The sequence below is a fragment of the Aquila chrysaetos genome, chromosome Z (assembly GCF_900496995.4).
Source record: "Aquila chrysaetos chrysaetos chromosome Z, bAquChr1.4, whole genome shotgun sequence".
Lineage (NCBI taxonomy): Eukaryota > Metazoa > Chordata > Aves > Accipitriformes > Accipitridae > Aquila > Aquila chrysaetos.
Genome location: NC_044030.1, coordinates 11637123 through 11781301, shown reverse-complemented (window position 1 = coordinate 11781301; position 144179 = coordinate 11637123). Strand labels below are relative to the sequence as shown.

General features: G+C 42.7%; 1 protein-coding gene across 4 annotated transcripts; it reads left to right on the top strand.

The window, feature by feature from the left end:
• The first annotated feature begins 65602 nt into the window (after positions 1-65602).
• On the top strand, positions 65603-143968 carry LPAR1 (lysophosphatidic acid receptor 1). Of its 4 annotated transcripts, none has more exons than XM_030005243.2 (4): positions 65603-65734; positions 90359-90527; positions 102491-103238; positions 138323-143968. In XM_030005243.2, exons 2-4 carry the CDS (start codon positions 90468-90470, stop codon positions 138622-138624), a joined length of 1110 nt encoding a protein of 369 aa, XP_029861103.1. In that variant the 5' UTR covers positions 65603-65734; positions 90359-90467; the 3' UTR covers positions 138625-143968. The 4 variants fall into 4 exon arrangements, with proteins under 4 accessions (XP_029861103.1, XP_029861101.1, XP_029861104.1 ...); XM_030005241.1 differs by lacking the exon at positions 65603-65734 and adding an exon at positions 66030-66093; XM_030005244.2 differs by lacking the exon at positions 65603-65734 and adding an exon at positions 71612-71725.
• The last annotated feature ends 211 nt before the right edge of the window (positions 143969-144179 follow it).

Below are 144179 nucleotides of genomic sequence, written 5' to 3'. Positions count from 1 at the left end.
TACAAAAGTAAGAATTTTTTAAAAGTTTTGGCTCTGTTCAGAATTATACATGAACTTGTCTCTGTTAATTTTCAGAAAATACCCATCTGCAAGTAATGTATTCCCTAGTGGCACCTATGGCCTGTCCGTAGGGAAGAGACGGTGCAAACAGGAGCGATACGAGCAGACATACCCTCCTCCACCACCCGGCCCTGTGTTTGCAGTCCTAGCACGCAGCACTCAGCCCTGCCGTCCTCAAACCTTGCCACGCGCTGGAGCACAGCTTCCAGACAGCCTCACAAAGGGCCCGCCGCAGCGTGTCCCCATCTGCTGTCGATTACTGCATGAGATGTGCCAGCCTCATGTTGTCAGGGGCCAGCACCCTGGTGCTTCTTCTGCTCAACAATAATACCGGCTGATCTCCAAAGCTGGCAGGCATCCAGCCTCCAAGAGGGCTGGGAGGCGTATTTCCTCTTTGAATATACCGTAAGTCTGATGATGGATCCTTGAGAATGGCACTGGAAAACTTGCTGGTTTCTGATGGGGAGTCATTACCCAGTGGAAGATCCCAGACTTATGACATTGTCAAACCATGTCACAACATTAGAAGAATGAAGGTAAAAGGAGAGTTGGCCCCCATACCTGAAGTCTACCTAGAGCTTGGCAATGTATTTTGAAGAGCCCATATACACCATGTGCAAGCCATTTAACATCGGCTGGAATTATTTGGCAGCAAGGAATGGAAGGAAGAGAAAAGGAATATTTCCAGCTTTGGAAAAATTACCTCTAATTACATGTTTTGAGCCAAGTGATCAAGGATAGGAAACATTAATATGGGGGAAAAAGTCTTAGAGAGTTGCTTAAACAGTTACATTTACTTGATGGGGGCTGGCAGTCATTCAAGGTTTGAGAAAATGTGTAGTAGCGGCTGATTCTGTTATCAGCTGAGTGAGAACCTGGAGCATGACTGATAACGGGCTCAACCTTTCTAATTTAAAAAACAGTCCATCTTGTTTGGGACACTGACCTGCCTGTGCCTCTCAGTCTTGTTTTTGTAGTTGATGAATTGCAAACAATGACTGACTTTGCATAAAGCAACTGGAAATTGCACGGAGCCAGATACAAGCAGATTACATTGACTTTGCTCCTTGAATTCCTGGCTCCCTGCAGTGACCACGGTAGTGCTTGTCAGCAGCACAATTCTGAGGTTCTCCCTAGCTCTGTGGAGCTGCGACAAAATTAATACTGGAGAGGTCAGGTTACAACAACAAATGAACATTCAAATTCTGTTAAATAGAAGAAGCCAGATCATTAAGAAAGACAGGCTGCTGTATTTAGTCTGAGGATGACAAAATTGGTCAGTGCGGCATCTCATCTGTTAAATGCTGCCTTCATTTACATTTCTGCTACAATTTCCTTTTTTCAGCAGTAGGTACTGTAGTTTTGGTAGCATTACTGTTGGCAGAGAGCTGTCAAATTTAAATACAAAAGCTTCTGGTCACCCTAATTATTAGAGTTGACACAGTCCAGCTGTTTATATATCGTAAAGCAAGATGGGGACATCTCAAATGGAAATTGTCAATAGCCAAATTTTCAAGCCTTGGCGCTTGGAAGAATTTGACACTCTACTATATCAGCAGAGAGCTTCAAAATAAGAACAATTTCAAAACCTTGAGCACTGTAAGGGAAAGCCCAGTTGGTGAAGAAGCACACTTTTTGTGGTGTGATCTCCAGCAACTCATGTTGACCTAATTTTTAATATTTGGGTTTCCAGTCATGTACAGCTTGTCTCAAGTTTTAACCTTCTGCTGTTGTCAGGTGCAGAATCTACATTCTGAGGCAACATGAAGTAGCTCATAAGCACTGGAGCTAATCTCTAGTAGCCTCCCTTTAAGGTGATTTCTGTTTTGCACGTTTTGACTTTTTGCCTAAATCCTGTCAGAACTACTGTGCAGCTCATGCTGTATAAAACACTAACATCTACAATGAAGATGGGAATTTTGCATGACTTGTCTGCAGGGAAGCCTAAATCTAAGTGTAAACCTTGTTAGACACACGAGACTCCAGGTGACAGAGAATCCTTGACAAATAAAATGTGACGTCTGCTTAGCTTTTCTGGGCATGTGGATGCTCAGAACTACTGTTCACTGATGACTCCCCTCTATCCAAGGGGTGGGGGAAAGGGGCAAACTGGGTTGTTCCTTTTCCTTTCAAAAGGGAATGAGTAGAGCTTTTTTGCTTCTACATGCTGCATCTTTTCATCAAACCTGCAGGAATCGAGACACATCCTCTGTTTAACTCAGCTGAGGATGGATGACAGGCTTTAAAGCTGCTGGTGGAGAGAAGCAGTCATCTAACTGCTCCCATCGTGCACAGAGGGAAAGTACACGATTGCATGCACTCAAACAAACAGGATACTGTTTGTTGAGAATGCCTTTTACTTGTGCCAGGGTTGAAATCTTTGAAAACAAAATTGGGGTCACCTCTGCCAGTGAGACCTGTACACTATGGAAACACTATTGTTCCTGCCCACTTTTTAATAGAAATTAAGTGCACCCAGGGAAACATTTCCTATGATACTTAATAGTACAACACTTAGCTCTTGGCCCCCATTATTCATGCCTGACATTGTGGTTTTCGGCAGCAGTAAGAGCTGAGGAGACAGTATAACAATGGTTCCTTAAGTATTCAGAGTTTAAAACAAATTCGCTTTGACTGTCTCCAGCTCCCCATTGTATTAGTAAATATTTTAAGCCCAAATTTGGCAAAGGACTTAGGGACAAGCCTCAAGCAAAGAGTGTGTTTACTTCCTAGTATCCTCAGTGCTTTTTAAACCTAACATGTTTACCATTAAGTATAGGCATGAACTCTCCATGAACGAGGGGCTTAGAACTTGCTCCAAAGCCTTGTGGAGTCAACAGAAAGAGTTATGTTGACATACTTGGTTTCAAACCAGACCATTAAAGAGCGAGCCTTGCTACTTCAGTGTGGAAATTTGCCAGAAGGAGACTTCAAACTGCATAACAAGCAAATTGCAAGTGTCAAACAAATATTTTACTATGAGTGATTTGCCTGGGTCTAATCAGGGGTATGTTTCAATGAGCATAGTGGACCAATCCTCATCTGTTTTTTATCAGACAGACTCCATGAACTTGAGAGGAGCTATTCATAACCAGGATAACCAAAGAACTAGATTACTATGTGTAATATTTCTGCTAGAATGAATTATACTCCTAAGCCTCCTTAGCTGAGTAATCAATGGAAAACTGTCTTTTTGTGTGTAAATATGGACAGCTATCTACACCTAATCCATCCCCAATGCGCAGCCTAGGACACTAGAACAACCGAAATCTCTGATGTTCTCTGGAGAACCTGGGTTTGGGGGTAGGGATAAGACTTTATAAAGCACTTGTCTGCTTGACTTGGCTGTCCTCACAGTCCTGAAGAGGTGGAGCTAGACCAGAGCCCAGCATTTCTGGAAATCCAGTCTTTATAGCGCATAAATCAATAAATAGATTACACTTTCCTATAAAGACAATCCACTAGAGTGCAGGCTTTATCCACAACTAGAAGAAAAGAAACAATCAGGACCTATTCCTGCTCCTCTGTTGCATGTAGAGCAGCCAATAATTACTGAATGACCCTACCTCCACAGCAGAGAGGAGAGGACAGAGGTGCAGTGTGCTTCTAGTTTCAGGGAGATGCTGCTGCTGGCAGGTCGGGCGGCTGCGCATATGGCTGCATGCCAGAGAAACAGACCCAGTACCCAGCCCACAGATCAGTATCCTTCTCCCACAGTGTCCTTTCTGATTCAAGCATGTAGTCACATATTGTGCAAGTGGGAGCAGGTTTTGCAAGGGGTCTGTCTCTGAGTCCAGCTCATTCATAATTCCCCTGCTCTTGTCCCCCTTGCCACAGCTCACATGGGAGAGACTGTTAGCTATAGGTGTTGAAAGTTTGAATTACTATTAAAGCTTATGAATACTTTTTGTCCAAAAGCATCTTTGAGAAAAGCAGCTTTGCCAAAACTCTTTGTTTTATGAAAGCAATTCAAATTCAGGAAAACAGTCCTTTTTCCCATTTTAGAAAAAGACAATGTAACCTTTCATTTCTCTTAACTTTAAAAAAAAAAAAAAGAAAAAAAGAAAAATCTGCTTTTCATCTTTGTTCTTGTTTACCTTCCCCTTTTTTAATATATCCTTCTCAGAAATTGAGGAAAGAGCATTGAAAACCAAGAAGGAGAGGGACAGGGGTGAACAGAGAAAACCTCCCCCTCTCTCTTTTTACTTTCCTCTCCCCCTCGTTTTCTTGTGACCTCCGTCCTCTCACGGGAAAAGTGGCACAGCCTCCTACATGTTTTTAATTTGAGTCGGCTTCAAAGAAGTGAGCGCAGGGCCCTCCACATCTCCCCTCCCAGATGTGTGGGAGAGGGCAGCACAGCTGTGCAGCCCCCCTGCCAAACCCCTCCACCCACCCTGGAGCAGGGACCTGGGAGTGCCAACACCCCCCACACCCCATGTACCTCCCAGGCATATCAGGATGTCGCTTCCCCAAACTGGTCCTCAGCCACAGCTTGTTTGCTGCCCTGTTCTCACTCTTCCTCATCCAGGCAGAGGAAGGCTCCTGAACTAAGCCCATCAAGCTTTATGTAATCCCATCAGGCACATATATAGGGTAACCTACTTCTGCTCCTGCTGTCTTTGAGAAAAGGATGAGTGGTTCTGGATTGTGTGCCCTTGAGAAGGACTTGCAGGTCTGCTGGACTCTTGTGTCTGGCCATTAGTAACCCCAGAAAGAATATAATGTTCTGTGGAGCAAAATAACATGTTTCACCCACAATAGTTTCCTGCCATGGTAAAATTCAAGGTGACCAGGGAGTCTGATTTAATGGAAGTCCCCAGGCTCATGTCAATGAAATCTCATTTCTCATACGACAATGAACTAAGTACAAACAAACTTGGGTGAAGTACTTGTGCGGGGCACAGTGATGTGACGAAGTTAACTCTATGCTTATGAAAGCAATGGATAACAGACTATCATTATGGGCAGTTTATGAGCCTGTTATGTAATTACAAAGTAATTTCATTTGATAGCTATTTCTGAGAGCACTAAGGAAATTAAAAAAAAAGGGATATGATCATCAGATCCAATTGGCAAAGATGGTGGTGGCAGGAAATCCTAGCCCCAAAAAGACATGGTCTGTGAGAAGCCTATATCCACCCATTTGTGGGGTTTTTCGCCTTTATTTTCATGTACAGAATGTACACATGTGTTAACCATCAGTCAGGTTCTTGGATTTTCTGTATTTTCCTTTGTTTCTTTACATCCCAAGTGTTTGCAGACCTTTAAGTATCTGCAAGTGTCCTGGGAGCTCTGGATCCAAGAGGCCACACTGGTGAGGAAGGGGTTACTTTTCAAGAGGGAGACATGTGGTTGCAGATAGAGGGTTAATAAATTACTTGTGTCTACCTTGTTTGTATCATTAATTTCTCAACCCTTTTGCTCCTGCAACACTTTAGTGGATGCAGATGGTACCACTTACACCTCAGCCCACTGACCCATGTGAGTTTGAAGCTCAGTGGATGGTAGGATAGCACTTAGACATGTAGCAGGCCGATTTGTGGGTGTGGAGCTGGCAGCTAGATGTGAAGTGCTACCATTTGGCAGTCATCTCATGGAAACCCCGTTATTAACAAGCATGAGTGCACATCTGTTGTGTTAGGAACCATTCTTGGAGCTCTTTGCTAATTTCACACCTTGATTCTTTGAAATGATCAAGGTGGCATTCACATTTTGTAAAGTGTAGTCTCTGTTTGGTGGTGCCACTGCTCATTTCAGTCCTGGTAGATAGATTTAAATAACTTCTTGGAAATGTGCCATTACTTTCAGTTTTGACAAAATCCATTCCCTCCACTAACATTCATTGACCACACCTGCTTGTTTTATTTCTCAATTTCCTCCTAGATTTCTGTCATCTGGTTTTCAAGACCGTAGCTTTATGTTTGACTGTCAGTGGTTCTTTTTTGTTGTCCTTCCACACAGTTACTGGACTCACAAAGCTCTTCTTTGCAGTAGTGGTCTAAACTGAAAACAAGAGTGTTTCTCTTTGGACTGACGACAGTGCTTAGCAACATTTTTTCTGAGGCCCACTTTGGGCTTGACTTCTCTGCTCAAATCTTCTTGCTTTGCAACTCCTTGATACCAGGCAGGGAGAAAAGCTTCTTCTGCTGATGGAAAGAATGTCATAGGAGTGCACTTCGACAAAATTTAATGATTTTCTGTTAGTCTCTTATATTTAAACTTCTGAGTACGAACAAATGTGACTTAAAGCTGTCTTCGGGCTGTTCTAAATAGTCCTGTGTCTGGTTTGGACCTCAGGTACCCATAGTGTTAGAAAGAGACTATACTGAAAATTGCCTCTGAACACCTCTAACTTCATTTAGTGTTCTGAGATAGCTGAAGACCTGCAAAAAAAAGTATCTTAAAATTTACCTCAGACTCAAAGCCTACTGAAAATGACAATATTTTTGCCTGCTGTTTCTAGGGAAGTTCCCATGGTTACAATATGCATGAAGATATTTCTTTGTATGTCTTTCTCCATTTGGTCATGGGAAAAATATTTTAAAAGAATGAGCTATAAAGAGTACACATTACTTTTTTTTTTTTTTTAAAACTGAAATTGCATTTCTGTTAAAGTCAATCTGGCTAGCAACCATTTAAACCAGGTATTTTTACTGTATCCTGTAGCAAGGATTCCATACAATGTCTAGTAGCTGCTTCTCAAATTTGGACTTCCAGTGCCATTTTCTGTACTCCTGCTGTGCAGCTTTTTACTGAGGGTTCAGAAAAACTAGCAGTTTCATGTTTGCTGTGAACACAAAGTGGATAGATGGCTCTCCAGAGCACCCTAGCTGCATGTGGGTGACGGAGCAGAGAAGATGCCACCATCGAGGGATGCACCAAGGGACTTGCACTAGGCTGTGCTTGGATGTGTGGTTGCAACGTGAGTCTGGACAGGAGCAAAGAGGCTGCCTGTCTCTCCCTGCCCCTCCTCGCTGCCTGTCCCACCACAAGTGCTGAGGGGTCTGGTGGTGGCACGTGCCAGCCAAGTCCAGCAGCCATGGCCAGAGCCCTCCCGCCTGCCAAACCTACTGCAAATGCTGCGCGTGCACCTGCACTGGGCTGCAAAGAGCTGCAGCGCCAGCAGAGACAGACTTTGGGAGAAAAGGAGAAAATTGCAGGTTGTGGGAAGGGTGACGGAGAGGGTTGAGGAACAGAGGGAAAAGGCAGAGCAGGAAAGCAGCTGGATGCCTTTTTACTTTACTTTTTCAAATGGAGGACGTTTGTTCTGTGCTCCCTCCTGCAACATAAGAGGGGCTGCTGAGGTCCTGAAAGGGAAGAGGGAGGTATAAATAGAAAGGTGAAAGGGGCATTTGAAAAAGAAAATGCAGACCAAGGAGGGAAAACCTGGAACTGTTTCAAAGCAAACCTCCCCCTAACTATGAGGAGCAGGCCTGTGAGTCTAAACATGCTCTGTAATTTGCTGTAGCTCATATCCTCTAATTTAGCCACTAGGTGTGTTCGTACAGAAATACAGAACTAAAAGCAATTCAGAGCATGTCAGGAAGTGAAGCTGAGTATGTGTTTCTTGGGATACTTTGTCTGGTTGAAGTACACTTAACTACCTGTTTGGGAATACAGGTTTGGCAAACAGCATAGCCAGAAAAAGGAAAAAAATATTATTTTTTCTTCAGAGCTCCTCAGTCATTAGTGAGCTGTGTTGTAAGTGTTAATATATTGCTATTTCAGAAGTTGGTTCAGGAGCTGCCACCACAATGCAGCAATGGAACTGCTTGAAAAGCCACTTTTAAATTTAGGAATAGTCACAGGAGTATTGAAATATATCTGTAGCTGCAAAATCTGTGTTTGTTTTATGATTTGCATTCATTTGCCTGGCTTTTTTTTTTTTTTTTTGCTTTTAAGCAGTAATTCATAGACATCCTCATTGATCCTAGTGTTTATGGTGGGGACAGCATCCAGAGACCAGTGAGGCTAAAGGCCTGATTATCCTGCATCTCCTTCTGCAATTAGGAAAGAAACCATTGCAGAGGTGTGTGTTGGCATGAGCACCAAGGGGTCCTGTGGCCTGACGCTGATTTTTCAGGGCTTGGCAGCATTTTCAGTCAGCAGAGGTGTCAGTCTTCTGCAGACTTCTATATAAAGCCAGTGCCCCAGAGTCTCTTTCATGGGCTAGATCCACACCATGTGCAATGCTGGATGAAGCACATAGTAAAAATCAAGGTCAAGAGGTAAAAATGAAAGTAAGAGATAAGAAGACACAAATGGCCACAATCAGGGAAAGATTGTGAAACAGCAAGACTGCATCAGTCAGGATAATAAGCTGTGCTTTTGGCACCCATGACCTAACTCCCTCTCAGTCCCCAAGTTTTACCCCTCTCAGTGCCATTTCCTCAAGAGGTCAAACTTTTCCACCTAAAACACCTCCTTCCCATGACACTTCACCCACAGGTGTTGCTGGTGCTTTCCACCTGGAAATGAGCATGCCGAGCCTTTAAAATAAGGTCACCCACACTAGCCATCAGAGCTGTGAATTACCAGGCACTGTCAGTGTGCTAAATGCACTTCATTAGAGCCCACACCTGGTTTAAAGAGATTGCACCTGAATCAGATACAAGCTTTGAATTGGCTTATCATTTGGGGGACAGTTTGTGTAGGAGTGCTGCAGAGGCTTTTCATGTATCTATGTACACAGGCATAGGATTTTTAATTTATAACAGCTGTGGGGGCTTGTTTTGTTGCGATTAGAACTATTCTGTCACTTATTTTGTAATTTTGCTAGTGGTTGTGAGGGGACAATGTTAAATGTTGCACCTTGTGAGAGGTTTTGGAGAATTTAAATCCAAAGCTTGTTGAACGGTTATCTGTTCAGTTTATCAGATTAGACAGAAATTGATATATAATAGATAATTGTTAATATCATTAATATATTAGTCTGAAGTTAATTGTTAATAGTTAATGTATTCTTCATAGACTGTAGTCTATACTTGGTGTAGTTGATATATTAGTCTATAGTTAATAAATTACTGCCATGGTTACAGTATCTGTTAATACCACAAGAACATCTGCAAATAATAAAGCAATTTATATAGTGTTTGTAAAAACCTTTATTTCCTTAATGTCTGGACCAAACATAGTCACGAGTCACCTAATGGTCTGGAATGGGGATATCCGTTGTACATCCAAACACACAAGCTTGTGAAGAGGACAGGTGAATAGAAAACTGATGTAGCTCCCCAAGAAACCCATTTCTGCCTGTTATGTCTAATTGTCAAAACCTCTCAACATGCTGAAAGGCAATTAGCTGCCACTGGGTATGTCCTGAAAATCTGTTGCGACCTCCTGGCCATCAAAGCCACTAATTCATATTTAAGAGCATGGGATCACTGCTGTGGTCATTTCCCTGGGCTTTTGATCAGGTTTGTGGGTGGAGTGGAGATTGCTGCAATGTGATGGATGATCGTGGGCTCCCACAGTAGGGACAAACCCGGCAAAAGTTACAGTCAGGGTCTTATGGTCTGAGTGTGGTCATTAAAATGTAAGGTTATAAGTACTTCCATGCCAGCAGCAGAGACTAATAGCAAAAAATGTGACACTCTTAGCTTTGTTTCTGCCTCTGTGGATGTGGAGTCACAAAGGGGAGAAAAAGGATTTATGCCCTGCTGAAGGCATAATCAGCTCTAGTGCATCCAAGCAAACAGAAGTGAACAGCAGAATTACTACTTTGGTTTTCATCTCCACACTTGTAAACAAGCATCAGAGGGTCTGTTTGCTGAAGCTCTCCTAATGACAAGATGATATTGTCACAATAACAAGCACATATCCCAGCCTAAACCTGCATACCGATAGGAAACAGAGCGCTGTGTCTCCCATGCAATACGTGGAATACAGCCTGGGAGAAACAAACGGTCTCCCCCTCTGGTTAACTGCATGTCAGATGATCTGAGTAAGTACAGCCTCCCCACCAATGCTTTCTTCTTGTCACATTGGTCTGAGACACTGTTTTCTAGAAGGCTCCAGATCCCACACTCTGTTTTGCTTCACTGAGATTAGGGGACTTCATGTTCTTCTATGAAACCAAGCTCCCTAAATGATCATGAGTTTTCTAAATTTAGGTCCCATTCTCATTAGAGAGAATGTTCTGATTTCCCTCCATTCTGGCTGAATTTCCCTTCTAACCTGTAGGCTTACAAAAGCAGGATGGTATGAAGTATTTATGAAGCAATTAGTCCTGGCTGACACGGAGCTAAGATGTCTAGCCCATCTTTCAATGTGTTTGGTGTTCGCCTCCACCTTCTCTGTATCCAATATTTGGAGGTGCGTGCTCACGCACTTGCTTCCCTGAAACTTGTCTCATGCAGCCGGCCCCTTTTCCTTCTCACATTTCACATCCCATGGGAAGTGAGATTCTGGCCAGTTCACAGTAGGTCAGCATGCCAAATAGCTGCTTGTTGCAAGTTGTTCAAGGTAAACATGCTCCTGCTCTATGCACAATTCTTCAATGAAACACCTGCAGCCTGGGCAAGAACATCCTGGTACTCAGTTCAGCCATCACGCTACTCTGGCTGTTAAAGGTCGTTTAGAATAATGGTGACTATGTCTAAGGCTTGATCTGGCAGAGAATGGGAAGGAGCTGTCAACCTCAGCACTGCTGTCATCCCAGGGAAGACCACCTCACTAGGTGTGGTGAGGGGATAATTTTTGGCAAGTGTTAAAGTTAATTTGGATACAGTCATGAGGAGGGTTCATAAGGGTGGCTAAGCTGGGGCTGGAGTTAGAATCTGCCATTTCTGTTGAGAAAACGACAGATTCCAATTCCCAAGATACATCACTCTTCTCAAAGCCAAGTTTTGGTGCCTCAGCTTTCCTTCAGGACTCCTGGCTCAAATACTGAAAATTAAATCATACTGAGACCCTCTTATCAACATCATATCCACCCACCCAGAGCTGCAAAGGCCATTTCTCTATGCGTCCTGGTCTAGCAGCCCCTCTTCCCAAGGAGCCCACAAGGAACTTCCCACTGTTGGCACCTTCCCCATGTTTCCTGGGGTTGAAAGGGGACTTGATTTACATTGAGTTTCAAGCTAAGCACATTGACATCAAAGCAACGGAAATCAGGCCCCAGTAAGTGGTTTATAAATGCAGCCTAAGTGTTTTGAATCAAAATAGTTCTTTCAGTAAAGTTGGAGGGGTACGTCTGTCGTCCTTATCATTGTTAGTTTCTGTCTCGAAAACACTGAAAAGTCACTGACATTGAATCCACTCTGGGGATCACTAGAAAAAAGTTTCCATTCCGAATGAAAACCCTACCAGTAGGTTTTTCCCATTATTTTTTGCATTATATTACTTGGAGAGGATAGTAATCTAAACGAGAGGGGTATGTATGAATTATCTCAGAGAAACGTCCCGTGGGTTGCGTTGTACGATGTCAGGGAAAGGAACTTCAGCTTGTGCATGCTTTTCTCATCCCAGAAGGAGAAGACAAGGCTTGCTCTGCACAGTCTTTACAAACAGCCTTGGGACCGTTTCGGCCCACTGAACAAAGAGCTTATGCAGAGGCATCCAGTGAGGACCAGATGTCTGACTCATAAAGTACTTAACTGAAATGACAAAGATATATGAGTTTGGTGGATGTTTCTTTTAGCAAATGTGCTCATATCTCCAAGCTGGCAGTGACTACATTTCCTTTCAAATCTGGAAGAACAGCGTCTTTTTGTAGTACTGGCGCATCTATTGGCTGCATCAGATAGCATAAAACAAACACAATGTTAGAAGGAAGGAGGAAGGAAAATCCAATGGCTTTTGAAATAAGCCTTTTGTGTTACCAGGCATCTGAAACTTCTTGGAGCGCATGTGTATAAACACAGAACAGAAAAAGAGAAATAAGGCTTGAATAAATATTTGGTATTACAGTTCACCCAAACAGCAGAATTATTTACAACCCAGTCTTTATCCAGGTTTGACTTTTACAAATGGATCTTGGATATCTGATCAGCTGAACTAAAACCAGCACTGCTGTAACACAGGAGCTGGGACATTGAGGTGTACAAGGGAAGCAATCTTATCTTCTGTCTTCATCTGCCTGAAATGGCTGTGTAGGTTCAGTGATGTCACCCTGTTGATGTGACCAGGAACAGAAGTAAAAAATTTCCCAAAGGAAAAGCTTAGACTCGTATAAACTGAGATAAAGAACAAACTCCAAAACCATGGAGGTGCTTCTGCCTCTGTCTCCCATTGAAACCCTTGGGAGCTGGACATCAAGGTTTGCTTGATGGATGTGAGCCTAAATGCAGAAGGTCGTGCTTGCAGCAGTCACACTGCCAACTTAGAGGGAAGATGTCTGCTGAACATGTGCAACAGGGTGCTTCTTCCAGGGCTACACAGAAACCAGACTGTCCATTTCACAGAAAGATGTGGGACAGCAATTGTCTTTATTTTACAGTCTTAACCAGAATGGAAACAGATTTTCCCACATGTTATGCCAACAGGACAAGACTCTTCCATTGAGGGACGCTATTTTCATACCAAGCAGAAAGATGAGATCTACTCTTCCCCACGTTAATGAATGAGATGAGGAAAGTTTTGTTTCACTCTACCAAACAAGCTTATGTAGAGACTCACAACAGGAAATCTTTAGTTCTGATCCAAAATTAAATTTCCTATGTATCTGTTCTCAAAACTATACACTTGGTAAATTCTCCTATTCAGTTTCAGCTTATCTTTTCAAAATGTAAAATTCAAACAGGCCTTTTTCCTTGAACTTGATTTACAAGAGAGCCTCCAAATGGAATAGAATTAAAGACTCAGTCATCATTGAAAATTTTCCTTTGAGCAATGTTGCTATAAAGAACCCACATTTATTCAACAGCAATAGGCAATACCACCACCTTTTCACTGTGGTTAAAAACAGTTAGTAAACTGTACCTCACTGATGAAGAAAGTGAAACTGTATAAATATTCTGTAAATTACTCTACACAATGAGACATCTGTCTAAGCAAAAGCTTATGTTATTGTCCAGACAATATAGAAAATTTTCTAGCACTGACCTTAGAGAAGACATATTGCATAGCCCAAATCCAAACATGAGCATGCTAAGTGTAGTAAATGCCAAGTAAACCAGGGGTGCTTTCCTTTCATTAGACTTTCTCCCTGACCTCTGGATGACAAGGGCATAGGAAAAGGAAGCAATTTTTCTTCTGTCCTGGGGGAAGGAACATTTGAAAGAGATTTCCTGTGGCTGGACTACATCATCTCTCTGGTGCCTGATCTGAATATCTGGAAGACCACCTTTTCTTAGCATCCATCGCAAATGCTTATATGCTTTTCCCCTGTGAAGCAACTTGTGTCAGATTCACAAAAGCTTTAGGTGAGTATTGGATGTAGCTGGATGGGATCGGTCAATATATTTCAGCATTTCAGAGAAATGAAACAGCTTACTGGATCAATTTTTCCAAAGTCAATCCTTCTGATCTCCTTAAGTTTTAAACTATTTCCCATCTTCCTCTTCCCAAGTACTGTAAAGGTCACTTACTACAGTTCAATACCATATCCTTCTTCAAGCATTTGGTTGAAAATTTGAGAAGAGGATGCCTTTTCTATTCTATGACAAATTTTAAAATATATTTAACACCTCAGTTTGTGTCACTTTAAGTTGTCATATGCATCACAGAAATAACACTTCCTGTGTACTTCCAATCCTTTTGAGTTGTGGCCTGTTTAATTATGTCAAGGCCATACGTCAAACCCTTTGTTTTAAGAGTCACAGGCTCCAAGGGGGCAGTTGGCTATGGCCAGCAAGCCAGAAATCAGTGCTGGACCTCTCCAGACCTCTCTCTGTGGTGGTACCTGCCTAAAGGGCAATTTGTATTTCCACATTTCTTACCAGAAGGCCTTCCTCATGTGCAGCAGAGATTTTCTTTTGTTCTAGCTGGATGAATAGGATGCCTCAGCCTTCTTTCTTTGCCTTTTAATTTTGTCCAAGCTCCTGTACTGTAAGGAAGCAACCACCAAGAGTATCACAGTTTACATAAATGGTTTACACCATTAACATAAACATTATCACGTTATGTAGAGGCCCTGCTGCATGAAAAGTGAGGCATTGAATGAGAATTGAAGGTACAAGTATGAGAGAACAATTGACTGCTGCACTAAGCAATTGACCAAAAACCCATTGCTGAACTCTTTTATATTTGGGGCTCTCATATATTTTGACATTTATTCTAAGGCTGGGGTTGAGAACCTGGTTAGTCATCCTTCTCAGAGAAACAACATGTCTTACATTTATAGGTGATGCTGGACTATGACTAGTATCAGGGTAGAATTTGGGACCAGCATTAGGACTTCAGAGGCAAACCAGTGAAGAAATAAAAGGTAATATGTTCACAGGGGTCCTAATTTTTTTTCCTTTGTGCAAACTGGGAATGTTAAGCTGAAAGTTTCACAGGGTTCAGAGACCTAGCATTAAGACTAAAACTTGGACAGGGGTTGTAGCTCTGGCGAGGGAACAGTCTGTGAAATATGGATGGGATATAGGGGAAGGAAGGACCTGAGACCAGATTGCATTTGGGGCTGTTGCTTGAATGTGTCCAAAAAGTATGTTACAATTTTGAGTTTCATTTTGTCACAAGTCCCTGGAGCTACTTTTAGGAGTTAGGGAGATGGGGAAAAACTAGAGGTATGGAGAAATGGGGAATTCAGGAAGTATCAGCTGTGCTGTGCTGAGAGCTGGCATCAGCCTGGGTCCACATTTTCTTGTTCAGAAAATCACTGGTGTTACAGGACAATGACCGAGCATCTGAATGGGATTTAGGCAGCTAGAAATCAATGGTCACCTCTGATGAGAATGTTCAGGACAAGTTTCCAAATGGAGCTGAGAGGAAATACACATCGGTTACAGGGGTGGTTTTAGGTCTTCCATTTTTAGTGCTCCATAAGCTAATTCTGGGGGCTATAATTAGGATTCAAGCTTTGAGAAATTGAAGAACTGGGGTGACAGAGGTGTTTAGAGTAATCCCCCAGTTACTTTTTTGCCTTTCATGTATATACTGGGATCAGGGTAGAGAAAAAAACACTAAAAAGTTAAAGCAAAAAAAAGGTTTAAAATTGACAAATAATCTTGTTTTAGGACTGGTAGCAGTAACACTTGGTCCCACAATTACGTTTAAATGTGGGTTTCATGTCTATTCTATGACTTGGATTGAGAGCAGCGTTAGGTGTTGGTTCAGGTAAATAATTGGATAGAGGAAAAAGTTCAAAAGAGGTCACCAGATACTTTGAAAGTTAGTATTATAATTATTCCCAAGCTATTTTGACCTGAGGTTCATAGGTATCAATGGCCTAGCGTTCAGATTTAGAGCATTGCTAGTGTTGGAATTAGCAGTATCATGGTATTTGAAGGAAGAAACCAGGGAGGAAGTGTTAGGTTCTGCTTTAATGTCATTGAACTAGAGTTTCAGTTTCTAAAAATCCTCAACACAGGATGGTGTTGAGGTTTGGGTTTCACAGAGGTCGCCAGACCACATCTAAAACTGTAGCTAGAACAAGGGCTGTTATTAAGGTTGAAATTCAGGCTGGGAGAAAAAAACGAGGGAAAAAAAAGGCTGAGAAAAGCCTAGTAGCCTAAGTTAGGACCTTGTGTGGCTTGCTGCATATTTTTAAATCTTAAGTTTGTGGGGTGGGTGAGGCTGTGTCCTAGGTTATTGGTGATACTCTGTTAGGAAGAGGAAAGGGAGAAAGTGAAGGGCGACAAAAGCCAAAATCAGAAAACACAAAGAGACAAGGTCAAGCAGCTTGTCAATAGTGCTTGAACCTGGCCTGATGGGTTTTCTTGCTGCATTCTCTTACTCTGAAGCCTAAGCCTGAGTACCCACCACCCTCCAAGTGGCCCCATGGCTCTTCCCAACTCCTTGCTGGTGCTAGTGGCCCAGGCAGGGATGGCCTTGGGCTCTGCTGAGGAGCAGGCACAGGGGAGCCAGGGAAGGGGAATTGGACTGGAGTCAGATGCCCTCCCAAGAGCAGGGATGAGTCTGGGTTCATGATCAACAGCAGCTCAAAACATGCCTTGAGATGGGCCTCTGCTGTCCTAAAGTTGCTCTGACAGTACTGGCTCCTCTTATGGCTTCTCCAGAGTTTCAGTTTACCCCAGTCCAAATCCTAGCCAGATTTCTAACTCCAGTTTCAGTAACACCCATTGACTCCAATGACTAAAAGCAAGCTGGTGGTGTATGCTGGCACCAGCTGTGCTTTTAGGCTGTCTCTCAGTCCTTAATGTATTATTTACTAGTGCACTCCTCAAGTCTGCACCCTGCTTCAAACCCTGGGTCTTAAACATAACCAAGTTAGCCCTACAAGCATCTGGCCTAAAAGCAATACATAAACCCACATTAGAAGTTAACCACAAGGTAGGATGGCATCCATGCTGAACCTGCTTATAAACATAGCTTATAGTGTCTCTTGGCCCTGACTGTAAACCCCTCCTAATCCTCAGTTTAGCTCTGTCCTGCTGTGCCCGGAGACCCTCAGGAAGCCAGAGAGCTGGTCTTGCACCACAGCCTCATGTAGGTAGCAGGCTGCAGTGTATGTACTTTGTGATTCTCCTCACTCTTTTCCATAACCATATGGCCTTAACTGTAACCCAAATGCTAAATGAGCCTCTTGATCCCCAAATATTTGTGGACTGAAAGTAGTAAGGGGACTAGCTCTTGCACTACCCCTTGATTCAGCCTAATGGTGTATTCTCCGATTCTAACTCCAGCTCAACATTTTACTTTGATTTCTGACCCTAGCTGTAAATTAGCTAGCCTAGCATTAATTTAAAGATATGTAAAAACACCCAAAGACATGTGCTGAAGGAGCTTTTAATTTCATTAAATGGCCTTTAGGTGTGATACTGATGACACTTAGGATTTTTGTTCATCACAGTCTTAAAACAACACATAACTCTCATACTATCCCTAGATACATCTTTAGTCTCAAGACAGCTGGGAATCTCAAGTCTAAAAATACAACAAAGAGCGATTTGGACTTCAGTCCTCAAATTCTCATTGTAGACCACTTACCACCTTTCATTGCCAGAGACTTTTAATAAGCAGAACAACATTCTGAACTCCAGAGTTAATTTAACATAAACAAAGAATTCAATATGTAAAAATGGTTTAAAACAAATGGTGGGAAAAGCACACCACTGTGCGTGGTGGCCCATTTCTCCTTATCAGAAACACACTTGAAACTGAATGCTAGTTAGGGATCCAGGCTTTGCCAAATGAATGACAAATTTAAAACTGAGACCCATGTTGTGATTAGTCACAAACTTCCCTCTTTAACATCTTCATGCTTTATGGAAACATTAGCCCCTATCTGAGTCTCATAACATAAGAAAACAGAAGGTTAAAGTACTGCAAGCGCTCTTGTTGGAAACAGCTCCCAGGATATTATTAGTATTTCTTTGCAGTATAACAAATTCTGAAAAAAAGAACCCTAACCTAAGGCTTTTATTATTTCTTCCACATTCTAATGATATCTAGAAACTCTAAGTTTAAAAATTAATGCACACACCTGTTTTGCAAACAGTCGCCAATTTTTTTATATGGCAGGTGTTGTACTATACAGGTAACATAATTTGGGGATTTCTAGTAAGGAGGACCTATTTCTCAGCCTACATTTTGACATGAAACCTGAGACCTTGAAAAAACCAAATATGTACCAAAGTCCATGCATGTGCAAGATCCTAAATTAATCTTTTTTATCCAACACTTACCAGAATTCAAATTTCCCATAGACTGAACCCCAACTCTAATACGAAGTTTAGCCTCCATAACACCAAACATCTAAAATCTTTTTAAAAAGAGAGAAAAAAGATTGGAGCCCATACTAAGATGACTCCTAAGCCTCAGCCTACTGCACTGGCAACACCAGCCAACATGGTAGACCCACCTAGTACAGTGGTAACATAACCACCTTACCAAAAATGAGGGGGCCAATATGCCTTGCTGTAGTCAAACAGCCACCATTCCTACCAGGACAGGGGCATGTTAAATGTCACCCTCAATTCTACCACAGCTGCTTAAGATGTCCAACATGGACAGAGAATGAAAGGTGAGGGATATAGGATTGCTGTGGCCATGCTAAATTACAGACTAATTCTGTGACAATAGTCACAAAGTTGCTGGGCAACTAGGACCAACAAGTCTGTATTAGAAAATAATAAAGTAGAAAAATAGTAGTTTTCAAGACACATGGGATAAGGCTTCAGGAAAGATTAGCCCTCAGTCCTCAATCTGGGACAGCACCCATGACCCACAGACAACTGCTGGTGACTGGAGAAAGGCTCCTCCATGTCCTGGAGAGCTCTGAGCCTCTGCAGGAATCATGCAAGTCCTGCAGAAAAACAGGGTGGCTGAGAGCAGCTCCAAGGCATGGCTGGGTTTGGCAGCAAAAGAGGTCAGGGCACATGCCCCTTGGTGAGTCATCTGATGCTGTATCCTCACAGCAGAAAACTAGTCAGTGTCTTTGGTGACAGAGATTAATAATGCTATCTGGCCTTAACGTCTAAGAGGTTCACTCTAAAAATATATTGAAATATCTCTCTTTACTCATGTCCTCTGTGTGGCACTCAAAAGAGTTTGTACTAATGGACCACTACTGCTAAGATATTGCAGAGTAGTTTTGCGGTATTCTTGGTTATTCTCTTCCTGTAATGCTGCGTTTCTGCATTCACCACATATCTTCTTTGGTTTGGGTTTGTCTGCTTCTTAGAAGAGTGTAGTCCAAGCTACACTGTCATTGAAATGACAGGCTGGATGCCAGTACCAAGCCTATCCAGGGTAATGTGCTTGTACAGTTGTAGAAAGCAGGAGAGGCAAGGCTGGGACTTGCAACATGACAGGAGTCTTCCCCGAGTGCAGAAAGGCTGTAAAGAGTGAGATTTGTTTTCATAACCAGTGGTACGAGGGGAGAATCATGGCTGATTGTGGATACCTGAGAACCAGGATGGGCGAGATGCCATTCTCGCTTCAGTAAGCTTTGAAGGAAGCTTCTAAGCCCTCCGGGGTGGGAAACTTGAAAAGCTGAGCCCACAAGGTGCCTCCCAGAAAGAGGTGCAGGAGATGAGGGGAAGGAGCAGGGCCTGGCAGTAGGTGGTCATTCGACCCCTGTGCTCCTTGCTGCCATTCCCGTCCAACACAAACCAGTGTGTCTGCCCCAGGGACACAGTGTGACAGCCAGCTCACGTCTCCCCTCGGGAGGGGAGTCCCATGCTGTTGGCTGCCGCCGTGGGTGATGCATGCTGTGAACAGGCACTCTGCATCCCTGTAACAAACTGCATTCCCAGCTGGATTACTCATACTCCACTGGCTGCTGTTTTTCTTCATGTGCACTCATTTGCAAGCTGTTAAACAAGAGACACAAAGCTGTCTGTAAAATTAGGTCACGTGTGTTGCCCTGTCAAGCCATTGGGCTTGCCAAAACCAGGATTTTCCTACCATCACAATGGAGTTTTTAAAGCTCCATCCATGACAAAATAAAAAAAAAGAAAAAAAAAAAAGAAGGCAGAAAAGAGAAAAAAGGGAAAGAAGGAAAAAATAAAAAAAAAGGAAATAAGGAAAAAGGAAAAAAACTTAACCCACCTCCCCCACTCCAAAACCTGTGTTACCAAGTAATAAAGATGAAGTTAGTATCCTGTGACACTTCTGTGAAATACTGGAGTACTGTCCTTCAACGTGACATTTAATTTCCAACACAAGCAGATGTTTCTTACCACACTTAACTTCCTTCTCTTCCAGCTAAGCTGTATGTGGAAGGACAACTCCATTTTATACAGAATATTGTTTTTGTCCAGCAGCGTCTCTCCCTTTCATCTTCTGGGCCAAACATGAACTGAACCCTGGGATCAGAGAGCAGATAAGTGTTGACTTAAAACAGATGCCAAACTGGCCAGCTGCTGACGTTCACCCAGGACTTCAGACTCAGGACATCCAGCACCTCTGCTTTTCCATGAACTGCGCATCCTTCCTGAGCTCAGAATTCTGTCTGCCTTTTGGAAAAAACATTTCAGGTTCAGCAGGGTGAGGAAGGGTGTGGAGTGAGGTATTCCCCAAGGCAGGCTAATCTTAAAGGGAAGCCAGGGCATGCAAAAAGGGTGTTGTTGAACTATTTCTGTTAAAAAGTGAAAGTTTACACCATGACAATCCCCTGATAACAGGGCAAAGCCAGGCATTTAGTGGGTATGGTTGATGGTTGGACTCGATCTTGAAGGACTTTTCCAACCTAACTGATTCTATGATTCTGTGATTCTATGATTTTGGCTGTTAGCACTGGTGGGAGAGTAGGGAAGTGCCTCACAGAGGGCAGAACAGAAGTGGGGCGAGTCAGAGGTTGTCCTGAGCCACACCTGGGAGATTCCACTTTGGGCTGGAGGAACAACCTCAAGGCAGGGGCAGTCCCACCATGCCTGTGTACAGATCTAGATTTCACTAGATTTTGTGGGGAAATCATATGTTAACCAAATAGAAGAGCTTAAACAAATAGAAAAGCTTTTGTTTTCCACTTTGGGTTGCTGTCATCCTGCACCAGGAGACTGCGATACCAGCGGTGTGGTGGGACCATTGGGTCTGGGCAGCAGGACCGGCACTGGTTTTCCTGCCTAAGCTATGGTGAGCGCAGGCAGTAAAACTCCGAGTCTGCTTTCCTCTGAATTGTTATCTACAGCCTCTGTGCTGACTGTGAATAACACAGAAAATTACTTTTAAGAGCAGCAGTCCACAGCCTTTGTGACGTCAGATGTGTGCCTGTTGCATAACACTGAAGCCTCTCTTTTCTGGCTGGCTCTCATCTCTTCTGCAGCACAACTGGAACTGGAATACCAGCTAGAAACAGGCAAGGTCATGAGTGATTTATTATTCCTTTCTGTGGCACTGCACCCTAGCTGCTGCGACTAGCAACTGAGCACGCTGACAAGGTCTCCGTTGTGAGCATGTTCTAGAGAGCCAGAGCTGGCTGTTTCACATGAACCTGGGCCAGATCACAACCACAGGTAGAATTCACCTGAAATTTGAGAGGATGTTTGCACGATTTCAATGGGAGATTCAGCTGCAGGAAAACTGAAGGTTTAGCTTGGATCCAAAGTGTGCATGTGAAAACGTTCATTGGCATTCTCCAATAACCAGACAAAACTGCACCATCGGTTTAGTTTCACTCCTGCCAGAGGAGCGTGGGCTAGTGCTCCTTCAGTGAAGTTGCCATTGAGCAGGCATTTCAGCGTGAGCAGTGGAGTAATAGTCTGCTTTGAGTGTCATTTTAATTAGCATTAATGTTTTTGGCCTTCACTCTATCTATCAGGTTTATTTGTTCTTTTATAAGGTAAGGACAGGAGTTCCAACTGCAAGATCCATGCAGTACAACACTCTGTATACCTTATTAGCTCTGGGTTTTGGACATAATAAGTTAGTTTCAGCTACTGCAGCTCTGCCTCCGTTGGTTGTGGCAAAGTTACGCCAGGAATGAACTTGAATCAGTGTTTTTAGTAATATCTCTAATATTCCTGTATTATTTGGACGGCTAGGGCTGGAGAGATAATACTAGATGTTTCATTTGCTCATTGATGATTATTACATAGCTTTCCTTTGCTAGGCAGAAGTCTGGGGGTAAAGCCTCCAGCAGGGCTGGCATACTCCCCATTCTATCTCTCCCTGAGACATTTTGGAGGGAAGAGCAAGCAGCTAGGCGATGCCACTGCATGCCTGCAGTATCCCTGCTATTGTCCTGGTTCATCAGGCATTCCGTTTCTCTGGCTCTGCTGCAGATGTGTGCAACCTTGGGAGAATCATACACTCCTTGCTGTTGCTACGTAATTCCTGTTTTGCAAAACTGGGCTTTGGATAGCCTCGATGTTCATTACTAAAAAAGTTTAAAGATTCCTCTTGTTGGACAGACTGTCCCACAGCTACTCTTTCTCCCAAGAGAAGTTTTTCGTTATCTCCAGTACCTATGACAGGGGTCATCTTCCCCTGCTGCCGAATAATAGACAACAATAACTTGTTTTCTAAGAACAGAGGAGCCTGGAGGAAGTGCTTGTGTATTTCTTAGAAATCTGATAACGGGATTACCTTCTAAGCCTGAAAATACATATGACCTTAAATGTCATTGTGGAATATCTCACAGATATTATGCACAACTGCTGACCCCAGTGTGTAAGTATTCAAAGGGTTACATATGGGGCATGACCTTTCTTGGGAGCAGTTGTGCAGGTTGCCTTGTGGTTCCTGTGTGGCTTATTGAAAGTCTGGATGTGTAACAAAAATATAGCCATAGATTCTTGGAGAAAAGACCGTATTACCTTATATGAGACTAAAACAGCCTCATGAACACCACTAAAATACCTTGGCAAGGCAGAAGACCTGTGCCTGAATGTCTTACCATCATATACATCTTGGTTTTGTTCAGAGCAAAAGCCTGACTACATGCATGCACACACACGTATACACATACAAGCATTTAATGCTATTTTATCTTGAAATACTAGCAAATATGCTATTGATGTCAATGGGAAGATGATCAAACCTGCTGTTAGGAAGAAGAAATGCCTTACAAGTAGAAAACGTGAAATGTACTTCTCTGTTTCACTTCTCATTTTGGTTGTTTGTGAATGTGATGTCTGAGGTAATGAGCTCTGTGCCACTGTAGAAAGTGTCTATCACTTCAACTTAGAGATAAATCCTGTAAGTCCAGGTGTATCTGAAATACGCATATTTCCAGGCAGATTTTGCTGTCACAGAGAACAGTAGTGAAACATCTGTTAAGAGGAACAGGAGCAGGACCAGACAGTGATGTCTTAGTATCTTGTGATTTACAATGTCCAGGGTCTGAAAGAAAATAACTCTTCATTACCGCTGTGAATCTGGACATCATGCAGGCAACGGAGGCTCAAAACTGCAGCCATCCTCTTGTGTTCAAACACTGGACAGCCACTCCAGACAAAATGCAGCCTTTTTAGGAGAAGATTGGAGAAAAATGGTTTTGTCTGAAGTTTGTCCTTTGGTGCCCAGAGGATGATTCTGAGAATGGTTATGAGCTTTAGGGTCTTCTTCCAAAACTGGTCCGGAAAAAGGCTGATCATCAGTTGTTTGGATCTGATAGCATTTGTCTGACATTGCATAAATTCTTGGGAAGCTGACAAAATGCCATGGCTCAAAATAGAAATCAAATGGTCCGACGAGATGGTCTGTTCCCCATAACTTCTTTTACAGGGCAGTCAGTGGTAACCCCCAAGAAACCCACTGAAACCAATTTGCTGAACCGCGTACCTCTCCTAGAGTCAGTTTATATTTAGGACTCTGCCCCATGTCTAGATTACACTTCTCTTAGTCAGATGGTTTACTTACAAAAACAGAAAAACTGTGTTTAGGGAGATTCAATGTGACTTTCCAAGCCAGGTTTCCTGAAGCTGCAGAATAATGATGATGCATAAAATATGCCTGTCCATTATTAAGCTCGTATGTGATCTCTGATCTCCAGCTCAGGTCTCTTATAAGGGAGAGCTGGATGTGGGTGTGTTTGCAGAGCTCAGACACTTGAGCCTGACCGATCCATGCCCTGGGGAGGCTGTCGGGAGCCTCCCAAGGCATCTGGAGCTTCCAGGGGGGGAAATAGCAAAGTTTTGTAAAAACAGAAGAAAGGATTGTTATTTCTCAGCTGTTCTTTAGCTTATTTACCATCTGCAAGGGCAGAAAACTTCCTTGTTTCTTGGTTTTCTTAGCTTGCAAATTCTCCTGCTATTTTTTTCTCCTGTGTTACTCTTTCACTCTTAGACTCAGCAGGTTTTATGCCTGGGGACAATTAAAATTGGTATGTATACTTCTGTTCTGAAAACTGCCTATTTCAAACATCAGAAATAATACAGGAAAAATGAACATGTACACATAAAATAGCCATTACATTTTTCCATTTTGAAACAATACTTAAGGGAACTTTTTAGCTCATTCAGTTTTAAAAAAGGATTCTCCCATCCTCTACTGACTGTCCCTCTCCAAAGCCAAATTCAGGCTAGCCATCCATAAAGTCTGTATCTTATGTCTGAAAGATCTTCATCTTCATATGTGAGACAAAAGAAAATTAATGTTCTTCCTTTTGACTATTCAGTACATTCCCATATATATTAAACATCTGTGTGGTATGTCCCACTGGTCGGCTCTCTTTCACAAAATCATGTGTGTTTGGATCCACTGCTGTTAAGTATGTGTTACCTCAGTGTACTTTGCTGATAATTTACAATGCAAGGTTTACTGGGAGGGATGGTATATTTTATTAGACAAACTGATCCAGTACTGACCAAAAACCAGACCAGGTGACAAGCACACAAGCCTTTCTGTATGTCTGAAACAGGAACAACAGACTGGAAGCTAAATGCATGTGGAAATGCATTTAATCATCCCATTTCCATAATTATAGACATTTTGTGTCTGTGGCACAGGGCGATGTCAACAAGGTTATAGGACTCTTAACACCTGGGAGTGGACACAGAGAGGCAATTAGCTTTTGCCTCTAGACAGTCATTTCTGAAGTGGGGAAGACTGTATTTTGTCAATAATTTTAATACAGCTTTGAGAAGAAAAATAGTGTAACACACATTCTCCCTGGGTCAGTCCAGTGGCTTCTGTGCTCTAAAACACATTTGTTTTAAAAGGGAAGCTGAAAAAACAGTCAATCAGATGTCTCCAGATAGATCATGTAGGTAGGAAATGGATCATTAGTCATCATTATTCAATGATCTTTGCAGGATACTCCTTTCCCTTCTTCATGCAGGCTGCGGGTTTCATATGGCATGTTCGCTTCTGCACCAGCCTGGGGACAGCATTCCTGCAGGCTAATCAGAACCAGCTGCTGCCTACAAAAAAGGACAGCAGGAAGAGGTCATGAAAGTTACATTTTTGCAGCCAGAGGAGATAGCCTTTTAAAGATGGGGATGGCTTTGCGAGTGATATTTAACTCCCAAATAACGAGTGATATTTACCTTGTCAATAAAACTACTGCTTTTTTTTTTTTTTTCCAGTGCAGCTACAAGGTCTAGTGGCCCTATTTCTGTGAAGAGTGAGTGCATTTAAGCCCTTTTTGGCAAACAGCAGTGGCTTTTTTCCCCTCCAGAAAAGCAAGCCCTTTCAAGTGCACTGTCAGAGGCCTGATTTTATGCCAGCATTTTCAGGAGAGTTTGAAGGAGGTGTTAATAATGAGAGAAGACACTTCAAACTAAACAGATTCAGTTGGGGGACAGATTCCTCAAATTTCCTACCTGGAGCTCAGGAGGCCTTGCAGGAACATGCATTGGCCTCTTGACTTTATGAAAGATGAAGCCAAACAAGAGCCACAAGATAATTAGAAAATATTACCTGGCTTCTCCTGCAGACAACTAGGGGTGCTTAGTTTAGAGAAGAGAAGGTAGAATGGCACATAAACCTTCAAACATGTTACAAATAGTACAATGATCAGTCGTTTTGTGCATGTGGTAAGGTGTGAGATGGGAGGAAATAATTTTCATTTTCATCCAAAAACTCAAGATACAAAGCCCGCCCCAGGAGGTGGAACGGGGGATCTAACAAAGCTGATGGAGGGACTCTCGGAGGCAGTAGGAAGGAAACTGTGGTTTCACTGCTTTGCAGGAAAGGAGCTGCGGTGCTGCTGTGGTATCTTCCTGCACCGACTTCTTGGGGCTTGCAGACGGTGCTACAAAGGGCCAGGGCATTTAGAGCAAGCGAAGGTGCAGCTGGTTGGGCTGAAAACCCACATCTCGGAAAGGTGGGGAGAGACCCAGGGTCTGAGGGGAGTGAGGAGAAATGCCCAAGGGTGGAGGCAACCTGAGCTGCAGCTGGGAAGCAGGAGGAGGGAGAGGTGGCCAACATTGCCTTGCCTGTACAGACGAGAACACAGTGAGCCTCAAGCAGCTTTTGAACATCAGGTTGGGTCCCTGTTGGTCAGGACTGGGCTAGGAACCTGTAGACTATCTCAGAGCTGGAGAGTGAGTGCTTGTCTGCCTCTGAGGCCAGAGAGTTGTGGTTAGCATCATGAAATGCTTGTAGCTGCCCACAGTATAGACCATGAGGTTTTCCAGAATTGGGCTGTTGCTGGGTTGCATCCTGCCAGGCACTCTGTGAAGGTGACCGGTCACTTCAATCAGTAGCTCACTACGGTGGCCTCCTTGGTTTTTTAGCTGCTTACCTTGTGTCCTTACAAGCAATTCTGGGTGTTAATGAAGAAGCATCACTAGTGTGCAGATTTCTTTAAAACTATACTGTATTATCAGAGTCCTTGATGTTACATTCAGAAATCTCAGGAAACTCCTAGATAAAACTTTCAGTGATGTGGAATTACAACTGAATTGAACATTCCTAATAGCTTCAAAAACCTCTATTCTTGGCATTTTCAGTAAGCTGCAATCAGCAATTACTTCAGCCTTATGTCTTATGACTCCTACCTGGCCAGGGTTCCTATGAGTGTCACCTCAAATTCAGCTTTAGACAAGCACAAAATCCCATGGGAAAGCTTTGTAAACACCACACCACACCTTTTTTTTTTTTTTTTTATCTCAGCAATGCTTTAAAAAGAGCATGAACTATGTCTCTGACAACAGGCCTGAGTTTGACACAAGTCAGATGCTGCTTCTAAACTTCAGCAAAAGTATTCATCAATTTTAGATTCCGTGGCAGCTCAAAGTCAGGATATTTTTGTACTGTCTCTAGATTTCCCTTAAACATTTCTTACTTACCTAAATTGCTCAGTTTTATGTCACTCCGTCAATGAACTGTGTAATGTTTTAGAACTTCTGTGTTGCCTTTGTGTGTTTCACGTGTAGGATGGGCGTTGATTAGCAGAGACGAAAACTGTGCATGTCTCGGATATAATAATTTCATACCTATTAAAAAGGCAAAAGGTGATTTAGGTATAGAAGGGCAGAGGCCTGTAAATATTATCTGCAACCTAAGCAAGGAGTGAATCAAATCAATTACTATCATTGCTAGATGGCCCAAATATCTTTTCAATATCATTGGGGTCTGTCCGTAGTTTCCCTGCAACAGATCATGAAACCACAGACAATGATATCAAACTGGAGTATAGGGGTTTGCAAAGTGCTTACAGCCAGAAGTGGGTTATGGGAAACGGTGGTCGAAGAGCCAGGAGATGCTGACATCGGACTTGTTATTACTGAATTAATGATATTGCCAAGAAATGGGAGACTGGACATGAGTAATGCCCAATGAAATCATTGAAAGTGTCTGCCAGGCTGACTGACTTAGGCTATATAGGTATACTGTCTGTGCCTTGCAGCATGTCTCTTCCTTTGAAGAAATTATGGAGACTGCTATCTTTGTTGACCTAAAATATCTATGTCACCAGCAGTTTGATGCTGAATGCGTGTGCTAATGAGAGAAAATGGTCTCACCTCTGTGACATGTCCCACCATAGGAGATCCCTTGGGTACATGTTGATGTTGCAGGTGTGCTCCAGCACAACAGCAGAATGATCATGATAACATGCAGTCCTCCCCTGAGAGACACAAAGAAGTCTTATCTGCACTAACCTCAAACTTGAAAAGGCTGCCTGATAGCTCTTGAGGAAGGAAACAATGAAGAAAATAGAGCAAAATATTCAAGAGGGAAAGCACTAGACAGGAATTTCAGAAGTGACTCAAATCATGTTCCAACTACAATGGAAGTTTTAGAAGGAAGTGAATTAAAATTACTGCTTTAGCATTCTTTAGATAGTCTGCATTATTTGAGGTAGGATGCATTGAAGCTATTTATTTTAATTAAAAATAATAAGATTCCAGGGAAAGAAACCCAGAACTTATAGCATCAGCAAAAAATGGAAAAATATAGGGAGGAAGCAGTAAGCCCAGCTGAAGTTTAACATACAGCATAGCCTAGGGCTTGATTGCATTCATGGAAGACTGAACATAAGATAATGTAATGTGTGTAATAACTGTTTGAGGGTTTCATAAAATAGTGGGTTTAGAATAAAAAATAATGTAAGTGTAGAAGTGAGATAAAACCTTGGAGATCACTTATCTATGTGCTTGAACTGCTGAATGCATTTAATTCTTTTTCAAATTTGGGCCCCACTGTACCTAAAGTGCCCAGAAGTATTTGCTATATTTTCCTCCTTATTACCAGTTTAATCCCTGCTTATGCCTTGTGCTTTTGTGTCCCTCAGATGTTTGAACTGTTGCTGCTGATTTCCTTCTGACCAGCAGGGAGGTGACACTTCCAGATCTACAGGTGACAGTTCCCACTCATCCTGTTCCTTACCCTTTTGGATGCATCATTTCATAAATGGATAATGGGGTGGTTGTCCTCTCAGGGCCGGCTCATGAGTTTTCTGAAGCCAACAGATGTTATACCACCTACCTGGACAGGAGGGATGTGAGTTTGGGCTGTGTCTGTGTAGTCAAAACATCTGCCAGTGTTTTTCACAAGGGCATTGGTAAATCCAGTGGAATGGAGAGCGACTTTTTTCTCCACCTCACACAGAAGCATTTGGTGTGTCTGAGGTTACTGTTTATCTTTCTAGTGAGGAATAGTCCCAGTCATGGGATCAGACCCTCTTGTGCTCGATGGTAATTTCCCACTCAAGCAAAGGCATTTTTGGCACTGTGACCAAAGGAAAATCCCAGCCCGAGAGTACCTGCAACCTGAGGCGGACATGGAACAAGCCCTTGGCAAAGTATGTTGCTCACCGTGATGCAGAACCCAGGGAGGGGAATAAAAAATTGCAATTAAGAGTTGCAACAAATTCACAGAAGTTGGTGCCTCATGACTGGACCCCAGTGCTGGATGATGGGGTTGTCATTACATACCTTCTCCTGCAAAAGCCACTGGCTGCCAACAAGGCATGCTACCTTTCCTCACCCTCCCCTCTCCTTTTCTTTCATTAATGTTCAAGTGACATGGGGTAAATTGTGCAACAGGCTGCTCCCTTGGCCAGGAGCCCGCACCTCACGTCACTTAACTGAGGCTCATGTAGGCGGGTACCTCTCTGGCCATTTCTGCACTGAAAAGGACAGGAGCCAACTCTTACCTCACACCAGGAGTCTGGAAAACATCTCTTCCCTCCTCCCCCATTAGTTACTTGGAAGGAGACATGCTGCAGCTAATAGCTTGAGGTAATTCACCTAATTCACAGCTGGCCTGGAGGCATTGTGATTGTGGGGGCTGGAAGATCTGTGTTTGAACCCAAAAGCGGTAAAGGAATATTTAATGACATTATTTATATAGAAGGCTGCATTGATACTTTATGGTGCAGAATGACCCCAGATCATGACATCAGTAACCCCTCAAAATTGAAGGAAAAAATCCAGGCTTCAGGCTGGGTGACCTAAATTAAAGCATCTTTGCAGACTGACCCTACAAAATGCATATTGTGCAGAGTGAGCTGTGTAGGAATGTTCTGTAGCCTCATGGAAAGGATCCTCTTAACTGTGAGTGACTACAGGCAGGGACAGTAGAAGGCAGGTAAAGCAGGTATCAGCTGATGTGTTCCTTTGGTCTCCCCAGGTTTTTCAAGTGTCACCCCATCTGACTTGTTGCAGTAGTTATCATTCCAAAACACCCCAAAATTCTGAGTGCCTCAGGATGGCTGGATTCACCTTAGGAGAAAACACCCTGAACAACTTTTGGTACTATGTAGTGGCTTCCCTTCTCTTTATTTTACTGTTACTAACCCTGTAGCAATCACTTTACTTGCATTTTTAAGCTTTTTTGCACCACTGTGAACAGTAGAAACTCTGGAAAAATGCATTTCCTGGAGCTTCATTCATGTTCATTCATTCAGTGTAGCCTCAAGCAAACAGCTGAATGAAACACAGGATGAGCAAGAAAAATAAAACTATTTGATGGAAAAAAATACAGAAAAAAACCCAACATTAATGTCAAATTGATATTTCTCTTTCCATTTTCAATCTGAATTTTTGAGAAAATTTATTAAACACCTTTGCCCGCCGCTACATGTCATTATGAAGGCTACAATGGCAGTAGCAATACATGGTCTTGTGCTACAGCTGTCCATGGAGTTCAAGAAACAACTTATGAGCCGAGAGGAACTCACAGTTGAGTGTCGTGCTCCACAAAAGTTGGCAAACTTGCCTTTTGTGATGATGGGCAATCAGCTCAGGGTCACAGTGCCACAGTGTACTTCTGGTGAAATTACACCAATTTAACCAAATCCATTTCTTATTGTGTTAAAACAGGTATAACACCTCTGTGAGATATTTAACTTTTCTTAAGAGTGGTTCAAATGGATTTGGATCTGAAATAATCCCTAAAAAGGATGTAGTCTTGGTTGGGATTCTTTTTTAGGATGTGATCTAGGAACAGCTGAATTTTCTGAAAAGACTTCTTACTGACTCTGTTGAGTTTTGAACAAATAGTTGCAGGACTGGCATGAAACTGATGTCTCCTGATTTTGGGGGCCCCTATTAGTTTGTATTCAGCATGAAATAGTCAGGCTATGAAATTGATGAAGTGCTCTAGTTGCACACGCAAAATTAAAGGACACTTTTTGGAATGTTGAATTTGGTGGTAAATTCCTCTGAAAGCTTTGGCTTACACAAGGACTATCATGATTATTTTATTACTCAATGCCAGGTTTGCTATTCCCTTAGCCCATTTGATCTTAATGAGATCCACATTGCAAAAACCCCATGCCGTCTGCAGGGAATATATACAACCTTGCATGTTTATTTAATGTTGCTTACTTCAAGACCACTTAGGATGAGGAGAGAGAAGGCGGCTTGGTTCCTGCATGTGCAAAAGTAAAGGCAGATACAAGCTGTGTCAGGAAATTAGGGGCACACTTGGAATTAATTAGTTTCTGTATTGCTTTGAGAATATTATATGCTGGGCTTGAGGAGTGCTGCTGATGTCATCTGCCATGAAAGCACAGCTGGAGCGCAGCATGAAGGCAGCAAATCCCTGAGACAGACTCACACTCTTGGTATTTCAGCCACAGCCACGTGCAGTTTTCTGGGAACTGATGCTGCCTTACAGACAAGGAAGTCAGTCTGGAAGCAAAGACATAGATCCATCCCCATAGGCAGGAGGGATTCCTGTCCAAAGGCAGGGTGACCTTCAGGGCCAGTGTGACATGGCCATCCACTAGCTCCTGCACACTTGGCCAAGCTGTGGTCATTTGGGTTTGCCTGCACTTGCGCACTGACCTCTGCATAAAAAATGATGAATACTTCTTGTATCAGGGTTACGGAGATGTCTCTGTACCTGAGCGGTCCAGACATCCCTGCAAAGCACCTGGAGCAATAGGATGAGATTGGCAAAAGGCAAGAAGGTGAGTAATGACAGTCCCAGTTTAGGGACAGGAAGGGAAGGTTTGACTGAAATGTTATCACTCCAAGTCTTGCAGATTGCCTTTAACCACAGACTGGGAACTGAGCTCCAAGTGGTGGTCAAATCCCCGCTCAGCATGTAATTCCTGAGCCAAGCACCCTCTCTGTTAGGGTAGATCCTAATCAAGGAGTAGAGAGAAAGACCTGGTTGAAATGAAGGCTGGCTCTACTCTAATTTTCCTGATGCTGTCATAGTTTAAAACTTGGAAAAAGAGAAAAAGGGACTGGTTTTATGTCAGGCAAATCTCAGTATAAATCAGAATTAAATAGGCTCTACATCTGTCCAGGGCAAAATTACAACTGTAAGCACCGATCAGTTTTCCCCAGTGTGCCTCACATCTTGTTGATGAACAGCATACACCTTTCCACTAGCTTCCTTCTGTTGTGACATGGCTGTTTGCTCTTTTGGTGTCATGTGAATCCCATCTGTGTAAGGCTGGATTTCTTCTAACCCCGATGCAAACAAGAAGCTCTTGCCCAGGATTCTACCCAGAATGAATTGGTCTTTGCAGAAGTGGGGGCAATTTTGTCCTGCTTCAGCCTTTTCATCTTCTGGATCTTGGGCTAAGCATTCTCCATACTATAATGCAAAATGCTGTTAAATTCATTATATTGCAGCTGTCTTTACTCATATTGACAAAGTTAAGCTTTCCCTTTCCCCATTCCATTAGTAAAAGGGCAGCATTTCATTTGCATTTACAGCTTAGTAATGCAATGTCATCTTTCAGTTGAAATTTGGCTGCACTGTGAATTGTTTTCCTCTTTTTCCTTCCCTGCACAGCTGGAAATGAGTCCCTCTCCAGACCTTTTTGGGATGGGGTGAAGAGGGGAGAGAGAGAAAAAAAAAATCTGGCAAGAAAAATTCTTGTTCCAGATAAAGTGAAAAAAGTTGAACAAGGAAGTGTCATCTCTTCAGGGATAAGCTGACACTTGCGTCAACACTGGACTGGTGGAGCAGCAGCTAAAGTGGCGGGAGCACAAGCTAGAAATGTTCAGCAGTCTGGGGACAAGGGGAGCAACTGCTGACCAATGGTTTGGGCACAGGTCTGTGAAACACGCACATGCTCTCAGTGCCCTGAAGTGGGGGGACAGAGAGAAAGTGCCCTGGTGTTTCACACAAACTATGGCTGACCCCTTGTTTGCATTCATTAGAGGTGGTGAAGCTGTGTCTGGGTGTAGTAGTGCAGTCACTTTCCTCCCTCCCTGGGAACAGGGAAAAAATTACAGCTCTTACAAGGCATTTGACACAACTGCAAATGATGAGAGCACGCCACTTGAAGTGAAGCTGTGCTGCACAAGGCTCCTCCTGAACCACAGCTTGATACTGCCAACAACTCAGAGCGTGACTCAGACCCATGTCTCCTCCCCGTCACCACCATTAGGGCTGCAGGACAGCTCTGCAAGCAGTGGTAGACAGAGTCACCTTCTCCCCTGCATTTCATGATGCTTGCAGAGGAAGAAAGGTCAGACTGTGAAGCCAGCAAGATTTTGTTGGGGTTTTGCTTTTGGAAAGTATGCTGTGGGTTTCTGTCGGGCTTGAAGTTTTCACACAAGTCATCTCAACAGCCTGCCTGCTGCCTGTTTCCACCAGGCTGCTCGTTGCAGACATCAGCTTGAACACGTATTCTGCTACCAGCTCAGGAAACCTAAAGCTTCCTACAAATATTTTAAACCTACAAGCAGCAGAAGTCAAACCAGAAAGCCAGAAGCACTGGCCTAATTATGCTGAAGCTGTTTTAGAGTAATGCTAAGTGACACCAGTTGTGAAGCTTCATGAAGATTAACCGCCCACCTCCTAATTGCTTTGAAATTCTTCATTCTCCCTGCAAGAGAATTCACCTCTGCAAGGGCTGATAGAAAGCAGCGTGAGGAGCCACAAAGAAGGAAAGGAAGGCTGAGTGGAGTTTCTTTTTAAAGAAGAAAATGGGGAAAACCTGTAGTTTGTGCAAGGCAGGATACAGTAATTAAGAGGAAATCCCTAAGGCTCTAGAGACCCCAAAGAATACAAACTCAGACTTTTAGATACAAAACCATGCTATTTTCTTCTGTTTGGCAGCATACTACATTCTTGTCAGGACAAACAGTATCATATATGTAAATAGACATAATGTTGATTTGAAGCTAAATAGGAAAGTATATTACAGCTGTTTGCTCATACAGCAGCTCTTTAGACTGGGACAGTTTTCCTTGCAGTGAATACTTGCTCTTGGATCATATACTCTTGCTCTGAGTGTATGATGCTCCCTAAGCCTGTTGGGAGGCAATGGCACAATAAGAAAAGAAAAGCAAAAGAGCAGAGTATGAGCAAGAGTCAAATACAAAAGCTCAGTCTAGAAGTGCTGGGTTTTGCCCTCTCTCTCCTGTTGCAGCCATTCCAAGTGGTGAAGGAAGAATTGGAAAGTTTATAAGTCAGAGGCTTTCCATCCTTCTTATTTAGACATTCACAAAGGATGTAAATTGATTTAACATTGTTTACTTAAAAACACCCACCAGGCAATACTGGCACAGCTCTCTATGTGGACAAGACCTATAAAAAGGAGGGAGGAACAACATAAGTTGTAAATATTAGTCCTTAATTAAATTTCCCACAATACAAAATCTTTTACAATCAAAGAGGACGGGGAATCAGGGAGATCGTGAAGGGGACTGAGATTCTCACTTCAGTTGACTAGGCTACCAGGATGTATCTCACCACAGAATGCTTTCTTGTCCTTTGTTAGACAATATGCCTCACTCTATCCCACTGTACTTTTTAATACCCCCAAATCAGCCATCTACCACTGTCACAGCATTTTAGTAGCTTACCTCACCTCCTTCAATACTCCTGTGCCCAATTCTGCCTGCGCACCTTGGCATGAGTGGCAGTGGGAAAACCCTCACAAATAGGACAAGGTAAGTGAGAGAATTGCAGACAGCTCCCAACACTTTGCATCTATAGATGATCTCTTCACCCTGGGGTGGTGGTGCTCCCGAAGGACTTTGCTAGAAGTTTCTTCTCTTTGCAACAGCCCCATTCACTCATGTTGTCTAACTTTATAGTGTCATTCATAATTTCATCTACATTCTCACAGTTATTTTTTTCCTGAACAGATTTATTTCCATTTTTCCCAGAGGTCTAAAACAAACCACTGTCTCCCATTCAAAAGCAGACTGACATACCCACAAGCCGGTATAGTCATATAATGATAATCATAACTTAGAAGAAATCTGGCAATCACTGGCAAGCCTGTGATAGCCATCTCCTGAATGTGATAATCATAACTTAGAAGAAATCTGACAATCACTGGCAAGCCTGTGATAACCATCTCCTGAATGTCACCCCAGTAGGAAAGGATATGTACTTGCTTCAATGACCCACGTGCGACTGCCACACCTCTTATGTAGGGCCAGAAGAAACAAATGTACACCGCACTGCAGAATTTAAAAATGGAACTGTATGATTTTTTTTTTTTTTTTATTCTTTCCCCATGGTCTTAAAATCCTCACTATATTTGCAAGAGTGCTTCAAACTTACAATTTCACAGACTATTTCAGTTCCTGTATTGTCACCCAAAACAGGGGTTTTACAGGTGAAACCGTTCAGCAGTCACAAAAGCAGAAAATAATTGGTGTCACCTATGTGTGTGTGCAAGGAAATACTTTTCTGGCAGCAACTGCACTTCCAGTTTGCTGTCACTGTATGAGTGCCACCAGCTTTGTTTCCAGTAGAGGGCAGAAATCGACACAAAGTTCACCAAGCGCAAATTTGATGTACTTGGGATTTGCCAGAGCTGCTCAACAGAGATGGACCCAGACCAAGATTTTGCATCCAAAGGAGATTTAAAGAGAGTTCAGTACTGTATATGCAGCTAAATTCAGAGTTCACTACAGTAGCAATGCTTCAATGGAAAATTCTGCATCCAAACACCACCACTCTTTGGGGTTATTGCAGTCTCAGTTTAAACTTGACCCCTGTCATTCAAGCCTCTCTCAGCTGTATGGTTTCTTGTTTTCAGAGATGTGAAAAGCCATTATTTTTTAGAAGTACACTTCTCATTATGCTTAACATACTTTTAATTTCTTAGACTTAATGCCATTATATGGTCTGCATAGCATACTGTTCAATGCCACCTTTCAGAGCTATGGTACTGGTAGCATGGCAAGACTTAGAAAATGAAGAAGGAATTATATTTTGGAAAATAACATCTGCGCAAAGCAAGTGATACAGGGGCACAACCATTTTTCATGCAAACAACACCTCCCAGAACGTGAAGTTAGAAAACATATGTGAGAAACTCCGGTCTGGGAATAAGCTGTATTTTGAAACCTCTCTTTTTCCTCTCCTTTCCCCATGGGATCTTTTTCCCATGTATCTTTGCTACCATCTCCTGCCTACTGGTGGTGACCTCCACCACTGGTGGTGGTCTTGCACCAGAAGGATAAAAAAAAACCACAGAAGATGCTATTCCTACCTCCCAGGACTAGGTGATGCCTCAGAGAGGCCCAAGATCCTCATAAGGTAGCTAATTCTGTCACCCTGTTCTCTGAAGAACATTTCTGCTGTAGTCTGGTTGAAAAATACGTGCAAAGGGGAACATGTAACTTGTAAGTATTACCTCAAGAAGCATGATTCCATAAGTCATTTACATTCCTAAACATTATCATAATTTTCTAAAAGTTTGTTTGTTGTTCTTAATATTGTGTATAATCTGGAGTTCCTGTGGCCCTTGGTTTTACCTTCCCTGTGACCTCAGCCTTGCAGGCTTTCTTTCCGAAGAGCACTTTCTTGTTTAGGCTTGGCAAAATATGGGATGAAAGACTAAACAATGCATTTTCTTTGCAACTTAAACTTGGTGAAAGTCTTAACTGCATCCATTTAGCTGTGTTAATGGTGGCTAATGAGAAAATCATTAGATGAATACTTTTAGCAGCTGAGGCAAGAAAATGCCTTCAGCCAGGAAGAAGACAAAAACCCTAAAATGTAGATTAGTGGAAAGGAAAATTTTTCTGTTCCAGAATACACACTGGATTCCTTGGGGAAAATGAGGAGGAAGCGTCACACCCACCAATAAAAATTCTTATTTCTTTATATTTACAATAGCTTTTTGTTACTTGCACACACAGAACTACTTACTGAGTATCAATAGCAGACATTACCCTCACATATAAAAAGGGGAACCGTGGTTCAACAAGACACGTCAGAAGGAAGACTGGGGCAGAGATTGTCCTTCAGTTGTGTTTCTACAGGCAAAAGCTTGTTACTGAGAAGCTTGATTGGCAGTGTGCTGCCTCTTCTGAAATATTTCACAGACCTGTGGCACTGGGGACAGCTGCCTTTTGGAAAGGGCCATGCATGGAGGGGCAGGGAAGGCACTACTCCCTCACACCACACACCCTCCATCCTTACCCACAGCTTATAGCTCTCAGCAACTGCAGCCTCCAGCTTTACCACGCAAACTGCTTCCCTTCCCACCAGGTCAAGCAGTCAGAGGTGAGTGGGGAGGAACACTTTGCCCACACTGACTAACCTTTTTTATTCTACTGGTCCACACGGTTGAGAGCAATGGTTCAAGGTTGCAGCTGCAAGTGTGCCTACCCTGAGAGGAGAGACCACAGAAGCAAGACTGATACAGGAACCAATAACTAACGTGACCTGAACCCTTGAGGACTCAGAAGCACAAAGCTCCCTTGTGTGGTGCAAAGTCTCACGCTGCAGCATAGCTCTGTGTGTGGGAAGGCCACAGTGGCCTTGCAATAACCATAAGCAATTGCTTGATCATACCTCATTTTGCAAATGAAAGCCATTTTTGTTCTCTGGTGTTAGTAATCAAATGAGATGCCAGGTAATGATGATAAAATGATGTAAAATGATGGTAAAATGATGATAGCACACTCGGAAAATTGAAATAGCTTATAGAGTCTGAAAAAAATGTACAAAATTCACGGGATGTGCCTAAAGGAGAGAATTGCATGACATTATATATCTCTATCTACCAGACTTAAAGCCTTACTTCCTTCCTCTTGTGGAAGGTTATATATCGTATATATATCAGGTTATATATGCTTAATATCCTATGCATACTCACTTCTGTGGTTCACATCATGTGCCGAACTTGTCTGTCCACAATTCATACTTGAGTTCTGCTGCCTTCTCTCCTTGCTTCTCTCTCCTTGCTGATGTATTTCATTCATCCTCTGGGCTTTCCCCTGAACACGGGTCTGAGTCCATGGCAGCCTGCACCCGAGCAGGGAGTCCACCGGGGTTTGCTCCTATGCCCATGGGCTGCGTACCTGGCCCTAGGAGTCTGCCAGCAGAGGTTATTTACAGGAGAGCAGCCTGTTGTTTCAGGCTTGCAGGAGCAAGACAGAGCGCTCGCTTTTGTTGTGACTGCCCACCTCCTAGGACAACTGGTACTGCAGTAATGACAATTGTAAGGGTGAGCTTCTTACAGCACTGGAGTGACCCTTAGTAGGGACAGGCTTGATGACAGCAACCTCAAGATGTCTGAAATACCACAGGGATCCTCTAATGGGATTCAGGAATGCCTTCATCCTCATTTACTGGCTACAACTGGAAAGACATATGATTTTAATTTGAGCTAGCTCTCCATGATTTCAGAGAGATATTTACAAGAGTATAAACTGACAGAACTGTTCTGCAGAACAACAGCTCACTGAAGTACCCCACAGCATAAAAAAAACAAAATGCCACAATGTAGGACCTACCAAATAACACCTGATGGAATAGACAAAAACAACCACAGAATGGTTTCGTGCTTAATACATGTGCTTTTGTGTATTTTTTTCTGGCTAAGTGGATTTGTGCCTCTCCAGCAAAGAGCCAGTGGAAGATAACTGCTGGCCTAGGCATCTCCAAATCTTTATTTAAAAAAACATATAAACTGCTTTTCCTCTGATCATTTTATTGTATCCTATAACAGATTTTTAAAATTTAGTTAGTTATTATTAGCTTTCCTTTTCTTTTTCTGTTTTAACAGGTGTTTTTTGTAGGGTTGCCACGGGATTTGAGCAGTGTTTGTTATATTGAAGGAGACAGATTAAATAATATTCACTTTTCATGTGGCCAAAGAAATGATAGGATATATGGAAGAAAGTGGCCCTACTACTGCAAAACTAAAGGTTGCTGAGTACAGTAATGACAAGAAGAGAAGTAGAAAGTAAATTAGTAGGATTAAGAGGAGGAACAAATTAGGCTTATTGTATTAGCAGAACAACTATGGTGATGTGTCAGGAGGCCTAGAGAAACCCCCAGGGACAGTTTGGCATTGGAATATCTCAGTGTCCAGAGCAGCAAGGATACCAAATGCTTTGTGAGTTAGTCCTGTTAGCCAGGAGTAAGGCATGGAAGGGGAAGAGCCTAAGCCCCATTAGACATTTTGGTATAGCTTACTTGTTAGGGGCTAAACTCTCTTGTTTTTTAAATAAACTCTAGATGCTCCAAACCTGACACTGGAGGAACCCAGAGCTTAAGGAAGAAGAGGAGGCTCAGTCTGAAAGCTCTCACTGGAGCTGGACAATAAGGGACTTTGCCTCTGGCTACTATCTTGTTGTTTGGAAAGACATTTAGTTGTCCTTAAGCATTTTATTGTGAAGAATATCTTGAAACTGTGATGGGAGAAAAAGAAGCTAGCAGGAGGAAACTTGGTTCATGCGTCCTTTCAGTAGCCTAGTGTTTTGTAAAAAACAAGAAAGCAAACAGGGATAAGGGGTCTTGAATTGCAAAGCGCTCCTCTTCTGTTGCCAAAGCCAGCCTTGCCAGCACACCGTTCTTTCTTACCTCATGCACATACCTGGAAAGATGAGAAAAAGAAGTATCTATCAACCCTTTGACACTTTTTCAACAAAGTACAACCCCATCCCATCCCAGGTTTGGCCACTGCAGCAAAACCTGAGCTGACGCATGCTCAGTCGCTGCATGCTGTTGCAGTGATCCTGAGTCTTAATGCAGTACCTAGAGAATATGACACGTGGATTGTACATGGACAAGGTGCTCACCTACATTGTGGACTTCTCAGGCACGGATTTTATCCCCCAGCACTCCCACTCTTGCCTGTGTGAGAGGGGCAGTGGTACTGCTCTGGTGCATGGGGGTTGTGAGATGAGTGACATTACAGGCATAAAAGCACTCAGCCCCTGTGGTGAGAGAGGTCACTGTGCTTCAGATGGGTCAGCTGAGCTGAAAATCCTAGGGGAAATCTTGCCTCATAGAGACTGATATAGATAAATACATGAACAGCTGCAATTTACATAGATATGTGGAGTACCTAAAGTCATATCCCTACCTAAAAAGCAGGGGACAAAGCAAAAAAATACTCTGCGATGTGTGACATCATTTCTTAGCTCAGAGTTGCAACTCTACAGGAGGTTCACTGTGTGAGCGTTGGTTATGCTTTTGTTTTGTTTGAATGTGGAAGTTGTGAATGTCCTGCCTTGTGCACACAGGTACATATGTGTGCATTCAGTAATACACTTGTGTTCCCAGGAATGCTGTGACTTGTCCAGCAGAGCTGGGGGGTCCCAGCCCATTCCCAGTAACCCCGTTCAGCAGGGAGCACGCCAGTATAGCAGTGGCATCGGAGGATTTGCTTCCTGGAAGTACTGAGTTACTTTCACTTCACATTTAGGCAAATTAGTCTTCCCAAAGTGCTGCTGGAAAAGTCAACAGAGATGTCAGGGGTTGTGTTAGCTTATGCTCTTTCAAAGCGTTATTTGGTGCGGCACAATACTGAGCAGACAGTTGCCTCCCTGAGCCCAATAGTACTGAATGTCGAACAGGAAAAGATAACTGAGGTTGACTGCATACAGTTTTCTATTTGCCATATTGGTAATGCTTCAGTCAAGATAATGCTCTATCTCAGCAGTTAAATTGCTGTGTTAATTGAACACTAACCACTGCTAAAAAACCCAAAGACAATTTCACTTTAAGCTTTCACCACTCAAAAGTGTTGATTTTAGCCGTAGCAATCTGGTACCAAGTGAGACCATCAAATGAAGGCATAATCATCAGCAGCTCCAGAGATATCTTTGCAGTGCTCATGATAATGGTTCACTAGGTGCAGGGAGCTGACTGCAGAACAGGCTCCTGCGGCAGTTGATGGGTAGATTGCCAACAGAGAGCACGGGGTAAAGAGCAACAAATTTACATGGAGAAGTTGCTCCTTTAGGGTCCTTCCTCCCTGCCTGGCCACAAAGCTGCAGGGCACAGTACTAGCAGGGTCCCTTCTGATGGCTGTCCCTCAAAGTCACTCAAAGGATTTCATTTGTCCAAGACAGGAGGCACCTAGATCTAGAAGATAGGAAACAATTACTTGTGCTGGCACAGATTTCCTTTGTAACATGTGAAAGTGACTCAAGTCTCAGTGCAGCAGTGTAGGATCTCATAAAAGTGTAGGAGAATAAATCCACTAGATGCTCAGGTGCTGCAGCAGTGGAAATGCAAAGAAGTAAGAGTCACAAACAGGAATGGTCATCACCCATGAGAACACCAGCAAAGTATGGCAGGTCTGGATCAAAGCAAGGGGGCAGCTGGAAAGCAAATCCCATTGTAGTTTTAGGCATAGTAGTCCCTGGAGATGTTGACAAAAAAATTAGAAAACCTGTTCCGTACGTTACCTTCACAAGAGCAGTGTTTATTGATAAAGCAATATGTTTACAGCTTAGTAAAGTAGAAGCTCTACAGTGAGAATTAGACTGCAATTGGACAATGGACCTCGGGTGTACTGAGGACTGTATCCATGAGGTTTCTTGGGGAGAAAATGAGGATTATTGTTCCACAGGTTATGTAGATAGCACCCAGCAGGCTAAGGCTTGGAGACAGAGGAACAAGAATAGCTGCCCAACTACAACTGACTACAGAAAAAAATGACATTGGTGAGGATAAGCACAAAACACAAAAATTGGGGTAAACATAGATCCATCCTTCCTAGAAAAAAAGAGTAACAAATTAAGTACAGCCACTTGTGATAACACAAGTCAATAATAGTGATTAGACAATGAAAAACGTCCTCTCATCTGGAAAAATGTTCTTCTGTCCTCAGGCTCATTGCACGCTGAGCTTCTTACCAACAGGTACACTGAGACCCCTGTTTCCTTTCAGCAAAAGGGAAAGATACAGCTGTAGAAAGACTAGTGATCTTTCTTAATATTTAAAAGCTTCTAGGAATTTAATTACTAAGATTATTTTCCTTCTGTATATAAAAATATATTTCCTGGTTATTTTTTCATTAAATATCAGTATTCAGTAACTGTATTCATTGTGTTGAGTTGCCCAATTATCTTTTTCAGTAAAGATCTGTCAAAATCAATTCTTTAGAAGCAAATCACAGAGTATTTTTGGGACAAGCAACATTAGGTTTCTCAGCTAGAGAGTGAGAGTGTCCTTACTTAGCGTATGGCTGGAATTAACATTAGTTTGCAGCTTGCGAATGTCAGGGCCGTAGAGCAACAATAACTGTGCCACTGCAAAGCAGATCCACATTAAGTTTATGAGAGCAGCCACTAGATTTTGCAATGAAAAAATTACAAATTTTTTTCCATACTGTATCTCTGGCTCTAGAAGAAGCATAAATTTAGGAAGAGAGTTCAGGAAGCAGCAATCAGCATGCCAGTCAGAAGACTGCACAGGATGGGCTCAGGAGGGTAACTTCTATGTCTTACAATAACAAGATCAGGAACTATAGTAGGAACTCCATTTGAAAGTTTCAGCATTAAGTTTAAAGTTATAGCAGAAGAGAGTGTGCCAAATAAATCTAGTGTGAAGCTGCTCAATTTCAAGAAAGCAACTGCAGAAAATGAAGCAAACTGTAAAGCAAATGAAAACATCTAAGGCAGAAAAAAAATAAGAAGCCTACAAGCAGCCAGGCAGCATTTAAGAAATACTGTGTTAGAAGCCAAAGTAAATTGTGTGCCACAACTCAAAAAGAAAACAAAGCAAACCAAGCCCTTCACAGTTCACAGTCTATAGAAGTTAAGGAGCTTTCAAAAGGAAAACATAGACATTTAAAAAATTGGAAAGTTCCTTAAATGAGAACAGCAGGAAATTTTCAAAAAGGGATTGGGGCAAATTCACAGATGACAGGTCTGCCAGTGGGCTCTGTAAGGCATAGGGAAGTGCTCTCGAACATCCCCGACACGAGTGGATATGCTGGGGGAGTAGTACAAGGGGAATGGGCTGCAAGGTGGGGCCAGGCTTGCATGCTTTCCTCAGTTATGCCACTGTTCAACACCTAACTGGGTTAGGTGAACCACTGATCTAAGCTGGTAGTGTATTCCTTAAATTCTTATATTAACCCTAGTTTAGGTTTAAGTTTTCACTGTATTAAAACCTACTGAATGTAACTGAAAAACCAATGGCAAATAAATAGAGATATTTTTCCATGGTAGAAGTGCGTCCCTAGGAATAATGCTAAGTCTCACTCTGGTAACTAGTAAGGTTGGGGTGAGAAAACTTGTTCCTTAAAGTAGAAATTAAAGATAAATAGTAACAATGGCATTTTGAGATGCCCCCAAGCCCAACCCCCAAAAATTTAGGACAGTAGATTTCTTTCCTAGATTTTCTGAGTAACTTCTCATAGTTTTCTGTCTGTGAATAGGGACAAGCATTAAGATAAGGGTTATTCAGTGAAGCTGAAGCAAGGGGGTGTATTCACTGTGGCATTTGTGCTGCCCTGAGTAAATTTAGGTCAACAGCTGTTTGCTTTGTTGGTGATAAAATTGGGAATGTCATTTTATGGGTGTCACTGAGGCAAGTCTGAGCCTAAACAAAATGATGGGGTTTGAGTACATGCTTGAGAAATGTTTGCCAGGGGAAAGCAGACTCCAGATTAATTTAGGAAAGGGACAATAGCCACAGGACTTCTCACTGGCAAAATTAGGAAAGCCTTCCCCACAAAGTTCCTACATCTACTCTTGAGGATAGGGTTGGAGTGAGAGTGCAGTAAAACAGAAGTCTAAACTCTACAGGTAAACTATGCATTTGCAAGAGTAGCATTTGCAAGTGTAGGCCACAGTAAACATAGACCTCTGGCCTAAAGGTCCTTCAAGTGGGACCATTAGAAACTTCATTCTGCGGGGTACCACTTCAATCTGTGCAATGCTGAACTTGGGATTAATATTTTTTATCTAGTACAGTGGGCTCTAAAGAGCTATGGCAGCAATGAGGAGCAAGCAGTGAATTCAGGACAGTAGGTTTTAGCTTCTAAGAGACAGACATACAAATTCCACTGAGTATCACTGAACTAAGTCTAAGTCTAGGGTTAGTCCAGGTACATTAAAGGAGAAGCAGAACAACAACAGTAAGGATGTAATGGGAAGGCAGACCCTTAGGTTAAGGGTTTGGGATGAGAGATAAAAGTCATCTATAGAGAAGAAATTACTCTGCCAAACTCATTTTGTGGACTGGTCCTCAAGCTACATTTAGAGTAAGTTGTTTCTTAATATTGTAGGTTTGAATTTGAATTATAAAAAATTAAAGAAGGTGTTCTAAGAAAGCCACAAGGTTAAGCTGTGGCAGCTTCCAGAATGGTGTTTTTATGTCTGAGAATGAGTTATTTGCCATGAGGGCTCCAGGAAAGTGAAAACTCACAAAGTGGCAAAATTCTCTTTTTACAAACATGTCTGGGACACATGGATTGGTGTGGAGCACCCCATGGACACACTATGTACTGCCCATAAAGAACTGCCCACACAGTTTCTCTAGGACTTGAAGCAGTATTTTTAAACTGCAGTCAGAGGAATGGCAGAGCCTAACTCCACAAGGACAAAACTTGCCCTTAGTGAAGTACATCCTCAATAGTGGAAAATGCTACACAGCTTCCTAATGGAAAATAATGGCAAAATTCTCAAAAGACCTGGCTCTAGTATTTGCTTTATGTTTTCTAAAGCTGTCTTCCCGCTCCAAAGCAAACATGATTAAGATGGTTATGAAGTGTCTGGATGCAATTTGTGGAGCAAAATGCTTTCAGTTGCTTCTCTGCCAGACTGTGACTGCAAAACGCTACCTTACCTTTACACTTAGCTAAGACACAGAAGCTCTGTTGCACGTCTCTGCAAGTCAACCTTCTTATTTTTATAAGTGAAATGAAAGGAAAACTGAAATATCTGTAACATTCGGTATAGATGTAGGTATACTAGAGGATGGCAATGCTTAGAGATTCATCATTTACCTTTATGGTTTGTATTAGTGGAGATTACTGGTATGTTCCTCTTTAAATAGAGGGAAGCCTGGACAGGCAACAGATTCCAACATGCCGTCTTTCATGCAGCCTTCTATTTTGACCCAAAAGTTTTGGTGTAAGCTTTGCATTTCTTCTGTACTTGTTTCTCAACCTGTTCATTGTAATGTGATTGCAACAACTTACTGAGATCCTTCCTGAAAGCACTGGTATCAATCATGTAAAGACCTTAACTTTCTACTGGATTTACATACTCTAAACAACTCTGCAAGCAATTACGTCCTTTACCATGTGACATAGCAGGTTAAAACCCCAGATTTTTTTAATCCCTGAGGCCCTTGTTTTCTCTCATTGTTTCACTCCAGCAAAAAGTGGAAGTTTTAACCCCTTATCAACATCAGCATCATGAAACTGACTCATTCTCTTTAACTAATGCCTTTATTTGGCACAATTCAATTTTTTTTTGTTGAAAATTATTCTCCTCTTGACTGCATGGAGAATGTGAATTGGATCTTCAGAGTAATTTTTTCTTGGTATTGAGGCAACACTTCCATCTACAGATTAGGATGGAGGGGCCATATCTCCAATTTAAGGAAGAGTTTCCCTGGCAGTTTGCCCCTAGTATCCACTTGAGTCCAGACCTGTCCAAAGAGGGGTTGATTTTGTAGAAGCTGTTTCTATTGAAAAGGTTTGTGCCATACACACAGGGCAAGAGAATTTGAATGGAACAGATTTTTATTCTCTAAAAGAAACCTCTTGGTTTTTGCAAGGGTTTTAGCAAAAGCTTCTGATGTGACTAGAACTCTGGCTATAAACTTTTAGGGCTAAATGGGGAGCAAAGAAAGATTCTAGAATATACTAGTCATGAAGCTGCTCAGTTGTGGATTGTGAGTGGGTATATTGGTGAGGTTGTTATTTTCATACTAACAGTTTTCTCAGCGCTCTCTCTGAAGAATTTCTTATATAAAGGCTGCAATTACATTCTTCTAGCAAGCTCAGGCTCTGCAAGACTTTAAATTAATTTTGGAGGAAGAGGATCCAGGGAAGTAAATAGGGAATTGGACTACTAATAGGACAAAGAAACTAATGTACTCAAAGGAGAGACCTCCCATGCTGGAAATCTGGAATTCTCCCAGGGTTTTCTGAATCGAGTAACTTCAAGATGAGGATATGAAGACAGATATGGGAGTTGTTTTCATTAGACAGGAGCAATTTGTTCTTCCAGCCAAATTAGCCTTACAGAAAAGCCTGACAAGGAAGGATTTGTATGCATCATCCCTAACCCTATTCCTCAGACTTAAAGGATCCATTAAGCATCTGGATGCCTTAGTGCTTTTTCAAATATAACTCAAATGTGTTGAGGCTGCAGATTACTCCAGGCCATACATAAATCTGTGCTGAAGTCAGAGGAAAACCTGCTGTATTCACCTGTTGTGCAATTGCTCCATGTCGTCACTGAACTACGCAGCAGTGGGACGTTAAATGGCATGAAAAGCATTTGTGGAACTGTGATGTGTTACACTTGTTACCTCTGACCTGCTGGTAATTCAGTGCTGAAGGCATACTGCTCACTCTTACTCATGACCCTCCTGGGTGTCACAAGTCTTCCCCGCTCTGCTTTACTTGCATGCATCTCTGATTTTCCCAGGACTTGAGAAGTGTTGTTGACCAGCTGCAAAATACCAGAATATCACAGTTCCTACAAGACATCTCACCTCCTACCCAGGAATCAGATTCTGAAGTTTATCCTATGCTTGCTTTGCTGGGAGTGTGGCTTTACCCTGGAACATGAAAAGTGTGTCACCCCCATTCCTCCCTGTTCTGTGCCTGGTCTAAACTTAATGTCTGGATGCTTTAGCAGCAAAATTACTATTTTTTGCTGGCTTTCATTCTAGCCAGAACTCAAGAGTCACCCCGGGGTAAATGAGAAGGAGCCATCTTCAATTATTTTCTCTACTTTGCTGCACAATAGAAGTAGTGTACATTAGCCAACATTTTGTTACTTTGCTCATGAAACCCATCAGATTCATACCAAAGTGACTGCATCATTGAGACAAACAATATCCAGAGAAACAGACTTCTAACTTTTTTGTGCATGAAAAAATTTGGCCTTGTTTTCCTCTTCTCACTTCTGAGAATACTGAGGCAATTTTGGCTAATGCACACGCGTTTTAAAATACTATCCTTCTTAGCTGATGAAAGGAAGAAAAAGAGATGGCTTCTTTGCTGGAGGAAAATGACACATGTCATAAAGAAGGATGTGCAACACTCTGCTGGGTACAACAGTTCTTCATGCTAACAACTGGTAGCCTCTTCCTAACCTTCCCAGTTTTTGACTGAGTATAGAAAATATTGCTAAGGCACTTCCACAGTTTTCACATTTTCCTGGTGTCTTGGAATCCTGTTTCAATTCAGCCATGGCAAAAAGTTTCCTGTGAAACTGTGTTGTGCAGAAGCATCTGGGCTCATGTGAGTACATAAGAAATAGTTCTGTATGCATGTACCAGGCAAAGCTTTGCTCCTTGAGCTGAAGATTAAGGAAGAAAGAAAGGAACAGCTTGCTTCTTCGAGCACGGGATGAGCCAGAGACATAAAATAATTCTGGGCACACATTATGTTCAGTGCAGAGTCACGAATGGCAAAGTATGGACTCCTGTGGTGTTGTTTGCATGAAGGACAAGCAGAAGGGATCTTTACATGACTTCTGCTGGCAAACTGGAAGGAGTTTTTCCTTTAAGACTCTGGGTATCGGAAGATACAAGGAAAGGCTGAGCAATTCAGAGCAAACTCTGTTCTAAACAAGAGTTTCCTTCTGCTACTGACTGATTAAATGCAACGGTTAAATATGGCAACCCAACTCCTTGGGGTTCTAAGGATTGCAAGGATTTAATTAACTTTGGAATAATCAGTTATACAACTGCAATGTGTAAGTGATAATTAGCCCTTGGCAAAAACCAGTGAAGCAAAGCAGGGGGGGCTTCCTTTTCTTTCTCCCTCTGCTGCATAAGCTTCCACAAAGTGACAAAACTCAAAGCTAAGGAAATGTTCATTAGAAAACTTGCTCACCTTTCCTTGTGATACCATGTTTGTGCCACTAAAGCCAATCTGTGGCTTATAGCTGTTGGCAATGCAAATGGTTGCAATGGCATCTCTGCCTGTTGCTTCAGTGCAATTGGAGCTTAGGCAGGGCCCTACTATTCCCTCGGGGTCTGCTGCCTGCATCACAACAAGCTGACAGTGGAAAAATATCCATCACAGCAGAACCACCCCCCACCCAAGTCCACACATTCACCACGTGTTTTCCTGTCTCACCCTTTGAAGACTCTGCTGGGAGCATCTGTAAATATTTCCTGTCCATATTGCAGGAGGCAATGGAGTCTCACATCATTGAGTCAAACTCTGCAAGAATCTCAACCTGCTACTAACTTAGACCTCCAGTGGTAACCTGCACCAACAGAAGGGTTGAGATAATCTTTCCCCAAAACTATGGACCTTGTTACAAATGCCAGTGTGTTGATAAGAAGTTAACTACCCTGGTGCACTGAAGTGAGTGCAAAATAAATATGAGAAGCTGAGCATCACATCCCAAATCTGCTATGGAGAATTACCAAAAAATCAGAATGCCACCTTGCAGAATGGATGGGAAAAGGAGTGGGGTGGATGCAAAAGGAGTGCATCCATGCCAATAGTGCTCTGTAGCCTAGCTGGCTGAGGGGCAGCGAAGGTGAGGCTGAAGACCCACCATGAAGGTATAGCAGCTCATCTGTCAGTGGCTTGTGGTGAGGAAATCAGGGAGGTGTGCTTGTGAGAGTGTTCTCCAGGAGAAGCAGCTGACTCCCATTGCTCCTGACGGAGCAAAGCAGACAACACAATCAACTAACAATAGCTGCAATTTAAGTCTCATTTGAATCTGGTAATACTTTATAACAAGACATTGAGTCTGCTATGTGAATAAGGAGGAGTTACAGGACTCCCCACAAAGGTAGCAACATGGAGTGTGCTGCTGCCACAAGATAAATACATCCAGCCTGCTGTCAGGTGCACAGAGAAAAAGAGGACAGCAAGGACTAGCATGCATTTGTTATTCTGGTGGTGGTTTGCCCCCAGCTTTTACCAGAGGCCTTTCAAAGCATTCAGGAACTTAGTTCCACACATGAGTGGTGCAGTCAACTTGAGGTTGTACAGTGGTTTACACCCTTCAGGGAACTGCTACATGTGTTGAGCAAACAAAACAGGTGTGATCACAGGTCACAGACACGGCATAATACTGTGTCCCATCACCTTGCCAGAAAGGCTGGAAATTTTAGTGTGGTTATTTTTATATCTTCCAAAGAACGGTCTATCTAGGGTGCTTGTAGTCTAAGCAGCCATGCAAACACCTAGCCTTTTTTTCTTTTCTCAGAACTCCTGAGAACTTGGACACCATGACATGTTGTGGCAATGAGCTGTGTGCCTAGGGACATTTGTGCTATCAAAAGTGGAGAGGCAGTGTCCCCTCGTAAATGACGTTGCTGCTGAATGTGGAAACTTGTCTCTTGAGCTTTGCTTTCTCCTTAACCACTGATTCTGTCTCTTCTGAAGATGAGGTCAGGTACCTGTCCTCCCTGGGAAAAATTCTTCTTAAAGGTTTCTCCTACACACCTGCCTTTCCTTGTGCCTCTGGGAGACTGCTATGTTAAGCTGAGTGAATACTGCAGATATCCTTCTGTTCTTAATTTCACATCTTTCTTGTGGTTTCTGTTAGCTGTTACTGTACTACTCAGGTAAAATTTTTATCTTCTTGATGTTGTCTTCTGAGAAGCCAGTATTTAAGGAGAATCTCTTTGGCATAATTGAATCTGAGCTTGGCTTGACCTGTTTTTAATTTTCCAGGCATTCTGCTTTTATTCATCACTCCTTGGAGGTGTTGTTCACTAGCATGTCAGCAATGAAGTCTCGGTCATCTCAGCAACTATTGCCAGTACACACTTAGTGGGATTTGTATTGTCAGTGCACACGCTCATGGTCCATCCATGGCCAAGTCCTAATATCAGTGGAAGGGAAATGCAGACATGTTTTGTAGGAGTGTTCGTGCCAAATCACGGTTTACTCTTTCTCCGCTACAGCACTTCACTCTTGTCTTCCTTAGTGTTATTAATAATAGCAGCTGAGCTTCTCTAGGATCAAAAGACGCTCCATAGCAGATTTCTTCAAGCTATTGTGGGAGCTTTGAAAGCCAGCGATTTGTTTTGCATACATCTACAGTGGTCTAAGTGGTTGTACCTGGTCTATACAGGACTGAGCCTATATCCAGACTGCTCCCAAAACTCCATCCACTGCTTCTTTTACCCCATGGGGTGTAGCACTTCCTGAAAACTTTTCAGATTAAATATAGCTCATAACTCGTTTCTAGACATCATCATTCCTGCAATCCCATTTTTGGGCATTTTGACAACAATTTTGTGTTTCTAGTGTGCTAGAGGGATCTCTCTTCTTTCTCAGGCATTGCTGTCTTGGTCTGCCTCGGTTTCTTTTAAGTGGTGGATGTCACATATCCTCAGCATTACTGCTAGGATTTTTTTGACAGCTGCTCTATTGTTTTTCATCTTCTCAACTGCAACTTGTATTTCTGACATTTTTATGGGAGTGATATTAACAATATTTTGGCTAAGTTCCCATATTTCATTAGATGGTGTATTAAGGTGGAACTAACTCTGTTTGGAAATCCTGTGCCTTTAACTTTTTTTTATGTTTTCTGTGATGTTCTACCCAAATCTGAGGATGTTTTCCATCTTTGCTTTTGATTGGCCAATTTCTTCTTTTGCAGATTGTCACTTGGCAGAAGGCTCTGCATTTTCCCACTTTACTGCAGTTTCTGCTTCAATCATTAGGTCTTCACTTTCCTTTTTTTACATTGTTTTTCCCTGTTCTGACTGCTTCCTTCGACACTTCCCCCCCACCTCCAGTTTTCAGTGAGCTTTGCTGGAGTTTTCATTGCGGTTCTTTTCTTTCCTGAGAAGTTTTCCACATCTCTCAGCTTCTCCAGTTCTTGCTCACTGGGTAGATATCCAGTTGTTCCGCATGCAGCTTGAATTGTGTTGTCTCTGGATAATATCAACTATTCTTCCAGTGTGCCTTTTCTCCTTCCTCTCAAATCCATTCCTCAGAAAAGTAGGAGCTTCTCTCAGCACTGTCTTTCTTTTTCAGTACATGCTCTGCCTTATGTTACTGTATCTACTCTGCATTTTCCATGGTGTTTTCCCCTCATCTCTAAAGGTTTAGATCCTGTTTCAGAAGAAAAGTTGGGGTCATAAAGGTGTGTCCCTACATTCAGTCTAAGAAGGTGGTTAGCATGGCACAGATCTCCTAGAACCTGCTTTGTCATTGTGCCAAGCAGGTTAAGTTAAGTGCCCTTTATATTGTAGGAACAAGAAGGTACAACTTAGAATAAATCTGAACGTTGATGCTTGAAGCATCTGATCAAGCATTTTCCATGGCTATGTCCTGTGGAGACAGTTTTGGAGGTTAATTTCAGACTGACCTGTGCGGGTGCAAACCTCATGCAGTCATGTCTGGCTGGTGTGCTACTCCCAGCCCCCTCCAACTGTATTTTTAAGGACCAAAAGAGGCAAGAGGATCTGACTCTCAAGGTTTTTTTCTGATTTTTCTTTGCAGGACCCTAGCTGCAATATTAGCTCAGCTCTCTCTACCATGCAAAACTGCTTAAAATAAAATCACATATTTCTGAGAACTGACTGTTCCTCTTATTGTGACTGTAGGAACAACAGTGCAACATGATCTTCTTTGTCACAGAAATTATAATGCCTTCTGGCTGAAGGACAGGAGTTCTGTTTCTGCTTAACGGCTCCTCCTGCCAACTTTACTTGTGCTGAGTAGTGTCTTGCTCGGCAGATTCTGCTCTTGAAATCAAAAGAGGAACCTCAGAATGAGGAAGGGCAAAAGGATTGGTCCCACTGTTGTATATTTATTCCTAAAGCTTTTGCTCAAAGTGCTGGACAATCTGTGCAAACCTTGAAAAAAAAGGAAAAAAAAAAAAAAAAGAAAAGACAAACCAACCACGCCAGAAACCAGAAACCAGAGCATTAAGAATCTGTTCCATTAGGAACTCAGCAGGAAGGTGAAAAGTTTAAACAACTGAAAAACAGAGTAATAGACAACAGTTGGAGATTGTGGTGCAGATGCATATGTACAAAAATATTAATGGCGTACATTGTCAAAGACATAGTACCTCTAGTTCAGCCCTATGTAAACAGGCACAGCTCCAGGGGAATAACCCAAACTTCACCCACTTAAACTCTGAATTCATCTTCATGTGTCTGTACACAGAATCTGGGTTTGAGAAAGGAGGAGTTTTACTTGTGCACGTTTTGATACATATCAAACTTAAAACCTTTGGTTTTCTTTTTTAAGGTATATTTTTATTTCCTTTAACCAGAGCTGAGCAAATTTTGCACAAGCCCAGTTTCTTCATTCTGGCACTTGGGAGCTCCAGAGTCCTGTTTTCAATTCTTAGCTCTGACAGCAATTACATGCACAACTTTGAGCAATTCACTAAATCTCTCATTTCTTAATGGGGAATATGACTCCTCCTTCCCTCCTGCTCTCTGCAGGTCTTGCTTATTTAGATTGCAAGCTATAGACACTATGAATTTCTGTTCTAGCATATACATATCTGAAACAATACAGTCCTGATGCCCAAGGGTGGAGCCTGAGAGGCAGGAGAGAGAATAGGAGGTGCTGCTGCAGTAGAAAATTTCCAGATCCACCAGTAAAGGACTAGGATGCAGTGAAGGGTAAGCAAGCAGGTGAGCAAGAGGCAAGCACTTGAGTAGCCAGGAGCCACAAGAGCTTTCATGCAACTTATTGCTCACTTCAGTACAAGGCAAGTGTTACACACTTTAAGATTAAACAAAAGAGCAGAGATGTGTTTTTTTCAACCTAGACACAAACCCTTTAACACTGCTATGACTTGTTTTTATTTATGCATTTATTTGTTATAAAGGAATAATGGCTTTCCCACTGTGCTGATGATGCTCAGTTCTGGCAAGGTGAGTAGTAGTTGCTTCTGTCCTGTGCACACCTCTCAAAGCCACAGGAAGTTGGTGTTGTCTGTAAACCACACTGAAGAACTTACTACAGGCAATATTCAGGATGAGAGAGATGTTCATCAGACTTAGCTTAGAAATCTTTTACACAGCCTAAACTGACTGGCACTTTTAAGTAGACACAGATAAAGAGACAAAGTACATCAGTGACTATATGTACTTTGAAAGGAAGACACCCAAATGAGGAGAAGAAATGTGTGTCCTTGTGTGAGTACATTACTGCTTCAAGCAGTCACCTCAACCTTTGAAAGCCGGCCTGCCTTTTTTTCACTGAAATGCTCAGATACACTAATAATGTGTTGATCACATCTTAACATGAAATCTAAAATCAGTTATGGCCATAGGGCAAAACATGTCTTTTAATGCTGGCAGGAGAGATGGAGGGTGTTTTTCCAAATATATGACATCACTGACAACTCTAGTCTTCACAAAAAAAGAAAGAGAACTATGCTTGCTTTTAAAACATTCATCTTATGAGAGGTTTTCAGGTACAGGGAAAACTTTTTTTAAAAAAATACAACTCATCTGTGCTGCCCCCTTATTCCTGTAGCATATAGATGACTGTAAGATGGAGACAGCCACAGTCCTTTGACTAAACGGAAATTTTGTCTGTTCTCCAGATAATGTTGTTTGCAAGAGGAAACAATGAAACCCATGGGATGATATTGCAGACAAAAGGGGGTTTATTATTTATGCTACTTTTTTTTTTTTTTTTTGCAAAATCCAGTTTTCTTCCTGTCTTTTTATCAATTTCTGCTTTATAATCTCAACAAATTATACAGCCTTCCAAGATTTCTGGTCTATGCCCGGACTTTTCACTCTCTGTAATTCAATCAAGTGCATCGCCTTTAGCACAGTTTTTCTGAATGGTGGCAGCCAAACTAACAATGGTGGAGTTAGAAAAGGGTTTGATAACCATGTCTGCATCTTTGGTGTTCCTAGTCACCAGTCCCAAGCTATCGATATCTCACGTGCTTTGTGGACAAGAGGAGGAGGGATGTTTAAAGTTAGGCTGTTTTCAGATTTGATGCAGGGTAGAAGGGGGACTTTATGGGTTACAGCTGTGCTTATTTGATGGTTTCCTGGCTTTTTACAGTTCTGCCACCCGCAAGCCGTCAAGTCTGCCATTGCACAGCGGTGGGTGGAGCTTTTACAGAGTGGTTCCAAGCTGTGACATGATTGTTTTAAAATCCCGGCATGGGCTTCGTTTTGTTGTTGGAGATTGGCCTCCTTTTGTCCCAGAGGCCCCTATTTCACCCCCTTGTTCTGTGCCCCTGCACTGCATGTACTGTCTTCTGCATCACTGAAAGTCAAAGCATGACATTTCCACTGCCAGTTAGCAAAGCGAGGTGAGTCTCGTGGCTATGATGTCATCAAGGAGCTCTAATTCATGTCTGTGACATTATGGCAGTGAAATGCAAGCTTACATAGAGCTTAAGTGAAACCGGGACAATGTCTGCATCAATAAGTTGGTGGCAAGATATGTGGTTAGTAGTAACGATACTCGATGCCAATGTGCTTTTTATGTCATTTGAAACTCAAACCCAGGAGTCACATGCTTCCAACAGCCCAAGATGTATGGGGTGGCAGTGTATCAACTGCATTTTTGGGGGGGGGGGGGTTAACTCAATGGTGGGTTCTACTCAAAACGGATGTTTCGCTCTGCTAGAGACTGTCAAAACCCAGTCTCTGCCCCAAAGAGTTTACAGTCCCTGCTGTTGCTTTCACCAAGTTCTGCACTGATGCTTTTAAATGGAGCATTTGAAATGACAGTAGGCATTATATCTTTTTTTGACTGCAGAGATTAATTTCAGAGTTTTTCAAAGCTCCCTGCTGCACCCTATACCCTGAGGGACTCTGTTCTCAGTTTCACCCTCCTTGAAACTTCTGACCCTGAGCTCCTCCAGAAATCCTGGGAGCTGGTCTGCATTGCAGCAGGTGCCCAGCTCACTGATGGACTACAGAGCTGCACATGCCACCCTCCTCCCCCACTTCTCCTCCCTCCAGCCTTATGTCCATCACTCCTAATTGATGGGAGTTTCTAAGGATGGTGGTATTTTAGAAGACAGATACTTTTTTTACAGGTGACCCCTCATTATCTGCCTGAAGATAATCCTCCTCCAGACAAAATCTATGTGTGGGTAGAAGAGAAGCAGATTTATTGTTCATGCAGAGTGGAGACTAGAATGGGATGGGAGACATATTCTCATCATGCCAAGGATGCTTGAAAGGAGCTCTTCCTGCTCTGTACAGGGAGCATCCTTACTCCAAGAGAAGATCTGCTATTTCTTGTACTCAGAGTCTTCTTGTGCTTCCAGCAATGTAAAGCCAATAAATCTTTGGCGTAACAAAGCCCAAGCTCCTGACTCAGTAAGAAGCAGAATGGGGAAATCCTGCTGCCTTTTATTCTTAAACTTCATTCCAGGGAGCACGGGTATTTGTTCTGCTGAATGAGCAGCGTGAGGAGGGTTGCAATTTGAAGAGCAGCACTGCGCGCAATCCCTGCTTGACTGACTGACCAAAAGAGCACCTGGAAACCACCCGCTCCAAGTCACAAGGAGTGCATTGCTCCAGGCTTCCCAGGAATGTGTTAAAATACGAGGGTGTATTCCCATTTTGAAGATGAGGGATTTTGTTGTGTTGCACTCCTTTCAAGTGCTAATGAGAGTCACAGGCCGAGCTACCTAGGCATGCTTACAGTGGTGTGGACCACTTCAGCTAAAGCTGCTTCACTTATGTCAGCCCTTTCCTGACACTGAGAACTTGATTTTGACCTCAACCTTCGACTCATCATTGTCCACACGACCTGTATATTTTGGGGCAGTAACTGATTTCTGGAGTTCATAGAAGTTATGTGTGTTACTGTTTTAATTACTTCATCAACGTCTTCTTGTTAGCTATTAGGCCTCCACAAAATGTAATTTTTCACTTACTGCAGTAAATAAAAGCTTGGCTGAATCACACTAGGGACAAAGAATGGGTCACAGTTCAAAAGGCAAAAGAGAATAATAGGGTCCAGAAGTGTTTGGCTGAGAATATATTCTTTAATGCAACAAATTTAAAAGCTATCCCAGCAAAGTTCATGAAGGTGTAATAAATCACAGTATTTGAAAAGCTTACTTAGCACATTATACAGTTTGTTATTTAAAATGTAGAGACTACACATGACACTAGTCTTCTCATAAATAGTTTTTTTAAGCATTTTGCCTCAGGATTTTTCAGATTTCTCACACCATAGGTAACTTCACTTACTCAGTACTTACAGGACCATGTAAATTCACCTTGCCTGAGTTGCAGGAAGATTTGCTGCCATGCACCTGTGTTTACCCTCCCTGGAAGGACCCAGGGTGAGGAGTGGATTTCACTTGGCTCATCCACCTGTTCATAATCCTCAAATGTGCCTTGAAGAAGAAAGATTGATTCTTGGCGTTCACATAAAGGGAATCCTTCTTTCTTGTCCTTGCAATCTGGTATTTTCAAACACATATATTTTTTACAGTGTGTCAGAAAGTAAGATACACTGCTGGGATGACGGATCTGTGACCATAAAGCAAGTGCTTCAAAATGGTACCCGGAAGATTTTGTCTGAAAAGGAAGTGAATTTCTGGTCTTTTTCAGGCTATGAATCTTGTCCTGTAGACACCAGCTGAATGGAAAGAGGCACAGTGACACTTCTGTTTCCAGTGATTCAAGCATTATGCCACCTGAGTCAGGAGTCATTTCTATGACAAAGAGGTTCTGTCAAACCCCTGGCTTAAGAAGTTCTTCCCGACTAGCAACAACGCCATGGGCTTCAGCAGAAAATGGTCCAGACAGGCCAGATTTTTAAAACCTCTACTTTAAGTAGCTTAAGAACGTAGCAGCAAGCGTGTGCAATTTAACAGTAAGGCTCCCAGTATATAAAGTTGAACAGCCTTGCACCCTGACGTACTTCTTCCTGCTCAACCTTAATGTTTTACAACTTTCATGAGAATTTTTGCTGAGAAGGAAAAAAACAAATAATTTCAATGGATCCATGTAGGCTGTAGGTGCTAAAGACCAAACTTCTGGTCCAGTATTTTAATAATGTGTTTTTTCTATCTCCACCTTCCTGTAGGGCAAATGCTTCTGCACTTCCCCTTAACTTTCACAGGGTGTATGGACCTACCTCAAAGAAAGAAAAAGTCTTTGTTTTCAGCCTTCATGCACAGCTGGTGAGATGCATACTGAATTTTGGCTCAAGGTCTCTGTGAATAGGTTCCAGGACAATTTCAAGAGATCGGTCTCAGGTGGTACGCTTATAGTTTTCCTATTGCCTCTTATTGTTGCATCCACCTAATGGTGTATTTGAATCATGTATGTTCCTCTTCATTACCTATACTATCAAATAATTTTAAAAATCACATTTTTTAAAAATTACCATTATTCAACTGATTTTAAACTCACTCAATTGCAAGTCTGTCTCCTAACTTCTGTGGGGAAAAAATAAGTGCCTAATTTAATCACTCACTGTTAAAATTCCAATTGTTAATTCAGTCCCCAAACTAGTGGGTACCTTCCTCTATTCTACTGTGTTGAATAGTAGTTGTAGGCAAAGCCATACAGCATGGTCTGTTTCTAATTACACTATCCTGTTTCCTCCTAATGAACAAAAAATCTCCATTTTGTGCATTGCCTGTTAACCTCTGGAAAGGTCAGTGCCTTGCTCCTGTAAAGCAGCACACTTTTTTTCCCTTCCATTTAACACAGTTATTGCTTTCTGGAAGGCAGGATGTTTCTTGCCTAGGCTGATGCAGAATCAGGCTGGCCATTTTCATTCAACTTACATACCTGAAGGCTCAGGGAAAAGTAATTAAGTCTGACCTTAAGTGTAATAGCTGCCACAGACGTTGCCTTGGCTACTCTGTGTGCAAAATTGATGACTGGTAAAGCATGTTTTCCATAAAAACATCTACATATTCTTGGCTTGAAGATCTTAAGCCATGGTAGAGCAAGGACTTGAATTCAGGTATTGCTAGTCCTGCACAACCTGACATCCACTACTTCCATCAACAAAACTATAGGAATCAGCAACCCATATCTTTCTGCCTACCAGAGAGCTTCTTCCTGTCACGGGCCAAAAAACCCAGTTTTGTGTCAGGAAATTTCAACCAGTTTAATTTATTGCCAATTAACAAGCTTCCAGTTACTGTTTCTGGTACTGAGAAATAAAAACAAGTAAACAAACACTTAGAGAAACATCTCAGCTTTGCTCCTGACACCTAGCCTCCTCCTTTTTTGCTCTCTTTGCTGCACTTAGCCCCTTTGGTGTTGTGGCAGGTGGCACAGGGGAGTGGGTTGATGCATTGTTGTTCCTTTACTTTTGCTCTTCTCGTTTCTGATTCCACTGCCCCAGCATGGGGTCCTCCATAGGCTGGTGTCCCCTCAGAGCTTTATGCCCTCCTGAGACTCCTCCCTGCCCCTGCTCGGGTGACTCTTTGCTCTGCCTTTCCTGCGAGGCTTTTTGCTCCTGAAATAAAAAATTAAAAATGAAAATCTGATGTGGCCCCACGTTTGTTTTATGGCACAGCTCAAAAGCCAGAAGTGGAGCTATTTCTGGTTTCTCTTGGTGCTGAGGAGGTCACCATCAGGGCAAACACATCTCCAAAGAGTTACCATGGAAATTACCAGACCTCCTTCTGCACTTTGGACACCTTCTTCCTACTAAAAGAAATGAGAAGTGGGCATTCAGAAATATTTGAAAACCACTGTCCGAGACAGCCAACTTCTGGCAACTGCTCAAAAAAGCAGATGTGATGGCAAGGAAGGTGTGCTCATCTGTTAAAAATATAGGGTTAGACTTTCATCAGGTTTAAAGTGGCTTTAGCTGATGAGGTCAGGGGGTCTGTTCCTCCACTCCACTGGCATTAAACAAATAGCTTTCTTTTCTTTTTCATTGTAGCCCTTACTCTGCCCGCCCTGTGAAGGCAGCACAAAGGAACTACAAGAACATTTGCAAACAAATGCTGCAAATATTATGCGTGGGTTTGTAAACACAAGCAGTGATTCAACCCTAAATGGCAGCAGATAGTAGCAGGCAACCAGGCCTTCAATTATTAACTAACAAGGCTGAGCTGACCCCAAGTCTTTCCTCTGTGCTTATGTGAGTGGGAGAGGGGGCATTTCACTGAGTGTGCAGCATCAGCCTGATCGGAAAGTGGTGCTGTGGCAGCCGGCCAGCAGAGCACTTGTAAGGGTGCAGCAGCTGCGTTTCTGGATTATGTCGGCTTTGCTCTCGTGGACATGGGCAAAGCCTTGAGAAGTCTCCATCACCCTGGTTCACTCTTCCTTGGTGGGGAACTGGATCGGTACCTACAAGTCTGTTTCCATCTGGGATGCCCCAGAGCGTCCTCTCCCTCTATTCCAGAAAGACACAGGAGGGTTTCCCGCAGCTCCCCTGTGCACTCAACACCTGGGGGCCGGGTCTTAGATACTCCACAGTGTCTCTGGTGGAATGAGGAATGAGATGGTGGGGTGAATCCCATCCTTACAACATGGTTTCCAGGCTGGAGGTCAGCCCCTGCCTTTAGTATCCCTGAGATACAATGCTGAAGTTCAAGAGGAGCAAACTGCACAGAGCACCCCAGGAAAAACCTGTGTTCTGCTGAGGGAAAAGGGGTGCCTAGGGAAAAGGTGTGCCAGCTCTGATACCTGGTATCCCTACCTCTCCCCATCCCAGCTTGCCTTTGTACTCCTGCATTCATGCTAAAAAGGGTGGACACCAAAATCTCCCTCTGCCACCTGACACCCGCTTCTTTCTTGGTGTAGCCCTGCCACAAAAAGCTGGATCAGAGATGACTAATCCCTACCAACACCAGGGGAGGTTTGTGGGAGGTAGGTGAAAAAGGGGCCACAGCAGCCCCGGGGAACAGAAGCAAAGCATGTCTCCAAGGGACTTGAGAGCAGTCTGCATCCACACTCCTCTACTTTCCTTCTTTTTCCCCATTTTCTTTTTTTTTATTTTACTTTATTTTCAGCTTGCTTAATAAGTACAACCTTAAAAGTAGGGAAATGGAAGTAAAAGAAGAAATAAGAGACCTGGCTTCACTCCTGGCACTAGGGATTGGAGCCCCTCCAGCATCTGAAAGGTAGGTGTACAGCAGAAGTCCAGCTTTAGTTGGAAGACTTTGCTCACCACTAACCTAATATTTCGGGTTTAATTTTTTTCTTTTTTTTCTTTTTCCAGGCTCCCTGTCTATAAGCTCTGTTCAGACATGGGGATCAGAAATGAGGCACAGAGGACAGAGATGTTTGGCACCTAACTACACCAGGTCTGTCTGTGACAAAGGGTGGCTGCAGAGCCACAGTGGAGATGCAGACAGTGTTGGAGTTGAGTGCTGGAGCTGAGAGCAAGCTTATTAAGGAGGTGTGTAAGCCTGAAAAATGCATGTGCCTGTGGTAACATACACAAGAACTGGATTCCTAGACTGCTTATTAATTAAACCTGGCGACCAGGAAGATTATTGTAATAGGAATTATGTTTAATGAAGGAGGTGTGTACTCTGGGTGAAGAGTGTTATCTCTCAGTGCCTGACATCGTTCCTGTATTTTCACATATCTTGAAGGAATTTCTCCCTATAAACACACACCTATGATTTTTTTTGTCCTGCATATTCATCACCGGATAACCTCATTGACTCTAAAGGAGTGTCACCTGGAATGAATTTTCGTGTGCCTTAGAAGAATATATTGTGCGTGTGCGTACATTATTTAAATGGCAGCACTAAGAAAACAGCATGAAATGTATTCATCAGCCTGACTACCAGAGGTGTTGCACACCTGCAGGTCCCATTTAAGGCCAGTGGAAAGTGGAAACTGAGAGGCATCTCCACTTTTGCATTCTGAGGACTGAATAATTTATTGGGATGTTATTGAAGGTTTTTAATGGTGCAATCAAATCATTATAAGCAAAAAGCTACAAAATCAAATTCAGAACAATGAAAGCATCAGTTCATTAATGGAACAGTTCCAGCCATCTGGCATTCATATGTTCTGCATTGGGGCTGTTACTGTGCAGACATAAATGACCCAATCTTACCTTCAAGCAAGAGCTTTCATTAACTAAATATATCCAAATTCTTTACTGTTCAGCTAATATTACAGGTCCTACCCTGTGTTTTGGATGGGGCTTTTTTTCAGTTTTGTTTGGTTAAATCTTCAGTCTCACACCGCTTCTCTTTTGGGGACATGCATGTTCCCCATCCCACTGTGGACACAGCATCTCTTGGAAAAGTTTTAGTGGTTTGTGGTGCCGAAGCTGTGGAAGAGAGAGAAGGGGCAAATTATATCTCAGGGAAAATAACAACACTTAGACACTAGTGATAAATACTGTCACTCAAATGAAATGCAATTCTAATGTAGGACTGCATTTTTCACTTGCCATTATTTAATTTTTTCAAATGGTAGCTCCAGCAACTCTTCAAATATCTGACATTTAAACAGACCAAACTGATGTGCAAAGTTATATACAGTACAGAGGCATCCATCAGACTTCTTCCGAGCAATTTTTTTTTTTTTTAAATCCTGGAAATGAGTAAGGCATTCAATGTATTGGTGGGAAAATATAATTCAGTTCCAGGTGAAAGGGCACAGACAGGATAAATTGTGTATTTTAGATGCTTTCTGTTAGCTAATGATCTCTGTTGGGGCAGGATTTTACATTCGCTGGACCTCGCAGCCACAGCCAGAGGAGCAGGTGCTAGAGAGGTGTGTTAAAGCAGTGCGCCCACCAGCTGCTGCTGCACTTGCTGGGGTAAAGTTTTCCCTTGTCTCCCTGTATCCGCATGAGAAGGGGGTTTTCACTCCCTTCATGGCAGACTGGGGCCCTGTGCTTGATGAAGAGACAAATCAGAGCAACTCTGACCTTCCAGTCTTCCCTCAACACCCTACAAACAAGTGCCTTTTCTTAGAGAACCTGGAAAACAAAATGTCCGGGCGGCTACTTGAGCTTTTAGGCATCTTGTGTAAATGCACAGCTTCCCCAAAAGAGCGGCGGTGACCCAGCCACACCTCGGAGTCGAAGGACAGATGCCACATGGGGCTGTTCAGTGCTGCTGCCTTCCCATGGGAGATGCACATCCCCAGCCTCCCTCTGCCGCTTTCCCCACATGGAACCTGCAGCCATCCTCATCTCTGTCCTTACCCCAAAATTCATAGTTCCCGCTGGCTGTCTCACATCCCCCACCATGGTGAAGCTGTGACAGTCAGCTTCCTGGCCTCCCCTCCTAAAAGGTAGCCTCCTGCCTCCATGACCCCCCCCCAACCAAGCATCATATGCTTCACACAGCCATCAACTCTTGTGTGTTCCAGCACCTGATGCTACATGGGTCATAAGATTATTAAGAGTAAAGCTGAGGCTTATGGTCCTGTATGAGTTATTACTGGATCTGTCACTCATGCAATGAACTCCTTTGCACCTCTAACAATAATTTGCCCGAAGCATCTTACAAACCCTGCCACAACCATCTCAGGGCAACTTGGATGGTGCAAGTGCCAGGACAAACCCAAAGCCCCTTTCACAAAGAGCCGATGCACTGGTCACTTGGACAGATGCTGCTCTTGTTTCTGGCATTAGGCTACTCTAAATAGCCTGATTTGACCCCAATCTTGCCACAGAGACTATGGGGAACAACCCTCTCCTGTGCTTTTGTGGGTACATCCCTAACCCTCAATATGTTCAGGCATCCATGGACACCCAATTTTCCTTCAGTCATAGCCCTGCAGTCCTGCTGTTAGGGGCTGGGCACAGGCAGAAAGCCATGAAAAGCCAAAGCTTAGCTTGCAGGAGCAGTACAGTCTTGTTAGCTTTTCAGCAACCAGCTACGCCGCAGAAGGATTAGGATGAGCTCAGGTCCGCGCAGCATGAGGCCAAGACAAGGAGAGAGAGACTGCGTGGAAAAAGCTACTTTCTGCCTTGAGAGCTTTCCAGGTTTTGGAGGAGTTCATGGTTCGCAGGACATTGTGCACTGCTGCTGTAAATACATAGCAGGAGGCCGGAGGAGACTGAACAAGGGCAGAAGCACTTGCAATGGAACAAAGATGTCGTGGCTTTACTGATAGGCCTGCTTTCTTTCTGTGGGAATTCTGATGTGTCTGAAGTTGCTCTGGAGAACAGCATGTTTTCCGACTGTGGGTAATGTTGTCATTTGCTCAAAGTCCTCCGCATCCTGTTCTGAACAGATCCCTTATACGTGAGCACTGGGCTTAGGATAGTCCATATATAATAAATGAGGAAAAAGTCAAACTCCAGAGAGCGCTTTATTCTGCGTGCGTTGCTGGAGCTGTTCTTCATAACGTAACACATGCTTTAGCAATGCACTTTGGACGGTGGTGTTTTAGGAAATTGGAACATACTTAAAAGCTGATCAATAAAAATTGTACACTGAAAATCTTTTTCAAGTTCTCCAATTATTCCTATTTCAGATAATGCTGAAGCTTGCCTTTTTTTTCCTCCCCCACTAAGGTACTATTAATTGTGGTCTCATCTAACACTTCCTTCAAAAGCATCCGCTGCACTGAAAGATTCGGCACATTTCCAACCTGAAATGAAACTATCCATTGTTAAAAGAACACGACAGTATGCTGCATAGAGCAGTGACAGAGTGAAGAGACATCTTAACTGTAAATTCCTGAAATTTTATTTTTTAATTAAAAATACCAGAGGTACTTTTCAGGCCCAGACTGAAGAGGAATTAGATGTCTAACTTTTCTGGGACTGTATGACTAATCTTGCAGACACTCAGTTAAAACTGTATGAATGCTGAGAATTAAATACAAATATATCAATATGTGTACATGTTAAGCATACTTATGATTTGAATCAATTCACAAAATTGAGCACATGGTTTGTTCTGGAAACAGGCATTTTTTCCAGACTGAAGGATGTGAAAACTACTTCCCTATCTAATACAATTCAGTACATCTGTGTGTGATTACATAAACACATTTCAGACCGTGAAGCAGCACAGCCAAGTCTCACAGAAGTTACATTCATTAAACTTTGTCGGACCACGTGATCTCCCCTGGACCTTCAATATTTGGCTGTTTCTAAGATTTGCTGAAGATTCCCTATACTCTCTAGTTATAGCAAGAGTGGAGGACTGAGAATTAATTATATTAGCCTTGAATAAATAAGAAGTCACTGTTTCAGGGCTGAGCAAGCATGTCTGAAATCACTAACAGAAACCAAAGCAACTGAAAAAACATTGCTGCTTTAACTACATCAGGTCACTGAAGGTGGACTCAGAAATACTTTTTTTTAACGTGTGTCATCATTTTGCCTTCATACAATTCCATCTCATGCACAGATCAGCCTTTCCCCATGAGCACAGGACTGCTATTTTCCTTCAAGCGTCACTAGCTAGAGTCACTACTGAGAAGGTCCTAATCAGCAAATCTGAGTAACCACACTAGGTGAGACATTTTTATGGAGGCTAGGCAGTGGTAATTCCCAATTTGCAGAGGCGCTAGCTCTTCCCACCAAGCATCTTCATACCTACACCATCCCACTGAAACACGCTCCTGCGTGCTTGGGGTGATAGGTCTCACCACAGAGACGTGAGTCCTGTCAGCTCAACCTTCGCTTGAAGCTTTGATTATTTTAAAGTAAATTTTGGTTGTTATAGTGGTATCTGGGTAACTGGCTAAGCAAAGGACAGGAACCGTAGACATGTGCAGGCAGTTGCTGTCCCAAAAAAGCTGAGTAAAACCTGGTTTATAATGAAGCTACAGAAGAATAACATATTGCCATAGCACTGGAGGAATCATTTTTACATTCTGAAGTGCTGATTTTCAACCAGTGAGTCATGCAGGTCATCCCATTTCTACCAGCAGGAAAGGACACGTGTGCAGTTCGACCACACTGTTTCAAGCCTGCAGTTGTCCAACCTGGATGCAGCCTGTGCATAGATAGGAAACTATTAAGACCTCTCACAGTACTTAGTGTATGGATGCTAAACCAAGGATTAAAGCTTGTAACAGAACGTGCTTCTTGGTCACCTCTTGCAAACGCTTGGTAGCTTGGTTTGGAAACAGGTAGAAGATGAAATCAAGCATTTTACGAAGTTAATGGCCTGCTGCGTACTTTACAAGACTTTTCAGCACTTTGAAGCCTAGTCTCTGTGTGAAATCCTACAGTGCTGAGTACAAAAACAAGGTCGGTGTTGTGTGGGGACAAAACATCTGTCTTCTTGAAATATATATACATACACATACATAATGACTTTTGATACACACAAAAAAAAAGCCTTTGACTGCTTCCTAATGGGAAAGAGCTCCTAACCAGCCATGACAGCAAGAAATCTGCTCACATGGATGCTGAAAACCTTTCTAATAACAATATCTGTGATACAGCAGATATTGTCAGTAGCTACGGAAGCCAGTGTCATCACTGTGTTGATGGCAGACAAGCAAAGATCTGACGTGAAGGGAATGATCTCTGCTGCTTTCTGGTTCCTTGGGAAACACAAGTACTTGAAATGGGCTTGGTCTTTCATTACGGGCTTTTGCACTGCTGGAGGCATTGCTGGCTTGTATAGTTGTCAGTAATCTCTCTAGAAATCTCTCCGCAGGGGTTAGAAATGCCTAGCCATTTCAGCCACCGAACAGTAAGTGCTGTGCACTGTCTTTTCACTCGATGCATGCACATGCAAAAGCGGCCTCTAGATGCTACTGCAATCCAACTAAACCAGACGATTTCACAGTAAAAAAATGATGGGGGGGGGGGGGGGGGGCGAGGAAGAATTTGAACCTGTTTTCGTATAGTAACATAACTCTTCCAAGTCTGGAAACGTATCCGTTGTGCAACCCTGCCCCTTTCCAGCTATAAGGGTTTGGTGAACCTACAGATGGATTCTTCCTGTAACTGGGGCTCCCAAACGGTTTTGCCACCACCGGCAGGAGGCCCGAACACTTTTGCAGGCGGAGAAAATTCGGTTGCTCCAGAAGCATCTGCATGCCACCGCCGAGCAGCCTTTGCCCCGAAGCCCCCCAGCCTTTACCCTAGGTAACCTTCGCGGCCGGCCGAGCTCTGCAGTGAAGAGCGCGCAGCGGCAAGCCCCGCGGCCGGCAGGAGAGCGGGGACGCTGCCGCTCCCTGCTCGCCGCCCCGCTCCCCGCCTTCCCCGCCGCTTCCCCCGACGGGGGCCGCCGGCGGGGCAGGAGCGGGGTCCGGCGGCGGCGGCGGCGCGGGGCGCACCTGGGCCCCCGCCCGGCGGAGGCGGGCGGAGCGGGGGCGGAGGGAGCCCGTCCCTCCCCGTCCCTCCTTCCCTCCCTCCCTCCCTCCCTCCGTCCCTCCTTCCCTCCCTCTGTGCGCGCCGGCGGCGGCGCCGCGCTCCCTCCAACCGCGCCCGCGCAGCCCCCGCAGGTAAGCGCCCCGCCGAGCGGAGCGGAGCGGAGCGGGGGGTCCCGCCGTCCCCGCCCGGGAGAGGGTGCCCGCTCCTCTTTCCCCGGGGGCTCCGCGTCCGTGGGGCCTCTTTTCCTCTTCTTTTGGGGTGTTTTCTTTAGCATTTCTTCACACTGGCGCTAACTGTCGCGGGTGTGCAGGAGTGTAAGGGGGAGGCGCGCGTTCGGAAGCGGCAGGGTCCGGCAAAGGACTCGTTGGGGATGGGCTTTAATGGGCTGCTGGCGTCGGGTCAGGCTGCTGTTCCTGCTGGACTAACATCTCTGAGGTTGGCCTGGAGTAAGTAATGGACACTTGTTTGATCAAGGGGCACTGACAGTACTGCCACTGTTCACTTACTTAGGGCCTGTCCTGATTTTTTTTTCTTCTTCTGCCCCCCCCCCCGCCCCTTTTCCGTGAAGTCCCTTTTGGATTTATTTATACCAGATTAAGGCAGTGGAAAAAGTTCTAGCTAAAAAAATGGTCGCCACCTCTCTCTCCTGACTTTTTCAGTCCTTCGGACGAAGAGCCTTCTAAAGTCGGATGGGAGCTGTGGCGTGTATCCGTGGTGTTTACAAAGGTAAAGAGCAGGGAGAGGATGAATGACAAGCACAAGGGTACAGAGTATTGGAGAAAGACCGGGAGGGTGGGGAGCAGGAGGGAAGCTTTAGGACAAAAGCCGTTAGCAAACTGAAGTGAGAAGAGAGAGGTGGAACCAAAGGGACCAAGCTTCTTCCTCGCGCTCCTTTCTGCATGTTCTTTTTAAATAGCTCCGCAATGGGACCCCCACCACCCCCAAAAAGCTTCTCCCTACGGAAATGTGTGAAAAGTTTTCTGTATAGCCCTTTATCAGAAAAATGTTGGAATGTCTAAACCTTTTTTTCTTGTGGATTTCTCTGTGAAACAAGCTCACACTTTTCTGATATCAGTTGGGTGTGAATAAATTAGAAGCTGCTCAAATCCCCCCTTCCTGTTTTTTTTCTTCTTTGCTGCAAGTTGTTTGAAGATTCAGGATAGCTTGTGGGAGCCTCTGTAGGCAACCTGTGTTCCCCAAGTGTTGGGGAATTGGGGTAGCTTCAGTCTTTTACTACTAAAAACTGCTGCAACTCTCTCTTTTCAAAGAAAGTCTCTTGCATGCTAAGTCAGGTTTCGTGTGGTTTACCATTTGGTCTAAAATGAGTCACTCTCAGGTCTAAGAATCATGTTTCTCTTTGGCAGCCAGGACTGTGTGCTATGCAGCCTGTTACTCTTGTGCGAGGATGGGGTATACTGTAGTGCTAAAATAGTATGTTCTGACAATTTCAGCAGTGGACTGAAGTGGTACTCTTGCGTGCACAGGCATTAAGTGAAGTTCTGACCTGCAGCTCGCCAATACTGGCTGTAGGCGTGCCATATGTTTCTCCTTAACTGATATGTGCTCAGACTTACAAAGCAGCTTGATAGGCCTGTGTTTTACTGTTCTTTTTATTAAATATTAACTACACAAATCAAATGCTGTCTTTCTCCAGGAAAGATTGACACTGTCTCATCCTGTGCAGTTGTACCTGAACTGTGGTTTTCTGGCTTTTAGGCTGCAAATAACTAAGGAAATGCTATTTAGGAATACTGGGAAATACTGTTTCATGCTCATATGGTGTTGTCCTTATTACTCCCTATTACAGGTCACACTCGTTAGACCCTTGGTTGCTATAAACCTTGTTCTGAGAAGTTACCAGTAATGGTGCTGGTTGGAGACAGGAAAATACTGACTGGTCTCTGCTTTCTTCTCCTCCCCTCTTCAAAACAAATATTGAGGGTGGAAAGGTTAAACAGCTTTTGAGACAAAACACATGGGAAATGCAAAATTGAAGTAACACTACACTGTGTACCCAGCTTTAATATGTGAACTTAACATGTGAGTAACAGACAACCTTATCACTGTGTGCAAAGATACTTATGGCTGCATGGTTTTCATCAGTATCTCTGGAAGATTGTAACTAAAATATAATTCCTTCTCTGCTAAGAAATGGGAGGAAGTAAAAATCTGTCTTTAACTTGGTCTTGTAGTCAGTGTCACACAGTGAAACCATGTGGAGTATCCAGGAGGGGGTGTTGAAGAAAGTGTTTTGCTCTGGAGCTGAAACTTAGGTAGGACTTACACAGGGTTGGCTTTTACATCGCTGTGACGAGCCATTAGTAACACCTTAATGAACAGCTGATTGTTTCTCAGTAACCTCTTCATATTGAGCTTGTTTTGTCCGGTATTCAGAGGTTTAAACCGAAAGGCAAGTATTTCTTCAGAGTAGCCTTTGTTGTTGGGAGACCACCACCATCTTACCTCTGAGTACCCAGCACTTTTGTGCATTTGCTCTCAGAGGTAAGCTGCCTCCTCCAGATGTCTGAAGAGGTGGCTTTGAGCACCTCTAGATGGTGACCTGCCAGCGCTTGCTGAGCACTGTTACCATGTCATTTGCTGTGTAGGTGGCTTCCCTATTGTACGGGCCCAGGGGAAAAATGAGTGCAGCCCTGTTGCCAACAGGGCTGGATGGGGAGCTCTCACAGCTGTTACTCATGGTCTTGGTGATGGTCCAAGGACACCTAGAAGAATTTGAGAACAGGAACAGGTTGTACTGTGAGGCTGTTGTGCTTTTCGTTATCATTCCCCCCCACCAAACTGGAATTTGCTACATTCTTGGGATTTCACCCCTTTCATAAGGAAAAGTGCTTATGATTTAAGAGATGCTTAAATTCAGTTTAAATCCATCTTAATGGGTTATTTGAACTGCAACTGCTACAAGTAATGCAAGGGAAAAGAAGCATAGAGCTGTTTTACTGAAAGGATGGTAAAGCAAACAATATTTGATCCCTTCAGCATCTTTAGTTTGTGGATTAGTTCTTTATATGTAGTGTATTTCACTGTTTCTTCCTTCACAATGGGTTATATATTTTTTTTTTTAACAGTTTAGTAGTATGAAAAGGAGACAAGCTTTTAAAAAAGTAACCAGTATGGCTGTTAAAATATAAACAAAACCACAGGAGTTACCAAAAGGCAATGCTAATACCTGAAAAAACTATTTGCACTCTTTTTCCTTCCTCTGTCCTTTTCTTTAAGGCTGCTTTCTCCTCAGGTAAGGTCCCCATTTGAAGTCTTAGGATTTAATGATAATTTGGAGGGAGAACACTGCCCACTGCTCTCCCAAAGGATCTGATCATGAGGGACTTGAGGTGGTAATGGTTTGAACTGGTAGTGATTATGTAGCATCCAATGTATGTTTTTGACTTTGCTTTTCCATGCGTCGCGAGGTGATACTGTAGAAATGTGACACTCCTCAGTGGTGCGGCATTAGGGCTGAACTTACACATTTTCTGTTTTCCCTGAGTTTCCTTCATAGCTAACTCAGAAGCTTAAGACTTCATCCACGGCCCGTAGATGTCTATGGTGAAAGCTGTATCGGCATTGAACAGCTTTGGATCAGGCGCAGGGCTGATGTGTTGCTTTGACAGAAATGCAAAATTATTCCCAGGGCAGAGGAGAGCTCTACTGAGGGAATAAGAGGTGCTGTTCTGCTTACGTTCCAGGGGACCTGAATTTTGGTTTTCTTCATTTACCTTTCAAGCTTAGTTGCTTTAAAACAAGTAGAAGCATTGCTTGTGCATTCTTGCATCTTCATTCCTGTACTCAAGCAAATGATAGTGAACACCTGAAGCAGGTCTGGTGCCTTGTTTTGATTTTTATTGAAGCTAGAGGAGAATTCTGAGAAGTGCCAGACTTTGTATATCCAGATCTCTCCTTCACTCATCCATTGCTGTTTCTTGACTGCCTGACACTCTTCCCCCACACCCAAGCTGATTAAAACCACACCTGGCTTGCAAAGGCTTGGCCATTGTTTGACTGAAGGTTGCACTCTAGAATCAGTTTTCATTTTTTTAATGACTGGTGCCCTTATTCTTGAAAATGTCGTTTCTATTTGCACAACATTTAGCACGGGTAAGGAAAAGAGCCTGTTTAGTCCCAGTCTGGGTAGTATATGTGCATCCCTATCCCACATGGCAGCTCCATGATCATTGTAGTTCTCTAACGAGCCCTTGAAAAAGACCTTTTGAGGTGGTTAAGGCATTGCATTTCTGTATAGAGGAACAATAGCCTTGCTCGGATCAGTGCAAAGTCTCCAGAATTTCCTGACAGGCACAGCCTGAAGTAGTTTGTTAAACACATTTTTCTCAGTCCTGCATCTACTTCCTACTGATCTGCCTGCTTCTTGACTCATATCATGTAGGCAATTATGTTAGTGCACATAAACGGGTGAGCGCTGGCACATTTACCCCAGGGTAAAGAAGCATTGCTTCTTAAAAAGAAAGTGAACCTTCTTCCTCTGCTTCTGGCAGGCGAAAACAGCCAGAGACTCGCGTGGCTACTGTGGTTCAAGGAGTCTGGGTAAGGCATGCGTGCCCCTGCCAGCAGCACTGCCGGGGCCGGGGGGAACCACGTCCTTCCTCCTCAGGCCACTCCTGGGATGAATAGCCTGGACGGTGTCCTGGGCTGGGGCGTGTGGAGAGTGTTTTGCTTTCCAAAGACCTTGAAGGTTATTGCTGGTGGAGTTGGATGATGACCTGGCTGTCATTCCTGCTGGGGAAACGGGAGGTAAGGGTTGCCCCTAGCCATTCCTCACTCGCGGATCACAGCGTGGTCTGCTGCTGAGGTGCTGGTAAATAGCTTGGATCAGTGGCACAAGAAATGCTTCTAGTTGCAAAAGTGGGAAGGCTGCATCTCCTTTAGGAGGAAGCATGTTTTGAGGGCACAGGTACTGTATAGGTGAGAACTGTGTTACAGTTTTGTGCCAGCTGGATTATTTTTACTTTAAATTACTTTAACTTGAGAGACATTGGAACGGCTTATTTTTTTTGGCTTCCATGTGGCATACTCTAGATAAAATTCGGAGATGCTTTCACCTTCTATTTAAAAATACAAAGGTGCCAAGTATGTGAGCCTAATACTATCTTTCTGCTTTTGCTTCTGGCTGTAAATAACAGGCAAGTATCTCCTGAAGTGGATTTTTGAAACTGCTGGAAAAAGTGCTGATGAGTTTGATAGCTGTGTATGATGAACTTCAACTCGCTGTAATACACCAGCATGAGGCCTGCACACCATTTAGCCTTTTCTTTAGGAATTTACGTGCCACAATGACCTCCTGAGTAGGGTGAATTTTACAGGCACTCTCTAGACAGCACATCCGTTTCTTTGCCAGCTAGAAAATGTATTGCATACTGCAGTGCTTGCAGGAGCAAGCAAAAAAGCATTGGATTGACATCAAAGGCAAGATCTTTCTGTACAAAATGCTGGAGATTTTAAGAGTGGTAAAAATCTGGCAAAAGAAATGCATACTGTTTTTCATTGTGAGCCCCTTTCCCTCCCTCCTCCCCCTCTTTAGGGCGTGTATGTCAAATACGACATGGTGCCAGTACATTATTTAAGAGAGCAGTTTGCAGAGACTTTTCTTAGATGCTCTTTGACCATTTGGGGATGATTGTTTTAAGCCTGGGTGGAAAAATGTATGTATAACTAGAGCAGTATCATTTTTTTATTGTGAAGAAGTTTGCTGCAGCTCTGTTTAAATTAAAAAAAAAAAAAAAGTGTTGGGTGAGTATTGCATGTTTACTGCACAGAGAAATTTATATCTTCTTTGGATGGGTGGGTGAATATTTAAGAGCACTGAGCTTAACAAGAACTTCAGCAAAGACTTACTGGTATCTGAGAAGTCAAGGGAGATGCTGTACAGGTCACATCTATTTGTTAGGTAGTTATACTTCAGGTTGGTGTTTGCAGGAAAGGAGAAAGACTGCTAACCTCTCAGGAGGAAGTAGCTATGTACCTTGCAAGCATGGCAAGTGTTGTTTTGTCTGCTGCAATGGGGCATTGGTAGAGGGTCCATAGCCACTGGACTTCACTAAATGTTTAGTCACAGATAGTGCAGTCTGCTTGTGACCCATAGCCACTGGACTTCACTAAATGTTTAGTCACAGATAGTGCAGTCTGCTTGTGACCTGTTGTGGACATCAGACCTGCAGGACGGTGTTCCGAAGCCTTGAGCAGGTGATGTAGCGAGGGAACCAGGGTGTTATATAGCTGCAGCGTGTGAAGGGCAATGCGCCTTTGCCTTCCCTTCCCATCCCCAGCCAGGCTACAGGTGTCACTGGGATGCTGGTGCAGAAGGAAGCCCAAGTTTCTTTGCTGCTCGTTTCCAAATCAGCTTTGCTGGCAGCGAGCAAGGTGGAAGGGCTGATCTTGCCCCAGGGATGCTGCTGGTGCGGCGGTCACTGTCCCTTCAGCTCGTAGTGCAGCAGACCTGGGGTGTGGTGAGCACCTCTGCTCTCCTGCTGCTTTGGGGCCAGGAGAAGCAAATTGTCAAGCAGCGGTGCCAGCTACAGCTGCTGGCGGTCAACTGGCTGGCTGAAGGCAGGAGACCTTGGTGGAGGACAGTGGGTTAATATCTCAAGCCAACAGCTGTGTCGGGAGGAGGTCACCTTGACCGTAGAAGAAGTTGCCTTGGACTGGGACGGACTGTGGTGGTAGTTATTGTGGTCTAGATACAGTATTCCTTTGGTTCCTGGTGTTTTTTCCAATCCTGTACTGTGCAGCTGCGATATTGCTTCTTGGGCCCTAGCACCTTTAAGATTTCGTTGTTATTTTATTAACCATTTCTGCAGTTACGTTTGACCAAAGAAGAAGTAGTAGCAAAGGCTGGCAGGGGTGCATGTGTGTGTTTGCTTTTCCATCCAGACATTTCTGAGCACTTTCATTGACAACCCAGCTAGTAGGAGCAAATTACACACTTTTTGTGTAGTTGCTGTCTGCATGCTTATTGTGACAGGTATGTTTTCAGTGATTCCCTGTAGAGATTGGGTCAGTAGTTTTACAGTCCTGAGGCAAGCTGCGGTGGTAAGGTGTTGCTTGGTGTGGTAATGAAGCTGTAATGTAGGATGTAAAGGCGCAATTTGGCTACTTTGCCTCAGGCTGCGCTTACAGGATTAAACTTTGAAGTACATTTCCATAGTCTTGAACATATAAAACTAATTACTGAAGTACAAAAGCGTTTGGGAAATTGGTAGGGGAATGTGCGATAGACCAGAATAGATTCAGACTGGTGACAATAAGCCTGTAAATCCCAAAGGAGAGTGCTGCACAGTAAATTCTGTATTAATACTGCATTGCATGTCATTTACTATTGCACTTGGAAGATGTCTTTGCAAATGTGTACACTGCTGAAGTGTCTGATTGGCAAGTGACTGGTAAAAGAGAATAACTTAAATGTTCCCTGTGTCCGTGCCAAGAATGTCCCTGGGCACTCCTGTCTTGTCAGGAGGAATCAGCCAAGGTACTAAGAGCGTGTTGTCCTATATGCGATGGTAATGCCTAGAATGTGCTAGGAGTCACATTTGAGCATGTGTTTACCATCCGCATAATTGTTAGATTTGGTCGAGGAGCGCAGCCTTGGCTTTCGGTGAAGGATTCTTTTGGGCTTTCAGCTGTTTCTATCCACATGTCCCCCCCACTTACTGCTACACTCTTGCAGACACAAGGCCAGTGCTCCAACAGGGTCACTGCTCCCTCATTCCTCTTGTCAAAGAAATGGGATTCACTGATTTGTTTTCCTGAGCTGTTGCAGTGGGGTAACCAACTTCAGGCAAATTGATGTCTGGATAGGTACCCAATGTTCAAGGGATACCGTCTTGAATGCGACATGTTGTACTTGAAAGATACCATTATAAATGCCTATCAAGTTTAGTCGTCTTTCCTTTTGCTGGCTGTCCCTCCCAAAATGTGGCAGACATGGAGAGCAGTGCTGTGGAGATGAGCCAGGGTGCCTTTGACCTGCCCTGAGCATGGCTTCTGGACAGGGCTTTGAGAGCTGTCCTGATGTGGCTGGCAACACGTCAGGTTCATTTTGCTCCTCCTAAAGCTTTGGATGGAACTGATGAAAATTTCACCTCAGAGCAGTGCATTTCCCAGTACAGAAACCTTGCAAACTAGAGAAGACTTTTCCAAATTCATCTGTTTGCTCCCCTAGTCTTTCAGCTTCTTTTTTACAGCAGTTGCAGTGTCCTATTTCAAATAGCCTATGCAAGTGAGACTGGAAGCTGTCTGAGACTTCACGGTATTACTGTGATCAAAGCAATTCTGGTAATTAGTGAAGAGACTTAAAACGGGTCTCTAGAATTATTGCAATTTTGCAACCAGTTGATAGGAATAGCATAGCTTAGTGCCTGGTTCTCCAAGAAGTACGTACGGTATGTTTCTGTTCCCTGCCTTGGGTTGCTTAAGTTTCACACACAAAAGCATCCTAAGAGGTTCAGCCTAGAGAAAAAAATGCAGGGAGAGGCATGCAAGCTGATGACAACCTGATGACAGGAGGGAATTACATGATTGTAGAACACATAAATGCCTTAAAACTAATATGCCTGAACAAACGCTTCTGCCGTGGTCCTGCATATTTCCATCCTCAGCATCTCCTCCACAAAGTCTCTTATGAACAGAAGCCTGTTGCCCAGATTTTAATGACAACATTCTGGTTGAGAGACTTGTTTACCGCTTTTTCAGTTCTCCTCTCTAAATTTTTCTTAATATGCCAGGAAGACTCTGTGAAGGGACCCTTGGTATGATTATTGTGGGAAAGCAGTTGCTTTTTCCTTCAGGAGAGTGGCACAAAACTGCGGGATTGAAGGCACACCCAGCTCCTTTGTGCTACAGCATTGACAGGCATGTGGAGGAGAGAAAGAAAATACGGACTTTCCTTGGAGCTACCAAGATGAGGTTTCTCAATTGGTAGCAAACTTGAACACGAAGGTGCTGTGCATCTGCATCCCGTAATTGTGCTGAAGTCATCGTGTGCCCTGCATCTCCCCCTGCCCATTCCGACTGTGGTTTGATGAACGTCCCCCCCCCTGCCCCAGACCCTGCAGTGGGGACTCTTGCTGGTGTAAGCTGCGTCTCCACTAGAGGGGGATGCCAGTATGGCTATACTGGGAAACTTTGAGGATTTGGTTGGTTATATCGCGGGCATTGTTGCCTGTTGGGTTAAGTGGAGCATCCTTGGAAGGCGGCTGCTGTGGGACCGAAGGCAGATGGGACCCAGCAGTGGCCTTACACAGCAGCTGACCCAGTAGCAGGCACTGGGTTTCTCCAAAACGGTGTCAGTTCTGTCGGCGCGCCATGACGCATGTTTGTGTAAGGGTGGCCGACCTAGGAGAGGCTGCTCAGCAGTGGGAGAGACCAAAAATCAGACCCAGCATGCCTAAGTGGTCTTTGTCAGGGGTCAGAGGAGCTCTGCATGGGCCTTTAGCTTTGGTGTCGTGGACATAGCTGGTAGGTTGCAATTGTGGGATGCCTAAAAAATCTGGTTTGTGGGTGGGTTTCCATACGTTCTCCTTTTGTGGCCTGGATCCCTTGGACTTCTTAGTTTGTTTGTGTAGTCACAAAAAAAAGTTTTAGTGGTTCCCAAGTAATGCTTTATGGCTTATGCTTTTGTTACGAACTGTCTTAAGGAGGCTTTGAAGTGTGTGTGCATTTAATGTTTGTGCCTGTGTTAATGTGCACTGAGTTCCAAGGGGAGAGTTTGAGGCAAACTACTATTTAGTTTTGTTTTTCTTTTTTCTGTAAGGATAATCAATCCATTGCTATTCAGTTGCACTTTTCTCAATAGGATTGCTTTTCCTTCTTTCTTGCACTTTAAAAGATGTGTGAAAGGAGTGTATCTGAAAAGTGGTGAGACAGACTAGACAGTGCTTAGACACTAACTTTTCTGTCATCATATGTGTTAGAAGATTTTTTTGTTATTGTTGTGTTTTTACACTGATTGCATTCTGCCTCCTGGCTTTTCGTTTTCCACTTGAATTCTCGGCATCTCCTAAATATCAATATTTTGATTGAAATATTTGTTGTTTCTGTTGGGTAGTATGGATGCTGAGGACCTAGTCAGAGAAGTTGAGCAATCACTGAAGTATGGTGTGAATTTACAACACCCCACTTGATTCATTTTAGTATGCACTAAAAGCTTGTCTGCTAAACTAACTCAGAGTTAATCCAAGTCAATTCTTAAAGTGAATTAGTCAAGCTGCGTGCTAATCCTCTGTGTTTACCTGCTTATTCAGATAGGCAGCAGCCTAAGTTGCCTTAAACTTCACTTGATAATTGAAAGGGGAAGGGTTGGAGAGAAAGGTGATGAAATCTTGGTGTTTTCGTCTGTCTCCTTTCAGGGCACATTTCAGAACTGCTTTGCATTTATAAATCTTGAATTCGTGGAATGATCAGCATGAGCTACCTGAGGCCAAAACCCAGTACTCTGCTGCAGCTCTCTACTAAGCATCCCTGACAGCTGCTGCTGTTCCCAGGGTATTTTGGGGAGTGTGTTACTTCCTGATCATCCCTAAACGTTGTTCCTCAAAAACCCCAAGTGGTTGGCTTGGGATGCTGTAGGCAGTGGGGAATATGGTGCAGACTTTGAAGACCTTTCAATCTCTGCCAAGAAACTAGTAACCAGCCCTGATTTTACAGCATGGACTCACAAATTCTGGTGTATTGTCCTGAGCACACCAGAGACTTGCATGGTGGGCAAGAAGTAATTACCTTTCATTTGTCAACATTAGGATTTTTGTTGTCTTGAGCTACTGGGTTTGCTCCCCCTTCATCGTGGCAAGATCAAAGGTAAGATCTTATTTCTGGGTCACCGCTGTCCATCAGATAAGTTTGTTTGTGGCCTTGGGAAAAAGCAGTGACGTGAGAATAGGGAATTTAAACCCTGTCATTAAGATAATTCTTTCTAATTGTCAATTCTAAATTCTTTCAAACTTCATTCAGCTTAACTATGCAAAATACAGCACTGCAGAAATTGCCTGGAGAACAATCAGTTGAACTAATGCAGATGTTACAAAAATATTTCTGAAGCAGCATGACTGTTATTTCTAGTTTGAGGGGTTGATAAACAGTTACTGTGTCTGCCTTGGTGCTGGCCTGAACCATGTTAAGCTGATGCTTTGCAGTCTTTAATGTACTTTTTTGTGGGGGGTGGTTGGCAAATTTCTATTTCAGATAAACTTAATTAAACTCCTGTTTGCACACCATTGGTCAGGGCCCATGTAGATCTATATTAGGATGGTACATTTGTAATTTGGGGATTGGGGTTTGGCATGCTTAATTGTGGACTTCCTTGGCTTCAGCATTTCCAGATTATTGTTATTTTGTGGTGGTTCATTCAGCCTGAAGATTGAACATCTGTTTTCTGGATGAAGGGGGGGAAAAGAAGTATTTGCTTTAATTCTGGCCCCCCTCAAAGCTGTTTAGAGAATTGTGACATTTTGTTACCATCCAGATGTTTTTTATCTAGTGAAAAGGATATTGCCTGAATGTTTGAATACAAACTTGTTTCAGAAGAATGCCAGCATACTACTACTTTTCTGAGTTTTAAACAAAAGGTGGAGCATGTCAGGTAGGGTTAGCAAATGGAGTCTCTTTTGCTGATCCATGGAAGTGTTGAATTGTATCCCTTCGTTTTTTCCCCTTGGAAATAAATATTAAATGTCTGTTTGTAAGTTGTTGAGAAGATAAATTCTTGCTGCTTTTCCTGCTGAGGAGCAATAGCTGCAGAAAAGCGTCCTGATATCTTATACGGTGATTTACACCTTGATACAAGTGACTTTGCCTACTGTTGTCTTCTGTAATGATACTGATTGGTAAGCAAAATAGTGATGAGAATGCACTAGGAGTTAAATTCTGTCAACTACCAGTGTGAGGCAGTGCCTCCATCTTGGCTCTGTGTTGTGAAAACTGCTTCTTGCAATCCTAGCATTAAGAAAAATTTTAACGAGCAGCTCCTTGCTTGTGTTTTTGTTTGTTTATAATGGAGGAGGACAAAAGCATGCACCATACTTGCTCCTTTTACACACACACATGCACGCACGATGCTAGCAACAGTTAATGATGCGTCTTAAATGATGAGCTATCCATGGTGACTTTGAACTTTTCTCCCTGTTAGTTAACTTCTTCAAATTTAACAACTGTCAGTAGAAATAAACCATTTTAAAAGAGTTTCAGAAACTGTTTTGAAATTACTTACTTTAGAAGTATTTGGTACTTTAGAAGTCATTACGATGAAAGTGCAGATTATGAAAACATTGTCACATGACAGCAGCTTCCTTGTGCTTGTGCTATGAGGGACCATCCTCATTGTAGTTACTGGTTTATGTAAGCCTAAGCAGATTGGTGTTATTTTCCAGTAGCTGGTGTCTAGCCGTACTTTTCCTCTTTTTATTCTGGTGATTCTTTCTTGAAGTTTAAAGTAGTAATATAATGTTGAAATTAGATGATGGCATGAATTATTAACCCTGGAGTCTTCCTAGTTCACGTTGCTTTTACTTGAAACAGAGAAATTAGAAATTCACTTTAAGGGATATCTTATTGTTCCAGCACTCATTAATTCAAAAAACCCTTTGGAGCTGCTGGTACAGTTGTTTTTTGAAGCTGGTGCTGTGGTTAGTACAGATGCTTTAAAGCAATTCTTGTGTGTTTGGTTTGGTTATTTTATCTTATGCCGACCTGATCATTCTGTTGAAGAAGGTCCTGATGCATCTGAAGAAACATGCATGTACCAGCCAGCATCCCTTGCATTAAGGCAGATGCCCACTCATTCCCCCAGGTGAGAGTGGGAAGAGGTTCTCCAGCCTTGCTGAGTGGCAAAGCAACAATCATCTCTAAGCAATCCTTAACAAGCAAGCATTAATGGAGGTCATTAGGAGAAGCTACATTCCTGATAGATAATGACTGAAATAAGTCTAGAGGGTCTGGATGGTAATGGGAAGGCAACCTGACATGTTGGCTTTAAAGGGGGAACTGCAGAAAAATGAGAAAACTGAGGAAGCCATGCAGAATTTTTTGGACTTTTCAGGCAAAGCTCAGAAGAAGCTTTTCAGAGGTGTAGGAGGCTTCAAGAGAAGACAAAGTATCATTTTGGATTTTAAAACAGCAAGAAAATGCTGCCCAAGAGATGGGTGTGGGATAGACGCAATATGGAAATAATCAGGAAAGGAGGTTGAGCAAGTGAGAGAATTGTACTGGATGGTGCGAACTGACCTAGGTCAGGGAAGTACAGAAAGGATTCTTAAAAAAGACAACTACACAAACTAAATGGAAGTTTTGTCCAATGGTAAATAAGATTTCAAGTCCCTCAATGTGTAGCAGGGAGAGAAAAAAGTATCCTGTGTTGAAAGGGGAAAAGGAGCATGATTCAGTTGTGGACAGCATGATGGTGGCACTTCCAGCAAAAATGTTGAGATTTAAATAGAAAATGATGAGTGGCTCTTGAAATGTATTTTTTTTTTTAATCCCATCTGAGCAGTATGCAGAGAAACCTGGTGTGCTGCCGCATGCCTTGTGGATTAGCCTGCTGCTGATGTGAGTCCAGTTTGTACCATAATTGACATGACTTAGGGTGAGTGTGTTCATGATTTCACATGTTACAATGCCAAATGCTATGGGTTTGTCCTTTCAAAATTTTTTTTCTGTTTATTAGTAAAATGTGGCATTTTCTTCTGATAGCAGAAGTCAGAGTAGTAAAAATACAAATCCCCTAGAATATCTTGAGAGAAAGGAGTTAATTGTTTTGGACACAGAAGACTAGAAAGGCCAAGAAAAATCTTTTTTATTTTTAATCAGATGCAGCAATGTTTAGTTTCCTGCCTTCACGATGGGATGTTTATGTGCCTTAGAAAAGAGCTTTTAAGTGAACATCTTGCTACCACTGACACAGATGAGGGAAGATGTTTGTCATTTTCCCTTCAAGATGTTCTTGGTCATTTCCATTAATCTGAAAATAAGTGTCACGATGGGCCAAATGAGAATCTGTTCTGCTTCCACCAATGCTGTAACGTCATGTCCACAGATACCTTTTGCCATGAGTAACCAACAACAAGAAATCGCATGGGTACGTGTTGCAGAAAGAATGGTGATGGGGCTCTCTGACTTCAGCAGGGTTGGACCTGTAGCAAATGCTTGGGGAAGTGGGAGTCCTCCTGCCTCCCTTGCCTGCCATGGAGGTCATCAACGAAATGCATTTGAACTTCATGGGCACAGGATCAGACTCTTGGTTTGCCACAGTAAACAAACAAAAAAAAACCCCAAAACAAAACCCCAAACCAATCCAACCAAACAAAAAAACCCCAGACCCAAAAAACAAACCAACAAAAAACACAACCCCAAGACAAAAAACAATTCCTGAAAGAATGAACAGTTTCTAATTTGGGGAATAATCTACTTACCGAAGAGCCTTCACAGTGGCCACAGTAAAACATCTGAAGTTCCCTTGTGGGGATAAACATCAGAGGAGGTAAAGGAGAAAGGCAGACATGCATAGGTTAATTACAGATGCTTGAACTGTGTGCCCTTTGGTGGAACCCAGTGCATAACTGTGGTCAGCCTGCTTTTGTCATGCTTGAAAGGAGTATGAGGCATGGTGACAGGCAAAATAGAGTGGCATATGGAAAAGATTTCCCTGCAAGATAAATGCTTCAGGGTAGTGTACTATCTACTGAATTTTTTACATTGAAAATCTGTGAACAGGGATTTTTTTTCTTTTATATATTCAGATTGATCTTCTGCTTTTTGGGGGGATGGGCAGGGGCTCTGATCTTGCCGGTGGGATGATTGGGAAGATGTCTCTCCTGACCCATGTGTTCTCTGTGAGAGCAGGTGATTTCTTGGGGAGAGTGCCACAGCACAGTGGTACTATTTTATTGATGTAAATTAGTTCAGTGTGTGGTAGATGAATAAAGTGACAGATTGTCGTCTTAACCTTGCAGTGGGGAAGAAGGCACAGTTTCACACCACACTGCCTCTGCAGAGGTCATGAAACTGTTTAGCGTGGGTAAGGAGGCTCCACCTGACACGTTGTTGCTGAACTCCTTGCAGGATGTATTCTGTCATGGGAAGGTTTAGCAGCAGTCTTGTAGTACTCATATTATTAATTACTGATACCAGAACAATGATCTTTCCCTGATTAGCCACAGAGCTCCTATTCAAAAAGGTTTGACTGATGTAATTTTTTTTTTTTTTTTTTTCTTTGAAGCACAGGCTGCGCTGTGAATGTAAATGGTGTTGATTCGAGATCCTCTGTTGATTATTGTGTTGTGGAAGAGTCCTACTGAATGCAAGGGCAATTTTTTAAGTTTGTGTTGAAATAATTTTCTTTCTAGCCTTGGATTACCACTGAAAACTTCATCCTTTTTCCTTACAAAAGCAAGGCTAACAGCTGTATTGCACTCCTGAAAGTGAAGACTGAGGCAGTGGAAACTGTAAGTCTCTTCTAGCTTCAGGAAGTTGCAAACTTCCCTGGAGCACCTTTTAAAAACTCTTTGAGGTGTACAGGTGTGAGTTGGCTGAAGGCAGAAGGGAAAGTAGGAAAGATGAGTTCCTTTTTTGTTTTGTTTTGTTTTGGGTTTGGTTTTTTTTTTTGCTTTTGTAATATGTTTTTGGACTTCTGCATTTTGTAAGATGCTTTTCAGGTGACTGGGCAAGTTGAGGTTAAATTTCCCAAGGTGTTGTTTGTTGTTATTTTGTTTTGGTTTGGCTTAAGTAAAAGCTGAATGCTCTGGCCAGCTGTTGCTGTTCAGTAAAGCAATCTGCAAGGTGATACACAGCTAAACATGCTGCTGTCCTGCTTTTGATGCTCTTAGTGGCTAAGAGGTGGTTGTGCTATATATTATGTGGAATGTACGCTTTGGCTGACAAAGTGCAATCAAAGCAGGCATCATACAAACATAGAAGCAGATGTATTACTTACGTGGGACCATACCAATAATAAAATGCCTGATTCTGTGGTGTATCTTTGTGACACTGAATCACTTCCAAGACAATTGTTTAGGACATTGTCGCTCTGAAGTTGGAGCAGCACTGGTGTAGACAGTATCTGCTTTGACATGTTCAGTGACTCCATTAGATCTGAATTTGGGAAAGTTTTTGTCCTTCTGCTTTTTTGGTTGTTGAAGTCACAAGTGCTCAGATTAAAAAAAGAAAAACAAACCAAACCACCACACTTGAGAAAAGCCAGAAAGCAGATGATGTTTTCAACAGCGAGAAGAGGGGAACTCCACAGCACTTGCTGTCCAGAGGTCTTGCTGGAGGCTGTTCTCCTGGTCTCTCTCAGTACTTAGGAAGGAGGCTGTCTCAGCCTACCTCGCTGCCAACCCTTTTGCAGATGTTTGTAAGCCTTCACCGTCACATGGGATGTCCTGTAAGTGCAGCTCTGCTAGCGCTCCTGCAGCTTCAGGCATTGGGATGCAGCCCCCAGCTTGATGGATGGAATATTACAAAATCTTATTGTGCTACCGTATAGCCAGTGATGGCAGGAGAGAGGGGTTAGTACCAACCGATTCTGGGGTTTTGGGCCAACCAGCTCAATTGTCCATTGTAGTTGCCAGTTTATTTATTATTAACAAGTCATTTGTTGATGACAGTGAAACATTTAAAGTACTGCATTATTCTTGTTGCATGTGTCCCTCCCTCCTTTCTCCTTACCTCCCTTTTAAGCCTTAATGATATTTTGTCCAGCCAGTTTCTTTGTTGTTGTTCATCTGTTGTGTCAGGTTGGAAAATGATCCTTTTTTCTTTTTTTTTTTTTTTTTTAAATAATTGCTCTGGAAATATTTGTGCACAAACAGTGCATTACTTCACCAGTAACGAAGTTCTGTGAGCAGAAATTATCTGGATAGAAGTTGATGCTGTTGGATTAACCCACTCAGCCTGCGAAAGAAAAGGTCTGATCTCTTAAACAGTACCTGCAAAGAACTGACATTTTAATAGCAAAGTGAATTGACCATTGATTACTGCAAAGAAATGACTAAGTCATTTCTCCACAGGGACAGGGATTTGATGGAAAAATGTTTCTGGATATGGATTGATTTCCAGTTGCAGTTTGGGCAAAGGTGTGTGCTGTGTTTTGAGGATGAGGTATTACTTACATAAGCATCTTTTACTCTGTATAGTTATTGCCTGTCTTGGTGCATGTGAAAAATTATGGTTTGCCCCTTTTTGATGTACTAGCATAACCTCAGCATGGAAAATTCACCTCATTTCCTGTGAGGATCTCAATTTCTTCTGCAGAAGTGAATGAGTAGCTTGGTTTCATTGCATCTTCAGCCTGTCATTGATCTTTCTTCTCAGACTGAAGAATCCGGCCAGTTTCTTGGGGCTGGTTGTAACTTCTGTGATACTCACTTTTGCTAGTGGGAAAGGGCAGAGACCATCAAGTATGTTTTACTGTGGGTTTTGGGGTTGAGTTTTTTTGCAATATTTGCAAGGTAGAGATTTCCTATTGTTGTGTCTGAACCTTTCCATATGTTAGCAAATTCCAATAAAATCTATTTTTCTAGACAGTGAAGTTGGACTCAAGAAATGTCTGGCTTTACCAGCAGAGGCTGTCTCCAGGGGGGTGATGGTACAGCCAGCATGGGAAACAGAGCAATGTTGTCCCTTTCCTCTGGCACTCCCCTTCCAGACTTCCACAACCCCTCAGTAAAACCTCACAAATCTATTTTCACAGTGATTTTATTCACTCTTATGAAAAGCTTCCAAATGGGCGAGATGCTATAGTTCCATAGCTCTTTAAAGCAGTCTGTCCAGTGGCTAGAAGCAACAGATGGGAAGGCTTTGAGAGGTGGCATGTTTGCATAACTGGTCCTCACTGGACAACAGAGGGTAATGTTGCATGTGCTGTAATAACAGGTATAACTTGTGCAATTTGTTGGTTGTTGGTCTGAAGGCATGCTAAATAGTTGCATCCATTTCCTTCTATGAGGATGCATATGAAAAGTGGTACAACCCAGTCAGTGCTCACATCAGTCCCTGTGACATTAGAAATAGATAATTGTCTTCCATGCTATTACTGACAAAATAAATTCCAACTCCAGCAGTGTAATTTCAGATTTCACTGCTATTTAACCTGCTTAATCAGTACCGTTTACTACATATATTCTGATACTTATTGCTATAGTAATAGATGGTAGATGCGATGACAGACTTTTTTCCTGCTTTTGGGAGAGGGGTGTCAGGTGAAAGAGCCAGGCTGATACCAACCAAGCTGCAGAATTTGTACAGTAAAAACGTGTGTATTCAAATACACACACTGTCAACAAAGTTTGACAGGGTGTCCTGGTTTCAGCTGGGATAGAGTTAATTGTCTTCCTAGTAGCTGGTACAGTGCTGTGTTTTGAGTTCAGTATGAGAATAATGTAGATAACACACTGATGTTTTCAGTTGTTGCTCAGTAATGTTTAGTCTAAAGTCAAGGATTTTTCAGCTTCTCATGCCGAGCCGGCAAAAAGGCTGGAGGGGCACAAGAAGTTGGAATGGGACACAGCCAGGGCAGCTGACCCAAAGTGGCCAAAGGGGTATTCCATACCATGTGATCTCATGCCCAGTATATAAACTGGGGAGAGAGAGGGGGTGGGGATCGCTGCTCGGGTACTAACTGAGTGTCAATCACTGGGTGGTGAGCAATTGCATTGTGCATCATTTGTATATTCCAATGTTTTTGTCACTACTGCTGTCACTTTATTAGTGTTATCATTATCATTATTAGTTTCTTCTTTTTATATTCTGTTAAACCATTCTTATCTCAACCCACAAGTTTTACTTCTCTTCCCGATTTTCTCCTCCATCCCACTGGCGGGGGGGAGTGAGTGAGCGGCTGTGTGGTGTTTAGTTGCTGGCTGGGGTTAAACCACAACACAGGGACAGTTAATTTTGTGTTATTTTCTAAACTGTATTGATGCATCTGCTGAGGCAATAGATGGGAATGTCTGTTTTCTGAGACATCAGAAATTTGATGGGGAGTCAGTAGGGAAAGACTCCTACTAAGTGGGAAAAGACTTGTTGCGGTTGTTCAGAAGGACTTCTAAGGCAAGAGTACAACAATGGGCCACACCATCTGTCTGGAAATCTCTTTTATTTCTTTTCTGCTTCTTTCGCCCAATACTGAATCACAGCTATTAACTTATTGCAGCTCTCTTCATTGCTGAGCAAGTTAACACAGGGCACAGAATGTTATCTTCATTTCAGGCAGAACATACCCTGGAACAAGTAGAGAGGGTAGAACTGAGAGGAAATATGCATTGTAGAGGTCATAACCACTTGAATTAGTTCAGCTTGTTCTTATGCTTTGGCAGGTCATCCAGTAAAGTTTCATGAGCCTAATGCAGCTCATTCTGCACATTTATTTGTCATAGTACACCACGTACCAAACTCACTTCAAAATTCAGCACTCTGGTCCCTGATACAAAACAAGACTTTTGCAGAAACAGCAGTCCAGACATGCCATGCGAGGAAAGAGGAGGAAGGTCCTGAGGTGACAGGACAGGGAACTGGCATGTGGCTTTTCCCCAGTCAATACTGACATCAGAGTTTGAATCATCTTGCAATTTCAGGGAGACCAAGAGCTTCTTATCTGCATTTCTGTGGTGTGGTTTGCCCTTTGCCAGTCTGCTGAGACTATCGTTTCACAGTTACAGGTACCTCTGCTCACCTACGAAATCACGTTGACACATCCTGGGGGTTTTTAGGGGTTTTTTATTAATTGCTTTAAAGTATATGTCAAGAGAAGTTTCAATGTTTGAAGAGTCGCTATTGAATAACTTTTTCAGACCACTTTTAAGCTAGTGAATTGCATTTGTGTAAGTGAATCTGTACATCTACTGTTCAAAGTGACAATATCAGAGGTGGTGAAGGCTTTTCTTAAAATAATGTAAGGACTCAGAAGAGTTAATATCTTTCTGTTAGGAAGAAGATCTAGTGCTCTGTAACTTGCAAAAGAAAATCCAAATTGTTGCAATAGTTCCTAGCAGTCTCTATGGTAAAGGAAGGAGTAACAGGAAGGCCTCTTCTCTTTTCTTAGCAGCATGAAATTGAAACAAATTTTTCTGCCTTTCATGTTTATTTTCTTATGTGCTAGAAAGTTTATCTGTAGTTGTTCATTTATTAACCAAGTGGTTACTGGAGAGCAGAAAAACTGAGTCCATAGTAGGTACCTAAAAATTCATGTTATCACCATCACTTTAACAAGTGGTAAAATGAAGTGGTAGGCAGGTCAAGTCATTGCTGTTGCTCTTCCCTGGATGGTGATTGCTTGCCTTTTTGCTTTGCAAGGCTGCCATGGTGGGGTCATGCTTTTATTTGTGTGTTGAACAAAGTAATGCTTACAGGCAGCAGTTGTTTAGTGAAGGAGGCTGCCAGAGGTGAGTGATGCCAAACGATTACTTTTGGATGGGAAGATTTCAGATGCCACATGAAATCTGGAATGTCTCTGAAGTGACATCGGGAAGTGGGACCCTTATGTGAGATCTTTTTATTACTCTTTCACCTTTTTACATGTTGTTCGAATGTTTTATTTCCCTTGATGGGTTTATGGGTTCTATCCATCTGGGATCAATTAGGACTTAAAACTGTCCTCTGAGAAACCGTAAGTTAGGCCTTTATTCACTAGAGGTGTGCAGGGAGCTTTGTTTAGCTAAGTCACATTTAACAGCTTCAAGGTCATACCAAATCAGCATCTTCAGTCATGTAATACAGAAACTTGAAGCCTGTGAAGTCAAGCTGTGGTACCAAAAGATGCTCTGGTAGGGGTGCAGGAAACCAAAGCTGAAAGGCGGTAACAATGCAGGACACCTGAAATTGTCTGACACAAGAGACAGCCACAGATTGTGAAAACCCAATTAGCCTGTCAGTCTCAGCACCTTACTCTAGCAGAGGCACTGTGTATTTGTTGGCCCAGGTGAGATCCACAGTGATGCAGAAGTTGTTGGTATTGCCATATTACTCCTAAATTGCAGGTCATGATGTACTGCACAAGAAACTGGGGAGAAATAAGGGTAATAATCTTTGTCATTGTAGTGGATTTTCCGGAAGCAGTTCCTTCAAGATGATGTTTTTGTGATGCATGATTGCATTTCTCCTAACTACTCCAAGTAATGACAAAACTGCATGGTTCCTCTTTTGTGGTCTCGGACAGCTGATCTAGAAATCATGATGCTTAATCATAGCATGTCGGAGAGCAGTATGTGTTGTTTGGTGGGGAGGCAGGCATTCCTGCTCTGTGTGTTAGATACACGCTACTCTGCTGAGCATCAGCTGATTATTATTTTTCCTCCGTTAACCAAAAACTCAATGTGTTGCCATAAATGACTATCTAAATGTTGTAGTTTATGGTGAAACATAATTTCTTAGAGATGAGTCACCTTCACAGAGGATAAGAAATTCTGTGATCTTCATTTTACAAATTTTAAATACAGATCCAACGTGTTTCCCCACTTTGCAGTCCTCTAGATGCAGTCTGAAAGACAGCAGTGTCTATCAAGAGAAGAGTACGTAGAGTGGTATTCGCTTGTGACACCTGCAGTTCCAGTGTTTGGGAATTATATGTGTGAATCTGCTTCCAAATTTGGGTATTTTTTTCAACGCTTTGTAGTGCAGCAAGCCATCAAAATCTCATTAGTAAGAAGCCACTCCTGTGCTTTTGTGTTTCAGACTTTCTTTTTAGTAGAGATTACATTTTCTGTCATAGTGCCCTTTAGCGAAGTTCATTTGAGGATCCTGTTCCCTTTATTTGCAGTTCTTGAAAAACATGGGGCTGCACCCTGAACTCACACGGGTATCAAGTTAGGAGCCACCTTTGTTTGCTTGGATGCAGTCAGCCTGTTTTTGCACTGCTGTGAAAGCACAGTCCCCTCCGTGCTTTGTTATTGCTGAAGAAGACGAGGCGGGTTGGGATCGCGGGGAGAGTCCTTTTGTAAAGTCTAACCTGTTTTCAGCTGGAACGCTTTTAGGAGCCTAATTAGCAGAAAGTCTTAATCATTGTGTGTATGCCGTGCTCAGGAAGTTGAGAAACAAGGTGTGTGAAGAAGAGCCTTCCTTTTCCTAGCCAAACTGAGGGACCAGCGCAGTACAAGCAATGAGAATGCAGCTAGGTGCAGAAGGGGAAATGTGAAATGGTTGTAGGCTTAGGAATTTCTTACTAATCCTGTGTTTTCTATTTCTTGGAAGGTGGTGAAAAATGACTACAGGCATATTTCTCTCATCTGCATTGAAGTGCTCATTGAATTTTATGGGGTTAAGGTTTTTCTGACATTTATGTTCTACCTGGAGTACACAGAGCTAGCTAAAGGCTGGACAGACTGAAGATTTTTTTTTTCTTTAGTTTTTCTCTTCTTTTCTGTGATGCTCCCTAGTAAAAATGATTGTTTTCTCTCCTTTTTATATGTGGAAAACAGGATTCTAAGCATACCTCTGGTTTTTGTCTAGATTGTGTTCCGTAAAGGCTGCTTCATCTGTTCCCCATCTTCATTATCCAAAAACAGCAGCATTTCAGGATTAAGAGAATAAATTTTAAAAGAAACTAATAATGAGCTGCTGTACTTAAGCGTGTTTTGAGAAGAACAGAAACAAAGGTCTTCTGAGGTCTTATTTAAGTTACATTTGTGACAGCTCACAAGACAGTGATGAAATGTGCTGGTTGAGGATCTTGAGGCTGTTGATGGAGTTTTACTGAAATTCAATCTCTTCTTGGTCAAATAGCAAAGCTTCCCTAAATCAGAAGAGCAGTAGTTTCAGGTTGATGCTATTTGTTTCCTTCATCTGTCATGCACAGTGGAAAAATTAGTGAATTTCAGAAAACAGACAAAACTGTTTTCGAAAAGAAAACAGGAAGCCTGAAGGATGTCTATCTAGGTTCTTTGACTTCAGTGAAGGCTTTCTTGGAGGAATGCTAATCTCCATTTTCTGCCCTCTCCATGAGTATAGTAGTAGAAATTTGGAGCAAGGAGTGGAAAGAATGAAAGGTTACTAGCAAGAAATGAGTAGGAAAGAATAGGGGTCACTGGAAAGCTATATAAAGATGGAAAAAGTGATCCTACGGCTTGGAAGATGAGACAGCTACATGTGACGTAAGGCATGTGGGGATGTGTTGAAATGTGAAGCAGGCATTTCAGGATGATGCTTTTTAAGAAGGAGGAATAATTTCCACAGTGGTGTGCAAAGACTGAGTCTAAATGAACAAGACAAAAAAAAAAAAAAAAAAAAGGCGGCATAACTGACTCAGGAAAGCATCTGGAGTGCAACTTTCCTACAGCACTTATCTGTTCTTTCTTGGCTTGGTAAGTAAGTGTTGCCTTTGAAAAAATGAACCAGTGGCCAGGAAAGTTACTAGTATTGTCTGTATGACGACACCATGGTCTCAGCTTGAAAAATACCAGTTAGGTTTGGGGTCATTTTTGGTATGTTTGTTGGATCCTGAATACACTTAGTATGAGTGGTTTTCCGCTGTGACTTGCAGAATAGGAAGTGGTAGATACAGAGAGTGGTAGGTGTCTCTCCAAAATCCTTTCTCTGGTGGCTAATTTGTGGGTTGTGTGGTATATGTCTGAGCTGATTGAGGGAAAAAAACTGAAGTAGCCTTAGTCCGGAATTTTTAAATGGGATTAATTTCTTGGCCATTTACAGTTTTCTCCCCTTTTGTTCGGTTTTCTTTGCACAAAAGAATAGGAACATATGCAGAAGCTGATCTAACCTTGCTAAACATGATAGTTATGGAAATAAGTTCATTCTGTTGGATCATCTGATCAAACTTTACACAACAATTCAGTATATTCACTGACAGCAAATCTGTGCCTATCTGGCAAAATAGTAAATACGGTTAAAATAAATTAAGGCTAAGGATGTCATAATATTTAAGTTATTTTTCATAACACAGAAGAAAAGTTCATGTGATCATGGAACTGTAAACAATAGATGTTGAGGAATTAAATGTATCCTAAATTCCAGCAAGTAATTCTACAAGTAATCTCCTGTGAGGGCTTTTTTTTTTTTTTTTAATTTGGTGTGAGGAAAAACAAAAAAAACCAAAAAAAAACCCAACCCCGAAATGTTAACATGATTCCAGTGCTCTGTAGGTGACCATCTTTTCTTGCAAATGTGTACATGGTCTGTGCATTAGCCTTCTGACTGTATTCAGTTTGTGTGAATTCTGGTTTGTGCGATCAAGTGAATTGTTTTGCTGTTCTGGACCAAATTCCAATGTGCTCGTTGAAACTTCTCCTGCAAACCTGTTGTGAATGGTCATGTAAGCAAGTTCTGTTGTGCAAACTCACAGGCTGGTTTTGCAGCAGCTGAGGGGCTTGGGTGTTGACTGCATACCCAGTTCTCTTGTGTATTCTCAACAATTATTTTTTTCCTTCCTACTAGGAGCAAATGACAGCATGACTAGGGTCTGAGGAAGTGCTTCTGTGTTCCTGCCAAGGGTCTGTGGGTGCAGAGGAAGGGTGCAAGGACAGCAGGGACATTTTGAGCTACCATGGATATCCCCACTGATTTGGTGCCGTCCTCCATGATGTCCCAACCTGAAGTGATTGAGGTGAGTGGACCACGATGGAAGTCTGACAGCTGAACTGACTGAACCTCTTTCTTACTTCCTCATTGAATCCTAGCTTTTTCTCCTGTCTCACTTCTGAGTCATCGAGGGAACTTTTCCTGAAGTATTGTATTAAAGACTCTCATAATTTGCTAAGAGTGTTGTTATACTTTGACATATGATATTCCTGTGTTATACTACTATTTGTAGAAGAAAATATATGGCAAAATACAATCTTTATTGACTCCATGTAGGTGATCCCTGCACTATGGTTTGATTTTTACTGTGCATAATTAATACAAAGTAGAAGAAGGTCATAATGTGGTTCAGTTGCAATAATACCGCAGGAAATTTCAGGTTCAGTGTTCTTATTAGAAAAGCTAAAGTTTTTAAGCCAAAAGCAGCAATAAAATTGATAACATACTTAAAATTACTGACACACTAATCTTGCTTTCATGAATCAAAGAGCATGTTTCAGACTTGATATTTATAAATACCTAAGTGATTTCTCCAGCTCTGTGTACTGAACACCAAGTACTTGTGTTTTCTGGTGAAGTAAATACTACAAACAGAAAAGTAGGTGTTAATAACAGTCAAGATTTCATCTCAGAAAAGCATTTTTGAAGTTCCTTTGACTTCATAGAGACCCAAGTGTCTGTTACAACTTAAAGCTTCTAAGGATGTGTATTTTGCTGAAGAGGGCACCACAACTGGTTAAGGTAGATGTCGGAAAATTTGAGATCTAATGTTTATTTTGCTTCTTCGTTGTTGTCATTTGCTGGAGATTCTTTGGCTCAGGAGACTACACCTCTTAGCAATATGCACTGAGAAGTGCAGTAGTTCAGAGATCCCTGGACTCTGTGAAGTTACAAAAAACATGTCCACTAATGGGTGGTGATGTGAAATGAGCTGAATCCAAAATCTGCTTTGGAGAAACTTCTTTGTGCTCCTCTTCCTCCTGTGTTTCAAATGGAGAACTAGTATATTTTAGAAGTATTTTTGTTGTTTTTCAAGTCTCTGTCCCTGTTAGGGTCAGAGAAGGATTTTGTGTCTTTACAGCAGGATAGAATACCTGCTAGGAGTTGGATGTTGTATGGTTGTGTCCCAGGCTGCCTGGCTGCTGCCAGACTGTTCTCCCTTTCTGGAGAAAGGCTCCCCCAGGCCATTTCCCGGCATGTTCTGAAAGGCATTTGTACCTCTGCCTCCATGGTTTCTCTCTTCAGAGCCTTCTTTAGGTATAAAAAATTTGTGTATCTAATGATTGCTCTTCAGGATAAATGCCTTCTCAAAGGGAAAATAGGGTCAACTGTGGTGCAAGAATGGGTGGAAGAAAAGCTATTGCTTGTCAAGGACTTGATCAGCATAGTCACCATTCTGTTGTACTTAACACACAAACAAATATACATGTCCTGTGTCTGCAGGGACTTTCTGCTGAATAAATCCTGCCCTGGACTTGCATCACTAGACCAAAGACTAGAGATAAATGGATGATTCTGGTCATTGACTGGTAATCCAGACCGCTCTTCCTCCACACTTGGGTTTTAGAGACTGTGCTTCAATGAGATTTGACTTGGGAGCTAAAAAGAAGTGGCAACAGGAAGCAAAGGAAAGACTGGTATCTCAGTGTGGGAGATGATGGTAGAAAAATATCATTGTCTCAACCTCATGTTGTAAAAACGGACTCAAATTTGATATCCATATGGGCAGACTTAAATGCATGCATGAATTCTCACAGATTTCAGTAAACCATTGTGGGTCTGATGGTTAATATAAGTCTTGAATCCTATGTAAAGGAGTAACAGCTCCAAACAGTCAGCTGGGAGCCATGTGTATGTTTCTGAGGTTAAGGAAGAGCTTTTTAACAGGCAAGAACATAGTGAGACACGTAGCTAAAGAGACAACTCGTTAGATGGAAGTATTGAAGTAAAGCGCTTTTCAGACTGGGACTGCATGGGCTTCCCTTTCACATTTGTGTTGACATACAAATGAATTTTGGATATAGTTTAGAAAACTATATTCATTAAAATACTTTTTTTTTTCTGGAGGACATTATTTTGCCTTTTAAAACTGAGCGGATGCCACAGTGTGCTGCAGAAGACATTTAGAGACTGATGTTTTAAGGAAGCAATTTTTTTTAAACTTGGAAGTAACCTTGCATGCCTTCTGCATGAGCTAGATGGCATCTCAGTTACAAAAGGAAGTGTTTTGCTACCTTACTTTAAACTTTCTTTATCTTGAATCTTTTTTTTTATCTTTAAGCTTTCCTTTAGCATTGCCAGGATAGTTGGTTTCCTTCATATTTCGTCAAATTAGTCTTAGAATTATCTATTTTGTATACACATGTATGTGTATGTACATACGTGTATACATCTCAGTAATAAATATTCCTCTGCCTATCATCAGTCCTTTAACTGCACATGGCAAACAAGAATAGATCCTTATTTACCACAGGGGAGAATCCCAGAGACCTCAGCAGGATCTTTTGCAATCTGAAGCCCACCCTGTCAGGTTTTCGCTTGGGCTTGAATCCTACAGATGCTTGTGGTAGCACCACAATGAGGGAAGTTCCTGCTAATTTAATTGCAAATGGTATCTTTCTCAAGATTTGTCTTCTGAGTCAGGTAACAAAAGATTCACATTTTGAAAAAGTTTTTGAAAGTCACTTCTTGATACCAGGTATGAAATTGTTGTTACTCTTTCGAAATATTCTTATTGCTAGTGTGTCAACATGGAAACTGATTTTGGTGCTCTCTTCAACCCTCTAGTGAAGCAACACATTTTCCACAGTCATGTCTTTTCATACCCTCCCTGTACACTGACCTGTCCAAAGCTCTCTGCTCCCATCTTCTTTCCCCCTCAGCATCCTGTTACCAGATGTAAGAAGTGGTGATTAAGAGCACAGACTTAAGGCATCTTGGTCATGTTTAAATGTGAAGGATAAGTAAAGTTTCAGGGTAGTTCAGCTATCCATAGCTGAAATCTGGAATAGAAAATAGTTCTGGAATACCATTCACAATATGTCAAAGTCGTCAGTGAAATGAAGAAAAATTCCAGAATATGCTTTGAGTTTTTGGCGATGGGGTTTTACTGTAGTGCAGAATCTAGTGATTTCAGATTAGATAAGCCATTCTGCTCTTAAAGAGAGAGAAACAAAATGTAACAGAATTTTTTTACTTTTAAATTGGGGATATTTTGTGGTACGTGTGACAACTTCACACCTCAGCTATAAGCAAAATTATATAATAGAAACCTGATTAGTCTGATAATGCAGTAAGCAGAAAGTTAAATAATTCTGTAAGAAGCATTTACTGTCCCAGAGGGCTTTACTGTTTGCAAAAAGGAAACATAACAAGTGGTGATCTAAACTGATTAATGTACTCTGTGGAGTGATTAGTATCTTCTCTCTTTGTGAATGGCATGAGATGAATTCTGCAGTAAAAGCTTTGAAGAAGAAATGATTTGAGCTCCAGTTGCTTAATGAACCAGGGACTTCCAACAGTGCTTCAGAAATGCTTAAAACAAGAAAACAACAAAAATTCATCATTCTCTTTCTGCTTTTGCCAGCAGTGGATCCTACCAGCCAAATACTAGAAGTAAATGAGTACATTTAAGTAACTGCCTTGCAGCTGTTCCAAAGAGAAATCCAGAGCAGTTTCCATTATAGTGGCCTTTCACGGCCATGTGGTTACCAGAGCCAAAAAACACTTCTCCCTATCTGTGCCAGTGAATACTTCTCTATTTTCCCTTCTTTTTGTTTGAATTAGAGTGGAAGAGATTTAAACTATTCTTGCCACAGAATGGTCATCCTCAGTACCTTTTTCCTCTTTATAATCATGCTTCAGAACAGACTCCTGTGGGGTGGCACAGCTGTTGTAACCCTTTTCCCCAACAAAGCCCAATACAATTTGCATTTTGGATTTGGTGCCCAAATTTCTGCAGCCATGAAATGCGTGGATTTTTTTTTTTTTTTTTCCCCTTCTAGGTGAGTAAACAAATTAACCTCTTTACCAAAACAGACCTCTGGTGCTGGTAAATAAGGTAAACGAGAACAAAAGGAAATGGTGAGACTGGAAGAAACGGTTTGTGATTAGCAGTATATCCAGGCATCACAGGGGAAGCTTAAATGCCAGTATGCTTTTTTTTTTAATTCTTATACTAGATGAGATTCCCAGGGGTTCAAAATACATCTCCGTTTTGTTCAAAGTAGACCAATACTGCCTTATAGGCAGCTGCTCAGTACTGTAGGAACAAGTTACTGATAGAGAACCCATTGTTGCCAGGCCCCTGAGAGAGAAAGATTTTTCTGTATTCTGTTTATATATTTCACAAAGCAGTGCATCAAAGCAAAAGAAAACCAAACTGTCTGATGTATATTTTGAGAAAAAAATGTACTTGCCATGGTAAACACAGGATAGTCTTCTTATTACCATTTGGAAATCTCTATTTCCAGCCCAAAATGAAATTCGCTACTCTCATTAACAGAGTTTTACATAAGCATTTTGCTTGTAGACTAAACTCTCCCAAGTGCTCACTTTGCTGGTTTTCTTGGTGAGGAGTGGTGGAAGGTGTGCCCTGGAGGTGGAAGTAGCCCCAATAGCCTACAGCATTTTTTCAGCATAAAAGTCCAGTCTTTCAGCTGCTGGACCCAAGAATTAATTCCCAGCTTGGCTCACTGAGCACCAAACTGGGCCCAAAGGATGCATGTTGTAATTAATTACACATGGAAACTCACTTGGGATGTTAGAGGTGCAGATTATTTTTTTTCCTCTTGTTTCTTCCACTCTGATGACTTCTAAAGTGACACAGATAGGGGACTGCATGCTACATTTGTTTCCAGGAAGGTCTCCCCAGGGCTGACGTCTTTGGGGAAGGTCTGTCCTGTACTGCACTCATCCTGCACAGCAGCCTTCAGGGACTCACAGCAGGTCAGGTGTCTGGCTACGGTGTTCAGGTTGAGGATAAGGCAGGTAGGCAACTGGGGACGAAACTGGGCGAGATAGTGGAGAAGCCTAGTCTGCATCATGACACAGATATTTTTTTTTTTTTGAAAGCTTAAGAGGTGGCATATTTCAATCAGTAAATTAGATGATAGAATATAATTGCCTTCCTGTCTCCCGCAAAGCCAGGAGGTGTTGAGCCTATACCTGTGTTTGACTAATGTTTGTGAAGCTTAGCTTGTTGTGAAAGCTCACCCAGAAGAAAATTAATTTTGAAGAGCTTTGCAGAAACCCTTTCTGTACTCTGTATGGGACATTTGGGCTCAGCTACCCAATTTGGGCTCAACATGCCTGATCATGTCTCTCCTAGTGGCAAAGCCAATTAGCTTATTTTTGCAATACCTCCACGTTGCAGTAGTTGTGGCCTCCGTTTGAGAGGAGCTTGGAAGCCAGAGATGGGGCAGCAGAGAAGTGTTGTGTGGTCTAGGAACAAATCTTTAGCAATCAAAGTGTTTAAGCCATCCTAGCAATGTAAGGGGGGGGATGTGGTGATGTAGAACCATCCCCTGATTCAAACAGTCTTTATTTCTTTCTCAACTGGAAAACATTCATCAGAACATGTAGGCAGTGCTTGCGAGGCATGCAGCTCATCTGAAAATGTTGGATCTGTGGAAAAACAGCAACAATACAGCAGTGTCTGAATTATTGGATAGGTTGCTGGAGGGATGAGTTCACTCTCTGTCTTTTGGATGTTTTTTTCCAATTCCTCTAGCTTTTTAATTTCCTAAATCTCTTTTGCTTGCAGAATTCTGTAGTGAAAGAGACTTCATGTGTGTGTGCATGTGTGTGTGCACGCTTCCTTTCTGCAGCAGTAGAAAGTGCAAGAAGTTGAAACCACAGAGCTGGCAATCTGGGCCCCTGTTGGCCAGCTCAATATTCTCCTGACCATCACTGCTCTTCACTAACGCTCTTGTATTTCAGTAGTGAATTGCATGGCTCCTGATTTATCTATCCTGAAAAGCTGTAGGGCCAAGTCAGGGTATTTCAGACCTGACAGTTAGCAACCCTGGCATCTTCCAGAAGAAAGGCATTTTTAGAGTTAGCTGGACTTTCTGCTCTCACCCATTCCTTTTTTAGCCCACAGAAGTTATTTTTGAACTTGCTTTTGTAGTAGTCGACAGTGAATAAGCACTAAGGAAGGTCAATACCCTCCCTGGTTTTATAGTCAGTCTGTGGAGGTCATAATCATAGTTTCCAACAGGATCTGTATCACTTGTGGATTATACCTTCCAGGAGTAAAACTGCTTCTTTTTCCAGGGTTGCTGGTGACTGGGTCTCTTTGGTACACTGAGTAGGTATGTTGGGTTACCCTTTTCAGGTATAAACTGTAGCATACAGAGAGCTTCTCAGTTCAGTTTCTAGTAGCTGGGACATTTGTTAGCTCTGAGACTCCTTAGTAATACAGTCTACTACAAAAGCATCCTAAAAATTACTGGATATGCTAGCTATTGCCACATGATCCATAAGTAACTTTATGCCTTATCATGTCATAGCAGAGTTAAAGGGGTCCCCTTGCAAAGAGATTCATTTCCTCCTTTTCAGCTATGTGAAGGGAAAAATGAGTATAGTGAAATGAAGAACTAGCCTGCTGTGACTGAACCACCGCATCTTATCATACAAGTTTTTCTTTAAGTCCATTGAACAATTACTTTGGGAGGTGCAATTATGAAAAGGGTATGTGAGGAGCTGTTGTATCATGGTGGTAGGGTTTCATACTTCCATTGTGCAGATGAAATTATATCTGTACATAAGGCACAGTAGACATAAGGCTATAATGAATCAGGACCCTTGTCTGGAGACTTTTTGATTTTTTGACTTAAATTTTGGGTAAATGCCTTCTTAACTTCTACTTTCATCTTTAAAGGAAACACTGTCTTTTCCCCTTTATTTTTAAACCTCTTGTTCCTTTTGAATTCTGCAGTTTGAACAATAGTTTGTGCTTTTCATTCGGTAATGGAGAAATTTTTGTTGCAAATTGGAATTTTTTTCTCATCTGTTACAACTTTACTTTCATAAAACCCATGGTTTTGCAGCTGTGGGTTGAGAAAGTATTTACATATTGATTCAATTATTCTTATACTTACTTGCTTATGCTTATTTTAAAGATATTCTTAATTGATACCTTTATTTGAGGATTGTGAAGTTGGCAGTTCCCCAAAGTTTTTCAGCTGTAGCCTTCCTGATATGTTGGTAAACTTCAGAGTATTTTACCTAAACTGAAAGCACTGCTACTGGTTTTCCACTCGCTGCTGCACTAAATGTAAAGCTGTAAGACACTTATTGCTGTTTTGGAGTCCTATTCTACCATTCCCAATTCTGCATTTCCTCTGAAATGTTTTCTGGATTTCTGGGCAGCACTGAGAATGCTAAATATTATTTTGGGCATCCAAGGGTAGCTACCTCAGAATTAAAAGCTCGTCCTGTATAGAATGTGTCTCTTCAGAGTCTCTCAAACTTCAAGGAGACTGCATGCAAGTTGCATGACTTCTGCAAAATCGAGGTCTCTGGCTTGTACTTGGCATTTCATTGTATGCAAAATTGTCATCTTCCCCAGACTTCCTTGCCAAATAAATTGCTTTTCATCTCCCCTCTGTTCTGGGTAAGAAAACAGCAGCATGTTGAGGTTAATTCAGTAAAAAGAAAAAAGAGAGGAGCAGACTGCGTTTGGAGAGCTTAGGGTTAAAATATTTTTAAGAGTTTTCTTGGGTATGGAATCATTTTTGTGGCTTCCAAGTTTTAAAAGCTCTGTAAAAGTCAGACCTTAGTATTCTAAGAATGTTCAGCTCTGTTTCTCTCGGCAAGAAATAAATGCACCCATGCATGCTGGGGTGGGGGTGGCTGTCCTCTTGTTTTTTTCTTTTTCATTTTTTTTGCTAGGTGGACTGAGGAACTCCGCAAACTCTCGGGTTGCAGTGGGGTTTGTAAACTGATCGTTTGTCCCTCAGGCACCTTGTGCTAACTAATGCTTCATTTAGACAGTATCAATCAGCAGTGTTTGAAAACTTCTTGGTGTTTGTTTTCTACCCTAAGCATCTCTTCATGCACAGCCCTCACCAGGTGGGCTGTCACTCACCACTGAGCTGGCAAGATCCAGAGATCCCCTCTCACCTTCCTGCTCCAGGCAGCCAGCGCCTTCTCTGCTCCGGTATCTTCCCCGAGAGGGGAAGAGGGTAACGGTCTTCTCACCCAAGGACATCCCATGAGCAATCTGCTGCATGCCTTGGATCCAAATCCTCATGCCACTCTTTAAGCTGCGATGGAGAGGTGGGGCAGCAGCAAGATGAATCAAGCAGAAAGCACGGGAAAGTTGCTGACAGGGGCTCTTCTTCCCAGTCTCCCCACTGCCACCCCAGTGGCATGGCACCGTACCACCAGAGGAGAGGAGCCGAGAGGACAAGTATAGCAGATAGTGGCTGGAAGGCCAGTGCCAAGGTGATGTTATGGCCATGGGACAACTAGGTGTTGACTGTAGAAGCAGAGTGAGTTTTACTTATTAAGTCCTGGTCCCAAATTTCCTGGTCTGTGTGTGCTGTGTTGTGGTTCTATCTACGTCTCTTGATATTAAGAGATTTAACTCCATGTACTCAGGATTTTCTTGTTCTCTGGTTTGGGACAACTGTGTCTTGAGTATTAGATCAACCTCACATGATTAGAGGAGGCTTTGCTTTTAGTCTGCTATTACTCTGTTTTGCTTTATCTCTCTTTATGGTTTATAATTGAGATGTTTTCTTTTTCTACACAGATATGTCCTAGAGGTTTAGTTAACATGGGCAATTTGCAGCTCAGTTTGTTTTAAACTTCTGTTGAGATATACTAAATGGATGAGGTAAATCTCAGGGCACTGCACATCTGGCTTACCCAGGCAATGAAACACACTGAGTGAAACTTCAGGAAATTAAAATATAAACTTCCCTGCCCCTTTTCCTGCAGGGGCAGGAGAGGGGATGGATCTGCCTGCTTGCATATGCCATTATGGTATGTTAACACTTTCATTACTCAGCGGTATGTTGCATTGACCTCCTGCTTGAGCCTTTCCAGTCAGATACCAGCGTCACGGGTAAATGCAATGCCTTGGGATTTGTATATTTGTGACCTTGGAGGTCAAAGCCTTCCTGGAAGATAGACGCTGGCATCTGAAAAAGCTGATCATCTGGAGTCCCCTGTTTCAACTTTTGTCATCAAACTGTCTCTTCTTCTGCTTTTCTTTCTTTAGGGACTGAAAAGATCGCTTTTAAAGGAGATCCCAGGTTTTAGATTAGCACGCTCTAAAAACAAAACTTCTCCAAAATCCCATCTGTGAACAGAGCGTTTTGTTCCTGTGTCTTCAAAATGAGAGAAGAAGCCAGTGACCCTCATGCTACTCCTCCGAGATTGCTCAAGTTCTTTCATGCTTTTAAATTTAACAAGTCTGACTCTGTAGCGTTTTACATACTTTTATGTGCGTTGCATACATTCAGCCCTGGCTTCGCATTTTGTGAATAAGACAAATTTTTTTATCATATCTTGTTTCAGATTCATGTGAAAAGGCCGGGGAGAATAGTACAAAATCAGGGGATAATTCACATTCTAAGCCCATGTGAAAACAAAGCCACAAAAAAAAAAAAGAAAAGAAAAGAAAAAAAGAAGAAGAAAGTGACATTTACCACATTTTAAATATCTGAGTTAAAAATATGTGTTCTGCCAGGTGTAGCTGGCCTCTCTCCACAGGAACAACAGTAGAGGAGGAATCGTTACCTATGGGCAGCAACCATCTGAAAGAAAAATTTAGATCGACAAATATATAGACAAAGAGAGAATTTTTTCAGGATCGCAGAAGTCCCCTAGATCCTGGAGTCCTGACCTCCTCTGTAATTCAGACTGTAAGACTGCATCCAGATATTCCTACAGAGAGAAAAAAAACAGGGCATTCACATAATTAATGCAGATGTTGGCAAGCTTTTATAAGGGCCACTAATTCATTTGTATGACTTCCTCTCTCCCTCAAGGGTTCCTATACTTGACCTGTTATTACCACATGGTCTTTAACCAAAGAATTAAAGCCAGATGTCTTGTAGCTAGGTCTCCCTTTGTTAAGTATTCCTTATAAATCGGGGTTTTTTATGCAACAGAGAGATCCTACATGAGAACTTTTAAAATTCTTAAATAATTAAGGCTGCAAGGTTTCTAACCTAAGAGTTGATGTATCCTAGAGGAACAATAAAAATTTTATAGTCACTGTGCTGAGAAATACTATTTACTCTAGCATTTTATTATCCTGGGTCTGCAAATGTTTCTGATCGATGTTTAGGTTGGAGGTAAAATCATTCCAAAAAGACATTTTTCTTTAACATAAATCTAAATGTCATGTAAAGCATATAGGTGGAAAGTTTTGTGTATTGCTTTACTGGAATTAGTTTAATTGTGTTGACAAACAAAGGGAAATGAAAGGAAGCAGAAATAGCTTTGGGTAATTCTAAGGAAATCTTTATCAGATACTATTTTTACTCGAGTCCAGTTACTAATTCTGTTTCTCAATTCTGTATATTTTTGGTTTCAACTTGAAGATTACGTTAGCTGTAGCATTTCCTGCAGAATGGCTGGAGCTGTCCAAAACATAGGGTTTTGTTTGCATGTTTTAATGGGAAGAAATTCTCATCTTGTAGTGTTGTTGATCTGTTCTTTGATAGGGCTTATTACCCAGTTTCTTCCTAAAAATGCTCCTCTTTTTGTAAAAATTCAAGTTTAGTCAGTAGAGTTTCACAGCCATAAGAGCAGAGTGTCAGAGCTGGGCCTCTTTAGGAAGAGACTTTTTTGGCATGACTTTCTTGGTTTGGTTTTTTTAATCACTATTTTTACATCCTTGTGTTTAAGCCATGCTAAACAAGGAACCAGGATGTTATTTAGAGGGGTTCCTTTTTCTAAGATTTGCCTTTTGGGAATTGCACCTTGAGTAATTGATTATAACTGAGGAAGGAAATTCATTAAGCATTTTCTTGTTAGCCAACAGTTTTATGCAAAAGTTCTACATTCTGGTGGAGTATGGGGCTTGTTTGTTGCCCCCATAGCTGTGCTCAGCTGAGTACTCTGCAAGGAAATTAATCATGTATTCCCTGACATAGCCATAACAATACTTAAAGCAAGAAATAAGGTTTGATGCTTTTAGCACTAGTTAAGTCAAATACTGCTTTTCTGATTTCTTGCCTCGCTCCTTCTACTTCAAATTGGAATAAGCCAGTTCAGATGAGTTATACTTAAAAGCATGATGTATTTCACACCCTGTTTAGAAATGTGACTGATGGAGAAAGAAGAATGCTTATAGAAATACAGTGGCCTGCTTCTTTTAGTCTTTATAAATGCACTTCATGCTTCATGGAAAGACATAGCCTGTGGCCCTGGAAATTCACAGTCTCAGAGCATATTGATGAGCTTAATTTAGGGTGTTCTTCCCAGTTTAAGACAGGACAAGAAGGAATGCCCCTGATGAAGACCTGAATGAGTAAAAATGTGCTGGGAAATGTAATCCACTTTTCCTCCTCCTTTTTGAGGAGCTCTTCTTGTAATGCTGCTACAGCCAAACAACAGTTTTATGCACTGGTAACATAAATAAGGTGTCCTGTAACAAAGTTGACTTTTCTTGATTACAAATTGCATGCCCTTCTTTTTAAGTGAATTTTTCAGCAGGTCTGCTTGGCCACATGCTCATTTGCTATGCAATTTACAACTGCGTCAGAAATCATGCTAGCTCCCAGAGCGGATGGAATCATTTCTGATTGTTTCTAATCTGGTTGCTGTTACTAGACTCCTCAGAGCAATTGTTTGCAAGTTGTGGAATGCCATTTAGTCTGAAAAAATAAATTTGTTCTGAAGCATGTTCCCTTCCTGTCCCCCTCCCTGCTCTCTGTGCATGTCTTGTCCATGGAGGCAATCATATGTTTTCAGTTCTGATATTCTTTTTTTTCTCTCTCTCTTTTTTTTCCCCTCTTCTTTCAGTCCACAGCCATGAGCGAACCACAGTGCTACTACAATGAAACCATTGCCTTCTTTTATAACCGAAGTGGAAAATATCTAGCCACTGAATGGAACACTGTCAGCAAGCTTGTAATGGGACTGGGGATTACCGTCTGCATCTTCATAATGCTGGCCAACCTCTTGGTTATGGTGGCTATTTATGTCAACCGCCGATTCCACTTCCCTATTTATTACTTAATGGCCAACTTAGCCGCTGCGGACTTTTTTGCAGGGCTGGCCTACTTTTACTTAATGTTCAACACAGGACCCAACACTAGAAGATTGACTGTAAGCACCTGGCTTCTCCGTCAGGGTCTCATTGACACTAGCCTGACAGCCTCTGTAGCCAATTTGTTGGCCATTGCTATTGAGCGGCACATTACAGTTTTCCGAATGCAGCTACATACTCGGATGAGCAACCGGCGAGTAGTGGTCGTAATTGTGGTTATCTGGACTATGGCCATTGTCATGGGCGCCATACCAAGTGTCGGATGGAACTGTATTTGTGATATCACTCACTGCTCCAACATGGCACCGCTCTACAGTGACTCCTACCTGGTCTTCTGGGCTATTTTCAACCTGGTCACTTTTGTAGTCATGGTGGTCCTATATGCTCATATCTTTGGATATGTCCGCCAAAGGACTATGAGAATGTCCAGACACAGTTCTGGACCCCGCAGGAATCGGGACACCATGATGAGCCTCCTGAAGACTGTAGTCATTGTGCTTGGTAAGTGCTTACTTTGCCTCCCCTGTTCTCCCCCTCTGTTTCTTATCAGGTGATTTCAGTAATGCAGGTCCAGCTTCTGGGAGGTCAGCAGCATTTGGAAGACACTAGAAGAGGTAGGGGCAATAAGAACCCCCCCACATTCGTTACGGTGTTGGGACTATCATCAAGCTTGTTTATGGAAGTGGGTATAAGAGACTTGGTCACTCAGCCCTGTAATATGAAACTGATGAAAATCCAGGACCTTGAGATGTCAGGTGGTGGTTTTTTGCAGCTATGCAGGTTTAAAGCTTGTTGTAGCAGCCTATCCTGTGCAATGTTTGCCCTTTCGCCTTTGAAGATGCCAAATGGCTGCTTCCTTAAAATAGTACAGGGAAGGCTCAATCTTCCACTGAAGTACCTCTTGTCTCCTTTTTGCCACCCAAAAGGTGTCGTGTTTATTCAGGCAGTACTCCCATGTCTAGAGAACAGTGAGGGGCTACAGGCTATTGATGAAAAGAGTTTGCATGTTAAGCAGGACTGCATGTACAGTTCACTCAGGTCTACAATCTTTGGCACATCTGAGTATCTGCCAATTTGCTAATACAGAAAAGTAGCACATAAGGCACTGGTGTGCTTCAGCACACTGCTCAGGAGATGCCTCAGCTTCAGGGCTTGGATAACAGGAAAACATGAGGCAAATATCATGACACATCTTGGAGTCGGAAGGTTCCTGTCTTTTTGTGAATGGCTGCATTTGGCTTTTGTCTGGGGCTTTCACTTTCCTTATGGAAAAGCACAGCCTGGATGCTGGGTACCATTCCCTGGTGAGAGTTCTGCTCTTTGTTGCTGCAGATGATTGTGAGCTGCAGGCAGGCAGGGATAGTTCTGGTTGTCTCCTTGTCCCAACCTGTGTTCCTACCTATGAGGTCCTCCTGCACAGTACACAGGTCTCTTGGGATCCTAGTAGCCTGTTGCATCGTGAAGTTCCCTTAGTAGTCTATAAATGCAACTATACACAGTCTACAAAGCCCAAAACTTAGCCCCAGTTCTGGCTTTGACATCCTGATTTCCATGGCTTTATGCCATGACTTGTGCTTTCTAGCAGTTACTATCTGCACAAACGCAGCAAAATAGTTGCAGAGATTTGTTGTGAATCACTGTGTCAACTCATATGTTAGTTTAAGAATGTACGTGTTGCTCTCTGACCTAGTTATTAGCTTTGTAACCAGAATATGAACTGTGTAGTTGACTAACCTGTTCAGCCATTGATAAGTTGTATTCCTACGTGTCCTGCTCTTCTCTTCAGGCAAAGACTCTCTGACTTTTGTGAGGGAGGCTGTAGTGGTAGGTAAAACCTCTCCTGACTGCCTGGTGGTTCCGAAATCTGTCCCTCCCCATCTCTGTGATCCTCCTCACAGAACGCAAGATGAGGTTAAGAACAGAAAGAAAATTTAGGTTTTGCAGTCGTCTTTTTAGGAAATAGATCCTTGTTTTCCCTCCTGAAGGAATTGCTGTTCATACAGCAGTGGAGTATTTCCTGTGAGGTGAAAGCCTGGCTGAGACTTTTAAAAAAAAAAGGGGGGGGGGTGGTCCACGGATAGTAAGTGCTTATACCAGTGCAATGCAGAGTTGTAGGAATAAATAAACAGTCACTGAATAAATAGCACGTGGCAGCTAATCCCAGGCATTTATGGGACTAGAGGTATGTATGCAGTTGGAAGGCTTGGTAGTGACTGCACCCTCCTCCATTCTCCTATGAGCAGAGGTCACAGGGAAGATGTACAGGCCACACAGTGTGGCCACAACAGTAGAGATGTACAAGGAACATAAAGCAGCCCTTTTTTTTCCCTAATAAGTACCTTATTTTTTCCAGGTATTGTTCTGGAAACAGTGGAACAACTTCAGAGGTTAAGTAGCATTAGCCAAACTGAAGGCGACTCAAGTTTAGCGGCTCCTGTAGTTCAGTAATATCTCTGATTCCTCATTGGGGCTATTTGGAGTAAGATTTTTCAGGACTGCAGGTGGCACATGTTGAAGCTTCTTCAAAATTCAAACAGGACCTTATTTCTTATTACTGGTGCAGTTAAATTCATTCGGTGTTGTGTACACACTCAGCTTTAGCACCTCTTCTAATCTGCATAAAACACCATTTGCAGAGAGAGGTAACGTATTATTTTATTAAATCTGCTTGAAGAAAACAAAGGCACTTCCAGGCTGTGACACTCTTGATCCTGTATTCGGATCTCTCACTTTGGTATTATTTTGAAAAGGGGTTGGTTGGTTGGTTGGTTGGTTGGTTGGTTTGTTTTTTTGTTTTTCAAAGCAGTGTGGTTTCTTTGGTTGGAGGAGGTCAGTCATAGGGCTACAGTGCAAAGAAGCAGCAATGCTTTCACCTCCTTACCACCTGTGAGACACAGTTGCAAGATAAAGATGGCTGGGAAACAGCTGTGGGATTGTTGGTTTGTTTTGTTGTTTTGGTTTTTTTAAATGAATTTTAAAAAATAGCCTGAAGCCAAGAGTCGCGCCTGGGGGCAACCACAGAGACTTTTGGAGGTTAAACGTTTGTGCATCAGGATGTTAAGCAGACTGTTAGATGAACCATAAGAAATGTTCATTAGTTGCCGTCAACTGACAAGTGCCGCCCCCTATTACTGAATTTGCATTTCCAATGTTTTGTGGTTCTAAAGAAAAGAAGCTAAGCATCGCTTCGAAGTGCTGGTTTGGCGGTATCTCACTTCGGAGTAGGGGTTTGGACAGCCTGTTGATCAGGTGGGTGTCCCGGTCCTCTGGCATTGCTTGCAGTCTGCTTGCATCTCTGGCTTAAAATTTTCACAAGCAGAAGATTTAATTTTGAGTGTCATATTTCCTGAGTGCCATCTTCAAAGGTAGTCAATGCATAGTGCTGCGAGTTCATCTGCTTGAGCTTTGGGAAATGCAGAGAAGGTGGGTGTCTTAGGCTGCTTGGAGCAACTTGCTGAACGTTTATCTTGTGTGATCTGGCTTTTTTCTGCATCAGTGAACCTCAATAACACAGAGGAAAAGACCCCCTGCCTTTCTTAATGGTGCAGATCAGGGTAATACATTGCTGTTTGAGGTAGAAACCAAATTATGGCTGGAGGTGGAGAGGGGAAGGGAAGCATTTCAGTTTATTCTTAAGAACCCTCTCCCTCCTCTCCTGCCCCACGGCTGAGTGGGGTATGGAGCTGCTTGGTGTGTGTCAGCCCACTTACCCAGAAGGAGGCAATTCATTTTGGAGGAGAGGTAGGGTGCCTTGGGAACCGAGGAAAAACAGGGCGGGGAGTCTGAGTAAACCTATGAGCATTGGCAGAGGGAGGCAAACCAGTCCTCGTCTTAGGATCTTTGTTAAAATGCTGCTCAGCCGTAAGTAACCCCCTTGTGATTTGGGCAGCAATGAACTGGTCGTTTGACTTTTAAACTTCCACAAACGGGTCTTCCTGAAGTCGTCCTGCTGGCTGTACTCCCAGGCAAAGCCTCGCTGCTGCAAGCAGAAGATCGTCTTTTCCTCTGTCCCCATCCACGCTACGTTTCGGGGGGCAGGAGGGGGGGCGGAATTAACACAGGAGCTTCTTGTTCGTTAGCTGCCTAACACGGCCTGCCCTCCTCGCGCCTTGCTGCCTTGCTCCAAGAGGCGAAGAGCCGCCCCGAAGCGGGCGCAGTCCTCCGATGCTGTCAGCATGTGCGGGGCGGACGCCAGCCGCCTCCGACAAGAGGGTGATTGTGCGGGGAGGGCTATGGCCGCTTGATGCGCTGGCTGGAGCGGTCGGGATCTGGCACACTGCGTCATCCCACGGAGCGGGTGGGATGCTGAATCCCAGGAACAAGTCAAAAGCGGAGAACAGATTTTTTTTTTTTTCTCTCATGCCCTTTTGTTTTTTTTTCCTTGAGTAAAATATTTTAAACAGAAGGAAGTGATTTCATAGTTGAGCCCTTTTTTCTTTTAACAAGGCTGCTTTTGAAATCTTTCGAAAGTAACAAGGAACATAAAGCTCTTTCTCTAGAGCATGCTTTTCCTTTGCACTGGGGCTAAGGAAGGACTGATCTGTGTACCGCACACAGCCATAAAATCGGGTCTGGTTTGGCTTGCAGTTCAATGACACTTTGCCTTTCACCACCACCATGTGTTACGTTTAAATGAGCAGTCAAGGGAACAGGCAGAAACCTAGCAGATACAACAGATGAAAGTTGCCATCCTCTGTTCCATCCTCCACGGTTTCTTATCTTACGTTTAAGGACAAAGCTAAACTGTTTTTCTGGTGGGGTCATAGTTAGACTCTGAATGCATTTGGCCGGGCCAAATGCAGGTTTGGCCCCAAAATGGATGACAATATCTAACTACTGTTTTAAGAAGCAGTGAAAGCACTGAAAAAGGATTTCAGAGCTCAGGGGTGGAAAAAACTAGCTCTGCTCTGGATTTCCATGGCCTGGAATAAGTCATGAAACGCTAGGGTCTTTTAGGGGTTCTTATATACCCTCATTTGTAGATAACTACCAGCTTAGATTGTTATTGTTGGAAAGTTAGCCTGTATGTTCGCCTGCCTAAATGCTGATTGAAGACCCTTCCTTAACTTGTCAGCTCTTGTTTTTACAATGTGGATAAGTGTTCCCTATACCTCCATACACATATTTAGGCATCATTCTCTATTTAGAAGTTAGACTGTGAGAGTACAATGTTAAGGTTTTATAACTGAATTTTAAATAACAGTAATAACAACAACCTTTCATATGTATATTTTACCAATCCTGCCAATTAGCCTTCCGTGTTGGGTGAGGTCTCAATGGTGTTTGGCCAGAATTAGGCATGCCTGTTGAGCCCAGAACCACAGCTAGCCCCCAGGATGTAGGCAAAGCAAACAATGAATTCATGATTGCTTACCCTTTATGTTCCTGGGAACTAAAAAGACACTTCGGCTTTTCCTGCCTGTAAGACCATCCACTTTGTTTGGAGCAATGTGGTTTATTCTGTAAGATTTGGAAACTAATGTGGGCACAGATAAAAAAAGTGAAGGTTCTTTTTGTATAAACTGTTTTAATTTAAAGGAGTCTCACTGTTTTGGAAGACAGTCGCTTATTATAATGAAGCCATAAATGCAAGGAAAACATCTGGAAGTTTAGTATAACATCTGGAAGGGTGGAACTGCCCAGCAACAATTTTTTTCCTGCCCTCTCTTTCTGCCACAGTTGTGAATTGCATGAGAGACTTATTTTTGTACTTTAGTAGCTTTTCTTTCACAACGAGGTACCAAATGGGGATGGAAAGCAGCAGATGACTATGGTAATGCACGTGAGTGTCAACATATGCTGTAGCCAGACAGCTAAAGCAAATAAAGTGCATTATTGATAACTTTAACCTTTCTGGGTGATTGATTGTTACACAGCATTTCATTCCAAGGTCAAAAACATGAAGTTCTGTAGAGACACATTTTTTAAAAGATGTTTTCAATATCTATGCTGCCTCTTCTGGCATGCAGTCTGCATCTTTTCCTGCTTTCTCCCCTCATGCAGAAAGAGCACTTGATTTTCAGTAGAAAATAAGACCGTGAAATAGTGCTACAATCTGAATGACAGCACCCTGTGTTTTGCCAGAGGCATGTCTTTATTTCCATACCCCTCATGCAGTGTCAGGTGGTTAACTGGGGTGGCCTATCTTCATCGGCCCCCAAATCGTAAAGCTTTGACCTACCTAAGCCTTATTAACTATTCTTCACTAGTTACCAAGTAAGTGGTCCTGGGCAAAGATGAAGATGATCTTGTCTAGACAGAGCTTGGTTATGGCATCCCTTGAACTTCAGCAGACCTTCCCTGCCCATGGAAAGCTATTCTGGTGGGCCAAAGCAAACATCAGCCCTGCTAGCGCAATGCAACCGATAAGAGGATCTTTTGGAGAAGCCAGGGTTTAAATCTGAGACCCGTGACTGGAAGAAGACAACTTCACCTATTCATCCCTTCCCTGAGGAGTCCTGCTGGCATGAAGAGAGCCGAGCTCTCCAGCAGCATTTTCTCTGAGATGACTGAAAATGAGGATGTCATCTTAGGTTGGAGATGTCCTTCCACCAGGTAGTGGTGGCCCCATTTGGGGGCCCAGTTGGTTTTTTTCCTTGACATTATTACATTTTCCTTAGAGAGCTGGGCTGGGCAATGAGATCAAGCTGGAGTTCAGATGAGAGCAGCACATTTCACAGCTTCTTCTCTGGAAGTGGGGGAGTGTGAAGCCATAAATACCGGGTTAGCCTGTGGCCAGCATGGGGGGCTTGTTCAGAGTCGCCAACCCTGCCTGACCCCTGCGTAACAGTAATGTCACTTGTGTATTGATTTAGTCCTGACGGAAAAACAGGGCAATAAACTCTGGAACTGGCGCTGGCAATACAAGTCTGAGCATCAATGACTTTCTGTTCTAGCACACAGGGTGCAGTTATGTGCAGTCCCAGTGTTTCTAGGTAAGTATATTTTAAAAGTGCATAAACTGTGAATTTAACCCACAGTCGAGTAAACTGGGAAATTGTGGCTGATTACTGTAGTCTAAATGGAGCACTCCTCATAGTTTATAAGATTAATTCTTATTACCATTGTATGGAGAGGGAAGGTTTATAATAAGTGCTTTCAGAGATGCAGTGTGATGGCAATACTTTCAAGCTGTATCATCATATATTTGCATGAAGAAGTGAAATCTTCATTAAAATTATTCTATAAGATTTTTTTTATAGCACACCTTATCCTACAGGATTTTTGATGGCTTGGATTTCTTTCTCTTTTTCTTAGTGGAAGTCCTTAAGAGTAATTGTGATTGCTCCTTGGAGGAAAATAACACATACAGGTTGGGGTGGGGATGGCTTCCAGGGCCTGCTGTTACTACTTATAATGTATTATCTTTTTTTTTTTTTTTTGCATGCATCTTAATGACATTTTGGTATTGACTTAAAAAAACAGCGTACCTTCATCTTGCAAGTAGCTGAAGCAGAATGGAAGTCTTCGTATTACTGCTTATATTTGTTAGAAGATTTCATTGTGAAATCATTCAGATTTAATAACAAAAAATAGAATTTTCATGGTCTGTTATCCATAATGAGTGGACTAATATTTTTATGTTTGTACATGTAAATGTCCATATTCTTATTTTCTTGATAAATATAGCTTTATTACTATATTAGACAGATCTAGCACTGTTTTGTAAAAGGAAGACAACTTTTCTCAAAGAACTATTAAAAATCAGTGAGTTATATTTCATCAGCAAAATGGGTTTCTGCTGTCAGTTAAAATAATGGAGGCATGAAAACTTGCTAAGGATCTAAGCTGTAATCTGTGCATAATTATGCAGTGATTGGAGTGTGTCTTAAATTTAAGACCCTTTGGACTTGCATAGGATGTTTCATGCTTGCTTGGTTTTTTCATGCTGGTAGTAAAAGCAATGCTATGTGTGCTCTCTGACAGTTAATCTGTCTCTCTAAGTCTCACTCACTGATCATTTTTATTGTCATTTATAATCCTACAAATGAATTCCAGTTGATCTTTTTGAATTTTGTCTAGTAGCCCCAAACCAACTCTCTTCCCAGTACTGCTTGGATGGTGAGGATATTGAAAGGAAAAAGAATAAGGAAGCACAGCATCTGGAAATTACACTGTGGTCAGTTCGTTTGTGTGATAAAGTTCATAAGTAGCTTTCCTTTTCAAAACAAGCCCGTACAAGCTCTCCTTGCTGAAGCAGAAGTTATTGGTGCCTTGGATCCAGGCAGCTCTTTCTCTGAACCTGGAGCATGGTGGGGTGTGTTGGGAGTCTAATTCTAAATGTTTTGCTTAATTTCTTCACTGACTCTCCCGATTAAATTTATTGCATCCCCAGCTAAAGCTGATAAGTCCCTGGTAACTGTCTTTTCTCTAAAGTATTCCAGGTATCCCTGTGTAATTCATTGCTTCACCCTGGGGAAACCATTTGGAAGTTTCTCCCTTCTCTCCCCCTTCAGTTAAGAATGAGTGTTATTTATTTTCATTTCGGATCCTTTGAAACTGTGCTTTGAGGAACTTCCATCATTTCCCAAGGTAGGAATGTGGTTTTATTTTATTTTGTTTTTGAAAGGGGAAAGTCACTCTAGTAAACCCATTCTTTTACATACGATGGAAATGAGGCCTTGTTTAATAAAAGTCTTTCCCCTGATTTCAGTATAATTTATTACCTTTTCAGGGAAGAAATAAATTTAAAGGGCAAAAGAAAGCTCTCTGCATTCCTCCAAGAATGGCCAGAGAAGGACAAACCTTGAGTAGTTCTTGGTCTGTACTCAAGTTCAGCTTTTGATTAGAAAAAATAAAATAAATAAAACTGTAATTGCTTGCATACATTGTCTCTTGTTTCCAAAAGGCTTCTAAAAATGAATTCAAATGGCAGAAGTAGGTATTCTTCTCAGCAAGGCCAAGGGAATCGATTTTTATTTTTCTTTATAAATAATAGGATTTGGAAATCTCACCCTTACCCTCAAGCAATAGAATCCAACCTTTTCTGTCAGATCCAGGTGAAATAACAAACTGCTGGCCAAGGAGTGAAATTCACTTAGTGAAAATCCATGCTAAACCAAAATGAATTAGTACCATATCTCACTCTGCCATCTGACTCCGCTTAGCAGTGCTACATCCATGAGTAAGTACTCATTAACCTGGGCTTCTCCAAAATAGTGGAGATGGGGATGTGTTGTGGGACATTTGCCCTAACACAGAGGTCTTGGTAAGCTTTGAGAAAAGCTGAAGGCCCGGGGTAGAAATAGTTACCAAAGAAAAAAATTGAAAATCAGCGTGTGCAGGAAGACTTACATGTAAAATGTCAGCACATGACCGAGACCTACTGATCTCAGGCTTTTTGAGCTGAATTTTTTGGAACAGAAGATGGGAATCCATCCTTTACAGGAGGCAACAATAATGCTTTTACAAAATGGCTGCTTGCAAGATAACATTTTTTTCCTCTAGAAAGCGCAGTTGCATGGGGAGTTTCATTCTAAAAGTTTTGCTTAATTTCTTCACTGACACTCTGGGTTAAATTTCCTTGCATCCTCAGTTAAAACTGATACATCTTTGATAACTGTTAAAGCAAAGAATTTGCAGTCTGGAAGATCAGAGGTGATGTCGATGTCCAGCCACTGTCTTGTGTTTTCATCTTTGGGATACCGTTTGTCCTTCCCATGTTTCAGCGAAAACTGCTCAAATGCTAAGCCAGACTTAGAGCTAGACCTCAGCTTGAGGAACTACGTGAACAAAAATGCCAGCTGTTAACTTGTTGCATTGTAAAACTGCATTCAATGAGGCATTGAACAATCATTTGTTTCCACCAGTGGAAAACATTGAGAACAAGAGACTGTTTTGTGGGAGAGGAGAAGTGGTGCTCCTTCTTGTGTGTTGCTTCATTGCACATGAGCAGTGTGAGTAAGTATTGTGGGTTGTCTGTTTTTCTGGGGTAATCTGTGAAAACAGCAGAATACAGTTTTAAACCCCAAATTATTTTTGCCTTTTATAGTTTCAATGAAACTATGGCTCTTAACATCAAAACACAAAATTATTGCCGGTGGAAAGGCTTGCTAAGACATCTGAGGTACAGCAGACGGTCAGTGGAGTGGGAAATGGTCAGCAGTGAGTGATAGCCTTCAGACAACAGCCTTTGTACCTCCCTCCTAGTCTCAGCATGAAAAGTGTGTTCAAGGAAACAGCTTACTTTATGCATGTTTAATAAATGTATTTTGAACCCGAATGTGAAAGAAAAATGTGATTCGGAGCAATTCTGGTTCTAGCTTTATTAGCAGAACAGCTTCCTATTTTCCTGTTTCTTACAGCTGGGGATGCTGTTGCTGAGCTCACAGGTGGCCTGCTTTTTTTCTTTTTCCTTTCAGACAAAGGTCTTTGCCCCCACCCCCCCCCCCAGCCCTTCCATGACTTAAGTTTCTGTCACACACTTACGCATTTGATGCCCTTCTTTAAAGCTGAAAAGCAACAACGGCAGCAGAAAAGCCCCATGCTTTCTGCAGTTCTCTTTTGGGAAACCTTCATGCCACCTTTCCACTTTGCTAAGCCTAAAAAAGTCTCTGAAGTTCATTTTCCTTGTATCCACATGGAGAAACACTGTTATTACATTCAAGTGTGCTTCTTGTATATGTGGCAGGTCCACTGGGGGATACATACCCTTTCCCATCAGTGCCTGGAGACGAGGTAAAAGGACTCAGAGCTTGTATAGAAGGTCATGAGACTTCAGAATCTATGACATCATTTGTTAAGTCTGAAGCATTTGTTTTCCATGCTCAAGTATTGTCCATCAGTCTGTGCTGCTTAATGAAGTACTGGAGCAAGGGGGACTACCATAGGTGAAAATACTTGGTTTCCAGGCCCACCGGCGAACAGGAGGTGTTCAGAGGCCCTGGGACGAGTGCTTTGAAGTTTGTGGGCAGGGTGATCTTAAGTTCTGCAACTGGGGAAGTGAGAATTTAGTCTGTTGAACTGTCCCAGACATACCTGCCACAGGGCTGGACATCTGCTGCTGTGGGCTGATGTTAGGAGAGCAGCCTCTGTGTGTTGCGGTAGGTTGAAATAGTAATTCCTTGATGTTAGCGCTAAAAGCCTATGAGGGTACTTTAAAAAAAAAAAAAAAAGGTTCAGATAAGTTTGAGGGGAGTGAGAGAGTGCAATTCTGTTGCATTTCTTTGTGTTGGAGTAAGAACTGTCTGGCTTGGGTCTTTCTGCTTCAATAAAGTACTTGGTATATGAGTACGAATTTGCTAATGTAACCATAGATATGCAAGGACAGTTAAGATTTTTTAACTATCTTCCTTCATGAAAGAAGTCATCATCTCCTGAAGAAGAGGGAGGGAATTTAGCTGTTACAAGCAGGAAAAGCTGCCAAGCTCCTACATTTATCTTCTTTTGATGGAAATCGTTTCTTCTGACCTTGGACTCACTACCTTCCTTGTTCTCCTAAAAGCAGTTTTGGGAGCTGTTTCCCATCTTCTGATATTGATGTAACCTCAGAAAGAACTTGTTCTGACATATGGCATTGATAATTCTCATCTTCCCTTGTTTGAAGTTGCTTTTAAGTGCCCACTTTTTACTTTTCTAGAAGTACAAGGAGTAATGTAGAGGTGAATTTTCCAAGCAGAAGCTGTGTGTATAGTGAGAAAAAAAAAAAGCTGTGTAAAACTATTGCATATTTGTAGATTTGTTGCCACTTTCTTCCGTTAAACAAACTAAAATTGAAAACTGTAGTTCATAAAAGGAATATTGAAGGAAATTTTTAAAAATATATTAAGTTACTTTAGATACGTAACTGGATTTCCTTGATGATGTGTTGGATTTTCTTAAACTTCAGTTACCTTCATTAACTATCAAAATAAACATATTTAATGACATATTTTCTACCATAACTGTTACTTTAGATACGTAACTGGATTTCCTTGATGATGTGTTGGATTTTCTTAAACTTCAGTTACCTTCATTAACTATCAAAATAAACATATTTAATGACATATTTTCTAACATAACTGCGTGTGCTTATATAAGAGAAAAGGCTGCAGTGGAAACTGTGCTCACTCTTTCCAACTTGGAGCGGTTGTACTAACACCCCAAAACAGGCTGGGGTGCCGCACCAGGGACCCAGGCTCGCCTGCCGCTCTCCCCTGTGACACGCTGCCCCTCACAGCCCACTTGCTTCGGTGCCGATGCTACTGCACATGTATTTCGGTTAGCTCCCATGAACTGGGAGGAAGAACTTCTACATAATTACAAAAAAAACCCATTTCATTTCATACCTTAAACATAGGAGGAACAGACTGGTTTTTATTTATCTCTTCAGCTGGTGTGCAGAGTGAGGAGTGAAGGGTCTGGTGAGTAACAATATTAAGAAGTCAATTACGTTGCGCCTATTAATCAGCTACAAGGTGCTACAAGGTCTACTTTTGACATAGGCAGGTTACAATTAAAAGTTTACTAGCATAGCTGTGAGTTTGGGTACCTACTTTTAAGCAGTGAGGTGTGTACCTTCAGGTTACAACTGTTTAATGGGAAATACATTTCTTTCAATACATACTAAGAAACTGTCAACTTTTAAGTGATGTGTAAAACAGCCCCCTGCCCTCAAGTTAATTGCCAAAGGGGCTACAAAGAGTCACTTAACTCCAGGCTGTGAGGAGCCTCATGGGTGGGGACGGGCACAGGCTGAAGGAGTAAAGTCATGTCTTCCATGCAAACAGAAATGCGTAACAACTCCCACCTGCTTGTACCACGCTGTAGAAAGCAGGGTGGGAGTGGCATGTGGGGGTTTCTAACCCCTGCTTGCACAGGTCAAAACAGAAATTCATGATAGAAAAATTGCTTGTCTTGAGATGACAGACCTGCAAAGCGTGTCTGCTGGTTTTTGATGTTCAAAGTCACGTCAGCAGGGCACACCATGTTCTGGTTCCTCCTCTGGAGGCAGATAGTGAAATGGAGTTCAGTGCTGACTAGTTCCTTTTGCGGGAGATCCCTTGCCTTTGCCATGCATGTGCCCAAGCAAAAGAAAATGTAAGGATTGCATGAAAGCCAAAGAACATGAAGGGGACTGCCCTGCCACCATGTAAAATGTAGTGTATTTTTAGTTTACAGTGGGTGATTTCTGAAAGAATGTCAACGCAGAGGGATACTTGGCTCTTAAATTTCTGAATCATAAGCCTTTGTTCTGTCTAGGTTTCCTACTGACGTTATCCAGTCTCCCCTCCCCAGCAGCACTCTTGTTTACATGCCCCTGCACACAAAAGCAACTGCTGTGTATTCTCAGAGTTCTCGTTTGAACAACCTTTTGAGCTTTCCAAACGCATATTAACAGTTGCAACTTTAAAACTTTGTCCTCCCTGCTCCCTGGAGGAGTGGCGGAGTGCATCTAAGGAGACCACAAGCTATTCTTCTACCTTAAGGCAAGAGGTGAACATAGTATCTTGTGGTCCTGCTGACTTGCTCAGGTGTTCCAGTCTCATCCTCAACATGAGACTGAGAAATTTCTATCATCTTTTCTACCTGTGAAGGAGATGGAGAGGTCATGGACCACATTTTAGATAGTTCAGGGTTAAGCCTCCGTTTTTGTATCTATTGCCTCACTTCAAGCGTATGGTTCATCAGCTGGAAATGGAGGGGTTTTATATAATTTCAGAATCGTAAAAGGCTTGCTTGGTCAGCTGCTCTTCTGCTGTAGACTCTTGAGCATGTGCCATATTAAAGGCACAGCTTCCACTTGGTAACTGCACTGGCCGCAAATGAAACTTTTAAGTTACCTCAGTTGCTAGTGTGAGTGTTGAAAACAGAAGGAGGTTTGCATTGAGATGGATATACCTTTCAGGGCCATGGAAGATGCTTGTTGAAGGTCTTCAACCTGACTTGCCAGAAATCACCTGAAATGCAGGTTGTGCTGCTAGAAGCCACACAGATGCCAGTGCATTACTGAAAGAGTTTCCCATCTTAAAGTGCAGGATGGATGTGGTGGGGTGGTGCACAAGCTTTAAAGGCTAAAAAAAAAAATCTATAAGGTTGACAGCAACAGGAAGGAGAGTCTTATATTCAGTCAAGATGAATAGGTAAATTGGTTGAATTTTAATTTGTGTTGTCTTTTGTTTCAGAGGTTGACTACCCATAAGGTTAATTTGAAGCATGCAGCTGCAAAGTGTTTACTTCATGCCAGTTCATACCAAGCAGCGTTTAGGAAACTGAAGAATCATTTCCCAAGAAAATGTGCTGCCTAAATTTCTTGTTCCGAAGCCGACAAGTCAATAATTCATATTAGAGAAAAGGAGATACCTCTCACTGTTAGGTGAGATTGGAATAGACGCAGTACCTTGGTAACGGAAGCTGATACGTTGTGTACGTTGTGAAATACAGAAAAAAATTGCATTTCTGATAATGCTTGGCATAGTTTCTGGAACTTGTGTGAGCTGCATGAAGATTTATGAATTTATTTCAACAATGCATCTTTTGAAAGTGTCTTTTGTAGTATACAGCAGTGGAATGGGTTCATTGTTCCTTAAAGAGATTACAATTTTTTGTATTACTATTTCAATATATGTACTTGTTAGGTAACATGGCGAAATGGGAAATGAAGCAAATTGGCTTTTCACTTGCTCTGCATTTGTTCTAGTGCTAAGATATAGGGTGATCTGCAGGATTTAGCTCTGAAGACATGAAGATCTAGGAGTTTCTTCCTTTTTTCTTTCTCAGGCTCACTATGGCCTTAATGAGATCTGTGTTGAAAAAGCCTGTCAGCCCCAGGTGAGGGGAGAAGATAGAGACTCCCCGAGACAGCTGTTAATCCGGCAGCTGGCCCTGGTCCCTCCTCCCTAGGCTTTGGTGGGGGGTCCTGCCCGCACTGTCCCCATCCCCAGGGAGGGTGCTCACCTCTGCGCTGCAGGGACAGGAGGCGCACGAAACAGCCACCTGCAAAAAATCCCTCTCCGGCTCAGCCCCTTGACGTCGCTCTGTGTGTCCCTGTTGTGCATTTTTGCATTTTGCAACCTGTTTCCCCAAAAGCCCTTGCCCTGTGTAGAAGCAATGTTGTGGGACATAGTGCAGGGGTGCTGGGTGCAGAGGGATCATCGCCTGCTGCTTGCTTGCTGCCTGATGCTCAGCCTTGTGGACGGGCTTTGCCTTCCAATTGCATTTTGGATTTACTCTCCTTCAACAAGGAGAGAGTAATATCAGAGTGTGTTATAGCTTAACATCCTTCTTATTGTTGTCACCCCCCCCAAAAAAAGGTAAAGGAAATGCATATTCATTAATAGGCTTATATGGCTTCTGTAGACCATGGGGATTAAAAATGGTCCTTCACTGAGGATAATCAGCGTCTAATCCTTGGCTGTTCAGCCAGTGTTCTGCATGACATGAGTTGTGCTGGTTTCTGTCTTTCCAGCAGAAGAGCTTGGCTCAGTTCAGTCTAGAGTGAGGAGGGGTCGATTTAAATAAACAAAGCGAACTAATTAACTGGAAATTATTAACGTAGCATTCTTTAGATGAACACTTCAACTTTCAGTCTATTAGTCCATCAAACACCCGAGTGCTGCATTTACTGTGTGCTGCTGTGTGGTGGTGTTAAAGAGCAGAAGGCTTTCAGACACACAGTGCTGGCTGCACCAAGTAAGCATGAGAGGTGTGTATAAAGCTGCATGCACTCAGGAAATGTGACCTTTTAAGCACATTCCAGAGAACACACTAGTGATTGATGCTGTTTCCCATGAGATTTTTCTTTTATTTAAATTTTTTTGATTCTTCTCCCACCCTCCCTCTCCCCTCCCTCTGTTCCCGTCTCTCCACTCCCTTTCTTTATTTATAACTTTATCCCTGGGCCTTGCCGCCGTTCAGCTGGCAGGCAGGAGCAGCACCTCGGAGAGGCAGCCCAGCCACCAGGACGGTACGTGGATGCTGTGGGAGGATGTGGCGGGGCCATCGCAGCCGGGACCACCCTGTCCCGCAGCGGCGGTGGCCCCATCTCAGGTGCCTCTGAGCCAGACTGGGCTGCTGGGCTCTCCTGGCTTGTGGCATGGCAGAGAAAAGCAATTCCAGGCCTATTTCCAGAAAGCAAAGTGTAGCAACCTTCCTGCAAACCGTTGTCATAGGCATAAATATCCAGTGTATAGAGATTTACTCCTGGAACAAGAGCAAATAATTTTTTTTCCTGACTTTTTGGAACCAGGCTGTGAAATGGAAGAAGAATTTCTTGCAATTTTACCCTGCCACTGGCAATACCATGGTTTTTCCAGTGTGCATTAAAAATAGGTGTATTTAAACCACAAGAGTAGATCTAATCAAACTATTTGTTATTGGTAACATGCATTGAGGATTTAACCTCTTACATTTCTTTTATGAATATGGATGTTGGTTTTACAAGCAAATATGATTTACTTAACAGGGAGCTCTTAATTCACTATGCCTTTGCTGAACTGTTTAAATTTTTTGCTAGATTTTGAAATGTTTTAGGTTTTTTTGGTTTTACTGAAATTGTCTGTTTCATACCCTGCAGCCCATCTGCAAGTTGCTTACATTCAGAAGAAATTCTGAATTCCTTGGAAACTTTGAGTTGCTAAGAATTAAAAAGAAAGAAATAAATAGATAGATAAAAATCCCCCATTAATTTTGGATATGCAACTTTAAAATTTTTCCCTTGGAAGGTTTAGAAGATAGTACAGTTATATATTCACCATTGAGCCCTCTTGTTGATTTATCTCGCTGACTGAAGGAGAGAACTACCTCAGCAGGAGGAGTATTGAGTACCTTGCCTGCAGAGCTGGGCAGGCAGGCGTTTGCTTCCCAGCTTCCCTGGCTGGGCAGGTCCAAGGGAGTGGGGCACAGGGGTGTGACAGAGCCCACTGCCCTTGGCCACTGGCCAGCACAGGTTGTTTTACTGTCGCTGCTAAGATTCTCGGGGGCTTGGGGAGCTTCTTGCCTTGAGTAGCTCCTTCTGCATCCAGCAGAGCCCACAGATACTGAGCAGGGCTGGGATAGGTCCTCCGCAGCAGTGGTTAGGGGTGCAGAGGATACATTTTTTTCCAGGCTCCCCAAAATTTTGATTTTTCTAGGAAGACTATAATGCCTCCTCCAGGAAACTCAACACCAAAAAGATACTTTTTTTTTAATTGTTTTATTTTATTTTAACCTGGTTGCCACATACTTCCAGTTCTAAGCTCAGGACCTGATTGAGCATCAATAATTGAAAAAGTAGATTGCACAGAGATAATGGCCGGTCAAGGCTTGATCCAGAAAGAATTGAGTATTTCCCTTCAGGGGTGACGTTCAGCCACAGACATAGCAATTTTCCAGGAGACAGTGCATATGACAGTGCCTCAAATGTCTTACATCTCCTTCTCCATTTAACAGGAATGGAGGGAACTGGATACAGAGCGGGCTGAAGCACAAGTTCTGCATTTGGCTGTGTTAATACCAGGATTTCACTGCAAATGTTGGTGAAATCTTAGCGGAGACATGAACCAGATTTTAAAACCTGGTCTTGACCTTAAAAAACAGTGATGAAATGTATTAAAACTCTGAGCGTGGTCCATTCATAAGCTTTGTACCTTATGCATTTCACTTTGAAACAACATGCTTTTCTCCCAAAAGTTTTGAGAGTGGTCACCTGCATCAACACGCTGTCAAGAGTTACCCTTGACTCATACAGTAGAGGGAATCTTGCAAAGATACCTCCATTACATATTGCACTGTTGAGTGCAGATCTCCCAAAAAATAAAAAAAATTACTAAAGAAAATGTTATACTTGCCAGAGGTTTTATTAGAGAAGCTTTGATATCCTTCTTCTCATTTGAAGTTTAAGTTCTCTGCCTCATTTTGCTGCTGTTGCTGTCAAACAGGAAAGAAAAATGTCTGTTGGATGCAGCAATTTCATTGAGCCTCTTCAGATGTGTGTAAGAAAGCAGAAATCACAGCCAACAAAAAAAACACAAGCAGAAGGCTTCTGATACTGTTTTAAAGAGTTAAGTTTTATTGTTGTTAAGAAAGTATTCTTATTACAGTGCATAGAAAAGGCACTAGTATCCTGATAAAATTGCCTGTAAAGCTGCACGTATGCGATTTTGCAATAGAGTGATATGGTGGAGTTCTGCATGTGCTGAAATCTGTGATAATAAGAGAAGTATGTCACCACATCTTGAAACCATCTCCTCCACTTCCATGACATGGACTGACCACTTTCAAAAAACAAAAAAAAAAGTCCACATGCTTGGAAGCTTGGAAGTATATTTTCTTTGTTTAAATACCTCTATCATTCATGCCCCAGGAAAATAAAACGCAAAGTGCTTCGAAAAGAAGGCACGTTGCCAGCATTTTAAAGAGCTGTGAGAGAAAAGTTGCTAGGCTAGTGATAGATTCAGAAACTTCCTGAACCAGCATGAGAGATACCAGTAACAGAAATATCTGGAAGTATTTAATTTTTTGGTAGCTCACTTCATGTATGAATTGTTCTTTAATTTAGATGGAGAGGACTTGTGTTAGATTATTTTCATCATTTGAGATTAAAGGGTGTGTATGCATATTGCAATTTGTGCCCTTGGTGTGAGTTTTTCCAGGGGATCCCTCGTTGCTGTGACCACAGCTGCCCTCTTTGTGGCAGTGTCAGCTCTGGCTCCAGGACCTGCTTAGAGGTCACGAGCACTCAAGAGCTGATAAATGTGCCTTTGGTCTGCACGTGATGCATTGGCAGGAACTGCCTCCAGTTGTGTCCTGTCCCTGAGTCATCACAAATGCTTGAGAAAAAAACCCATTAGCGCAGGTGGTGGGTCTGCACTGGGAAGATGAGCCCTCAAATTCTGGTCGTAGCAGTTGCCTCTGAACCCCAACAGATGGCTGGGGTAGAGACTTTGGGTTGGGGCTTGGGTCTGCCTCCGATGAGCAAGGTTTTTCACTCCCTGGCAATGCCGTGATGCCAGGCAGTGTTACGGAGGGTGGCCATGACTCTCCCTGGGGGAGCACTGTGAACTGCTTGGCCTTTTTCAGAGGAAGCCACAAGTGGAGGCTGCTCTGGCTCCTTCTCCTGGTCCCTCCAGGGCATCTTCCAGCAAGGTCTCCCACAGAGTCCCGTCACTTCCCTTGGCATGGAGGCGTGCTGGTGTTTTTGCTTTCACCACTCCTCAAAACAAACAAACAAAAAAAACCAAAAAAAACCCCAAAACAGTTAGATGTCCTGGAAGCAAGGCAACACAAACACAATGCCACAGTGGCATTAAATAATTTCTAGCCCTGTGATAACAACATGCTTTTGAAAAGCCATGCAGTCCTAAGTGAGCCAGAGAGAGCCATCAGTACCGTTCCTTAATTCACACTCCTTTCCTTCTCCCTGCTTAGCGTGTTGCAGATTGCTTTAAGTATGAATGTTCCCAGAAAAATTACCTAAGAATTGTGGCAAGGAAGGGTTTTGTCAGCAAGTTTGTGCTGCTGGTTATTCCACACAGGAAGGAGACAGCTCATGCTCTTGTGATGCTGGCTTAATGGGACAACTTTCCACAGTGTCACGAAATTCAGAAAGCACAGCTAGGGAGAAGGATGGAGAGGTGGCAGGTCACGTATGGCCCTCTTCTGCTGTAAACAACGTCTGGGGTTGTCTCTTCATCTGTTTTACACATGTCTCGGTAGAACATTTCAGGGGAAAAGATTAAGTTTTAAATTGCATCTGCAAATGTTTACATGCATCTGTTGCAGTGATGTGCAACACACTTTCAGGCACTGGTATGCTTTCCTCTGCCTTTCCCCTTCCATGTGCTCATTGTACTGTATGTGGTCATCTCACTGCTTATCTCAAAGCCTCCTGACAGTGTGTACTGCATTTTGCAGACAAATTCATTTCCTTGCTTTTTGATGTATTTGCTCTTGTTTGCACCTTGCACCATCTACTGTGAACGACTGAATTTTCTACTCAAAATAATTACATTGCAGCAACATTGAAGCTCAGACCTGCTGCTAGCAGCAGTGTTTGCCAGCCATGACTGAACCCTGGGAGATCTCTGCATTCAACCCTCTCCCATCAACCCTGAACTCCTACCCAAAGTGAACCTGATGAATACAGGTATTATTCTGTGATGCAGAATGAGGAGGAGGAGGTGAGGAACATCCAGGCTGTGGATCAATTACAGGCACCTGTTTTTTCTTCTTTTTTTTTTCTTTTATGAATGTAATGTATGGCCGATTGCAGTAATGTACAGAGCATCAATGCCAGATGACAGTCACAGCGACAGGCAACAGTAGCAGCCTTTAATCTCAAGGGAGCTTCCCTTGTTCCCAGTTCAAAGAAGAAGCAAGAGCCAGCACTGTCTGAGAGAGATTGACACTGTTTATGACTTGCTGGGGCAAAACTTTCCTGGTTTTGGGAGGGTAGGAGTGGAAGCAGGGTCCACTGGTGCTCCCGTGCCTCTCTGTTCTCATGCATTCCCTTCCCCAGGCATGCACAGCTCGGGTTTTGCAAAACCTCCATGGTTCGGGCACTGATGTGGGCTTCTCCAGCTGTGGGTCAGGTGGGAGGAGAGCAAACTCGGCACGTAAGCCATGTCAATAAGGGAGAAGAGCAGCTGAATCGCAACTGGGAACAATGTCCCATGCACTGGAGCACGGGGCTTGCCAACCCAAGCGACTCAGATGGGATCCCAATGCTGCAGGCTTTGCAAAATGGCTTCAGACATAAGATCAGCCAAACGCTGATGAAATTGGCAGGGAGTGAAGACTGTCCTGCCCAGACCACGTTACCTGCCCTGCACCTCTAGCTGTGTTCAGCCTTGTTGCGTACACCAATGCTGCATCCATTAGAGCTGGTGAAACTTGCATGTGCCTTCTCTGATAAATGCTTTTTAAGGCAGGAGTGTAGTCAATGATAAATATAAACAGTGAGTGTTTTCAGAAAAATATGTGCTGGAAATACCACATAATCATCAAACTTGCAGTAGGTCAGTCTGGAAGACCTGCCTGGTCATTACCCTGTTCCCAGCTATGTATTCTTCTGCACAAAGATAGAGCATTAATGGACACAGTTACAATATCAGTATTCAGGTGACAGGACGGCGGAGAGAGCACTGGTGCCAGTAAAAATGTTTGTGGCATCACCAGGTGACTAAGAAGTCTGAATGCTGGTTAATTTTGAAGGAGTAACAAGTGGACTCATCCCTTGTTGCTTGCCTCTGCAACAAGGTACCAGAGGCAGAAAATCTGTGCCCTTCTCCTCCCTTCATAGTTTGCAGAACAGCTAAGATAGTAAGAACCTACAGATCTGGAGCTTGTTGTGCTAGTTGGTTTGGGTCTTTATTACTTGAGACACAGCTGTATTCAATCCCCAGGCTACAAAGCCTGCCTGTTAAAGACAAGCAGCTAAAGGCATGGTCTTTTCCTACAGCACTGGGATGGTCTCTCTGCCTTGCTGTATTCATCCCTAATTTTGCTAGCTTGGCTTTGCTACAGCTACTGCTCAGAGCTCTGCAGAAAAACAGTGAGAAGCTAGCAAGTATCGCCAGGAGCTTTAAATGAATTCCAGTAAAGGCCAATGTGACTTTGTATTAGGGCTTCTCCTTTATGCGCCTCCCCTACATGCTGCTGCTGTGTTGGAGCTTACCTCAATGTTGCTTCAATATTCCTTTCATGGTTAAAAGAAAATGAGGTCAGCTCTGATTGGCTTCCTTCAGTGTGTTGCTGAATAATTAGGGGGTTTTGTTCTTTTCTGAACACTTGAGCTTGAGCAGCAGAGGTACTTCTTGGAAGCAATTACTTTGCTGAGTAGAAGGATTTTGCAAGCAATTTGCTTACAATGTACTAATTGCTTTTTTGCCTTTTTTTTTTTTTAAATCCAAAAATTCCCCAATGGAGGGCCTTTCGCCTCAAAGGTCTCAGTTTATCTCATGCAGCTTCCTGTTTGCTTTAGGTGCAAGCCCACAAATGTCTGCTAAAAAAACAACTTTAGAAATCTTGTGAATTCATATACCAGTGTGTCTGTCCCAAAATAATCTGACTTAAACTATTGTGACCAGTGCTGAATTAAAATATCTGAATGATCCTGCAGGTACTGTTTTGGGTGTGTGCTGGAGGAGGAGTACTCAGTGTAGGTGCTTTAATTAGCTGGCACTGCAATAAAACTATTTCCTGTGTCTCCAGGTTCCACCTCCTGGACGCATGCCGGTACCATTGTCCAATGCCGGTGGGCACAGCCTGTCTGCTTGGTGCTGTAGGTGTTTTTTAACATGGAGCAATTCAGAAGCTGGCAGCAGGAATTTGAAGACGTGTTGGTTTTTAATAATCATGGCCCCGTTTCACCCCTTCTGCTTGTCTGTCCATTTGCTGCCTCCTCAGCCCCATAGGTGAGCTGCAGACCTGTGCAGCTACTGAAGGTAATCCAGCTGGAAGTTGCCTTTATGGTCTGGTAGCAGTCTTAGTCCTTCAGTTCCTTTTTCATTGGGGAGCAACAGCTGGTGTTATGCTAGGTAGGTTTTCTATTTTGCAACCTGTATCTGTGATTGCAACCCTGTATTGTTTCAAGCAGAAGGATGCAATACAGTAGATGGCCTCGATGTACTAAGACCTTCTTTTGAGGACTGATAACCTTGCAGAAACTTCTTGTGGTTTTCCACAGAAAGAGTATGGAGGAGCCTTTTGTTTTTCTTTTAGAGGCCTGCTTTCAATGCAGCTGTACCATTTGTGACTGTTTTTACAACTGCTTCTGGAAGTCAGTGGAGTTACAATTTCTTTGACGGCTGGCTCCCTGCTTATATGTTGTCCCCTTTCTTTGAGCAGACAGCTCAACCCTGCATCTAGAACCTGTTCCTGTGGAGTGATCAAAGCAGTGTGCTATGCAGATTTGGCCGGTGGGCATAGCATGCGGGGTCAATTGGAAGGGATTAAACAGATCTAAGGGCCATTCAGAGCATGCAGAACAAATCAGGCTTGCTTATTGGATGCCACTGCTTTGTCATTCTCTTCATGCAGTCTCAGGCTTTCCAAGTGTGAAGCAAATGCTTTCACAGGTATCTTCTACCTCTGGCAGCCATTGGTGTGGCCTGCACTGTACGTAGCTGATCTCCCACATCTGATTGAACTGTTATTAGTGGTTATTTTAAAAAGTAAAGTGCTGCCCTGCCATACGTAATGGTGAGGTAAATTGTTACTAGATTGGCTTGGTCAGCATCTCAGAGAACAGTTTAAAATATCTTTTGTATTTTGAAAACTTCTAGAGGGTTTCATTTTTAACTGCCAAAGATTTTACATTGAATGGCATTTAGATCCCATATCCCTTGAGGACTGAAGTCCCTGGCAAGCAGAGAGTGCTAAAAGGGAAAAATTTTCAAGTCCTTGCCCTGCAGAAGCAGCATGCTCCCCGGCATGTCCCTGGGGAGCGCTTGCCTGAGCACAGCCACGAGCCCTGCCCTCGCAGCAGCTTGCCTTCTCTGTGTCGCTGTGAGAGACGAGTTGGCTTCACCTTTAGTCTGAAGGCAGGTGACAGTAGAAAATAATTACTGTTGTCTTTGGCAGTCTCATTAGAGAGGCCGGGAGTTCAGTGGGAACAGAGATGGCTCTTTCATGCCCAGCGGTAGAAGACCAAGGACAAAGCCAAGCTGCAGTCAAGGCATGCTACAGAGAAAGCAGCAATGTTAACGCCTCTTCCTTCCTTGCTTGGTAGATAGGGTCTAGATTTAAATGACCTTTGTCTGGCACTTCTCATGAACACCCCTGAAAGAGATGAAGGTGGCTGGGAATCAGCCCCGTTTTGGCATTGAAAGTATTCTGCTGCAATACAATTGCTCTTTCATGAGTAGGTGGGAGTAAGTGAACTGAAAGAGAAGACTTAGTGCTGCTTTTCTTTTTCTTTATTATTATTGTTCTCTTTTATCATAGCCAAAATCTACAGTCTTTTATGGGGACACTGGAGCAAACTGTGTGCCAGAGGTCAAAGGAGTCACATCCTCAGAAACATGCAGATTGAGCAACCTTCAAAATACTATGATAGTGCTCTTTTTTATGGTTTCAGAGGCCATTTATGTAGAAATCTTTAAACCACAGTGACACAGGATGTGGTGCTAACACAGTAGCTGAAAGGCAAGCACTATTCTTGGACACTTTTAGGTGTCATACTTTGCTTAGCAGGGGTTAAATTTAGAACGGGAGAGCAGACTGCCAAAGGTAGAGCACTGTTCCTGAAAACCAGCTGAAAAACCAGGATCAGTTCAGTATGCCAAATCAAACTCACATCTCCGATAAATGCACAAGATGTGGGGTAACTCAGTCATAGTGAGAGGACGCATAACTCATCTAACCCAGAAGCTGTTTTAATGGCTAACCCTTTAAGTAGATGAGACTGGGGTTCCCTCGTTTGTAGTGATGAGGGTGTCTAACGCATTCTGATTTTTTCTCTTGCTTTGTTTTTTGCCTGCTTGTCCTCACCTAATGATATAAAACAGAACTGTGCAAAGTATCACTCCCCCAATAGCTGTGTTCCCAGGGTTTTCCACAGCTGTGTACTGGTGAAAGGGCTAGCTGAAGACACACCACACCTTTTTTTCCCCAGTGTAATGCATGGCTTGGTAATGTGATTCTTGAAGCTATGAGTTGAAATAAAGGCTAAATTTTATCAATGCTGTCTTTTGTGTTTGCCTGAAGACTTTAAATCAATGTAGATTCTGTAATGGTAAATACAAAGGAAATCACAGAGAAGCTGCCACTGGGATCCAGATATTTACCACCAGCCATAAAACATTGCCAGACTTGTTCACTGTATTTCCCATTCTAAGTATGGGAAATACTGTCATTACTGCAGTAATATTATATGCTGCAGGATGGCAAACATGCTTCTGACAGGGAAAAAAGTACCTACTGTACACTGCTGCAATGCTTCTTTCTGCATGATAGTATTTTTAATGAATACAGAGACTGGCTTCGTAGAAGTTGATAAAATACTAACCTTTCATTCTCACTGACACCTAAGACATAAGTTACGGTATGATGGCATCTTGTCCAGACAGGGAAAATTAGATATTCCAAGGAAATTCAGAGTCATCTGTGAGAATCAAGAGGTAGCTGCATCCCTTTAAACCGTATCTCATCTTCAGCGTAGAAATATAGATCAAAAGCCGTATTTTCTGCACAAGTTATCAGCCTCATCTATACAGGTTTAAAGGAGTAGATATAGAATTAAGTGCTAAAACCTGGAATTTACCCTTCTGATAAGCTGCCAGTATATACTTACCATGAGCAAAATTTGGGAGCTTCTTCACTCAGTGCTTCTCTTGTGAAGTGCATTGCCATGTCTGCTGCTATCCCTCTGTTTCTATCATTGCTATTTGTAGGTGCTTCACTGGTAGTCTGATAGCCTGAGCAACGTCCATACGGCCTTGACACTGCTTGGGTGGTGAGGTGTACAGGTGACTTACCATAGTGCTGTTGTTTGTGTACAGTCTGTCCAAGGCTGCTTCTGCTTTAAGGCAGTATTTTGATTTATTAACATTCAGATGCGCAGTAGAAGGTCTTTTGGGGGAGGAGGCTATCCTAACACATCCAAAAGACAGACTGATTTTCCAGGAAGATTTATTCTGGAGTGATATCCCATTAAGCAAGAGGGCTTTTTCCCTGTTGTCCACTTCACTCCAGAGCTCATGCTCTTAGTTTTCCCAGAGGAGCACAGCTGTCACACTGGATTCTGCTTCTTAAAACTGTTTTGTGTAACTGGTCTTAATGCAGTTCCCTTGAGGGGTGTCTACCACAGCTCAACCAGCTAGCTATAATCAGATAAATTGCAGTATGGCTATATAAAAACAAAAGCACACACAGTTTTCTTGCAGCTGAGGTAGAGCTGGTATTTAATACAGCCATTTTAAGTATCTCTACCTTTTTGTAACACTTTCTCCTAGTCACACTCTGGTACTAGCATGGGAGAAACAAATTTTATTCCTATTAAGGAAGAAGATAGAGGCTGGTATTTTCCTTCTAATATTACTAGTTTCATCTTATGTAAGAATCAAAGCAGTCCTTTACATATTAAATTGCATCCACCCATGATTCATTTGGAAACTTGTGTTGCAACTGGAGCTTATCCAAACATAATACCAGTAACACTTAATGTCCTTAACAACAAAAGAAAATACAATTAAACAATCTTGTGTACCAAAGTTGTTTGAAATCTGCTAAACAAACTGTATTGTTTGAGTGTAGCATTGTGACCGTCCTTGGGAAAGTACCAGAGGGTACAGGGGGTATATGGATTTCCAAAGGAAAAGTGGGCAAAACAGGGTTTTTTCAACATGGCCGTGAATGATTTTTCTGTGACTGAAAACTGCAGGTGCTAGAAAAGCAGTGAAACACCCAAGTCCCAAGCACGCTAAACAGACCTTGCAGAGGCAGGCAGAACGATGTTGCGTTTGTGAGCCCTGCCTGCGGGGCGCCAGCTGCCCCGCTCCTACCTCGGATGACCTCTTGTCTTTGCCTACGCACCTTCGTGTTGCCACCAGACCTGGTCACCTCCAGCTGCCCCATGTCTGGGACCTAAAAGCCTCACCCAGACCCCTAGGACAGGGTCTTCTTGCCATTCAGGGATGGGTCTGTCCCCCACCCGGCACCCCAAGTCATGACCGTAAGCAATTAGTGCCCGTCAAGAGGATCCTGGCTGAGTTTGGACTAGGAGATGCAAGTAGGTTGTCAGATATGGACTAAAAGGCAGTTTCTTGCTTCTGATTTTCCCCAGACATCTGTTGCCTGCTTTTCTTTGTTCTGTGTCACCGTGACCCAGGGAGACCAGCACCATGAGCCTCAGGAGCCTCTTACCAGCTGGGGTTTTGTGCTCGTTTTCCAGCTAAGCTACTGCCAATGATTTGGGACTGTAGGAGCATTTGTGTCCACAATAGAGCATGAAGGCTCATCTAGAATGCCTGAAAGTTGAAAAAGACAGCAAAATTTCCTCTGTGTGTCAGGTTTTTGGCAACAGCGAAACTCCATGGGGACTACTGTTTGTCTTTCTTTACACAGAGATAAATACTCAGATTGCTTTGGCAACAGCCAGGCTTTTCTTCAGAGATTAGCTTCACATATCTTTATGAATTTAGAAATCAGTTGGAATCCTGACCATTGGCGTTTATGACTTCCTGTTTTTGTCTAAAGTGCTTTTTATAGATAAAAGGCTTACTTTCTTCTTTTGCAGGGGGCAGTGGGGGGAGCACTGTCTCTCTCCTGCAGTCACTAGATCAGTGGCGAATTCTGTTTTTCCTTAGCAACCTTTGATTTGAGGAATTCAAATGGATGCAGATAAATTGCCATGGGTTCCAGCTTTTGCTTTTCTTTTTGGAAAGCAGTTTGCACATGCCATCTTTGCAAAGTATTCTTTAAAACCACAACAAGCATACGTTTGAAAAAAGGAAGTATTCAAACACCTTTGGTTTGCAGGTGTCAGTTGAAGAACAGTCCTGGTCTCCTCCATTTGCATTAGCACTTGATTTCTTGTTCAGAGATGTCAGCCAAGGAGTACTTGAGGGTGGTTGCATCAGCTGGCCAGAGACTGCGAGCAGCAAGCAGAGAATGACACCAAGCAAGTGTTAACCTGGGCTAGAGTTTAACGAGCACCCATGAAATAAACAGGTCAGTTCTGACGGCTTGCTTCTGCCCACATCTCATTTTCTCTTCAGTTTGGTTTGTTTTGTTATTGGTCCTCCCCAGGCTTTTCTGTCTGTCACTGCTTCAGACTTCAGAAGCTTCAGATACTACAGAGATACACAAAGGCTTGGAGACCCACATGGTATTTCAAACATCCACTCTGTGGAAAGGCCACCCAGGGTCCAGGTAGAAGGACACCCAGCAGATGGGACCTCCAGAAGGAAAGCCAGGAGGCTAAGTGTCAGCGTACCCTGCCTCCAGCACTTGGCAGCAAGCACTCGGGTGGCAAGCACAAAGTGCTGCAGAGAGTGACCTCATGAGGACTCCCACGGCTGCCATTTACGAATCCTGCTAAGGGGAACCTGCTCTTTTAATCTCTGCTCTGGGCTTGCGAACTGAAGCAGGAAGAGAAGATCAAAGGTGTCAGCCACCCCAAGAAACAGGAAGGCGTGATGGCTGTAGATGTAGCCCCACCAACTGCAGGCGTTTTCTGTCTGAGCATCTCCATGCTCAGAGATAGCTGTCTTGTGGCTAGTGGTGCCAATGGGGTTGTTGGCTGATGGTTGTTGTCAGCACCCTGTGAAATGCCACGGTGGGTCAGGTGTATCTTCAGTTGGCCCTACGTGCAGCAGGTGTAGATGTACAATTGTGTCTGGCTTGAAAAGAGGGTTTTCACCTAAAGATTTTAGTGGTGGATTTGTAAGAGTGAGTATTTAAACGATAAATTGTGAGGAGCAATGTGGTGATGTGAGCATTGGAAGAGAACGGGAAAAGCAGAGGCCAGCCTGTAGCAAAGGAGTCTGTATGCTGGCAGGACTACCCGTTGTGGTCGACTTTATGTTCATTTAGGAAGAGTTTTTGACTTTTATTTTATTTTTTCTGAAAGGAATGATGAGGAGGAGGATTAAAGGGATGAACAGACACAGGTGAAATACTAAATATTAAGGCCCAGAATGAGGTGATGCTAACATACACTGGAACTTCACTCTTTGTGGGCAAGGCTTGCTGCTCCTCCCAGCCCGGCTAGAGTGCAGGCAGAGTGCCAAGGAAGCTTTCATGTTAAGTTGTTAGCATGTTTTAAAACAGATAAATGGTTCAAGAGGGAAGCAGCCAGGTTGCTCAGAGAGGGGGTAATTTGTTGACAAAGATAGCCATGCCTTAAACAGTGAATAAATTCTGTGCACAGGAGTTCAAAGGTGAAGACAGATGTTTGAAGCAGACACATAACTGTATTCCTGCTGGGAAGGGGAAATACGTTTTGGAGCAAAACATGATTTCTGTGTTCCTACATGATCCAGGCATTATTTTGTGCAAAGTCTGACGAAACTCAACAGCTCAAAATCGCAGAACAGGATTCAGAAAGAGGTTGGAGTGTGCATGTGCATATAGCTGTGGAAAAGGTAGGAAATCGGGGAATGGATGCAGTACTAGCAGAAACAGTTTGTTTAAAGATCCCTTTACAAACCATGGGTGCAGTAGACTGAAAAATCTGGCAAACCTGTCAACTTTTCATGAGGAGCTCAGACACTTGGAAGAGCTGAGGTCAGGATTTTATCTATAACCTGCACATTCAGAGCTGTTCAGCTCAGGGGAGACTTGGATGGAGATGCCCAGGGATGGGGCACTTGCAGTGTTGTGAAAGACAAGCTGATAGCTCATACCACCCAGATCTTCCCGTATGCCCCCCTACTTGGGTATTTTCTCATATTTGCTTGGGACCTTTTGCTCCAAATCATATTACGAGAAGTACATGTAAGATACTGTTGCATGAATATGAATGTAGATTTTATTTAGCTTTGCTTTGTTTCTTATTTCCTATTTTACACTGCTGGAGATATCCCCCCTTCCTTTCACACACAGTCCCACCAGAGAAATGTTTGGCTTGAAACCCAAAGGGGCTGTTGCGTCAAAGTTTCCCAGACACAGGTCAGAGAAAGCAGTGTTTTGCACTCAATCAAAAACTGCAGGAGGAGTGTGCTACGAATCTCTCACTCATTCAAAATTCATACAGCTTCCTTAAATAAAGACACCTTAAATAAATGAAGGGGTTTTGACAACAGCCTTTTCAAGAAGACCATTCTTACTGGCACACTGCCTGTTGCTCTCCCCCACCTGGGGTATTTTTCACGGACTGTCTTTGACTGTCATCTTCCCCGAGCCTTTTGGAGTCTGTGGATTGTGAGTCAAGCCTTTCGCATCTGAAGTTCTGAGAATTTACCAAATTTAGCATAGGATTATTTTACACTTGTTCATCTGGTCCATATCTGGTAGTCACATTTTATTTTTTCACATAAAAATTCCATGGATGGAAGCAAACTTTACCCCAATATTGACTATTTCCAGCAGAAACTACAAAAAACAGCAACAACTGTGTTTTCATCCACCAGAACTATAAGCTATATTGTAGTAATGTTGTGGCAAAATTGGGGAAAATGATGTCAGACTAGAATTAGAAGAATTACTCCTACACTATGTTTACAGCGTGATAAATGATCCTCATGCATCTTTTGCATATATAATAATTCAGCATTCATTTTAGATTTTGTTCTCTAATACTTGTATCTGGGGAAAACAATACATAGCTATAAGTAAGCACTATTTCATGCAGTACTTATCTCTATTCATGCTATGCACAAGATAATACGTAGTGTGATAAGGAGGGTTATTGATACAGCTTACAGATGGCTAGGGCATGAAGAAGTGCAGTTGTGTTGCAGCTGCTGAGTTTGCTCCTCAGCTAGCATAGCAAGTGGCTTTCCCTGCTGAGGGTGGCATTGTATCAGGATGTGGAAAATCCCAGGCATTTCTGTAGCCCTTTTTGGCTATGGTTTTGTTAAATAAAACAAATCTTCTCCCCATAGCATAGCATTGCTTTCAGCCTGCAAAAAGTACAGCAAGACCCTTCTCCCTGTTGGTAGCTGGCAGTGATGCTCAGTGTCCTTTCCTCTCTCAGTCACCGTTGTCCCAGTGGAAGAGGTGGTGTAGCCACCCATCACAAGTGCCACTCTGAGAACAGGAGAGGACTTGGAGAGGACAGCAGGTGAACAAGGGGAGATGGGCAACAGCAGCAGAATGTAAATGTCCCTGCAGTTCAGCTGGAGTGGGTCTTCTCTGCCTTATCCTATTTCTGTAATCTTAACAAAACTGCAAACACAAGCAAGATCTTTTTTCCCCTTTTCTCTTCTCTCACTCCCTAAAAGAGGCCCTTAACATATTTTACCCCTCCATACAGACTTCTGCGTATGAGGAATTTGCAGGGTGAGTGTAAGACCATGCCAGAAATCAGCGAAGTCAGGGTCAACACCCAAGATGGGTGGAAGAGGGCTCACAAAAGGGACACCATATGGTTAAGCAGGAGAAAAGGGGTGTTTCAGAATAGGTGTGCATTGGCAAAAGCCGCATCACACTGCAGCCTCTGAGGGACAGAGGTGTGTGACTTGGCAGGAGCACAAGCGCTTCTTTTATGTTGCTGTTGTGAGTTAGAGGAAATAAACATTCATGGAATAAAAGCAGATTTACGCTGTCCAAGGCAAAAGGCCGAAAAAAACCCCACCAGTGCTGCTTAGGAAATGCTTCACCTGCTAACCTGAGAAATTTTATGAGTAGCCATCCAGTCCGGGATCCTAGTAATCAATGACTGGTTCATCGGTGTTTATTCTCATGTAGCTTGTTTCTTTTCTGCTGCTGGTTTTTGCAGTTGTTTCCTCTTTTGTTTTTCTAGTCACTCATTTTTTTGTCATTTATCATGGTTGGTTTCATATGCCTACTGCCCACAACAGTTTTTACTCTCTTGCAATCAAATCTTGCTGTGAGGCCATGCCATGCTTACCTAGGAGTTTCCAAGCATCCAGCTACCACGGAAATACAATTCGCACTGCTACGCTAGATGAGGGTTCAGGACAGATGTGATGTAGTCACATTGTGGTCATTGGAAAGTCCCCAGTGGATTTCTGCCACAGCGCATCAAGACAGGCTATGCCTGAGGAGTTGGAGTTTCAGCCCTGGGTGAGAGGTATCACACAGCAACAGAAGATGATATTAGTGTCACAACTGCTTTGTTGTAACTCAGATTTCCTACTGTAAAACATGCTTCTCAGTCTATAGAGACCCTTCCCATCTTGTCTCCTTAAATCTTTTTAAAAGATGCAGTGCCATTTCTCCAGTTCCCTCAAGCTTTCCTGTCTCATGGGTAGTCATTCGCCCCTCAGTCTGATAGGCATTCTTCCTCACCTGGCCCTCTCTTGCCAGAACTGCAGGGCAGACCTTGGCTTTGCACCACAGGGATGTTCCTTCTGCTGCAATTGAACAGCTTGGTCAGCTTTGTGTGGTGCCAGCGCCTCTGAGGACAGCCAGGGTTGGAGGTGTCACCCCTCTATCTGTCCAGGCAACAGTGCTCTTCAGCCACCGAAGGACATACCATCTGTGATTTTATTCGTGCGTGTTGGGCTCTTCTAGTACCATGGCATGACAATGACACATCCACAAAGATGACAAGATTTGATTCAATGAATGCAGTAGGTCTGCTTTGTATGTCATTGTAACATGGATAACATTGACCAAGTTTGTAAAATGTTAAGATGCACCTGGAAATTACTCACACTGTACTTTGGACTGCTCTCAATTTTGTTCCTGAGCAGAAAAATACATCAAGATTTCGTGTATGCTTAAGGCTTTTCAGTATATGGCAGCAGGAAGCTTTTGGATTTAATTATTCTGTTAGACATGATATTTTTAGATCTTCATTCTTTGTGAAATCAACGCACAACAGATTTCTGGAAAGGGAAGAATTTAACCTCACTTTTAGCTTAGTATCACTTTACTTTGACAAATGTTCCAAGTAAGAAGTAGAAAAAATAAATTTCAAGCTTTTTTTTCCTTCCAGGGAAAGAGTTCCATGTTTAACAGATGATGTTTCCTAAATCTGAAGTAACAGGAGTCTGACATTTTTTATGTTCCTTGCATTGTACCTAACTCAAACATGCCCTTACCATGAGTGATGCTTTCCAATATTTTCCAGGGTACTCACAGTTAAATAACAAGTGAGAAAACCTGAGGCATTGTTTGTGTCACCCTTTGCAAGCACTTAACTTAATAAGCCACAGGAGCCATTAGCATGGTGGGAAGTTTTGCTAGGAAAATCCCAGCAGCTAAAGTAAGACAAAACCCACTAGACTGAATGGGACTGGCTTCAATGGCTTTTACTTCCCAATAACAAGTGAGCCGTCTGTTCAGAAGCTGGAAGCTAGCCCTGTTTGCACAAAGGTGCGGTCCTGGATGCTGTGTGCTCCACTGCCACGTGGAGGACACAGGTTGGAAAGTCAGCCTGGCCTGTGGCTGGGGGCCGGGGCAGCAGAAAGCCCACGTTACCGAAGCAGGTCTGGAGCTGTGCAGCATGGGTTTCTTCTCCTTTCGACACCCAGGCTGCCAGCACATCTTTGACCCAGCTCCAGGCCTGCCGTGAACAGCAGAGTGACAACTTGCAGAATAGTGACTTCCGTTTTCTTCCAGAGCTGGGTGGGAAGACAACCTTTTGTTTTTATCTTTTTTCAGTGTAGCACAAGCTGCACAGAGCATTTAGTTGCTTGCTCAACCACCATCCACTTTTTCTTGAGTGCAACCACATCAAGCCTCACCATATAGGTTATTGGACCTATATGAGACACTGAGGAGCTCAGAGAGGCTCAGAAACTCCACCTGAGACCAGTGTTCAGTGCAGTGGCCTGCATGTGGACTGTTGTCAAAGACTTTGGGGCTTTCTTAGGGGTAAATGCCTACCTGCCTCACCGTACTGCTTCTTGTTGTTGCTGCTTTTAACATACCCAGAAACGATAGCAACAGAATGTTCTGTTTGGCATATTTAGCTTCTCAACAACAGATTTGAAAAAAAAAAACAACCAAAAAAATTGTTGGAAAATTGGAAGCTTTCAATTGCAACTTTGAACAACGCTAGGAGAGCTTTCCTGTCAGCTCCATTGTTCCCACATTGGACTTTTCTGCTACAGGCCTGGTGAGGATGCTGTCATCGTCTTTTGTCCTTGACTGTAGATCCCATGACTTGCAGTGTTCCCGTCTCTGATGTTGTTCTCCCGAGGCAGCCTGTAATGAAGAAAATACATGCTCAAGCTGGAACAAAGTCCACTGCTGCCTCGCTAGCTAGGAGGTTGAACACAACACGCACAGTTTCAGCAGTGAGTGGTTGAATTTGAAAGATTGGCTTTGTTTCTGCAGAAACCAGCTCAGCAGAGCTGCTCTGGGCAGAGGGCAGCCTCTGTATCAACGTGGACAATCCTGCAAATAAAGAGATGCAGTTTGCTACTCTTCTGGGAACAGGTACAAGGAAGGGACAAAAGACCGTAGTCCTTTGCATGGGTTTCAAGTATTCTTTTCTAGGACTGCTGGAATCTGAAAGAGCTGCAGACAAAAGCTATGAAGTGGATTCATGTGTTTGATGCCACCTCAGCGTGGGAGAGTTTCATCCCTATGCTGTAAAATTGCTGCCATACCCTAACAAAGTCATTTGGCCAAACATGTTGGTGCTTTGTACTGGCAGCTGGCAGTTTGCCTCCCAGCTTCCTTCCCTTTGCGAGCTTTTTTGGTTGGCAAAGTGATAGGCATTGAGTGGCACTGTGGCACCATCAGTTGCAAGCAAGCTCAGTTTAGGGCTGCTTTTGGATATGTAGAAAGCCTGTGTGTGGTTGCCTGGTTGGCAACCAGTGTCTGTAGCCTGGCACACCCTGCGTGTTTGCAAAGCCCTTTGGAAAATGTTCTTCTGTTTGATCTAGGCAGGTTTGGTATCCAAACAGAAAGGTGTCTTGCACAGGTTACAGTTGCCACTGCCCAAGCTGGAAATAGCTGGCACCTTCTTGGCAGGCACAGCAAAAAGTCTGTGTGCCGTGGAAACTGACTGTAGTCAGCTGCTAGACCTACAGAGAGCATCACTGCAGAAAAAACAGAGGCAGCATGTTAACAAATAAATACCACAGTGACAGGAGAACCTGTCTGAAAACAGCACTCACTGGGTAGTGCTGGGAAGCCCTTATTGCTGCTGCCTGCACTTAGGCTGCCCACTGATGATAAGACCTTGGTTTCCACCTCAGTCAAGCATGTCAGCCTGGAAAATCTCAGGAGCACTGTCTTCATTCTGGCATGATTGGTGGGTGTGTAAGGGCTTCCCTAGCAGTGCTTATATTTAAAACCTCTTTAACCTTGCAAGGAGTTATCATCTTCGTTTAACTCAGTACTCCAAATAAAGTGCAAGGCATTGGATTTCATTTCTGCATTTAACTCTGAATTTTGTTCTGGGCTTTATTCCCCTCAGAGCTTTGAAAAGCAGAGAAAGGAGGGGGAAGCATTTTAATCAGGGTAAGGCTCTTTGGCATTTACACTATTGAAGCCTGAGGAGCCTCTGAATTTCTATTGAATAGAGCCCTAAGAAAAGAAGTAGATCTGTTGAAGGATGGCATTTCAGTGCAAGAAGGATGTGTGTTTAGGACTTTCCATTACATAATGGGGCTGAAATGGATTAACAAGACCCAGGCTTTCTTTTTCTTGAGAATTGCTGCCTGCACCACTCTTTTTCTATTACTGATGCTTCAGTCACAGCACTCACAGAAAGGTTTTCTTTGTTGTTATTAGTTTGAGAATTGCAGCATTGTTTCTCCTGATCAAGAGATTGATTAGTCAGAGGTCTCTAGCTGAAGGGAAAAAATGTTCCTCATTATCAACTTTAAATGCAAATGTATTTGCCAAGCAGAGTTTCACATGGTGAGTGTGGGGGGGAATGTCTTGCTCTTCTGATGTGCTGCCCATAACCATTTACAGATCTTTAAAAAGTGTCCTTCTCATCAGGTCGGTGAAGAAATAGTGTGGGAACGATACTCTTGAAAGAGAAAATTAACAATTGTCACTTCCAGTTGGGTGGTTCTCATAGTGCTTTGATGAGTAATGGTGCATTAGTATATTTGTGGGTTTTGTTGTGTTTTGTCCGCTCTTTCTCTTCATAGGTGCTTTCATAATCTGCTGGACCCCGGGATTAGTCTTGCTGCTCCTCGATGTTTGCTGTCCCCAGTGCAACGTCCTGGCCTATGAAAAATTTTTCCTGCTCCTGGCAGAGTTCAACTCTGCCATGAATCCCATCATCTACTCCTACCGGGACAAGGAGATGAGCGCAACCTTCAAGCAGATCCTCTGCTGCCAGCGCAGCGAGAGCGCCAATGGCCCCACCGAAGGCTCGGACCGGTCGGCATCCTCGCTCAACCACACCATCCTGGCTGGCGTCCACAGCAATGACCACTCAGTGGTGTAAAACCACAGCCGGCCGCGTGGCCGACAAAGAGCAGCAGGCTACGCCGTGGAGTGGGGTGGGTGCATGGCCCCAGGGAAGGTAACCCACTCACAAGGTTTTCTCAAACACTAATGGACTACAAGTGCTTCTTTTCCAGGGAGCCCGACACACCGGAGAAGTCCATCCCGTCCGCAGGACTGGCCGTGCTGCAAGGCCTTTGATTTCTACTTTCAAAAAGTAGAAGGCAGATGCCTTGTGGCAGAGCTCATCGATAGCCCATGGAAAGCCTTGCTGAGACTTTGTCAGACTTCGCTGCATCTTGGTGCCAGTCTGAATCAACTCTGATTAATTAAGCTTATACCTGCTTCACTGCATTTACATGTAGCCACTTAGTCTTTTTAAAAAGGGAGTAAAGGGGATAAAAGTATGCCTATCATTTAATAGACATGTAATATTTATCACCATCAGCATGCTTGTGATGAACATTTTCTGTGCAGGGAGTAAAACTGTGCTCTAGTCTTCATATCCTTAGCCACACTGCCATAACTACAGTAAAAAAAAAAGTATTTTTTTCTAATACAGGCAACAAGAAGATGATGGAAACTGACTCTTCTTACCTTCATTACTGCTGTTAGAGGGCATGCATGTTCTGTGTGTATGCAGATTGTTTTAATTATGAAAAAAAAAAAAGCTCGTTGTAAAGTCTGCAGGAAAGTAGAAAAGCATAGACTGTATTCCAGTGTTTGTTTAGATTATGAAATAAACAGTACTCTAGTTACAAGGTATTTAACGTTCTTCTTTGAAGTGCGGTATGAAATGTGTAACATGTGAGGGGTCCCAAGTTTTTCATGAACAAGTTCTTAAAGTAGGACAAATCCCTAATGCTCTTAAAGGGCTACAGTCAGGTTGATAGATCTAAAAAAAAAAAAGTATTTATGGCATTGGAATGCTTTTCTTGTTCATGGTGGAAAGCAAAGGAATTTTTAATGTGAAAAAAATGTATGCGGTTTTATGGAACCTTTCTTGTAATTGAAAACAAAACATCTTCTGCATTTTTGCACTGAGAAATGTTTGTAAGGTATCTTTTAAATGATGTACCCTTCATTTCAAAAGCAGTGGGCTACTAAGAACTACTAAGGTACAATTTTACTTTGTAAAGTCAAGACAACATAGGTAGTTGTCTATTGCAAATGACCGGACCGTGCTAAATATAACAGCCACATGTTATCAATAGCTAAGCTAACAGATGGATTTTTTCATATATGGCTGTTTTGAGGAGGAATGCCACTTGTGTGAATCTTGGTTACCAAGAAGCAGTGACATTAATCAAAACTCCTTGATAGGGGTAAATATGATCAAAGATGGGATCTTGCTGATAAAAAACTTGGGACCTTTCTCTGGGAAACTGCGTGTTCTCCTAACAATGTAAAATATATCAACAGTAAATTCCTGGGGCCATTTTCCTCATTGTAATTTGCCTCTATAACAAAGAAAAACAAACAAACAAAACAAAACAAAAATCAGAGGTGTATCCTTCAATGTACCGTACTGGAATGTAACACAAGGGACAATATTCTCCTATTTGGGCAGGGAAGAAATGGAGAGGTAGGGTCAGCCCACCAAAAAGCAGAGTTTTTAGCATCTCTTGCTTGTAAGAGGTGCTTGGATTTTACACTTTCAAGCATAAAATTGCTTGGAAAAGACAATTCCTTGCTGAGGGAGGGAAGAGCAGCAAGTCAGCAAAACCTGTCTCCACTGAATAAAGTGAGAGTTTTGCCACTGCTTTCAGTAAAACTGAAATTCACCTGTACTGTCAAGCCAAATTTGTGTGGACAATGTGGAAGAGGGAGTGGGCAGAGAGGATAAACACAGTGTTATCTGCCAGTTGACCGAGGTATTGAATGTTGCACTTGCTTTGGGCAAACAGCTCTTTTTTCTGACTGCGTTTGAGAGCAAGTGAATGTAAGTTGATTCGTTTTATATCCACATAACTACTGAGAAAGAGAAGAACAGGCTGTATGAACTTTTTTATTTAAAAGCATCTGCTTGCTAAGCCACTCCTAAATTTTTTAGTGCCTGCATGATGTTTGAGCTGGCGCAGGTAAGCAGAAGAAAGGAGAGGGTAAGAGTGCCTCCAAAGACAGGGGACACCTGGCTGAAAAACAATTTCTTTTTCTTCAGAGTGCTCGGAGTTGCTTTCTTCCCTGGATCCATGGAGAGCACTTGTTCCTGTCCCGAATTTCCCCACAAAAGGACATCATAGACACTTTTTGGTGGGGAGAGGGTTGCCCTTTCCAAGTGACCTTGTTGCTGCTGTTTGCATGCTCTTTATCAAATCTCTCCTGGATAGGGTGGGAAGATGATGTTAAGAAATAGCAGCAAATCATTCACCCTCGTTTACTGTGGTGATTTTGGAGAAGCTGTAGGTGAATAATTTTAAACCAGGGTTGTGATTGTTCATGACACATGGGTGGGTGCAGAGGGTGAAGATGGATGCCCAAAGAGGCTTTTCTCATTGTAATTGCAACAGGTGGGAGTTGCTGCCCAGGTACACCGATCAGCCCTTCTCCAGGGAGGCACTCGACAATTCAAGAAGCTGGACCTTTTGAACGCTTAACAGCAGTTAAATTTCAGTCATGGGGTAGATTAATCCAGGAGCGCTTCTGGCAGCAGGTGGCTTTTTCTTTTCTAAAAGGTGAAGTGCAATGCTTTCGATCAAAGGCAACAGGATGTGAATGTTGCTTGTACGATTCCACTAGAGGAACTCACTGAGCATGTGGCTGCTGTTTAAAAATTTAATTAGTGCTTTGTTTTGTTGACATGATCTCCCTATATCCTTGAGAAATCTGATCTGTGGATTGAGTGTTTCTTTGCAAGCTAATGAAATTAAAGCTGCTGTGAGCAAAGAATAAAAACCAGAGCTGGGAATAGAAGGATTCATTTGCTCTCTTCTTTAGTGTGGTTCCCAAACCACTTGGTTTTGTCTCAGATTTTTTTTTTAACTTTTGCTTCTCCGTTCAGATTTTCCAGGTTCATTGTGCAGTTCTAGAACTCAGTTTGCTATGTGAAAACATGGTGCAAAGTACTTAGGGGAAAAAAACCTGCTCCACTTATTTTTACTTATCTCAAATCTTTCAAAAGGTTTTAGAAGCTTCTTAAAATACCAATGATCCTCCCACAGTCATTAAAATTCTTCTGTTGCTGGCTGCCTCTGGTCCAAGTAAATCCTCTTGAAGTTCAAATGTAATGGTGTTTGTTTCAACAATTGTAGAGTTGGGGAGTTGTGTATTAAAAGAAATATGGTTGATTAAATCATTCGCAGGTCAAAAAAAATGTGTTTTTCCTACTTTGTTTTTTCAATGGAAGCACAAGTCTGAAAACTAATTGAAAAGATTGTCTTTCAATACAGGATTATTAAGTAGAATTTTAACTCCCTGTTGTGATCACATTTAGAGAGGCTGGGTGACCCATTGGTCCACAGAGCTGTTAATCACAGCATTTACATGAAAAGTTGAAAATATATTCTGTGTTTGACACACATTGCATTTCTTGTCAACCCTTTTTTTGCTCCATGTTCTCTGAGATCTCCTGGTAACTTCATGCTGGCTGCTAACTGGGATGCTCAAAGCTGGGCAGATAGCTGGCACAGGGAGAAAGGGCAGACCAATTAAGAGCTTTTTCAGTGATTCCTAAAACCAAGCACACCTGTCTGTCCATAGTGCAGCAGTAACAGCGTTTTTAAATAGTTGCCCCAAGATCCGCCATTGGTTTTTTAACTATGTCTTTCCCAACTAGTCACAGCTGTGGCACTGCTTGAACAAACTGGCAGCGAAGGCTTGACATAGGTCACTTGGTGAAAAAGAAAGGGCAGGCATGCTATGCTCATGGTGCAAACTAAGCCTGGGTAACTTGGGTGTCAAAGAGGAAAGGATATATTTTTAGGTCCAGTATCTTAGTTCTGCTTCCCCTCCAAGTAACTTTTCAATATCAGCATAAATTTGTCCCAGTATGGCATTGCACTGAGATAAAACTTTTCGGGTCACTCTGAGGAGTATGTCTTCTGGTCTGTACCTCTTTGGTGGTCGGGGGGGATTGGCCATGGCCAGTCTGGGTCCCAGAAGGAATCTGTCATGGGAAACTCAAGTGGGCTCTGCTTTTGAAGCAGGTTTTGTAGCTTCTGACCTGCATGTTGCCCCAAAAGAATGCTACCAGATACCAGGCTTAACTAGTGTAAAGCCATCTGGGGTTGCTCTCTGCGACGCTGCCACCACCAGCTCTGTCTGTTCTCGCTGCAGCAGGTTCCCACGGACTAAAACCATGCTGCTTTTTCTGTGAAAGAAATAAAAGCCAACCCAGCAGATTGTTCTCCCCAGGTGGGATTAAAGAAGACACCACCAGATGGAGAGGCTTTGATACAAACAACCATAGCCTGTCTATCACTGTGAATCAAGGTGATGCAAAGCAGAGCTGGCAAAGGTGTTTCTCTAGGGCATCATCCCCGCCCCACGCCAAGGCGTGACCCCGTCCTCATTGCACCTGTCATTCCTTTGGGTCTCTTCTGACCATGAGACAGGATGGAGCTGGCAGAGGTCAGCCTTAGTGGACTGGCTCTTTTCCACCTGCTGCAGAAGTAATGTAACCCAAATACAGGCTTTTCCTTTCTGGTCCTCTTAAGGGCTTTCCTGTTGAGCAATTTGCAATTGCAAGTCTACCTGTCGTGTCCTTTCCTGTCAGTTCTTGCCGTTAGCAATCAGTCTGTGCTATACGCTAGTGTCTGTATGGAGGGAATTTGCAACTGCAGTCTCATTTGTTCAGCCGAATTGCCCAGGCTTTACGGTTTGATTGGAAAGGCTACTTCCAATAGATAGCTTAAAGAGTACTAACTCTCTCACCTGTGCAGCCATGCCGGCTCAAGAAAAAGGCTCCTTTTCTTTCCTCCCATTTTCTTCTCTTAGAGGATTTTCCACAAAGTTATTCACCCAGCTCCAGTTTTCTAAGTCTATCAAGGAGAAAAAAAGAGGTTGATATTAAAAAAAAAAAAACAACACCAAAACCCAAGGATATTGAACTATGCTGCTGTCTTCTGTGGTACATGGAAATCCAGCCCACTAATAAGCTGCCAGATTTTAGCAAGAGCCTCCATGAAATGTTCCCGTTTGCCTGTGATAAACTTCTGATAACCAGAAGTGTATGTGGGAGACTCAGGAATCTGTTCATTTGTTTTCCTGTTTAAACAAAACCATGTTTCTCACTCACAAGTATGGAGAGAGCCAATGAGGTTTGGCAAACAATTTTGCTATTAAGTGCACTTACTGTAAATGTTTAGAGGTTGTATCTAGTACAATAAAGTATTTAGCATGTGTAATGTGGAGTGTGCAAGAAATACCCTTCGTTGGGAGAGCTGGTGTTTTGGATATGGAGGGGAATTACTCAAAAAGCATGTCTGTGTAGAGGCATGGGTCGGTCTGTTCCAGGAGACAGCATACGGATGAAACACAGGGACAATGAAGGGGTGGGTTATTTCAAGTAAATCACTTAATAATCAGTTCTGTTCCTGATTCCTACCTGCCCACCTT

Bases quoted from the DNA above. Each gene is read 5' to 3' on its own strand.
- LPAR1 (XM_030005243.2), top strand. From the start codon at position 90,468: ATGGATATCCCCACTGATTTGGTGCCGTCCTCCATGATGTCCCAACCT. The intron at 90,528-102,490 runs GTGAGTGGACCA...CTCTTCTTTCAG, and splicing joins CCCAACCTGAAGTGATTGAG to TCCACAGCCATGAGCGAACC. The intron at 103,239-138,322 runs GTAAGTGCTTAC...TTCTCTTCATAG, and splicing joins GACTGTAGTCATTGTGCTTG to GTGCTTTCATAATCTGCTGG.